At 39.9% G+C, this 103,153-nt stretch overlaps 9 protein-coding genes and 1 long non-coding RNA gene across 22 annotated transcripts; 6 read left to right on the top strand and 4 right to left on the bottom strand.

Moving 5' to 3' along the window:
• Positions 1 to 1,723: 1,723 nt before the first annotated feature.
• LOC137125683 (DNA-binding protein RFX7) lies at positions 1,724 to 14,767 on the bottom strand. Of its 5 annotated transcripts, none has more exons than XM_067501528.1 (11): positions 14,354 to 14,767; positions 12,629 to 12,662; positions 11,586 to 11,603; positions 11,378 to 11,462; positions 10,988 to 11,027; positions 10,774 to 10,896; positions 10,548 to 10,664; positions 9,494 to 9,578; positions 9,195 to 9,402; positions 8,052 to 8,347; positions 1,724 to 7,966 (listed from the first exon to the last, which is right to left on the bottom strand). In XM_067501528.1, exons 1-11 carry the CDS (start codon positions 14,479 to 14,481, stop codon positions 4,601 to 4,603), a joined length of 4,500 nt encoding a protein of 1,499 aa, XP_067357629.1. In that variant the 5' UTR covers positions 14,482 to 14,767; the 3' UTR covers positions 1,724 to 4,600. The 5 variants fall into 5 exon arrangements, with proteins under 5 accessions (XP_067357629.1, XP_067357632.1, XP_067357631.1 ...); XM_067501531.1 differs by having other exon boundaries at positions 8,052 to 8,305; XM_067501530.1 differs by lacking the exon at positions 10,988 to 11,027 and having other exon boundaries at positions 11,377 to 11,462.
• Positions 14,768 to 23,181: 8,414 nt separating this feature from the next.
• LOC137126178 (transcription factor 12-like) lies at positions 23,182 to 34,276 on the top strand. Its single transcript, XM_067502679.1, has 13 exons — positions 23,182 to 23,358; positions 25,790 to 25,889; positions 26,555 to 26,697; positions 26,787 to 26,910; positions 27,015 to 27,085; positions 27,434 to 27,530; positions 27,642 to 27,715; positions 29,144 to 29,320; positions 30,015 to 30,126; positions 30,285 to 30,438; positions 31,646 to 31,875; positions 33,044 to 33,202; positions 33,369 to 34,276. Exons 1-12 carry the CDS (start codon positions 23,290 to 23,292, stop codon positions 33,184 to 33,186), a joined length of 1,494 nt encoding a protein of 497 aa, XP_067358780.1. The 5' UTR covers positions 23,182 to 23,289; the 3' UTR covers positions 33,187 to 33,202; positions 33,369 to 34,276.
• A 681-nt stretch (positions 34,277 to 34,957) lies between these two features.
• On the top strand, positions 34,958 to 45,855 carry LOC137126016 (cingulin-like protein 1). 5 transcript variants are annotated; one of them, XM_067502393.1, is made up of 20 exons: positions 35,006 to 35,064; positions 35,686 to 35,741; positions 36,702 to 37,682; positions 37,753 to 37,847; positions 38,928 to 39,033; positions 39,143 to 39,238; positions 39,323 to 39,471; positions 40,261 to 40,402; positions 40,512 to 40,724; positions 40,815 to 41,021; positions 41,103 to 41,207; positions 41,326 to 41,478; positions 41,672 to 41,842; positions 42,105 to 42,257; positions 43,020 to 43,109; positions 43,926 to 44,009; positions 44,638 to 44,762; positions 44,976 to 45,084; positions 45,164 to 45,327; positions 45,424 to 45,855. In XM_067502393.1, exons 3-20 carry the CDS (start codon positions 36,729 to 36,731, stop codon positions 45,500 to 45,502), a joined length of 3,195 nt encoding a protein of 1,064 aa, XP_067358494.1. In that variant the 5' UTR covers positions 35,006 to 35,064; positions 35,686 to 35,741; positions 36,702 to 36,728; the 3' UTR covers positions 45,503 to 45,855. The 5 variants fall into 5 exon arrangements, with proteins under 5 accessions (XP_067358493.1, XP_067358497.1, XP_067358495.1 ...); XM_067502392.1 differs by lacking the exon at positions 35,686 to 35,741 and having other exon boundaries at positions 34,958 to 35,064; XM_067502394.1 differs by lacking the exon at positions 35,686 to 35,741 and having other exon boundaries at positions 34,965 to 35,064; positions 36,719 to 37,682.
• A 142-nt stretch (positions 45,856 to 45,997) lies between these two features.
• On the top strand, positions 45,998 to 50,607 carry LOC137126018 (aquaporin-9-like). The gene is made up of 6 exons (XM_067502397.1): positions 45,998 to 46,228; positions 46,427 to 46,553; positions 47,500 to 47,637; positions 47,819 to 47,937; positions 48,593 to 48,810; positions 49,820 to 50,607. The coding sequence occupies exons 1-6, from the start codon at positions 46,127 to 46,129 to the stop codon at positions 50,031 to 50,033; spliced, it is 918 nt and encodes a 305-aa protein (XP_067358498.1). The 5' UTR covers positions 45,998 to 46,126; the 3' UTR covers positions 50,034 to 50,607.
• A 1,231-nt stretch (positions 50,608 to 51,838) lies between these two features.
• LOC137125315 (uncharacterized) lies at positions 51,839 to 54,495 on the top strand. Its single transcript, XR_010914125.1, has 2 exons — positions 51,839 to 52,126; positions 52,718 to 54,495. It is a non-coding gene; the product is annotated as an uncharacterized lncRNA (long non-coding RNA).
• A 136-nt stretch (positions 54,496 to 54,631) lies between these two features.
• Positions 54,632 to 68,053, bottom strand: LOC137125313 (disintegrin and metalloproteinase domain-containing protein 10-like). 2 transcript variants are annotated; one of them, XM_067500583.1, is made up of 16 exons: positions 67,892 to 68,053; positions 65,869 to 66,019; positions 63,912 to 64,030; positions 63,597 to 63,755; positions 62,935 to 63,035; positions 61,982 to 62,152; positions 61,488 to 61,580; positions 61,223 to 61,406; positions 60,409 to 60,572; positions 60,109 to 60,292; positions 59,373 to 59,523; positions 59,089 to 59,272; positions 58,873 to 58,981; positions 58,524 to 58,744; positions 58,306 to 58,432; positions 54,632 to 57,681 (listed from the first exon to the last, which is right to left on the bottom strand). In XM_067500583.1, exons 1-16 carry the CDS (start codon positions 67,953 to 67,955, stop codon positions 57,464 to 57,466), a joined length of 2,400 nt encoding a protein of 799 aa, XP_067356684.1. In that variant the 5' UTR covers positions 67,956 to 68,053; the 3' UTR covers positions 54,632 to 57,463. The 2 variants fall into 2 exon arrangements, with proteins under 2 accessions (XP_067356684.1, XP_067356686.1); XM_067500585.1 differs by having other exon boundaries at positions 61,982 to 62,131.
• Positions 68,054 to 69,034: 981 nt separating this feature from the next.
• fan1 (FANCD2 and FANCI associated nuclease 1) lies at positions 69,035 to 74,253 on the bottom strand. The gene is made up of 13 exons (XM_067500579.1): positions 72,776 to 74,253; positions 72,553 to 72,693; positions 72,240 to 72,441; positions 71,923 to 72,156; positions 71,706 to 71,837; positions 71,517 to 71,625; positions 71,302 to 71,421; positions 71,042 to 71,206; positions 70,738 to 70,900; positions 70,547 to 70,650; positions 70,274 to 70,468; positions 69,947 to 70,075; positions 69,035 to 69,810 (listed from the first exon to the last, which is right to left on the bottom strand). The coding sequence occupies exons 1-13, from the start codon at positions 73,956 to 73,958 to the stop codon at positions 69,673 to 69,675; spliced, it is 3,015 nt and encodes a 1,004-aa protein (XP_067356680.1). The 5' UTR covers positions 73,959 to 74,253; the 3' UTR covers positions 69,035 to 69,672.
• Positions 74,254 to 74,494: 241 nt separating this feature from the next.
• apba2a (amyloid beta (A4) precursor protein-binding, family A, member 2a) lies at positions 74,495 to 83,594 on the top strand. Of its 3 annotated transcripts, none has more exons than XM_067500582.1 (12): positions 74,495 to 74,685; positions 77,914 to 79,129; positions 79,363 to 79,467; positions 79,689 to 79,728; positions 79,832 to 79,977; positions 80,416 to 80,502; positions 80,583 to 80,768; positions 80,941 to 81,120; positions 81,251 to 81,463; positions 81,577 to 81,696; positions 81,806 to 81,946; positions 82,821 to 83,594. In XM_067500582.1, exons 2-12 carry the CDS (start codon positions 77,945 to 77,947, stop codon positions 82,890 to 82,892), a joined length of 2,475 nt encoding a protein of 824 aa, XP_067356683.1. In that variant the 5' UTR covers positions 74,495 to 74,685; positions 77,914 to 77,944; the 3' UTR covers positions 82,893 to 83,594. The 3 variants fall into 3 exon arrangements, with proteins under 3 accessions (XP_067356683.1, XP_067356682.1, XP_067356681.1); XM_067500581.1 differs by having other exon boundaries at positions 74,496 to 74,659; positions 79,360 to 79,467; XM_067500580.1 differs by having other exon boundaries at positions 74,496 to 74,685; positions 79,360 to 79,467.
• A 25-nt stretch (positions 83,595 to 83,619) lies between these two features.
• Positions 83,620 to 87,098, bottom strand: duox2 (dual oxidase 2). Of its 2 annotated transcripts, XM_067500587.1 has the most exons (9): positions 86,768 to 87,098; positions 86,241 to 86,363; positions 85,682 to 85,861; positions 85,426 to 85,483; positions 85,200 to 85,334; positions 84,792 to 84,999; positions 84,486 to 84,700; positions 84,189 to 84,379; positions 83,623 to 84,053 (listed from the first exon to the last, which is right to left on the bottom strand). In XM_067500587.1, exons 3-9 carry the CDS (start codon positions 85,826 to 85,828, stop codon positions 84,036 to 84,038), a joined length of 972 nt encoding a protein of 323 aa, XP_067356688.1. In that variant the 5' UTR covers positions 85,829 to 85,861; positions 86,241 to 86,363; positions 86,768 to 87,098; the 3' UTR covers positions 83,623 to 84,035. The 2 variants fall into 2 exon arrangements, with proteins under 2 accessions (XP_067356687.1, XP_067356688.1); XM_067500586.1 differs by lacking the exon at positions 86,768 to 87,098 and having other exon boundaries at positions 83,620 to 84,053; positions 86,241 to 86,618.
• Positions 86,436 to 98,217, top strand: duox (dual oxidase). Its single transcript, XM_067500578.1, has 34 exons — positions 86,436 to 86,537; positions 86,791 to 86,911; positions 87,005 to 87,088; positions 87,177 to 87,341; positions 87,678 to 87,865; positions 88,039 to 88,240; positions 89,380 to 89,546; positions 90,007 to 90,070; positions 90,435 to 90,531; positions 90,669 to 90,759; positions 90,990 to 91,092; positions 91,206 to 91,378; positions 91,488 to 91,663; positions 91,812 to 91,930; positions 92,016 to 92,153; positions 92,258 to 92,371; positions 92,516 to 92,718; positions 92,930 to 93,115; positions 93,362 to 93,587; positions 94,029 to 94,122; positions 94,208 to 94,383; positions 94,466 to 94,535; positions 94,642 to 94,680; positions 94,978 to 95,150; positions 95,248 to 95,478; positions 95,605 to 95,704; positions 95,792 to 95,841; positions 95,942 to 96,069; positions 96,176 to 96,329; positions 96,473 to 96,705; positions 96,802 to 96,960; positions 97,075 to 97,230; positions 97,337 to 97,465; positions 97,557 to 98,217. Exons 2-34 carry the CDS (start codon positions 86,845 to 86,847, stop codon positions 97,677 to 97,679), a joined length of 4,578 nt encoding a protein of 1,525 aa, XP_067356679.1. The 5' UTR covers positions 86,436 to 86,537; positions 86,791 to 86,844; the 3' UTR covers positions 97,680 to 98,217.
• The last annotated feature ends 4,936 nt before the right edge of the window (positions 98,218 to 103,153 follow it).

Here is a 103,153-nt window from a genome sequence, read left to right as displayed (position 1 = left end):
AATATGACTATAAAATTACTTGCTGATTATTATTCTGTTGATTAATTTTCACATTTATTTTAGGCTATTTGTTGTGATGTTGTAATCGAATGGAGGGTTTAAGAGAAGGAGAGGGTATATTATGTATAGATTTGACTTGAGTTGTTCAACAAGTACAGAATGTTTAAACTACAAACTGATATGTAATCAATAAGTGATTTCCCATCTTACATCTTAGCTGAGATTTTTTCTGTGTTTTCTGTGTATTAGATATTTAAGACAGCAAAATAAGATAAACATAAATTGTAAACTATCAGTTATCAGGGGCCACTGGTTATAAGGTCACACACTGAACAGAGTTTGCTTCTGTTTGAGAACCTGGTAATTATGAAGAGATATTGACAGCTGGAAGTCAGCTGCCTAATGAATTCAGTTATTGATCCGGTGACCGTGCCTTTTGACAATGACCCTCCCATTTCCCAGCCTTCATTCTGTAGCCAAACAATGGGCTCCAGCTGTGAGATCAGTCCTGCTATATCAGCAAAACACCAACCATGTAGTGGTAAATGTAGTCATCACACCGACGGGAAATGTGTGGCACTTTGCAAAAGATGTAGCATGTTTATTCTCAACAATACACATGCATATTTATATTAGGATGTTAAGGGATTACTGCCACAAAAAGCACCTCCAGACTTCAATATCCAATCAAATGAGGACAGAGAAGTGTAATTATGTATTGATTAGAGCTAACTATTGATTTAATCATCTAAAGGCTCAGTTATAATTCAGGCCTTAAAACCAATGGTCAGGTTAATGACATCACATAATGTGTTTACTCAATAGTTCACATTTTCAGATTAGTTTGTTAATGATAATGTTAATTTTATATGCAGAAAAAACACATAGTTCTTAACTAATTCACTGAAATGCCACAATATGTTATGTTGCTTGACAAGTTAAAAATTCCAATATAAAAGTTTTTTGCAAGTGAAAAATCTGTTCTTCACTCTAGCAGGATGTCCTTTTCACATTCTTACATGTGAAGATGAAGACATGACTTCTACTATTGTCTAAAATAAACCATAAATGAATAATCTGCATTGTTGGCCTCACTTTACCTAGAGTTTTATGTTCTTTACCTGTACACAAACAAGAACAACAAGAATCTTCAAACTCATGTGACCTAATGTTGTGGTGTGGAGGGCAAGGTTACCACAGGGCTCCACATGGCTAGGTGTTATGCTCTATGGTCATCAATAATGGGGTTAAGGCCATTAACATGTTCTGAATATCCGAAGGCCATGGGAAAGCTCATCAGAGCACCAACGTCCCGGGCTCTGATTGGCTGGAGCTCGTCACTTGTAGAGGTCACTGCCCCCTGACCCTAGAGGTCATTTGAAGAGCTGATGATCTCTAACCTTATACCAATAAGGTGATGGAAATGTTTTGCATTTGCATAAACTTCTTAGTTAAAATATTAAATTGTGTGGTGTGTAATTAAAAGTTAATAAACAGTAACAGTACAATTTTTTTGGTTTTACATAGTTATGTTTTCTAAAGTCTTGTGGTTGCTTACCAATATTTTAACAGTCCTGACAATGAGACCAGTTTTTTTTCCACTCATTAATGAACAAATTAAATTAATTGATGATTTTATATATATATATATATATATATATATATATATATATATATATATATATATATACACACATATACACACTATAATAAATCCTGCAAGTTTACTTTTGCTCCTGCTTTGAATCACTTTTATTTGCTGCAACAAAATACAAAATGCTCATCACATAAACACACAAAAACATTCTTTAAAAAAGTTTATTGGCTTTTAAAACCACTTTAAAAATCTCACCAGTGAGTACTTTCCATTGAAAAAAGAAACAAAAACAAAAACAACGCGTTTGCAATATTAACAAGCTACTGTACATTAAGCAGTACACCAGACAACACCACGGAGGATGGTTTATTTTTTCTACTGGTAGAAATGGACAAGATAGTCAAACAGAGTTGGTTCTGGGTCAGTCAAAGGTAAAGAATCACTGCTTGTTGGAACTCCAGGACTCATAAAGAGGTGATTTTCCTTCATTCATATTCAAATATCAGTGCCTTATTGTTAAGTAAAAATGAGAAGGAAATGTTAAATTTCTTCACAAATGCATTTTGCTAATAAGAATATGTAAAACCGACAGAATACAGTCATCAACATAACATGTAGAACAACATTAACTTAGTAAACAGCACACAACAAAAGTAATGTAACTCATGAAACTAGCACTGCCAGTCTGGTTAACAGAACCTGCCCAAATCACAGAAGACAGTGGTTATCAAGAAAACAAATATAACAGAAGTCATCACACATGCGTGCGTACAATCATTTATCAACATAATGAGCATGTAGGTTTTAAAAGGTTAATTAACTTTTTCCCCTTTATGCTTTATATTCTCGTGTATGAGAATGAGTAAGAAATGTGTATCTCACTGAGATTAATGCACATTTTGCTACAAGACAATTAGTCATTTTCTGACAATTCAGTTAATTTCCTTACTCACAATGTCATAAAAAATTTTTTTTCCTTTTTTGCGGGCATCGATCATTACATTTGTCCATAAAGATGTGGCAAAGCCATGTGTCATAAAAGTTTAGTGCAATAATATGAACCTCCAAAGTTTGTTGAAACATGAGTAATCTTTTTTCCAGTGTCTGGTGAAAGGCTTTGAGCACAATGTCTGTCACAGAGATGTTTGCAACCAGCTAGCAGTATCACAACTTTTTTCTTAATATACCATGCTATTGATCCTGCTCAAAGCACACGTCACTTCTGCAACTGCAGAGACCTATTATCTTTGAATAGGAAAACATAAAATAAAATCAGCAAGCGAGACCAGACAGCATTACTTTCACGACACACTGAGCCAGAAATGTAACATACAACATACAGTATCTTGCCAACTACAGATCTGTTAAGCTTTTTTCTTTTAAATGGCACATACTTGGCTAGAATAGTGGCCATAATATAGTGTCTTGATACATCAAATCTCTATGTATCTATCCTATTTACAGATGGAGCTTAAACATGACTTATACAACATTGACAATAGCCAAAAACTCAAGCAAGCATCCTACTTGATCACACAGCCTACCTGGCTAGCAGTGATGGTTTCAACATGCTTTCAGGTCCATGGTTACCTATAAAACATAGGACAGTGACCATTTCACAAATTTACATACTGTACATAAGATTTATGCAACTTAATTCTTTTCCTCAAATGCAATAAAATTCTTTTGTATTTCCGAGGCTGCCCTTTTTTTCTCGTTGTTATTAATGTTTACTAGGAGTGTCTCTGTGTGTAATAATCTCTTATGTTATTCAAACTGATCATCTTTGGTATGGAAATAAGACTGGATCTCCACAAACATTATAATTTCTCTTGATCTCAAGATGGCATCTAAACATACATGTCAGCCTCTAGCTTTCTATGTAACTAAGCCTTTCCATACCATTGATAGTTTTATTCAAACTGGGATGATAACATGCAAAAGAAAAAAACCCCAACAGAAAACAACTAATGACTGAACGTGTGCCTGCCATGTTTTTCATTGAATGACAGCCTATCAAGTTCCTCTAAATCCATTACAGATAAGGGCACACACAGTGTCGTCATTAGCCTATACAATACACATCTCAAGTAGCACTGCAAAATAAAAAGAGAATAAGAAATAGTACTGAAAATATCAGAGTTAACAGCTGCCTTGATATGATGAAGCTCTGGATGGTTCCAAAGATGTCTTAACATTATACTATATACAGTCTCTCTAAAGATGGCATAAGGCCTTGGACTTTGGGAATAAGGCAGCCAGTTGTTGATTCCTTACATTGTATAGTCCACGAAGTGGCCTGAATTCCCATCTTCCCCCTACTGATTCATCTACTCCCTTTATAAGATATTAAACAGTACAAGAAGTATAGGCTTTAAGAAAAATTTCACTCTTGGACAATGCTCAGATGTGTATCAGTTTTGCACTGATTTGGTATATGATAACGTATAAAGATTATGTCATAAATTCAGCACCTGGCAGCATTACATGCTACCGTTTTTAATATTCAGATATGGCAGGCAGATGTACTACAACTACTATGTGCATATACTACAATGCCAATATTGTCTGCATTTGGTTGAACTTGAACTGCACGCACACATTTTTGGTGAAGTCTTTTGTGCCAAATTTCCTACCCATTTCACTTTCATTAAATGTTTGTTAAATACAAATATTGCATTATTGATTGGTTATAAGATGGAAGATTACATTTCTCTTAATGCTCAAACCAAGTGCATGTTGCCACCACGCACTCTTTTTTTTATTGAAATGCTTCTTATTTCAAATAAGGGAGAAAAGTAGTTAAGTACTGAAGGTCTGGGCTACAAAAAAGAAGAGAAGTAACTAAATGTCAGTAGGAGAGATTTTCTTGTAAGCCTGGCACTTTTAACAGAAACGGTTAAGCCTGGAAATATCCCAACAAACTATAGTTTAAAACAGATATACTAGGTACGCACCAAACAAACAACAGAGAACAGAAATCATACTGAAAAAAAGATAACATTAGCCAAGCATCTCTACTGTAGTAGGCTGGTCTTTACTTTCTAGCCAGTCAAAACCAGAGTTCACAGTATCACTGCATATCTGCTGAAAAAGCGGGTCATTCTTCAGTTCTTCCAGTGTTGAGTCTTCATATTGTTCCTGCTGTTGGTTTGGATCAAACAGCAGGTTTGTATCCAATGTATTAAGGTCAGTGATGCTACTGGACAGATCTGAGGTCAGTCTGATGTCATTTGAGAAGTCAGATGCCACAGCATTGAGCTCTGAAGCTACCTGACCCACCAACTGGGAACTGGGGTTGAGACCATCATCCCCTAACAAATCCTTGACAGTGTTGTTGAAATCCAGCTGTTGCTGCTCGTCCTCCACCCCCTGCTGCTGTGTGCTCTGGAGGAGGAGCTGTGGTTGTGTCTGCACAGGATTCTCTTGGAGCTGCTGCTGGTCTTGCTCGCCAGGACCTACTTGTGCTTGGCTGTCCCCAGTGGAGAAACTCATGTGTTCTTCACTGCCTGTGGGGAGGTAGCCATGTTGCTGGAGCTCAAAGGCAGCAGGGCTAGAGCTCACAGGCAGCTGAGTCTGGTGAGCAGTTCCTGCAGCAAAACCAGGAGTGGTCTCCAAGATCTGTGTGAGGTTCATACGGGCTGTGTAGTTAGAAGGGAGGTTGTTTATGCCCAAACCACGGACAGAATCATCCCCATCAGCTTCCATCTTGCTGAGAAGAACATTGGTGATTTTGGCGGTGTTACTCTGTCCCTGCACAGGCAGCATCTCACTCTGCATCATGATGTTCAGAGGAACAGACTGACTCCTCTGGACCATGCTATTGACAGAGCTGACTGTCTGACTGTTAGACAAAATGTTGAGCACCTCAGAAGTGATAGGGGAGTTAAAGGGTGAAACCACAGCTCGAGTGGTGGTGGTATTCGTTGTGGTAGTTGGAGGGCCAGTGTTCCCACTGAAGTTCCTCTGGCGCACTGCAGGGCTAACACTGCGGCAACGAAAAGTACTGGAAGCAGATGAGGTTGATGCTTTGTTATCTAACGGAGCAGGCACAGCAAAACTCTCCTGTTTAGTAGGAGTAGTCACACCTGTTACTAGCTGCTGCTGCTGTTGTGTTTGTTGTTGATGTTGCTGCACTGGGGAAATAGGAGTCAGACGACCAAAGTGAGCAGCATCCTGTCTTGACTGGGCTTGAAATGACTGACCAGGAATTGCAAAGGCATGTGGCTTACGAAACTGGTCATCTACCAGGTCTTGGTAGCTGGGCAGAATACCAATGCTATGGTTGGGCAAAGGGCCTCCAGAGGTGCTGTTATAGCGGTTGTTGATCCACTCTAGTTTCGCCTTGTCAGGGTGTGTTGCCATTGGCCTCTGCATGGGCTTGACAGGGCTGTTAGAGACAATACTGGCATCATGATAACCTGTCATGCTGGAGTTTATGGGAGTAAAAGCAAAAGGGTTTCTGCACTCAACTGGGCTTGGGGGTACACTGCTACTGCAGTTGGACAGTGGTGTGCTGATGGGGGTGTGGCGACCCATGGCTCCATCCACAGGAGTAATCGGAGCCATGCGGGAACAGGGGCTCTCCCTTGTTAGGCTGTGCCCAAGCGTCATTTCTGAGGTAGGGGTGGGTGTTGGGGTTGGTGTTGGTGTTGGAGTGGGTGTTTGGACGGGAGTGGTACTACTGTGGGCAGAGTGGTAGAAGGTAGTGCCAGCTTGGTGAGCATTCAGGATAGACCCTTGATTGCTTGCTGACTGGCCTTGAAGAGAAACATCAACACAGTCACTAAACAGACCCTTAAGCTTCATTTGCTCCTCCATTTGGACTAGCTCCTCTACAATGCTGTCCTGGGTCATGTCATCATCATTGAAGGGGAAATAGTCCATGCTGGGCTGAGAACCTGCAAAGTCAACCATCTCCTGTGTGAGAGTAAGCTGGCCTGAGCCCTCAGGGGGTTGAGAAATAATGGCAAGTTGATCGGTAGGGGCTTGTTTGTGTTCTGCTGGTATCTGTTGAGCAAAAGCCTGCTTCCGAAGCTCATCAAGCTGTCCCTCCTCCCATATTGTGCTCTTTAAGTCACTCATCACAGAGGCTTCATGTGCTCCTGAGTTGGCTGGTACGGCACAAGGGTCCCCAGTGATCTGCTGCAGCAATGCTTGATCAGACGGGTTTGTGTCAGTGGCTCCAGTGCTGGTGTCAGTGCTGAGACAACGGTTTTCTTCTTTCTCCACTAAGGCCTGGGGTTTGACAACAGTCTGGGAGCCCTTAGTGTGTGTGATGGGTGAGTCGGAGAGTGCAAGGATCTGTGTAGGTCCTATAGAGGTGTGTTTCATAGTCACTTTGCAGGGGGCGCTCTCTGGTCTAGCAGGGGTTCCTGGTCGGGGGATTCTCTTCACTGCAGCACTGACTCCAGGTTTGGGACTGTCAACTACAGCAAGAGTCTGCTGTGAAATAAACACCCTCTTCACAGGAATCACATGGGTCTCCCCACATGGGCCTGTGCGCTTCCTGTGGCTCTTGGTATCTGAACAGGGATCCTTTGATGTTGGGGTAACAGCAGAGGAGACACTGGATGACATGTTGCCATTGGAGTTCTGATTATCAACAGTCAAGTACAAAGTACTGTCATGGCAGTTACTGTTATTGCTGTCCTGAGTCCCAACTACAGCTACAGAGGTGGGAGAAGATGTGGCGTCACTTTTTAACCTCCCCCCTTTGTCTGGTCCCAGGGAACACTTAACCAGGAAGCTTGGCTCACTGGCAGCCCTGAACTTAGGCACTCTCTCCTCTTTGATGGCAGTTTTCTCTGTGCCAGAGGTGGGGTTATTGTCATTTCCAGCTTCAGACACCACTTTGGTATCAGTGGAGAGGATTGTGGTGGAGGTCGGGGCACTGGGTCTGACTGCAGGAGACTGAGAAGCAGCCGAGTTTCCAACATGCGACTGCTGGGAATCATCCGAAGCAGCTGTGGCACTCACACCTGCAGAAGCAGGACGCACAGTTGTGCTGCTGCTATTACTACTACTGCTGCTGCTGGGAGCCAGAGCAATGGCCGTCATCTTTACCACATTGACTGAGCTTACGTGGGAAGTTGGCATCACAGTTTTGATGGGGCTGTTGGTAATAAGTAGGGTGGGGGGTGAGCGCAGTGTGATTGCACTGGTGGCCGAGGGCTTAGGTAGGATTTGAGCGTACCGCGTACTATGTCGTGGCAGCCGGTCACCCACAGGACTAGCTGATATATTCTGGGGAGTTTTCTGGGACTGTTTAATAGACTGAGTGACCACTTGAAAGTTTACAGGCAACACTTTTCCCTCAGCTGTTCCTACAGGGCTAGGTGAGGTCATTAACTGCCTGCTCCTCTGTACCTGGGAGAAGACCAACAACAATATAAAATTACATAGACGCACATTTATTAATATCTCAACATTGTTAGAAAATCTGGATACATACCGTGACTGGGCTGGGGACGGCTGCTACTACAATGCCTATGGTGGGCTGAGGGGAGAGCAGAGCGGGGCTGCCACAAGGAATGGTGGGGCCAGGGGTACTGGCCTCTGTTCTCTTGACCTGGGACTCGGGGGGCAGCGGTGAGTGGAGCTTCTGCTCCTGCTGCTTCTTTTGAATCTTTCGCTGCAGTTGCTGTTTTGCATCAACAGAGGGAGAGGGCAGAGTCTTCACCTGGGGCTGGAAAGAGTTTGTCTCAGCTGTGGGCACAAATGCAGAGGCTGGAGTTGGTGTCTTTATCCCTGTCAAGCAAAGATAAATCAGCATACAGTGTAAATGAGAGCAAAGCACTTCCAACCAGGTTCAGAATTTCCAATTGAAAGTGTTTCCATAGACTCATTCAAGAATGTGAAAATGATTAAATATAATAAAGTGACAAAACAACAACATGAACTGTTGATGCTGCTCTTTTACAAGCCTAGCCTCAAATTGTGCTTAAAGACTGTGTTGGGCCAAAATTCAGGTCCTTGGGTCTAATGATGAAAACAGTGCGATAATGATCTTTTACAACTTTTAAAATTTTTTTGTTACATTTTTTATATCAGTTGAGTTAGATATTATTTACAGGCAGCTGTCTTAACCCAATTATGTTGTCAGGATAGTGGAACATATCTACTGTTGGGATTGTTTTTGTTAAAGAAAGCAACAGTGTAGCTCAAAAGAGAAAAATGAAAATCCCAGATTCTGAGAAGTGCTTCTTGCACTCGTATGCTTTGGTGTTTATGTAATGCAAATCTTAACCAATCAGAATTCAAACGATTCTAGACTGTGTGAGTCGAAATTGAATAGAATCGGGAGCTCACTGCCAAGATAGTGTGAAAAATGTGAGAAAATCTGCCACATCACACTGGGAAGACACTTCTAACGCTTCAGATCAACATAAGCTAAACAATCACAAATGTAACAAAAAAATTAAAAGTTTAAAAAACAGTAGTTAATAACTTACAACTGAACACTCTATTCCTCTTTTAACACACCAAGAAGATGTTGTCAGCTATGATGTACTGTATAGAATACATTTTAGATTCATACAAACACATACAGACAACAGAAAAATTACCATAATAACAGATCAGGAGACATCCTTACCTGTGGGCGTTCCAGTCATAACAGTGAGAGCAGCCGTGGACTTAGTACCAATATAGTGGCTATTGAGCAGGAAGCGGGCCAGGTCCTCCACATTGTCAAACTGCCGACTCAGGACCTTCTGGGCCCATTCACACACCAATCCACATGCTGCAGATCTCATTTCATCTTCAGCGCTGGGCGACTGGCCCGTCGGCTCCATCAACTCACACTACAGTCAGATGGGGCAGAGCAGCAGGTTCATGACAAGTTCTAACAGCAACTTTATGTAATGTTTTTTAATTTTCCACAAAGAGGCTTACCCCATCACCAGATTTCTGTAGATCCAGATTGGGTAAAGATGGCATGTGAACAAAAGCTTTCTTCCTTAACCCGCTATAACAGTATGTGAGAAGGTGTTAAGGTTTCCAAAACATGACTCTTAATACAGAAACAGCTATAATATGGCAAGTCCCATCTTATCTGGTGTCTGGCCAAATTGTTTCACTATTTCTGTTTGTAATCTGCCTCAAGAGAGACGTTAACTGCTCTGAAAATCTGCAAAGAATTGTGATTCAAAATCAAACTCCAAAGCCAAGCGCGTAGTTCAGATGTGTGCCAAGGATACCCTACCACTGGATTTTAAAAAATTCATCTGTATTTTTGAAAATACCCTTTTGGCAAAAGAGACTAAACACACTGTGTGTGTGCTGCATTTTTGGAAATTTCTTTTCACAACTATCAGTTTTTATGTTCTCAAAAAGAAAAATGCAAACTATATTCCCTTTTTACTGTTGGAGTCTTTGTTTTGATCTATTCTGGAACAGTAGGTCAGTGCTGCTGACTTAGAAGGTCAATAGAGGAGTGCCGCCTTACCTTTGCGACTATGTCTGAACTCAGTCAGTTTGTCTGATTGTGAAACTTGCACAACTGGTCATTTATTTATCATTATTCATTTTTCCAAATACTGCTGCTAGCTCTTGTGATTTAATTTCTCCAGGTAGAATTTCTTTTCTTCTGCTTCATCTCTTATAAACTTACAGTACATTTTAACAATTTAAATGACCATTTTAGTCAATCAAATGTTATGCAGGTAACCCCCTCAGGTTAACAGACCACATCCATCATAAGATGATGCCCATAGCTCCCAACAGTTAACATGTTGTAACAAAACTTCTAAAATCTAAAAATGTCATACATTTAGATGAAAGGCTCCTCAAATGTGCTTGTTAAATGTTAAAAGTGACACATTAGTAGTGAAAATCATTGGTCTACCTGATGACATCTTGACACCTGAATTATAGTGCAACCTCAAAGATGCAATCAACAGAACTGTGCACAGAAAAACTGAAACATCAACTCTGAAATAAAGGATATTTAGATTTGCCCCTCATGCCCAGTCGACGTGCCTTCATGTTAGGAAAGACATTCTTCATGATCTTTCCAAAGTCTGCTGCACTCAGTGGATTGTAGCCAAGATTGTCACAATAGCTCCTGTTAGAAGAGGAATACGTCATAAGTTTATTAGATAATGTTTTTATCAGCTAGCTTCATCTCCTTCTTTTCACCTTTCCAGACCCCACAGTGAAGTTCACAAACTCACTTGTATTCGTCGTACACCTCTTGCTTCGGCAGGGAAGTCTCAGGGTGCTCCTCTAGGTGATTCCGTATCCAGTTGAAAGCATACATCTGTTGAGTACGGCTTGACGACATGGAACTCTGATCACTGAAATAAGTGCATAGGAAAAATAAATCTGGTGAGCGTGGTTTCCTTGACTTGTACGCATCATTTCTTGTTAATACAGAAACTTTAGTACCATAATCCAGGAGTGGAGGACCCCCTCTCATTCTCAGTCCAAATGGGCAGAATTTGGGGGTTGGGGTGATGAATAGATATGGGGAAACAAATGAAACACAGACAGCTAGGTATAGCAAAAGTCTACATATATCAGTAGTTTGCTTCATAATCAATCACACAGCTAAAAAATGTCGAGATAATTTTGAAAATTCAATTCCATTTCAGGTAGCTATAGGCCTAAACTGTGTCTGTGTAATAGCCAGTGGAATGTGACTTGAATTTTTGACAAGCAATGAGAACACAGTGCCAAAAATGTAATGAGAGGCACAACAAAGCAGCCATGTGTGTGTGTGAGACAAGAAAGAGAAAAGAGGAAAACAGTGAGTGAAGAGTGTTTCTATGACATACCTTTTATCATTGCCACTGCTGGGACCAGAAGGCAACTTAAGGTAGAGGTAGAGTTTTTCGATGTCTGTAAACTTCTCAACATCTTGCTGTAAAAATATTACAATGGGAAAAAAAGAGTTGAGTCCAGAGTACTCAAATACGAGGAGGAACTACTAACTAACAACTTTAAGAGTAAATAATGCATAATGGTGTTTTACCTAAACACTCACATTTTTCCCCAAATTCATCTACCCAGGTAAGGTTCATGACAGTTATGAAGAAGAAAGACAGAAGGCAACGTCACAAGAATCAAAAGCTTATTTCACGCCTAATTGCTTGGCCTTTTATAAATAAACTGGCACTGGTCAAAGATGGATATATGTAACTATCTAGCTGAGGAACCGGCAACAATTACAATACCACACAGGTATGAGCTTCTTACTATTGATTCCACCCCAACTGCTTTTCAATTGGCTTCTAAGAATGGACTCATCTCACCTCGTCCTTTTCTATTTGCCTCTTTGTTGCTAAGGGAACCAATACTTGAATGAATGAGATAAGAGCTCTCAGCCAATGAGCTGCGAAGGCAATCGCTATTTACTACCTTCTACTGCTACAAGTATAAAGTGAATTACTTGTCTTAGCCGCTCTCTGCTTACACCATGGCTGAAGCTTCAATTGCTTTCTTTTACACCATTCCTTTAAATGTTTTCTTTGATTGTCTGAGATAGCTTTTACACCTGGCATCATCATTTCTACTGATAACCTCACAACTATGATTTCATGTGATCTTTTCCAAATTCAAAAATTCTGACCACACAAAAACAAAAAAAAACTATAAATATATTGACATAAATTGCAGGTAGATAGAGATGAGTCTGTTTCTATATATTGAGCTTAAATATAAACGTATGTATGTCTGTGTATATATACACGTATGTATGTGTGTATATATATATATATATATACACATATATACACACACATACATACACTAGCATGTATAATGCAATCTCTAAACTGTAATCTAAAAAATAACAAATAATAATAATAATGTATTTGAAATCCAGTATTAATTGATGTATAACAATTTAACACAATAGTACCTATTATGCTATAAGACAACTAAGTAACTTTGTCCAATTATACCTATGATAAATACTAATAGAAGGCTAAGATTTACACTAGTATTAATAATACAGTTATAACTGTATACAACATAGAGTGCAAAATATTATGTAAAAAAGTAGTAATAACAGTTATTGATACTCACCAATATGCTGTCCACTTTTGATTGTACAGATTTGCTACAGTAAGAAAGAAAACAAAAGGACAGAAAAAAAAATGAAATGTAAATGAAAAGAATATCAACATGTTCTCATTTTCTTGACATTTTAGGTAAAAGAGTTTTTCTTATTCCTGTTGATTTTTGTATTAAATACAATGAAAAGCTAGCCACCAGAATCAATCTTTATATGAAGAGTCAGGTCACACTGCCACATTTTGCAAATAGCAACTGCATTAGCTTTAGCTGGGCGTACCTAAAAAACTGCCCACTCACTTGCTAATTAAATGCAACATAACCATAACAAACCGTATTGAAAAAAAAAACATGTCAAATTTTTTTGTGCTATTTTATTAAAAATGTGAATCTTTAATTTAAATCAGATTCTGACCACTTATTCTGTTTTTGTCTTTTTTTAATTTAACAAGACATGCGATAATGTGGGATTCAAAGTTTTTGCAGGGTCTTAAACTCTAGAGAAGTTTCTCTTCAACCCCCTCTCTTTATTTCCTCCTTCAGTTTGGATCCCTGCTACAGGGAAGTACAACCATGCTCAGATGTAGAGATGATGTTAGCCAGGTGATGAGCAGTTTGCTGGGCCAGTACCTGAACCCTATGAGTCTGGCTGGACAACGAGCTGAAGACTTCGGGTGAATTCAAACTGTTTTTTTTTTTGTTTGTTTTACCTACACAGCTTAAGATTTGGTCTACAACTCATGCATGGGTCTTATACCAGTAAATAATTCAGTTGTGGAGATCACAATATACCTTATTCTTGGTTTTTGGACTGATGTGCATAGTAGAAGGTGGGATAATTATTATTTAGATAATAGGGAGTGACAGGCATAGCTCTAATCACAGAAGATGCATTAAAGGGTGCAGCTAGATACCAGAGCCAGGAGTCTGAATATTTACATAAATTAAAGATTTCTTTAAAAAAAAAATGCAAAACAAACTTAAAAGAAGTTTTCATTTTGTCCCCTGTTGGTTAAATTGTATGGGGTGATAGCAAAAAGTAATTTAAATCCTTTTCTTGCAGCTGTAAAGTGTGCGAGAAAAGAATGATCTGAATTTGCTTTTCAGTTTTCCATAACAACTGATGTAGATCATTACCCCTTATTCAGCTAATTTTGATCACGATTTGCAGCATGGGGATGGGGAATCAGGCTGTAGCTGCATGAACAATTCCCAAAGTCACTGCAGATTAGGAAGTGATGTGATTATCAGAGGAGGGTTTTCTATTGTGACCCTTCTTTTTGTTTTCCATATCCTGCAGCTCTCTTTTATTAGCAGCGCTGAATCAGTGTGGAGCTGTGTGTGTGTGTGTGTGTGTGTGTGTGTGTGTGTGTGTGTGTGTGTGTGTGTGTGTGTGTGTGTGAGAGAGAGAGAGAGAGCGCTTCTCTACTTTGACACCTGTCATCCAGAGCATCAGCACCATCGGTGGATTTGGTGTCATCTGTAACATGGCCTCTTACGGCTCGATGCTAATCATTACTTACAGCTGGAGGTAACCCGACGTTACCGTGGTGTTAAGGCGCAAACAGGCAGCAGACAGCAGAGCTTTCCACGCTGTGATCGTGAGAGCACTGTTGTTTTGAGCCGCTTTGTGCAGCACACTGCCACCCTGCCACTCCACAGCTAGACACGCTAATTATGAGGCTACAGCTAGCGAAAAGGACAGTGTGGCTGCCTGAGTATCATTTCCATCCTTACCAAATTGAATTCTTTATTTTGAACTGTAACGCGTTCGCCTCGGGCCCCTGGAGTCCTGGCACCAGCGCTGGAAGAGAACCTAATCCGGAGGCAGGCTTCTGACCAGGTTGTTGTTGATCATCAGCCATCACGATGGAGGTGGTGGGGGAGCTTTAACAAGTAGGCCTCATCCCCGGCTGTGCACTGCACCGGACCCACCGCTGCTGGAGCGGCTCAGTCAGCTAGGACAGCCCGCTGAATCCACCACGGAGCATGGCTACAAACACTGTGATCTGAGCCTCGAAAAACACAATACAAACCCCCCCAAGAAAACAACACCCGGGCACACAAAAAGCATTTCGCAGTGGTGTCTTCGCTGCCGCAAATAGCACGCCTGCAGCAGGCAGCAGCAGCTTCAGACGACCTGACTGCGTCAAGGTGCGCGCACGTAGCAGAGTCGTGGCCGGAACACTAGCGCGCTTCGGCCTTCAAATTAAGAGCAAGACATGTGCCCCATGTGTTACGATAAATGAAATGTTTGTCAAGGCTGCCTCAAAACAATGCACTGCCCCATAACAATACACTGCCTTTTACACAAATGTATTGTGCGTTTCAGACGCTTTAGACAGTTTTAGATTTTTGTCCATCATACCGTACATAAAGGAAGTTGTCTGATCAGTCCAAAAGTCATCCTGCAGCATAGCAATGACAAATAGACAGCCCGAGTCATGCAAACGTGTTTTCAGAGACAAAAAATAGTAATGCAATATATGCACTGATTTAAGCATCACCAATTCAGTCTATATTAAGAGAAAGAAGACAATGAGACATTTAAATCCACAGAGGAACTGTGGCAAAACCTCATGCTGTTTCTCTGCTTGAAAGAGTGAACACACAGCATGCCAACATGCAAAATCTTCCTCTGACATACTGTAACCTGTTCCAGTGGTGGAGAGTCCTGAGGGTTGTTCCATTATTTATTAACCACAAAAAAAAATTTTGGGAGAAGTTTTTTCCTTGTCCAGTCGGAGGGTCTAAAGAACTGTATATATATATATACTGTATAACTGTGTATAACTGTGTGTGTATATATATATATATATATATATATATATATATATATATATATATATATATATATATATATATATATATATATATATATATATATATATATGTATATATATATATATATATATATATATGTATATGTATATGTATGTATATGTATGTATGTGTGTGTGTGTATACATTTCGCCAATTATATAAATTGAATGCAAATTTAAGGTACATGTTCTATACTACAGTATGTCTATTTTATTTTTAAACCCCAACATGTCAAAACAAAATATTAGAGAAAATATTACAAAATATGATAAATGATCAAGTAATACTATATTTTAAGATATATACAAATTATTAAAATTAGCTTCGCCTAGAACATAAAGTGATAAACATGAATGCATCCTTATAATTCTATAATATGCATTTCTTTAAACAAATTTTAGTCTGCATTATGAGTAGAATTTATTACAGGTGATGCATTTTATAAGCCTATACTTGAGTAACATCTTAAATGTAGAAGTTGTAACAGCGTATTTCTACGGTGTGGTACTAATTTTACCTCTCTAACACATCTGAGAATTCTACTATTTCCCCAGCTTTATTGCCCAGCCCTAAAATTGTAAATACTTAGAAATCATGAATACATGAAAGCATGCTCGTCCTGTGAGTTTCTAAAACCTTGCGCGGCACTTTGGCAGACCTTTAATTGTAAAGTCCTAAGCAGGATTTTAGTTTTTGGTTGCGTCGAACTTGATATTATGTACACGCTGCAGTTCATCTGTCATCCGGAGGAGGCGCTGTTGCAGGAAGCTGGTCGATCAGATAGTGACAATGACGGGTAAACAGCCAGGATGATATCACTTCACCGTGTTAAACCTGCCCTTTACCAGAGCCTGCATTGATCTCGATTTGCACCACTATGGTGCTGCCAAACGCAGATCTGACCAGAGGAAAAGCTGGGAGCACAAAAAACACTGACTTTACAGACAAATTGTCCCATGATTTGTCTTTGCTGATCACATAGCTCACTATTTTTTCCTTCACCTGAAATCTGAGACACATTTGGAAGAAAAAAATGACCCGAGAGGAAGAATCTGTCTGTACCAGATATAAATAAAACGCTCACATCCGTAAACATGCCACAAATGAAACATCATATACACGTGTCCAGGTAATTTGATGACAATAAAGCGTTACTAGCATACAAAGGATGAGTCTTTACCGCTAAATGGTCTTTACAGCTTTTTCGTGAGGATAGAAATGTGTAAATTCAGAAGAATGAAGTCACCAGGTCAAGAAAAACAAGACCTAAATAAATGGTTTCATCATGACTTATTTTATGCTGCCATCTGTTGATGGAAACAGGCAATGTTACACCACTGCTCCACTGACACCATGGTCAGGAAACATAATGGAAGCAAAATGCACAACAGTAGCCTGTGTCTCACACGGGAAAGGCATGCATGTACAAGTATACAGTCACTTGGCTGACTTTCCACACCTTAAGATAAGAATAAAAGAAGCCTGAGGGAATAATGGAAAGGCTGCTACTTTACGTGTTTTCTTTTTTGTAGGCCCGGTTCCTATTCAACTTTTTCTGTTCGTACAGACTCATTTGGCAGATGTTTTTTACGTGTCTTAGCACAATATGCTTTTCTGTTTGTCTCTTGCAGTGACTTTTCTTTTTTGATCCATAAATTTTGGTTGGCTACTTCATCTAAAGGAGTGTGTTCAGCTTCTGCAGACAAGAGTAGGTTCAGCTGTAACAGCCTCCTGGTCAGTTCCATGAGCTGGTTACACACTATAAATAAGTCAGACTTTTGTTACTAATGATTTTTTAAGTTAGTACATTTTGGATACCGGATGATTGTTTGGAATCAACATTAGCTCAGCTTCATTTGACTTTTAAGGTTCACAGAGCATCATGAGCACACTAATAATTATAAACCAACCAGTTTTCTATTTGTGGTTATATATATTACATTTACTTTAAGCTACATTGGGTAACTTCTTCAAATATTTTTACTACAAAATGACATTAACCAACTATTTACCTTCAGAAATGTATGGAATACTTTGATTATGCTTAGTTGGTAGAGCAGTCGTCCACGAACCACAGCATCATTGGTTCAACTCTTGTTCCACCTGGCAACAATTTGAAGTGTTCATGGGCAAGACACTGAAACCCCACATTGTCCGTAGTGTCTGCTGCTTAGTTTTAAGTCACTTTGAATAAAAACATTTGTGAAATAACTAATTGTAATATCAATAGTTGTGCTTATGAAAAACAACTGTAACAATTACATAATACTTTCATCTATGTTACTTGTATACAACTTTCTAAAGCTTCTGTTCCCGCAGATCTAGTAGACACAATATATAACAGGTGATGGAGCAGGTCATTCAAATTACATGAAATTCTATGATGTGTTTGACAATCTATCTAATTTATTTTTTGTGTAGCATCTTGTACCTGCAACCTCCGATAAATGAGATTTATTTTAGAAAAACCCAACAAAATAACATTAACCTTGTGGAACTATACTTGTCCTGTTGAGGTTTTGTTTGGTGATGTAAAGTTGTAGGATTATGTACATAACTTAGTGTGCAAAAGACTGAAATGACAGAGGGAACAAACAGCCCAAGCATCTATTTTCTTTTTTTTTTTTTTTGCTGTGGTAATTTAAATAAATACATCTTTGTTTATAGATATTCTTGACAGTTTTCCATAACGGATCACACACATCCGTCAAACCTTGTCATTTGCTGACATGTTAACAACACCTGAGGTGTAGAACTGTGACACTTCCCCTAAATCTCAGGAAAATTTTGCTTCCTTGTTAGTCATTGTTTTCTCACTCTATTTTTGACCTTCGGTTGCTGGCTATTCTCCACTGATTTATTTTACTGTCAATCTCCTGTCACTTCTGATTTGGGTTGGAAGGTCTCATCTCAGCAGTCTGTGCCCTTGCTCATTCCTCCAAGTGTTAAGATTTACACAGCGCTCCTTCCAGAGTGGCTGCCATGTTTGTGGCTGCATCAAGGTAACACTTTCAGTATCATTAATCTGCATAATTCAGAGACACTTCATGGCCTACATTGCTTCATTTTCAAACTGAATATTTCATTATCAGGTAAACATTTCACATTATGCTATGTCCTACTTGTCCAAGTACAAGTAATGTGAAAGGGATATTCTCACCGTTTAAAATCAATTTAAATTCACATAATAAAATAAAGATAATTATCCATTGCCAAAAAAGCTGTTGAGGATAAATAAATAATTCAAGATATTAGCGATTCATCCTAATATCCTGCACATCATCTTGTGTACAACATGTTCATCGCTAAAAACTTAATTTGTTTTCACTGATTTAATGACACAGGCCCTGGAAATTGGCCACACTAGTCTGGTAGTAACCTAAAGCCACCCGTCTTCTCCTCATAAAGGTGCTGGTGAATGTAGGGCAGTGAGATCACTCTGATGCAGAGGTCACAGAGTCTGGCTCTCACGTGCAGCTACACAGCCATGGCTGCTTCAATCCTCTTACAACCCCCACTTCTTCCAGCATGCAGGCCAGACTGTAAGATCAGCTCACTGTATTCAGGTCTTATCCTGAAGACATCCTCAGTACAGAGTCACGCCAGCAGGTATCAAAGACCAAAGCCAACCCACTTAGCTCTGACTTACTGTTGAGATGCATACACTGACATGTTCTCCAAAGGCAGGTTATTGCTGTTTGACTTATATTTTATATTTACCAACAATACATATCACTCCATAAAATATTCACTCACATTTTTATTGTTAAAAAGTGAAGTTCAGTTCTGTTTTTCAAAGCCAAACTTATAAATAATATTGCACATAGATTGTGTAGTTTAATTTGTCTGAAAAAACTAATAACACCATTGACAGTAATCAATTTTTATAAAAGTATTCAAGTAAGTGCTCAATAGTTGCAAAAAGAAGAAATAGATAGTAAGTAGTAGATAGTATGTAGTAGTAGATTTGAACAATTAATAAATACATAAATTGATTTAATTGACATCTTTCTGGTGTAATCATGGTCTTTTGTTGTTTGACACTCACTAGTGCTCTTTTTTCCACTTAGTGCACCGGATGTTGGATTTGAAGTAAAACCGTCTGTGTATTGTTTGGAGCTTCCTTGTCTTGATGTCAGTATCCTCCATTTCCTCTTTTGGCCAGCTTATTATGCCAGTGGGTTATCTGATGACAGACAGGGCGTGGGTGTTTGTAGCCTGGACCTCATTCTTTTCATTTAGCTGACTTCTCAGGATCTGACTTACTCTGTGTTGGTATTTGCCTAATTTCCTTGTGGCCTCTTCCTGGTTCCTATTTGCTTGTACCTTGCTTCCCGAAGTTACTTGTACAGTAGCTGTACTCAACATCTGTTATGTTGCCTTCTGGTAATACAATCCCTTCAGTTCTGACTACCTTCCCTTTCCTTGTCACTTTATGCTTGTTGTGTAAATCAGTGAGTCAGTATCTCGTTCACTATTGGTATACAGCTTGTCATTCATGTAGAGAAGGTGGCTATTTGCTCCATTCCATAATCTGCATGCTTAACCACTTTTGATGATCTGGCTGACAGGGTTCAGCCCTATGCAGAACAGCAGCAGGGATAGCGCATCTCCTTGGTTAATGCAGCACTATATGTTTAAAAATATAAAAATAAAAATAAACAAATAAATATATATATACACACACACAAACACACTGGTCACTTTTTAGGTACACCTAATACAATCCAATACAGGAGTTCTGCCATGAATTTTACTTTTATAATGTTATGATTTCTCAGTTTTTATGTTGAAACTGTCAGAAGGGTGATAATTCCACTCTGTTTATTATTGAGGAGTCGTACTGAAGAGGTGGTTCTAAAGTTTTGGCCCCCTCATTAATTTTTAATAGTTGTTATTTATTTATGTTTAGTTATTTATGTATATTTTACGGGATATTTATATTTCACGGGTTTCTTTATTTTATTTGTTTAGTCTACATGACAATAACAGGATTAATCAATAATTGAAATCAATAAAGATATTGTCATGTTTCTCTAAACGCTAAAGCTAAATAACCTGCTATGGATAATAGGGTGAGGGTGAAGTATCCAAATTGTGTATGCTGTGAGGTATTTTCCATAAACTACTGTTTTCAGACAACAAAAACAACACTGTCCACTTTTCCTTTTGTTTATCAGTTTAGCAACAGAGTGAAATATGGGAGTCCCAGGCTTTGACGTCACTTACATAACCTATCCCAGGCCAGGCTGTTATTGCAGATTTAATACAGTGTTTTTTTCCCCCCATCTTTTTCTTGGCATCCTGTAGAAGAGCGGATGGGAAATTCTGATGTCATCATCCTTGGCACAGCGGGACAGAGGAGCATGCAGACCCTCAGGGTGCCACGATTGGTGCCCATGTGTTTGTGCCCCTTAGATGGTGAAATAGATGGTGTGGTGCTGCCCGCCTGTGCTGCACCTGCGTCCCAGCATGCTGATTGATCAGTTTGGTCATGTGGAATGTCACCATCTGCTCCCCCAGCCCCACTCACCCCTTCTTGTGTGAATGCCAATCACTGGCAGGAAGATAGTTATTTAAGCCATGTCAAATCAGGCGCATGACGATGAGGAATATGCCAACAACACTTGAAATGTGTGTTGCAGGCATAACATGCACAACAGTGCATCTTACGGTAAAAGGACATCTATGACTTCAGACTGAAAAGAGGTTCTGTCTTTTTGTTCTTTTTGGTTGGCTACAAAAATCTGGATTTTATTTTAAAAAATGTTACCGTAAAGAGTAGAATAGAATATTCTCTCCCTTTGTAATATATTCAGCAAAAGCTGAACTGGATAAAATAGGTTTGCATTGATGGGTTGAGTATTTGTTTCAATATAAACATCTCCATTTTATTTTAAACACAGCTTCTTATGCCTCTTCCATCTCCTTCAGCTGCTCTTTATTTTGGCCTCTTAATGATCAACTACATATCAGGGGGGCATCAAGAATGACATTCTTCATTGTAGAGTGTCATAACCAATGGCATTTCAACCATGGCAAAAAGAAAGATATGCAAATTTGAACTCATTAACATTTGCATTACCTGTTTGAATAATCACACTCCTGACAAGACTGCAATTAACTAAGATTGATGCAAAGTTCAGGGTTAGGGGACTGTATATATTTGCTACTGGATCATTTACCTGAGATATGTGTTTGCATTGTGCACATTTAGTGTGTCAGATAGCAGAATCGATCTCTGTCAGAGGAAAGGTCATTCTGTAGCTACTGGAGGAGTACCTGGATTTTTGTAAAGTATATATATCATAAAGGAAAATAATCAAATAATCTTTACAAATGATTGTTCTAATGAAGACACTGACCTCCTAACCCAGTTAACACTTGTGTGGATAGTTAGGATTAGACCTTGACTTTAAGGAAGCTGCACAGACTGCACAGCACACCTTCAGACAGATTGAAATGAGCAGACAATCGAATTTAACTCTATTAACTCAGTTATTTTAAACAGCAGATTTTATTAAATTGTATTATTGCGGATGGATAGTTTACCTAACACTAAGTGCTCTGTAAATAAAAAGTACATGTTGAATATTTGAAGTCAAGCACTGGATGGCCATAGTATTAATTGAGAAAAAAATGCAATTAAAAGTAGATGTTAATTGAACGATTCCAGCAACTGACCACAACAGTTTAAACACTGGAGACTAAGTAAAACAATGTGTTTAAGATAAATAGTTGCTCCTGTCTCAGTAGAAATTATTTCATTGGATTCTTGTGAGGTGTCAGTAGAACAAAATGGCTTGGAAGGACAGCGGGCCACTCTAAAGGTTTAAGGATCACACCAACTGTAGTGTTTTTCCACTCTGGTGATACAACATACAGAGAACTGTGCACATACACAACAGATCAGCTTTCTCTACTGTTTACATTTGCCCTTTATTCTGGCTGCAGTATACAGTTGAACCAGTTGATTCTATTGAAAGAGACCGTGTGAGGAAAGTATTCAGAAATCCTCCAGTAGCTCAGAGTTGTTAATTTGCACATGCACTAGGTCACTGTGGATTTCAGCAGCAGGGCAGCAGACAGTGAGTTTTACCTCAAACAGGAAGTCTGAGTGTTGTTTATTAGCAGATCACCCAGACAGACTACTCTGCACAAATAACCTTCAACCAGCCCTGGAAGAGCTTGCCTCACTACACGTGCCTACAAACTAAGACTTAGTTCTATTTGTAAATGTAGGTCAGACAGGGGTGAGGAGTCCTCTGTTTACTGGAAACCTCTACCTCTCTAACAGGAGATAATCCTCAGTCATTACTGCTCACTAGTATTGAGGAAGCATTTCTGAGCTTGTTTGCTTGTGATTTTTAACTAAGGTAGGATGTCAGAGGACTAGGATGAGACCTGAACAACAACTTTTATAAATTTTGTCTGCTTTGGTCTAATTTGGTCAAGGTGTTTGGTCATGCATAGCTGGGGAATTCCCTGAATTTTTACAAATTGCATTGATTTTCACCATGTCCTTTTACACAAACAAGCTCCTTAAACAATAAACACTAAGGTGTAGCTATGTCAAACTGAAGTCTAATAAAATAAAGGATTGTAATAAAACCGTGATATCAGGCTTGTACTGTAGTAAAAGCATCAGCCTTTGGCCACCCCTCTTTGCTGCCTGAAATGGTCCAGCCCTGATTTGCATAAGTTGTCTGCGGGTAGCTGCATGACCAGCAGGGGTAGGTTAAGGGAAGGAGTGCATGTGGACTATATACACATGAGGAGAGACACGGACAGGAGAGCTGTGTGTGGATTGTACTGTGAGCGTGGACTCTTGTGCTGAACCTGACAGAGTTATGTACTGTGCTCATCCTGTCTCTGGAACAGGCAACAACTCATTGATGTACTGTTACAACATGAAACCCGTGAGTACACTTCTTACATTTATGTGTCTTCATATTTTATTTCCTAAAGGGTTACAGACAGGGGGGTGGGGGTGGGGGTGGTTGTCACTGTGTTTGGTGATGATGCTGTTGCACTTTTTAATTGGCCTCTCTGATAGGTTAGTTGACTTGCACGTTTATGACCAGTTTCCTGTTTTATCTGCTCACAGTGGTTGAACAGTGTGTTCACTAACAAAAGTGATACAGCACATTTTTTTTTTACTTTAGTCCTGCGACCTGTAAAAAAAAAGAAGTTAAGACTGTTATATTAACATGTTCTCCTGTGCATTAAGATTTAATAAGCCACTTTTGTTAGTGGGCAAGGTTCCTCGGTGTGTACAGAACATGCTGGAATACATGGTTCATTTGATTGGCTTACATGTGTGTGTGTATATATCTGTGTGTGAATGTGAGAGGCAGAGCAGGAAAGAGCTTTGTGTTTTAAAGGGGTCCTGTAGTTTGTACTAAATATGTCATCGTCACCACTTTTGGTGAGATGTGTAAATAGTGTGAAGCTTAGTCATGTTTAAACTTCAGTGGTCGCAACAAAGTGCAAGAACTGCAACAGTTTATGTGACCTAATAAGGATCAAAATCTTACTGAGTGATGTTTTATGGTTGTTTATTTACTTCCCCATGCACTTAAATGTTCTTCTAATAAGAATTGTGATCCTAACCCTTCCCCATTCACAGCACCCATAGCAAAGTTATCATGCATTAAGTTCACACTCTTAACATCTTGCTCATTTGTGGTTTTATGTTGACAACCCCATGTTAAAGTGCACCGATGAGACTTGTGCTTCCTGTTAGCTGAGCACCATGCAGTCAAGCCCAGCAGCAGAAAACATCTTGACATGAAGCAGATTGCTGCTATTTCTATTTGATTTAGCCCTGCTATGTTGGAGCAGTCCCTCCACCACTGCAGCCATTATCAAAGGCAGCTTTGATCTCTGTGAGACTAACCATATCCAGACATCGTGGATCACAGAGGCAGAAAATTGGTTGCATGTGGCTTGTGGCTGGAGTTGGCCGTGGTGGAGTGCAGCATAGGGCCTGAATAGCAAGTCTATATTTTGCTCAACTAGCATCATAATGCTGTTTACATTTACAATGAGGGAACATTGTCGTGCTCGCTCTTTTAATTCAAGCTTATGTGTTTTTAGATTCAAGCAATTCAGGAAATTTAACTGCTTGAATGCCAAACAGGACACATGTCCAAAATCATTATTTCAAGCACATATGAAGGTTTTATAGTATTCTAATCCTCTCTTAGTTGGTGCTTTTATTTGCGGAAAAAAGTCCCTTATCATTTGTGATGCAATGATTGATGGTTCCTAAATCAATGCTATGCTAAAAGAGGGTACCATGGTGACGGCCCCTCTCCAACGGGGGCCAAAGAGGGCGTGCTGGGGCGGGGGTGTGACCATTATTAACGGGTCGCCTGCTATGCTGATGGTAAGGAGGACAATTGGCTTTATCCTCCGCCATATGCTGCCCATGGCGGCTCAGACGGGCCCAGTGTCGGCAGGGGCTCCTCTGTTTGGCCTAGCCCACAATCACCATGGGACTCATGCCAGCCAGGGTCACGGCTGCTTGTGTGTGTGCTTAAGTCTGTGTGTCTTTGTGTGAGTGAGCGTGTGTATGTGTGTGTGAGGCTCTAAGTGTGCTTGCACGAGCATACTCAAGAGAGTCTTTAATAGCCTGCTTTACAGAACTTGTCGTCCGGGTAACTGACACCCTATTGATGCTGCGCAGGGAGGTTTATTTTCATTTCCTGGGGCACATCAAAGCAATCGAGGGAGGTGCAGGTGCAGCCCAGACCTCTTGGTGTGTTTGAGTGAGTGAGCATGTGTTGGTGTGTTTTGTGTGCATATGTGCAGTTTGTAGCCCTACACTTTACAAGTCAAAGAAAAAAAAAATAAGATGAAGGTATCTATAAATGTAGCATTGCTTGCTATTTATAATATATAGTTACGTGCCAGTGCGGATCATTATAGTGATTATCAGGCGTCTGTGTGGCTTCTTTCTGATGGTGAAACATGAGAAGCCCTGTATTCAATTTTATTTGGGGGGGAATTGTATCCCACTCTTCTGATGCTGAAACCAGCCCAACCTGATCATGATTAGGGCAGGGATTTCTCATGGTGAATGGTTCCTAAATCCGGATGAGGAGGTGCATGGATCTGCAGCTTATGGATTATCGCAATAGCTCTAAGTGTGCATCAGCTCTATGCTTTGTTTTCATAATACTGTTGCTTCAGCCCAAACTCTCAGGACTCGTGTTTATTTCAGTAAGAGTGATTTTACTGATATAGACACATAAAAAATTGTTGTCTATGTTTGATGTATATAATAATAATCTTATGGTCGAACTTTGTTTCCAGACAATGTCCTGAATAAATTCTTCTTCTTAGGTTTATGGGCAGTCCCCCACTAATGAAGACATCAACCACAATTCAACTTCACATCCACCCAACAAGGCCCCCAGCAACATGTTCACAAGCACATTCTTTGGTGAGCACAAACAGTGGAGAGGTAACATTATTACTGTTACTGTGAAAAGACTGCTTTGGTTCAGTGTTCACATAATAAAGACATAAAATTACTATTAGCTTTCATGGAAACAATCTTTATGCGAGCTCTGTTTGCCTTCTCATAGTAATTGTTTATGGTTCGAGCTACGGTTTATTCATTCATAGAATGATGTAAATTACATTGTTCTCATCCTGCATCAAACAACACAGTGAACGCAATATAGCAAACAAATAGCAATTCAAAAAAATTCATAGAGAAAAAGAACAAAAACTCAAGAGTGAGAGACTAGTGGTGTTTTGATCAAAACACTAAAATCAGCCTTCTTTACTATCCAAGCAGCTATCAAAGTTTCTTGGTAGTCCTCCAAATAGCTATTGTAGTACTTCAGTCTTAGGAAAAAATAAAAAATTGTTTAAAATGAACCAGTAAACATTAAGTGTTGGAAACCTATACCTATATAAACCCTCAGTGTTTTACATGAACATTGTCCGGTCCTTTCACACGGCTTTCCACATGTAGCCTAGGTGAAGTTCTACAGTAGAAGCCCATGTTAAACTGTGCAAAGTTTTTTTTAACTTGTGAAGTTTTCATGGAGGTCAAAAACTTTCATACTGGGTTATAATATGTATCATTATCCATTTTAGAGGGGATGTGCAATTCGCCCAACATCTGGAGTGCTGTAAATGGGCTGAACCAGCAGGGCTATGAAGGTGCACTGGGAGCAGCCACAATCCACCAAACGCAGCCGGGGAACTACAGCAGCCTGCAGCCACCACAAAGTCACCTGGTGAGATTTACCTTCAGGACCTTAGAAGCTGGCTGTACTGCAATTTTTGGCCCGCGGTGGATTTAACAACGTGTTTGCTTACTTTTCAGGGCTACTCTCCACATTCAGTGATGGCTTCTGATATGAACAGGGGTCTCCCACCCATGTCCACTTTTCACTGTAACAATAATTTATCCCACACTCCGACTATGAACACCTCTGAAAGTTCAACAGGTGAAAAATATGCAGAGAATAGATTTGACTAATTATTAAGGTTTGACTCTTTTTTAAAAATTCCTTTATCTTGTGACATTTGTTTTATTTGTTTTTTTTTTCAGTCTCAGGGAGCCAGGGAAATGCATCAGGAGGGTCACAGACAGGTGATACCTTGGGCAAAGCTCTGGCCTCTGTAAGTTTGCACCACATTATTCCATCTCTTCCCTGTTATGTTCTTTCACACCAGAGCATAAAACCAAGCTCTGAGAACCCCAGCTATATAATGCATGAGGGAAATAGACGTTCCTCTCTGCCCATACCATGCTAGTGCATATTAATGAAGGGCTATTCTCATACTGCTGGTCGTTTTATTGGCTACTGACTTGTAAAATGACCGGAATTGATGAGTTTAGCTCAGGTTACGAGTCTGCTCCAAAGGCTGTGGCAGCAGCTGTAAAACCTCGCGCAGAAATGACAAGTTGTGCTTTTAAAATGATCCATGCCCCGGTCTCACTCCCACCCCCCACCCGTCTGTTGCCAGATTTATTCCCCTGATCACACCAGCAGCAGCTTCCCCTCCAGCACGTCCACACCTGTGAGGTCTCCTTCTCCGCTGCCGAACACAGCTGAAACTGCAGGTACACTGGAGTAAAGCATGCGGCTGCATATGCCACTTAAAGAAATTTATTGTTGATATTTTGTGTATCTCAGGCTGTTCATGTTCTAAGTTGGTTGTTTCTTGATTGTAGGTACTAACATGTGGCCCCGAAGTTCAGTTCAGGCACCGGTCTCGCCACATTATGAATCTTCTCTTATATCAATGGTAAACTCCACATTCAGTAGCACCTCCCTTAAGTTCATCTAACTCATTCATAAAGAAAATGTTCATTCATTTATTTAAAGAACAGATGAAAAATAGCTTTGCAGCAAATGTAAACTAAATGAGCTGTTCTTATCAGCCCATAATTATAGCTCAGTAGCCCCCTCACTCCCCAGTAGGTTCAGTGCTTTAAGCTGTGGTAGGTGCTGTGATTCAACCGAGCGTTGTTGTCATGATTATAATAATAAATGCGGAGCTATAACCTCACGTTTAGGCACACAAATATTTGGGCTATGTTTAAGTAAATATCATGATTTGTCTTAAATTCCTTCAGTTTACTGTCAGTTTGAAGTATGAAATGAATTAGTCTCTCCGACTGCAGAGTCCTCTGTTTTGTCACCCACCCGTTCACCCCATACTACCACTGGACTTTCTATGTCCCTTAAACTACATCACCAATGGCCACTCCTGCCTCTGTCATACTCACTATGGCTGTCAGCCGGCCTCTGATTATCAGACTAATGGATGATAATGAACCTGCTAAACATACTGGGAGGTAGAAGGACACATACTGCACCGTAATTGCGGGCTGAAACAGCAGATAATAGGCCATCGAATGGTTTGATAATAGTCAAATAAGCTGAGGTCTAATAACAAAGTATGTAATAAAGTAAGAAAGACATGTAAAATTCTGAACGCAGTTCCGTACATATGTGGACATTAATGAACATAGTAACTTAATATTAATATATATTATACATGTTGAAGAGCCTAGAGTAACTAACATCCGGAAGAGACTGCAAATGGCTACAAAAGATACAAAAGTACTGTAAACACACTATGTTAATTGTGTGGACTTTTTTTTTTGAATTTTGAATTTTTACTTACTGACAGGAACTCTATTGCTTAGTAAGGACAGAAGTAATATTTTCACATTTTGGGAAACAGGCTTATTTACTTTTCTCTCAGAGAGTTACATGAGTTTCATTTCTGCCCTTTGTCATTTATGTCCAGTAAGTGTGACGATGGAGCTTAGCTTTATATGAATCCTTAGAGATGGGGGGGGAAAAAAAGTTTTGCTCTACTCAAAGGAAACAAAAGACATAAGAAATGTATGAACTTGTGAAGATTACTAATTAATATGTTGTATCTTGTTTTGTTAATCTGTCCACAAAGTGGTGATAATATATATTCTTATGCAACTCCCGACAATAAAACCAAAAAAAATAAAAAATAAGAAGAACTATTTCCAACTTGCTTTAAGGTTACAATGATTCAAGTAACAATTGAAATTTGAGACATGTGACAATTACTGTTAAAACTGAGCACCGATCTTTGAATTAATACATTTTACAGCCACACTGTGCAAACCTGTGACGTGATTGTCAAATACCACAAAAAAGTAAAAATTTCATCTTATGGCATTTCCAGTCTCAGGTAGAAGACCGTCTGGACAGACTGGATGATGTGATCCACGTCCTGAGGAATCACGCTGTGGGCCCCACCGCTGGTCTGCCCGCTGACATTCACGGCCTGCTGAACCAGACCCATCATAGCCATGCAGGGTCTGGCAGCTCTCTGCCTCTCACCTGTGACACTCCAGCCATGGTTAACAACTATTACTTTGTATTGTTATTTAAGGAAAGACATGGCTGTGTATATGGAAACTCCATGTCCACAGTGAGCTTGCTGGTGTTCAGTTTCAGGAATTTTCCACCAGCTAGGTCTGCATGTTTTCCTCATGTAAAGGTTGTTGTCCTTGAAATAGGAAGCTGGACACAAAGGGAAAGCACTTTTATGCGTCACCATTGAATGTGCAGACTCTAATTCTGCAGTGGGGTAATCGGTCATGTCGGCATCATGCACTCCCCATTCCAGCATGTTTCCCTTTAAGCAGACCAAGGGGATTTTTGTCCAGCTGTAATGGAAGTATGTGGAGGGGAAAGGGGGTTTTTAGTTTAATCTGTGGGGGGAGGGGTATTAAATTCTTTCAGTTTTTTTGTTCTCCAAATTATGTTTGGTTAAGGAGTGAAATGTTCCTGAAGAGAATTAGTGGTATGTTTAGGGAGTGTAATGTAGTTTTAAGGGAACGATTAACATTGTCTGAGATTAAATTAATTCCGTAGAGATCCAGTTGGGGTCACGTTGGAATTGAGAGGTCAGATGTTGGTTTTGTGATTTATTTGTCAGTTGTTGGCTCTGAAAGTTGTATGCTGACTGAGCCAGACTGAATTTTCAGCTGATGACCTATGAACACCAGAGTATTGCCCTTATCTCATCCTTTTCTTTGTGTGCCATAAAGGTTGAAGCTGTCAATATGAACAACAACCACTCAGCCTTTCAGAGCCGCACACAAAATAGCCACCCGTACCCGGCCCGACAGAGGGCCGCACTTCAGCTTATGCAAAGTGGAGGTAAAGACGACTTAATTCATCTCATCTACAGTATGTCATGCCACATTCCTGAAATTCACCTCCCTTGTCTGTACCTTTTCACTTTTAGGACATAATGATATCACAGTTTATACATAATATCCATTGACAATTTGTAATTTTTGTGTGATCACTCACAGGAGGTCTGGGAGCTCAGCATAATCTGGAAATGAAGATGGAGAGTGGGGAGGGGGAAGAGATGATACACACCAATCACAGTCACAGCTCTGAAAGCCAGAGATCAGACGACGAGAGTGAGCACAAGACACAAGGAGAAAACAGCACAAGGAACAGGTGAACACTCACACACTCTCCTGCTTTGCTTTAACAGTAATTAAACTGAATATTAGTCGGTGTGTAAACCCAGCTGCTGAAAATCTGCCCCAGACTTTTTGTGCTGTTTATACAACAGATTTGAAAATCAAAGCCTTTAACTCAAAGGCAAGTATCAGCACATTCTTGCCTTTAGTTCCACTAATTTAAAGCACTGTCAGACCCCCTGCTGTGAAGGACAGCTGTGTCCAGACAAGCCTGTTTAGCTCTGCCTCATATTTCTTCTTCATGTTGTGTTAAGTCACAGTGAATTAAATGAGGAAGAAATAAGAATAAGAACAGCTGCTAGGAAACAAAGTGAAGATGTGGTAAACACAACGGGGGGTTAAAAAAGTCTTTTTGTAATATCCTATTGTTCATTTTACATCTTAAAACCGTAACCACTGTCCCCACTTTAATTTAAGGGTACTTTTAGTACATACATGTTTTTTGGTATATTTGCTGTTTTTCTCCGCAGTTAGTTATAACTGCGGAGAAAAACAAAAATGTCTGTTCCAAGTTCCCAGAGAACAGTGTTTCAAAACCCAAACACAGTCATATGACATATATAAAGCGAATCACAGTTTGCTTTAGGAACACTTTTGTTTTTACTTCATAAATTTATTTAAAACTTAATCCAAATAAGTACTGATTAATTTGATAAATGAATATACTAATTGATTGTTCATACAGTTATTATTAATGAGCCATTAAAGAATCAGAGTCAATATTGTCCATCTGGGAAATCTCACGGATTAATGTTCAGAAGTCACTTCCGGACAATGACATCAGCTCTGATGTCTGAGTGCATGTTTGCTATTTTCATCTAGATCTATTATCTAGTTGAGTCATATTAATGCTGACATACGTGGCCCACAGCAACAATTTTTCTTATGGAAATTGTTTGCTTTGTTTTGATTGATAAAATAATAGGAAGTAAAGCAGTTGTTTGATACAAAGCGCATCTCTCAACTAAGAATGAACATTGATTCAATTTATACTCTCAGAGAAAAATTGATATTAGTGATAATGATATTATAAACATGATATTAGCTTAATAACCAGCAGAGGGCAGAGGACTCCACAGTGTGCAGTGTACTTGTGCGTGTGATCCACTAATTAAGCTGGAATAAGTTTTAATGTAACATTAATCTACGATTGAACAAATCTCAACTGTATTTCTTTGTAGTATCCATGAGGACGAGGACTTGAGCCCGGAGCAAAAGGCTGAACGTGAGCGTGAGAGGAGGATGGCGAACAACGCTCGTGAGCGTCTCCGGGTACGGGATATCAACGAGGCCTTCAAAGAGCTGGGCCACATGTGTCAGCTGCATCTGAAGAGTGAGAAGCCACAGACCAAACTGCTGGTGCTGCACCAGGCTGTGGCTGTGATCCTGAGCTTGGAACAACAAGTGAGAGGTGAGGCCAAGATGTGCACGGGGAGGCAGGAGATGTTGCAAGTCCTTTTCTGTCATGAGGGAGATGGTGGGATGTGGTCTCTCTGTGCAAATATGTGAAGGAGTAAAAATAAGTCGGAAACATTAAACTAGGGGTTGACCAAAGTCAGCATGTTTTAATGCCCAGTTATTAACTGATCTAGAATTTCCACAAAAACTGTGTATTTTAAAAAGCTTTCAATTTCATGGTCATAAAATAAAAGTGCAACTTTAGTCCAGATTTGTTTGACAAATTTTCAAAGGAGAAAATTATGGCAAAGAAAATTTATAGTACATACTAAAAATATGTATTGAAGATCTCTGTTACTGTGGAGACTTTGTATGGTAATAAACAAAACAGCTCAACTGGCAAAAATTTAGCTAATTTGACGAACTTTATGTCATGAGAAAATCTAAGACTCGACCGAAAAATAACTAGTAATTAAAGGTGTCAAATATCTAGTGGAGTAAAAATACAATATGTCCCTCTGAATCAAAGTGGAGTAAAAGCAAAAAAAATTACTCTAGCAATGTAGAAGTGCCTGAAAATTACAGCACTTGAGTCAAGCACCCCAGAGGAAATTGCATTTTTTTTTTTTTCTGTGTACCTGCGATAATTGAGCACTTGACATCATTAGCTTGCCCACCTGATTAATGCAGGTGCAATATTCCATATACTTCTAGCATTGTTTTTCCACTGTCTACACTTTCTTTAGCTGCTCAATGCTCGACTCTGTTCACACAGCTAGAGAGCATACAGTGGGTGTTTTTCTTTTTCTTTTTTTTTTTTTTGTTTTGTGAAAACAGCTGCCTATTGTGGCTGCAATGCTAAATGAAACCAGTGAGTGAACCAAAACAATGAGCTGAAAGAATGAACATGCTACTAACAGCTAACAGAGTTGGCTTATAAATCTTTTTGAACCCTTTCATGTCACATAAAGACACAGCTCTTAAAAGGGCAGGGTTAGAAGATTCCTGACAGTCTGAAGTCATATAAAACAAGAATCATTATTAATTGAAAAGTCAATTGATTCCTCACATATTTTCCAGTAGTTTTTTATCTTACAGGGAATGGAAATGAATCATATCCATGTACAATCTTTAGTTTCTTTATTTAGTCAACGTTCACAGCAGTTGTTTGACGCCCACAGAGAGGAACCTGAACCCAAAGACAGCATGTCTGCGGAGGAGAGAGGAAGAGAAGGCGTCTGGAGTCATGACCGATCCACAGTCCATGCATCTCACCTTTCACCCCAGTCTGACAGACCCAGCCAATCCCATGGGCCACCTCTAAGCATCATCAAAATAAAGTCCGACATGAAGTTTGATACATATGCTTGTTTTCTGAATACTGTCGAAAAACAACATGACGACATGATATAAATTAGTTTTCAAATATTCTTTAATAATATTTTGCAGAATACCTTTATAATATTCTTATTCATCATTATCTGTTATTTCACATGTGTTTTCCAGATGTTGAGTGAAGAGCATCCAGCTGTTTTGAGGGGTCCATCATTCCTTCTGAGGTCGACCTCTGATTGTAAAGTGTGATGCAATTGAACAATCATCTCCTCACTTCCCAAGCGGACTTCTTACTTTGTGCCTAAACTTTACGTGTAACAGACAAAGGCATTGTAAGCTGCAGATGTTTTGTACATATTTTGTATATTTATTGATGATCTTTCTGTTTGAATATATCTGAATGGCTAAAACCCAATTGTCATCTGCAGTTTGATTTTGGCAAAGCCAGATATTCACTATGTACACTTGTTATCACCACCAAGCTCAGAGGACTGACATTCCCACATTTGTGTGTTCAGACAATGGATTTCATTTGTCCTGTGGTGTGTGTGTGTGAGTGTGTATTGCAGGGGTTTGACCATTCTGTGAATGAACAGATCTCTGAGAATGTTCTTAAACATGTGGGCATCATCTGTTATTTGTATATTTGTTATACATTTGTGTTATAGGACTGTTAACAAGATGACACTGGTGGATGGATTCTTCTCAGTGTTTATATTGCTCTTCAGGTGTAGTCCAATCTTTGCATGATTGAGTTTTTAATAGAATATTTCACTTTTTTTAAGTTATGTAACTTATCTTTTATACAGATGTTGTGAATTTTTGCTTTTGTCAGTCTGATTTTACACAAAACATCTTTTGAGCAGTTTTGCTAGCTGTAGCCATATTTGATGCTCAGAGCAACACAGTATTGCATAATAGACTTGTTGGCTTATCTCACTGCTGAAAATGAATAAATAATAATCAAAACTAATCTGAAGTACTCCTATCATAACATGTACAGTATATGTACAGTTTGAAGTAGCCTACAGGCATGTGTCAAAATGATAATGTAGCAATAAATGTCTTTTTCCAAATTGTTGTACTCCGTGTTCTATAATATGTTGTATACTATATTGTTTTAGTACCTTAAGTGTTGTTTCAATCATCACTATGTGTCAGCTTTAGGTTTGACAGCTGACAGTTACAGTAATACCTCTGTAACTGATCACAAAATGACATAGTGTATCATGTTATGTGTTAGACTGTATGAATGAAACATGAGAACATCATAAATTACAAAGAAACAAGTATTGTCCCAGTGATCATATAATTTAAACCGTAAGAACTCGGGGATCATTGTTTCATTTCCATCTCTTCCCCCATTTCCTGTCAGCTTACTACTATTGTTTCTCTAATACAAGAATAAAATGCCCCACAAATGACATCACACAGTGTCGGTGGCCTTTAAAGAGCAAGTTTCTCAAAGCTTGTGGTCTATTTATAACAAAGCGTTCATCCAGATTTATGTCATCTGTGCTCAACTCAAATCTGAAGAGAGCATCATTTTGCACATCACAATAATAGTTGTGCAGTGTTCAGTCACGAAGAGTTGATATGAAAAACTCCTCTGCACATATACTGACGATACAGGTTTCAGTGAGTTTCAGTGTCCAGCAGTTAGTAAGTAATATGTGAAAAAGTAATGAAGGGAGAGGGAGCTGTTTTACCAACATAATCTACGTTTCTTCTCCATCGTCCAACCCCCTGAGAACGTGTGACGCCAAGCGGCCGTGAACGCCTCTCGGAGCGGCAGCTGAGAGACCGTGTCCGGGCTGAGGAGGAGGAGGAGGAGGAGGACTGGGCTCTCACACTGGACGCACAGCGGGTAAGTTTCGACTCACATCGATTTCTTTATACTGCGTTCGCTCAAACTAAGAAACTCGTTGATTTGTAGTTGCAGTCCTGTATTTAGTAGTGAGAGATCAGGGATCCTAATGTTCTTTAACTTCCCTTTCTTCGGTTTCTCCTTCTCCCATGTCCCACTTCCACTGGGCTGTTTATATACCTGAAGCACCTTGTCTCCTAAATTCTTTTTATCTGTTGTGTGTTCGCTTAAGATCAAAAGTAAAGTCCTTTAAGTAAAACAGTGGAGATACAGGACCAAGCAAATCAACTTGTAGTTCAACGCCAAGTGGTAGTCAGATCATGTCAAATGTTACTCTTTGAAATAGATGAAATAATTAAGGGTGTGCGGGAAAACCACTGCCCAGGATAAAACTTTAACAGCATAAATAAAATAAAACCTTATTTACAATACAGAAACTTGATTATGTAGAATTTATTTATTCATTTTTTTGCTGCCACCTTTTAATGAATCACACCTACCACCACCTATACCTGGTTTATAAACTGTTTTTAAAGGTTAAATCATTTAATGTTTAAGAGAACTCCTAGGAAGGAGAACAGTATTCAAGATGCCAGATTGTATAAAATCCTCCTTCTGCAGGTCTCTTCCTAGTCTCTTTGAATAACCAAGAAGAAAGTCCAACCAGTTATCATTTGGTAAGTAGCTGATGTTAGAAAGTTAATGTTTTGGTGGTCCAGCTGTGGACTGTGAGTGGACTTACTGATGAGGATTTTCCACAACTTGGTAACACAAAAATGATGTCAAAAACTGCACAGAATTGACCTAATGATCTGGGGGGATTAAGATCCTGATGGTGCCATATTTGAGCCTGGAGTCTATTGTTGCATTTCATCTCGCTCAGTTCCTCTTAGCGTTCTGAAAAATGCATAAATGCTCAATTTCCGTGAATGTTCATTTGTATTTAGGAGCTAGCAGATCAAGTGTCTGCGTGGAAAGTCTTTTGTACTACCTGTCAACCAGGTTATTGTCATTAATGGTTTATATCCGCTCTGTAAAGCATTAGTGGATGATTAACAACTATTAATAAAGTACTTATTTACAGTTTATAAAGCCTTTATAAAAGATGCCTTACAAGTGGAATCAACATTGTTTTCTGAGTTTAAAAAAGAATATTATTAATTATAACAAACGTGTTTGGGATGGTGGCTTCAGAAGATGCTGTTTTGTCTGCAGCACAGCGCCTTGGGTTCTTGTGTTGCACTCACACAGTAGCATATTTGTTGACAACCTCAAGTAGTAAAGCATGAAGTGGCTGACGACACCTCGGAGACCCCGGCCAGTTGCAGGCGTCATGCATTCGGCACTGCTTCATCCTTACAATAGTGCACTGTCATTAGCACACAGAAGGAGCTGTTTCCATTGCACAGCAATATCAGGCTCGTGGCAGTGACCACTTATTGTGTCTTTATTGTCTGAGTGCAGCTGTGTGAGGAGCTGCCTGGATGTCTGTCCTTGGCTTCCACTGAGGCTCCAACCGAGCTCCAATGTTTAGTAAACACAAACCTCAGCTCAACCAACCTGAAATTCACTTTCTCAAGCAGGATGAGTCTCATTCAGTGCCATTTTTTTAACATACCTGTCTGTTCTTACACCAGTTTCATCTTTAATCTAGTGAAGTCAGTATGGAGTCTCACAAACTCAGCGCTTCTCCAGACATCAGGAAGCAGCGAAGCTACATGCAGAAACACACTTCCAGAAGTGGCGAGGAGGACTTGTTTGGTGTAAGGGTGCAGGTCCAAGGGATCAAAGGTCAACCTTATGTGGTCCTCAACAGTCCTGGCCAGGAGAGCCACAGAGACATCTCTGTCATCACGCACCAGGTGGGGTACAACCCCGGTATAGTGAGGAGGTCTGTGAATGAAAGATGCTCTCCATCTGAGGCACAGAGGACTGGACCCTCCTCTGTGTTTCATTATCAGAAACACCCAGAGATTCTGAAACCTTATGACCCTAAAAGCAATAATCTGAACCTAGTATTTACTTCGCAACCAGCCAAGACCAGCTTTTGTTCAGAAACACCTCGGACGGCTAATGTGACCAAACCCAGAGTCCCTCTGCCAGCTGAGGGCCCGGCGGAAGATCCAGGTGATGCAGTGCAAAACAAAGAACATCCCCCAAGTGTACCTGGAAGGTCCCCAGTGGACACAGACTCCATCTTATCTGTGGGGAAGCTAATAAGTCAGTTCAACAGCAGCCAGCGGAGGGGAAGGGGTGGACGGAGGAACAGGCTCGACCCAGAGCAGTGTCGAAGGTCACGCAGCGTGGACAGTGGTCCAACCTCTGACTCATCCTCATCCTCGTCTTCCTCCAGCAGAGCCTCATCTCTGAAAGGCATCAGGGGGGAGACCACTAATGGGATATATCCCCCTGGGTCAGCCAGGGCTCGACTTCTCGGTGCAGAGGCCACTTTAGGAAACAAAAGGGATGAAAGCAAGACCAGCGTACAGCTCCAAGGACACAATGGAAAAGAGATGCCTTCTCTACAGGCTGCAAAAAGTCTTCACAGAGCACAGAAACCCCCCATGTCTAGATCATGTAGTGACCAGAACGAGGAATCCGTTGATAGAGACACACAGGTAATTAGATTTGCTTTAGAGAACAGTTGTCATGTCGAGGCTCTTTTTATTTGTTGTGTTCTCGAACCAGGTCACTCCTGATCTTCTAAAAGGACAGCAAGAACTTTCAGAAGATCCAGCTGAAGAGACAGCAAAACAAAGTCTGTTCACGTACCTCAAAGAAGGGTAAGCTCTCCTTAGCTATCTGCAATTTTAGTTAAAAGAATAATTTAGCCATATTGGAAACTCGATTATGTTTTTAACTTACAGATAAGAAAGTTGATTCCCCTTTTATGTTTGGATGGAAAATGTGAAGCAGCTGGTTAGCTTAGCTTACCATAAAGGCATTAAATAAGCTATATTTAGTGCTGTGCATTTGTACAACAATATTATAACGTATAATAAGCAAGCATCAAGTAAATTACGACAGAATAAAATCGCATATAAAAAAATGGACATTGAGAAAGCATCTAACATGATTAAATACCAGTTGTTACAAAATCAAATTAGCAGCATCTGCAAAGCTCACCGTGTAACACATAAAAGTCCTTTTTTAAAGGCTGCAAATATAAGTGTAGAAATGACAAGCTGTGGTTTTACAGTGTGTTTTGTAGTGCACTTTTTCTTTGTTAACATCCTGGAGTCAAACAAACACAATACAACTAATTTGTGTGCAGATTTGGTCACCTTTGCTTGACAGAACTATATTTTTTATTTCTGCCCGTTCCCTGTCTTTTTGCTAAGCTAAGGTCAAATTTCTTTGGTTAAAGTTTCTGGCCCAGCTCAAGTCCGAGCTGTAAACTCCCACATCTGGGATGATTTTAGATGTTATTCCCTAGTGTTGGCTGTCAGCCAGTATGATTCAGCCAGTAAAAACACAAATATGTGGCCCATATGTTTGCCTTATTAATTTGGCTTTTTAATTTTGCTTATTGATTTCTGTGCAGGCAAGTGGCAAAAAGGAAAATATTTCCCAAAATGTTAAGCTGTTCTTTTAGATCGATAAAAAAAAGAGTTTGCTTTTTCATTTTCAGCTGATTCCAGTAGTGTTTATTGTAATCAAACACCCAGCAGCAAAACTGCAGTACATAAACTTGTTTCTACTGATAATAGTTACACAGAAGGTTTTTGTTCAATCTGTGTGTATTTCCAAATATGTGCTGAAATATACAGTATATATGTATATACTTGAGTAAAAATGTTTTTCCTTTTTGACCTGGTGTGTTTATGAAAATGAATATGAATATGATTTGTCTTGCTTCACAGAACGACTGATGATGACTCCACCACTCAAAGAAAAGTTAATCTGCTGCTTGAAAAGATCAACAAGCTCAAGTGGAGGACTGCTGAGAATGTGGAGGAGGAGGAAAAAGTGAGTACTGGGATGAGATGTTTCCCGCATGTTAAAGTTGCTCAGTATGCTTTGATTATCTTTGTAATGATACCATGTTTGCTGAATGGTTCTTTTTCCAAATCGGTAGGATTATGCAGCTGAGGTAATAAAGTTGCAGGGGAGACATGCAGCGCTGGAAAAAGAAGTGTCTGATTTAAAGCAAAACCTGGAAACTGAGATTAAGGTGTGGTACAGTCCCAACCTGCTGAATGAGCTGTAAACCACTTAATTCCAGTTCCTTATAGTGTTCTTTTATTTTGTGTTGCAGAATGAAAAGACTTTAGCCAAGGCCTGTGAGAAGGCCCGGATAGAGAAGAAGAAACTTCAGGAAGATTTGACCAAAAGTCAGACAGAAATTTCCAAACTCAGAGACAAGTTGGCTGAAATAGATACAAAACTTCAGTCTACTAAACAGGAGTAAGGGTTTCACCTTCTGTGCCAATCATTCATACACGTTTACAAAGTAAAGCTTTTTCAAAGGTAAAAATATTAGCAATGTACCAGGTGGAAAAATGTTTTTATATTCTGACAGTAGATTCATATTTACTGCACAGACACAAGAGTGGTTTCAATGGTGCAATCTAAGCTTCTGCAAGAAGACAAATGGGTGTCTTCCCCTGAATGATAAAATGATTCTTTCAGTGATTCTCACAGTGCCACAGGACAAAGGTCAAAGTCAAGGTAAAATATTTCTCTTGCACCCAAAAGTAAGCAATTTATATAACCATGTAACCACACACATACCAATATGATCCAAAATAAAAACCATATGAAAACATCACAAACAGGGTGAGGCTGAAGGAGTCATGTAATGCTGTTCAGGAGGGCGATGGAAGCCAGGACAAATTAATTCTATTTGACTTATATTTTAGCAAGGAAAGTCTTTGACCAGATGGCAGCAGCTTATAATTCTGCAAAGAGTGTATCCAATAATAGCAAATGACCAGCAGATGAAACAGATTGGCTCAATGTTATTTTTCACTTTGTCCAACTAAGTTTCTGCTCATACTCTTCCAAGTGAACTGTGTGGCACGATCTTAGCACGACTTTCATCAGATCGAAAGCAGCACCAAATACCATTTGCGTTTAAGTGTGCGGTTTTCCCTATCCTTTCCAAAGCTTAAATTGTGTGGGTTTGTTAAGTGTGTTTAGTTATTACAAGATATAGAAGCAAAATGTCTGATTGGGTGTCTTCTGTGTTGTCAGGCTGACTCAGATGAAGGCAGAGAGAGAAAGATCTCGGACAGAAATGAAAGACCTTGAGCAGCAGCTGTCTGAGATGCACGATGAGCTGGACCAAGCCAAGAAAGCGGAGGTGATAAATACAGAGAAAGAAGTCCTTTTAAAGGTAAATGAAAGTGGCCGTAGCCGACGCACTTCACAAATCAACAGCAGCTGCAAAAACTCCTTCCCTGGACCTAAGTTAGTGATGTTGTGTTATGATGGATGTCTGTCAGGATATGGCGCAGCTGCGTGTGGAATTTCAGGAGGTGTTGCATGAGAAAGAGGAGCAGGAGGAGGTGCTGCATCGCCGGGAAAGAGAGCTCACTGCCCTGAAGGGGGCGCTCAAAGAGGAGGTGGAGACCCATGATACATACATGGGCGCCCTGAAGGATGAATATGAGCAGGAGCTTGAGAAGCTGCTCAGGGACTTAGAGCAGGCTAAAGAGGTATCAGGGAAGATGTGCTTTATTTGATTTCTTTTTTTTTGTTTGTTTTTTACATGTTCATCATGTGTACATCCCAATCCTGTCTTTTAGAGCAATGCTTTACTGAGTCATAAGAAGGTTGAGGCAGAGGAGGAGAGAGGTGCGGCTAAGGTGCAGCTGAAGGAGCTGAGCCAGGAGAGAGATCAGCTGCGGGGAAAAGTCCAGGATCTCAACAACAAGGTGGATCAGCTGGGTCAGATAATCCAGGAATCTAAAACCACAGAGAGACTTCTGGAGCAGAGAGCAAAACAGCTGGAGGTGGGGGGAGAAAATATATATGATTTACTTTCTATTTTTGGGGGGATCTACTGTAATTGATTTGCCTTTTTCTTCCTTCAGAGGGAAAAGCAGCAGGTTGAGGAAATGCTTAAAGAAGTGAGGAAGAATGAGGAGGAAATGTGTCAGTCCAACCAGTCACTGCTCAGTCGTTTGGAGGAAGTGCAGGTAAAGTGAGGTCACTGTATTAGCCTAGTGACCCAGGATAAATACTGTTAAACTGTCTCCATTGTTGCTCCCCCTCAAGAACAAAAGACTTCCTTTGTTTTATGTTCTTGTCTTCAAGAGTAAGTTGACCAAACTCAATCATGAGCACAGGGACTTGAAAGAAAAGCTCAAGGAGGAGAGGAAACAAATTGAGGAACTGTGGAAAACTAAAACTCAGCTGGAGGATGAGAGGAGGATGCAGGACAGAGCTGTTGAGCAACTGCAGAGGAAGGTGAGAGGTGGAACTGGACTTATTAGTTGCCCTACAGGAACATTCAACATTTTTGGAGACAAGTCAGACTAAAAATTATGTCATCATAACCCTGAAACCGAACAAGATCTGCACAAACAGCTGATATGTCTTGTGGCTGCATAGTTTTTTTGTTATCTCACTGCAGAAGCTCTTTGTTTATCTGTCTGGTCAGATGAATAACATCATGGATGAGTGTGAGGCGTCTACAGACATACTTCAGAACCAGGTCGACGAGGCCAGAGAAAAGAGTCAGAGGGAGTTGGCCGAGCTGCGGAGACAGCTGCAGGAAAAGGGAGCAGAGCTGGAGAAATCCAGACAGGCAGCCAAAAAACTGCAGGAAGAGGTGTGGTTGTCATTGTCTCTGATTCATCAGTGTGTTTTAGTCCCCAATGAAACACAATGTCAAACACTGGGTGAAAAGAGTTATTTCCCTTGTGTCAGAATATCTCTAAAAGGGATTCTAAAACAAGGTTTGTGTAAGATTTTAATCAAATGTGTTTCCAGACTTAATATATTATGTGATTTGTTGACTAACTGACCGCTCCCCAACACCAGACGTTACCGCATGTCATCGTGTGTGTGTTCACCCTTTGGTTTGCGTTTAGCTGCTTCCTCTCGAGGAGGATTTGCAAGAGTGTCGCCGGGAGCAGCAGGAGGCCCATCTGAGGGTCCGCCAGCTAGAGCAGAAGGTGGATGAGCTCGAGGGGAGGAATGCATCCACGGTGGAAGACAGAGAGCGGCAGCTCAAAGTCATGGAGGTGAACTTCTCAGACTAACCATCAAACTAAGAAGCTGGTCGAAGAGGCTTTGTGAAAGTGCAGAATGTGGAAAAGACGTGTTATTTGCATAAACATAAATATGAAGGTGGTATTGCTTGAAATTTCAAAAGTGCTATCTATCTATCTATCTATCTATCTATCTATCTATCTATCTATCTATCTATCTATCTATCTATCTATCTATCTATCTATCTATCTATCTATCTATCTGTCTATCTATCTATCTATCTATCTCCCATTTGTTAGAGCAAACATTCAAACACACTCTATCAATGTTCAAGTATTTGCACTCACTTGTTCCACCTATATGGCTGCAGAAAGGAGCCATGGAAACAACATCTCACAGCTCAGCACTGTTTGTCTTGCTGATGACAAAACACTGACACCAGTGTGCTCAGTGTTTACACAGCGTATCGACCGAGGAAGCTCATGTTTACTGTGAAAAGTTATCAGACCTGTCTGGGTGTTCTCAGGAACCTTCTGTCGTTTTCCATAGTCAGGCACTCACATCCAAACAGGAAAGAACGATTGCACAGAATCTTGAATTAGTACAACTACTGCATGTTTCGCACCACCGTCCTCATAGATTATGAACCATGACCCTTTTCTCTAATCAGAAACAGTTTTCTAACCACAGACTCTGGGGATACATTCCTCATCTTTTTACTGGTAAACACTGCAGTGTTGTCTAAAATAAGTACAATTTATGATGGTTTGACACAGTTTTTCTTTTTCTCTCAGGGGCGCATCCATCAGCTAGAGGAAGATCTTAATGATGAGCGCAGCAGTGCTGACCGCCTGATGGAGCGATTAGACAAAACCAAAGAGCAGGCAGGTTCCCCCCCTCACTCATTTTCTCATTTTCTATTTTCTAACAGTCACGACCTTCCCCATCTGCAAAGCGACAGATCATCGATGATGGAATTATGCCCCATCTCAAGCTTGAACACCCAGCCTTACATCTGTTCTTATCACAAACAGATGTAGGGATCAGTTTTCAGATTTCCCCGCAGACACTGAAAGCAGCTGATTGGTTTGAAACATGATTTGTTTTTCTTTCTTTATGACTGCCCTGAAGTAAAGGATTTAATCCCTGTGACTTCATATATGTTTCTTCATCTCTGATGCAGTCATAAGAGCCTCACATCCTCTGCTTGTCTGTAAAGTAGGCCACCATTCATGGGAGTAAAGTGGTGCAGACTAATTGACACAGAACACTTTTTGGGTGCAGTGCAAAGACAAAAACAGCTAACTGTCGTGAGAAGCTATTCACACTCCCTTCGCTGGGCCTCCTGATGTTATTGGAGAGAAGAGAGCCTTTAGATCAGATGTGGCCAGCCAGACCAGACAGCATTCCCTTCGGTTTTAGGAATTAAGCTGAAACATTTCATTTAACCTGAAACTGCTTGTCAGCAAGTTTTGCCCTTTTCAATAGCACACAGCACTGTTTTCAGTCAATATGGAGGTTGGTACAGAGAAAGTACAAGCCCATGTTTACATCCATGGTTAGAAATTGGCACACATAAATAGTTTGCGGTTCAGTGCCCAAATGTTTTAGCCTTGTTGAATTAGTAGACATTGACGTTATGCTTTGTATCTTATGGCTGAATGCTAAAAAGTCCCACTCTGTTTGTTTGCGTGTGACAGATGGAACAGATGAGGAACGAGCTGATACAGGAGAGAGCAGTCAGACAGGACCTGGAGTGTGACAAGACGAGCCTGGAAAGACAGGTACTGACCCTGTGATCAGCCGGTGCCACTGGACAACAAATCCGAGTTGACAAAGTGCACTTACAAAGATGCAATCAGAGATAGTGGTTAAAGTCTCCATGTTTAACTTACTACTGTCACAGGACTAAAATAATAAGGTTATGTCATTTTTTTATGTAACCTCTAGTCTAATGATTAGGCTATTATTGCACATTAACCTTTGTCATGTCACTTTCATGTTTGAATGCACATATTAAACATGTATCAAATAAATGATTTAATAATGATTCATTAAACCATTTCTCATAGAGAAAAATCATTTCTCATAGAGAAACCCTCTCTATGAGAACCGATTTAAATGCTTGTGCTGACAGAGGTCGGGGAGATGTAACTGAAAGTTCGGGACAATTTCCAGGAAGCGGAGCTTGTGCCACAATTTTTATTATTAATAATGACACGTGAAGCTTAACAGTCAAACTGATTTAGTTACCAAATTCTGCATTTCATATAGCCCTGTGAAATAAATTGTCCAACAGCAGGACTCTTTTCTACCACAGGAAGAAACCAAACACACATTGCTCTGTAGCACTGCTCCACAAGGGACCTTTAAATTTCCATCTCAGTGACATTGGTCTGTGTCATTTTTTAGAATAAAGACCTGAAGAGCCGAGTGACTCATCTGGAAGGATCACAGAAGACAAATCAGGACTCACTCGTCTCAAAACTTAACAGCCACATCCAGGAACTGGAGGAGAGGTTGCATGGAGAAGAGCGGTATGTATGCAGGATAACATTTAGCAGATATGTTGGATAAAGATAATGGCTTCACCAGATCGTTGAGGGTAGCTGCTGAGCAAGGAACCCAATCTGATCACTTTCACTGTGGTTGTAAGAGTGAGAGGATCTCTGGTCTAAGTGCAATGGAAAGGTTTTGAGTCACAGCAAGCTGCAGCCATGATGGGGATGTATTGGTGCTTTTTTCCTCAGGGACAACAACAGTCTGCAACAAACAAACCGCAAGCTGGAGCGCAAGTTGAAGGAGATAAAGATGCAGGAAGACGAGGAAAACCTCAACCTGCAGAACCAGAGAGACCAGGTACATAAAGAAATAAAGAAGTTAGTAGGTCACAAGCAGCCGACTCATGATTCAGTATCTTTTTTTGTAAATTCTGCAGTTGACTCAAAGGTTGAAGACGGCAAAGAGACAGATGGATGAGGCGGAGGGGGAGATCGAGCGGCTAGAACATGCTAAAAAGAAGCTACAAAGAGAGCTGGACGAGCAGGTGGAGGCCAACGAGCAGCTTCATGGCCAACTGAGTGCACTGCGGAATGAAATGAGGTGGCCTCCCAGTTCCAGTGTTTAATACACTGTTTGCATTAAATTATGTTTGACTTTTAATTGTAGTAGTTTTACTTATTTATTTTGTATTAACAGACGCAAAAAGAAGTCACCTCCTCCCATAAAAGTTGTGGTGGATGATGTGAACGACGTGGACGACTTTGGATCTGATTGACTGAGTTACCCATGAGGGGAAAAAAACTGTCCAACATTCATTTCTGGACTTTATTATGAGATTATGAACTGTGTTGATTTAACAATTGACCTTTCATTAACAACTCAGGTGTAATTTCATAATGTTTGTAGTTGGCACTTTGCTAATGCTGACCTCTTGTGGCAATATGTATAACTACTATTTTATAAACTGATGCATTGCAATGTGACTGACTTATTTACTCAAACTGACTTTTTGGTTTTCTAAGTTATTGTATTTCAGTGTGAGTTAATATTGAGAGAAATTTTAGTAAAATATATCACACATGTCCACAACTGAAAACTGTTACAAATAAAATCAATCCAGCTGTAAAATGTTCCTGTAAATCTGAGTGTTTGACTGTGACTGCACACATAGACTGAGAAAATGTGATTCATTCATTGAAATCTACTGGAAATACAAAACTAAACAGGGCAGTCAAGTCGAGTAGAGTCTGACAAGAGGAGTGTGATAGCCGTACGAATGGATCAATGGTCTGTGCTGAATGGCTGCAGTTGGGTAGAGGTGGAGATTTGACATGAACACCCTGATTAGCTCCAGAGGGTGAACATCTGGCAGCTTTAACGGCATTTGGCTGGTTGGTAGATGGAACTGCAAGACAACAGAAACATGAGGCAACACTGTGCTCTCAAACATGGGATCTTCAAGGAATTCCTCGCTGAATTCCTGGGGACATTTGTCTTGGTTGTAAGTAAAAGTAAAAAAACAAAACAAATGTAAACAAAATATTTTAATGTATTGCACTTGATACAATGTATTTGTTTATGATGTCTGATGCTGCAGTTGAGCTGTTTTCATCTTTGAGTTGTTGAGGCCCAGAGATGAGTGTGAAGGTCCTGTTTGCTGTGGGTGAAAACTGTTCTTCTCTGTCTCCCTGTTTGTCAGTTGTTTGGCTGTGGCTCAGTTGCTCAGAGCGTCCTGAGCCGAAACACCCTGGGTGAGCCTCTCACCGTCCACATCGGCTTCTCTGTAGGACTGATGATGGCAGTGTATGTGGCCGGTGGCGTGTCAGGTAAATAAAATGTCTTATAGTTTTAAACACTATTGCATTGAATAATTTATTATCTCTGAAGCAGAACTTATCTTACACGAGCCACAACACCCAACTTGCAGTTTTTCACAGTCATCTTGTCAAAACAAATAGTCAGTTTCAGCAATATAGTTATTAACAGTTTGTTGTTTGTATAATCAGCCTCTTGGCTTCTAAGTAATCTGCTGTTTAGCACCACAGACTGATGCACTGAAATAACTCATAGTTAGTGCAGCCACCCTGTGCCGGAACATATTTACAGTCCGACACAATGCACTTCGTATGCATTGTCATCCCAACATTGTTACTCATGCATACCCATCCCATAATATTCTAACTTTATGCCATCCTGTCCGGCCCTGTGCCACCACCACAGCCTCAGTGTCAGCAGGAATGAGCCAGTTTTCTGCCCAGATTCATTGAACATGCACTGACTATTGATTTGTTAGAGCTAGTGCACAGCCTCTCTGGGGTCGTAACCCTGGGCACTAAATGTCCTGAAAACTCAATTGATCATAGCCTGTATTCATCTGTCTACGACAGAGGCCAGACTCAGTCCAAATGAGGGTGTTTGCTTCATCTAAGCAGCAGCTACTTCCAATTATGCATCAAAAGGACCAGGCATTTGATCAAAAGGCATTTCACAGACGGATTTCTAATATGTTTTTAGAAACCAAAAACTAGTGGGATGTGAAGAGAGAACAGAATAATACCTCTTGTTTTTATTACTCTTATAGGTTTAACTATTATTATGTGAACTATTATTTTGCCGCTTTGCTCTTGAACATGCATAACAAAACCATGCACCGCCCCGGGGGCTGCTCCCCTTCTGCTGCCTCTTGTAAAAGTGACAGTCTAACTAATGATGGAGAGGGTATCATGCCAGTCACCCCCACCCACCCACTCTGTGCTTTGTTCTCTATCCCAGGGGGCCATGTGAACCCTGCTGTGTCTCTGGCCATGGTGATTCTGGGCAAACTGAAGATCTGGAAGTTTCCCTTCTATGTTATCGCTCAGTTTTTTGGTGCTTTTGCTGGAGCTGCTGCAGTGTTTGGATTATATTATGGTGAATAAACCTGAATTCTCTTAAACATGTTTATCAAACCACAACAGTTGATTAAGGGCTCAGCATCTCAAAAAAATGAGAAAAGGCTGATAACCACGTGTCTAATTTCTAATAAACATGTAACACGATTTAACAATTTCAGCTGCTGTGCAAAGGTAGAACTGTTTATTTGTCCTCACAGATGCTTTCATGGACTTCACCAATGGGATTCTGTCAGTGACAGGAATCAATGCAACAGGTCACATTTTCGCTTCCTACCCTGCAAGACACCTGTCAGTCCTCGGTGGCTTCATCGATCAGGTGAGCTTTGGTCTCCGTGACCCAATAACCTCCCTTCTATTTATGTGATATTACCCCATCCAGTCTCTTGAAATACTGGGAAGTCTGGCACAACTGGCCAATGCAAAATTGATTGATTGCCCCATTTAGTTAGAGAACACCCCCTCTTTTGCTTAGTTTTAGCTCTAATGACCCATTTTCTGGCATTCATTAGGAGGTGAGATCTGTACTTAACACCATTTTATTTAGTGCAGTGATCCAAAAAATAACATGTCTACCAACTTAAAAACCACATCTGGTGAAGTGTCACTGTTCACATAAGTCTAATTAGTGTGATTGTGCTTATGTTTCCTTTGTCAGCTCTGTGTAATAGTGCTGCCTTCAAGTGAGTTTTTAACAGCACTTAAAACCTACTTTTTCACATATTTATTTAGGGGGAATCAAATGCCAAATAATTTCAATGTAAAAGCTTCGAAAATGTGAATTTAATGTGTTCAGTGTAGCTTCTATGTGTGCATTTGTTTTACTATTAACGTATTATTTGTTTGCACATTAAAAACATGGCTGACATTACCTGCATGCATATATTCAAACATGCAGTATGAACACATGAATGGGAAGTAAACAAACTGGAGCTGCTGTAACCGGTAACCAAAATGAGAGTCTGCTCCTGCAGGTGGTGGGGACAGGTATGCTGGTTTTGTGTATCCTTGCTATCATCGATGGTGGAAACATCGGAGCTCCTAAAGGCATGGAGCCGCTGGCCATCGGTCTGATCCTCATGGCCATCGGTGTGTCCATGGGACTGAACTGTGGGTACCCCCTGAACCCAGCCAGAGACCTGGGACCCCGGCTGTTCACGGCGGTAGCAGGATGGGGGACGGAGGTTTTCAGGTAACTGAGGAACACAGATTTGGATTTGGTTTTTATTGCATCTGCAAGCCCATAGGGCCTTATTTTATATCTACGGTATAATTTCTCACATGTAGTTTATTCAAGGCAAGGATATGATATGTAGTTTGGTTCTTGTGATGATGGTCAGGTGGTTCCTTAAAGAGTGAATTAGTTCCAGTATGCAATCATTTAAAAAACTGATGCATCAATTAGTTAAACAATATAGCAGATAATCTTATAATCGCAACAAATGAGAAATATAAAGAATATGAAATAGACCTATAAAGGGGGGGGGGCCTGGTGGCTCAGTGGTAGAGGATTGGGTTGGGATGCAGAAGGCAGCGGGCTCAAATCCCACCTCACCAGGTGTGGCCCCACCCATCCACCAAGGGCAACCTTCATGCCGGTCCCGAGCCCGGACAAAAAAAAATGGGTGGGTTGAGGCAGGAAGGGCATCCGGCGTAAAAATGTTTCGCTGTGGCAACCCCTGAAGGGACAAGCCGAAAGCCATTGATAAATGAAATAAACCTATAAAGCAGATGTTAAGTAAAGTTTTTGCTGCAATGTAATTTTGAAAGAATAATATGTGTTATTGGTTTATTGTTACCAAAATGTATTTTGTTTGTTGGTATTGTTTATGGAATTGTACACAAATACTTTGGTTTTGCATGGAGATAATACTATTTCAAGCAACTTGATCTTTATCAATAGTAGATGAGAGATTAAACTAGCCATTATTTTGTCACATTGATTTCCTTCTTTAAATTTAACGACTTTAGATTAGATTTAAATATTTATTGAAAGAAACTAAAAACACGTTTTAGTTGGACATGAACCGTGGTGTTACATAATATCACATACACTTGACAGAGGCAGTCGATGCTTGTGAATGATCTGACAAGGATACCAGTGACCTGTAGCTGCCTCTGTGGCAGCCTCTTGAGTGACCACCGATTTTTATTTCACCCTCTTTCTTTTTCTCCTTTCTATCCTTTGCTATACTTCACAGCACTGCAGACTACTGGTGGTGGATCCCTGTGGCGGGGCCCATGGTGGGGGGAGTCGTAGCGGCCGTCCTCTACTACCTGCTTATCGAGCTGCACCACCGCCGCGAGCAGCCTGAGAGGCCCCGTGAGGAGGAGGAAGAGGAAGACGATGAGGAGGATGAGGAGGATGAGGACAGCAGCCTGAAGGACAAGTACGAGATGATCACCATGAGCTAAAACAGACATTGACCTGTGCGACTGTTTTACTGTCAGTAAATGTGACGAAGAGCCAGCATGGCTTCCATCTGTGAGGACAGGCTTCCTCTGTCTGTGTGCTCTCTGTGATAAATTCATTAAAAGCAGAATCGCCTGTACTCATGCTTCTGATTGACTACATTAAATTACAACCTGCAGCTTGGAGACAGTTTTGGCCTGTACAGAAGGTAGAAAACAATAGAAAACAAGTAAGACATTGGACCACAAAACTAAAGCCCATCATCCAAACAAACACTTGACTGTCTGCTTTGCAGTTTAACTGATGTTACATACAAATCTCAGTCCTGTCTGCTACACATTGTTGTAACTTTGTAAATACTGTATTATAGGTATTAGTGGAAAAAGACCATTGATTTGCATGTAGTCATTCAGAAACAAAGGACATTGAAATAATAGTTTAACATGTTGTCAGTTTCTTTTTAGGTTTGCCGCTATTTTCTTTACTGGTTGTGCTGATGTTATCTGTATATTCTCTCTCCTGTCCATTTCACTCAGTTTTGTTTTGTGTACATTAAAGTTTCTACAAACATCCATTTCCTTAAAAGATATTTCGTGTTATCACCAGCAGTCCATTATCTGTTGCATCCATCACAGAAAACTGCAGTTCCACCTGCAGAGTTTGTAGTAATTTTCCTCTCAGCGTTTTCACCATTAGCTTTGTATATTCTCATATTTCGTTGGAATTGCTGCGTAGGCTCTAAAAGCTTAATGTGATAAGGTGAAAGAAGACAATCCCAGCCCTTATGAATCTTTCCAGGAAACCTCATCAGCAGACAAGTAGATTCATTAGCCTCACACTGAACACCTAAACTATCTGTATCGTTTAAGTTTTGATGTTAAAATTGCAGAGGATGATTACACCTCACATTATTCTCTCAGATCATTAGGTTGTAAAATAGTTCTCGTGGGAGCTGATCACTCTTGCTAATGCTCTTGCGAATATCAAGGATGATCTGAGTCACAGTGGGATGTCTTGTTGTATGTGTAAACTCAGGTGGTGTAGAACTCTGAAGCTGTGAAAAAAATTTTCCTCATAAGTAAAATAAAAAGTCAAAGTATAAGTAAGAAATGAAATGCACTCTCTGCTTGAGCAATGGTATTTATACCATAGTGTAAATTCACCCCTTTCAAGTAAAAGTCTGGATCAAAATTTGAATTAAAGATCCCTGCTAGTCTCACATCTGCACCTTCACCTCATTTGAGATGATGCAAATGTTTTTCATTTCAGAAACTTAACTTTTGTATGGCACATGTTATCACAAACTATTTGTGACGTCACAAAATCTTGCTGAAAAAAAGATTTGAGTTGAGCACAAATAACCTTTCCCCCTCAAGCAGATACAACTAAAACTGTATTTAAGTCTCTGCACACAGACATCACTCTGCACCATGAAGCTCAAATATCCACTTCCAATGAAGCATATACAGTATGAATAAATGAAACATACTTCTGAGCAGAGACAGAAAAATGTCCCGCCAGTCACTGTATACTATTATTCATATAGCATTATTGGAATTACATGAAAGTATTTTAATTCATCAGATTGTGTGTTTTGTGTAGTAGATAACAATTGTGCCTGAGTAAACACTGTTTATCCACTGACTTTTGGTCAGCATTTGTCTGTGGCTTCAGGCAAAAGAAGATATGAGGGTCAGTGGCCCCCAGCAGGGAAACAAGCAGCAGCAGGTCCCAGAGACCTGCAGGGTATGTTTATCTGACACCAACCTGTGAGTGAGAGCATGGATCATGTCACTGTCATGTCATGTCATGTACACCACTGCATACACACAGTACACACAGAAAATCTATTTGTGTAGTCTTGTCTTTATCGTGTGCTTTACCTCCCTTCTCGGCTTTAAATGATGTAGGGGTTCTGATTCAGCCAGACTATAAACATTTTCCTAAGAACTAGGTCTCTTTTCTTCTGGGAAATCCCACTGACACTGTCAGCAAGCTCAGTATGAGGAATTCTGTTTCTCCACAGCTTTTACATTCAACTAAACTGATGCTGGCTCTGCTGTGTGGATCGGAGGAACAGACACTAATATCATGGGTAGATCTTTGGTTGTTTTAAGTCTGTTGTTTTTTGGTAATCGTGAGTCTGATTTTGTCATTGTGTGTGTCCTTGGTCATTTGTTGTCTCCTTTAAGTGACTCGATGTCTATTTTTGGAGGCTTTGTTTCTGCTGTTAGTCATTTTGTGTCATTGTATTTGAATTCTGTTTCTGTTTTTGACCACTTAGTGTCTAACGTTGGTCATTTTGTTTCTATTTCTATTTGTTTTCTGTATCCTTAAGGCCTGTATTTGATTGTTTTAGGCCTTCTTTATCCTTTTTGAGTCATTTTGCATTTTTGTATGTCTTTGTGGTCATTTTCAACAGAAAATGTGACCAGTATCCTGACCTCTTGGGCTCCTAAGCCTGTCCACAGAAGGTCTTTCCAGTAATCCATCCATGAGTAAAACTAATGATTAAAAAAGATATTTCATCAGTTGGGCACTTCTTAAAATGAGTAGAAGTAGTTTTCATAAGATATAAAAACTCAAATATGACTGCAACTTCTCAGTATGAAAGGAAAATTATGAAAAGATAGTGACCATTATGCAGTACCGAACAAATAACTGGCAGTTATTTCTTTTTCTGCAGTGTTTCCCTGTTCTTTGTTTTGCTGTCTACGGACTCAGCTGCCCACTGGCGAGAGTGCTGGCTGCCACTCAGTTCGGTCTGGGGGACACTCGCTAAGCCGCGTCCACTATTACAATCATGCTTTGTCAGTGCAAGGAGAGACAAAGGTTACTGCCCACTTATGAGCTGTGACATCAGCTCCTTGCATGTGACACTCTAAGGGTTAGCTAATGACATTACCCTCTCTGCTAGGACGTTGTTTCTGGCACACAGTGGCATCAGCATGAAGAGAACTGTGCGAAAACAGACCACGGCACCAGAAATCAGAACAAATCAACCCATCACCTGCATTATCAGGAAAATATTGAGCCTACACTTGTTGTGGGCGACTGCGCTCGTTCATGTGACAGGATCTGCATTGAAAATCAATAGAAAGCCACATTCCATTGCATGTGCAAATGTGCGCTTCCTGGATCTGACATACACTTCCCTGTGGTGGTTACATCACCAAACATACTCACGAGGAAAAAGGCATCAATAGGTATAGGCACTGAAAAAGAAATGAAACTGTGGATAAAATGTCTTGTGGCAACAGGGAAAAAAGAAGAATCTGATCAGCTTAACTTAATGAAAACATTACTGAGTCCACACATTTGTCTTTCTCAGGTTAAAAGTCATGAGCCATTGCTAAATTACTCTGTGATGTTTGTTATTTGCTGAAGTTGGTGACTCACAGACTGGTCTCAACAATTCGCCTATGGCAGCTGCTCCCTCTGCTGTTGATACCTACAACTGCATGTACAGGACGTGGTTCACTTTAGAGCCAGCTTCCAGAGCCTGTTACTCCAGGAAAAGTATATCAGTAAAGCAAACACCCATCTTCCTACTGCAGTCACTTCATTTGTGTTCCGTACAGTTCATCATTACATCCTATTTTTAAGATCACATTTTGCTATTATGCAGAATTCAAAGGATTTAAGAACATTAACAAAATGGCCAAATGGGTGATATATATAGTGATAAGGTGAATTAAGTGTTATAATTTTTCATAACAATTTCAAGTTAACTTAGAACTGTTAAAAAAACAAGTAAAAACAAGAAATTAAATATTTAACCACTGGGTCATCAGTCAGAGACCTCCGAGCATCAACAGCAAAGTGGGAGCACATTTGGATACTAACAAAGTTTTTGGTTTCAATAAACACAGTTGCTTCTTGTATTTCGTAAGGTTTCTTCATCATGCTCCAGATTTTCATAGTTAATCAGTTTATCCGTTTTTTCTCAATCTCAATGGATAGAAAAACGTGGATTTGCATGTTCTCCCTCATACTTGTGTGGGTTTCCTTTCACGGTCCACAGAAATGCACATTAGTTTAATTGGTGACTTTAAATTGCCTGTAGGTGTGAATGTGACTTTCTTTCTGTGTTGACCCTGAAAGACTGGAGACCTGTACCCCGCCTCTCACCCAGGGACAGATGGCTCAGAATTATTAGTCATAAAAAAAAGAGACCTTTTTAGAGTTTTATACCTTAAACAGTGCAAATATGCAAAAATAAATTACATATACAGTACATAAAAAGGATTTGACATTTTTAATTAAAAACCTTCTTCAGTAATGTGTAAATATTAATGCTCGGAGGTCTCAGACCAAAAGCCTTAATAAATTCATGCCTTATACTTTTGCATGGTCCAGAATCATTTCCTATTTGTCATTTTATTACATTTTATTAGAGATTATACAAAATGGTCCAAAGTTCTGCAGAGGCCAAGATGATATAAAAAAAAAAAAAAAACTCACTGTTTTTAAATGCAATAACACAAATTTACAGTGCAATTTATACATTTATTCTCAGGTTAAGATCGAACTGAAACTGCATCAAAATAACAATGAAAGCAAAACATTGCACACGTTTAAGACAGTAAACAGGGGTCTATTTTATTTCGAACAAGTCTTTTAATTAATGCATTTCAAGTACTCCAAAAATTACATCTCTTTGCACAATACAATTTGAAATTTTTTTTTAGTAAAAATGTTCAAAGTGAACAAAAATTTCCGATACTGTATAAAACACAGTGAACATTAAAATCAAGACAGTAGTATTACTTTTTAATCTTGTGTTCTTTCGGCCTAAATCACCTACAACATTTCAACTCAATTTGGACATTTTCAGTGCACGTTTATCTAAAAACGAGACTACAAAATTAAAAAGAAAGAAAATTTACAGGCATTATTCTTCTGCTCATCTACCCAAACCATGCCACAGGATAACGAAGACAAAAATGAGAATGTAACATTAAGTCCATCACACTGAATTGTTTTTACCATTGATGATGGTGGAGAAAAGTATCAAGCAAAGCAAACTCCAGTTCAACTAGCACATATAAGAACATAAATAACTTAGAAGAGAGGAAACTTTGTCACATGTGAACATCTTTGAACAACTTACTCTCGGATTAGAATAAAAAAACTAAACAGATGTATCAAAATGTAATTTTCATTTTCAAATGAAATGCAAATTTTCGAAGTACTGTACAAGTTTACATGTAAATTCTCCCGGCCTAACTGGTGTGATCCAGCCTGGAAGAGGAAATTTAAAAAGAGCTCCATTTTGTACAGACATGAGTTACAGGATCGGCCAAGCTCCCCAATTCGTCTGGCATAAGAAATAATCCTTTAGCTGTGACACACATTTTTTTATGTCCCCTCAAGAGCACATATGTGAAATCTACGACCATAAGGACATTGTTGTAAGATATATGTTGTGATTAGTATCGCATGCATTCAAACAATTAATGCCAGAATAAAGTAAAAGAAAGAAAAATGTCCTTCGCCAAATATACAACACAAAATCCTGAGCTTTTTGGCATCCACAAACCAAATCATTTTGTTGGTAAAACAATTGCACAGTAACTACTTCACAGGATTCTGCATATCATGACCAGATAACCAAGTCCTCTCAGTGTTATCATTCACCAAACAGACCCTCACTGCAAAAAGGGAAGGAAGGAGACACCTAAGATACCCCCCCACCCGATTCCAAGCAAAGAACAAAAACCCAATCACAACTCCATTTATTCCATTTAGTGTGGCTGCAGAAAACTTGCAGGTGCTTCCTGTTTTTTATGAGAGCTGCACACAAAGATCACATCTATGAAAACTCACACTGAGGCCTGCACTCATGAGCTCTTAAGGGGATTCAGTCAATGATGAGATCTGGTCAGGAGAAAACTGCAGGTAATTTAAAAAAAAACAAAACAACCAAAAATCAACTCAAACAGCTGCTTGTCTCCGTTGAAACTATGATCACACAGAGGAATGTGTTAGTGAATAGTTTAAATACTGCTGCATCTGCATTACACTGCTCCTTCCAGCTGTTGTAAGACTAACAATAATAGCTGTCAAAGTAAAACGTGTTGAATGACATACAAACATTACAGACCTTGGTCAATTAATAGTCACATTTAATAAATGCGTCTGCATGCCCACATTGAAAAGTTCTTAGATTTCCTATCTTGAAGAATAATAGAATGATTTAATCTTACTTTTTTGTACATCCACACTGGAGTTGTTTTTTTTTTTTTTTTTTTTTATTTATTAATTTCCACACTCATGTAAAGTACCTCTGTTACATGGCACACTCTCACATCTAAACTAAGCCACAGCAGCCTTCAATTTTCCTTATCTTCACATCTGAACAGGTAGAATCTTCATTAGCTTCAGTTAGTGGTTATTCATTCTTCATTATCAAAAACAAATGGGTAGAGACAATAAATGGTGTACCAAACTAGGTGATTTCTTTTTGTTCCCTTAACTTTATACTGTCATCTAGTTTGTTACACAACATGAGCAAAACATTATGTTAGCAAGACAATAAAAAAAAAAAAAAAAAAGAAAAGAAAAAGGACCTTGAACAAAGAAGGCTAAAAGTACGATATGATGACCTTGTTCAAATTTGAAACCGACTGATCTAATAGTAGTGACAGAGATCCACCTGACTGGACGACTGTAACGAGAACTCAAAGGCCTGGAATCCTCAACAGCAACATCCAAGGAACTCATCACATCCATCATTCCTTCATTTATGTGTTAAGAGTCCTGAGAGCACTAACCAAAAAAAAACAAACAAACAAAAAAACAAAAAGTGAAGAATTACACATTTACAGTAGAAGAAGGTTTGTTTTCACTTATGATACACTAAATATGTACAGTCACATGCAGAACACAGTCTGCACGAGAGACCAGAGCCTGTGTCTTTTGCCATTAGACATGTGTAAATCACAAAAGTGCTGCAAATCCCCACTGTGTTTTCTTATTCCTGGCGAAAGAAAAACACGGAACAATTCACCAGCAGCATGGGCGTGTCACTCAAGAAGACATTGCAATAGGAAAAAAAAATAAAAAAAATTAAAATACAAACAAAAACAAAACACATCACAGAATGCACTAAAGCTACACGTGATTCCTTAACTCCTTGGCACTCCTTAGAAAGAAAAAGAAAAAAAAAAGGGTGGAAAAAGATGCTAGATCGTACTGCACTGGAAATGGCTGATGGTCGAGTCCACTCCACAAAGAATCAATCGAGTTGCTAGATAGTGTTTTCTCTTTTGCGCGTGTCCGTTTTGTCTGTAGATGGAGGAGATGATGATGACTAACAACCATGTCAGGCTTTTCTTTGGATGGAGTGACGCTTTTGTTTCCCACTGTAGGCACAAGGAGGAGCCAAGGCATTGGGGGAAGGGGGGGTGGGGGGTGTGGGGGCAGGATCTCAGCGTCTCATCTGGCCCATCTGATAGTTCTCTCTGGGCTGACGGTGGTGCCTCTGGGGCTGTGCCTGCCGCTGAGGCTGCCTCTGGGGTTGTCGCTGACCACCATGACCGGCGTGGCCGGCGTGGCCACCGTGGCCGTGCTGGTGGGAATGCGGGTGCTGAGACTGTTGCACCTGTGAGTTAGCATGCTGCTGTGCTCTTCGCCTCTTCAAAGTGCCTGTCAAGAGAAGGGATGTTAGAGAAGTTTATTAAAAGTCAGACTATGAGCTCTGCAGGATGCACAAAACACAAGCATTCCACTGTTGAGTACAGAACAGATGGAAATGTGACGACTAACTAAGCTGGGACTCAGGGTCTCTTCAGTGCCTCCATACTGAATACTAAGAGTTTAAAATATGTCTGTCAGAGTAAAAGATGAAACTATAGAAAATTATTATATAAATGAATACAGTACTTCTAATAGCTAACAAAAATATGTATCCATGTAACAGGGTAATAGAATAAAGAATATTATACTAAAGAATAATTTTGGGCATTTTCTAAATGAATCACATTGTCCAAATTGACCATGCCAAGGCTAATAAAAACTATGAATGCTCTCTACTCACAGACCATTAGGTGACATATGTCTTCATTCCAAATTGTGTGGTCTTGGTCAGCCAATCCAGACAAATGACCAAACGTGAATAGAGAAGATTCATTGTTTGTTTTTAGCATCTATGTGATGAATTAATTGAGTAAACCTACTGTATCCTTTAAGATCATTACTGTCAGGAGGTGGTGTCCGTGTGCATGTTTTAAGTTTGTCACGTTAATACAATGACGAAACATCTGGACCTACCTGGTAGTGGTTTGGGAGGGGGAAGTTTGGGGTTACTGCTCGGTGTGTGCACACTACAGATTTTAATAAACCCAGCCATGAGCATGATGAGTGCAATACCCATCAATAGCACTGCCCACCAATGACCCTAGAAAAGCACATGAAGCACAAATCACATAAATCAACACAAAATATTTCATGATAGGTCATATAGTAAGAATCAAGAAGTCAATACATACCACAATCCACTCTGCAATGTTCTCATAGAGCTCTGGGTTGAAGATGGCCTTCTTTAGCCTGGCAAGTGGTCCATCTGCATCCACCAGACGGCACTTCATGAACACGTCACAGTAGCCCTTGAAGTCATTGCAAGGTGAGCCGGCTGGCAGCGTGGTCACTTTTTTATTAAAAAAACGGGCCAGGCGCTCTGATCCAGTGCTACTGCAAGTGTTGGGATTCACTGTGGAGATGAGTCACAGTCAGTACCATTCAATTAAGAAGAAAAAATACCCTAAGCATGTTTTTTAGAAGGAAAAAACAACAACACACAAAACAATTATCGAGGTGGGGAAAAGGTAAATGACTCACTCTTCTCCATGCAGCACACGTGGCAAAGCTCAGTCTCATCTTTGCCATCTTGGCTGGCACAGGTGCACGCCTCAAGTCCATACTTCTCACAGATGGAGCCAGAGCAGCCCTGCGGGGGTGGAGCATGAGGATAGGCGAGATCAAACACTGACTGGTATGAAGATGAAGTTGCTATAACAACCAGTTTGTCCAGGTTTAAAGTCTTCAGCCACTCACCCCGTTGAGGCAGACTTGGGTCTCTCCGTGGCAAGCTGTGAAGTTGGCCTTTGGCTCAGAGGTTGGGCACTGGGCACCAGCTCCATTGCACATGCCCTGGTGAGCGCACTCTGACTCGTCTCTGCACTTCTCATTACGACCCTTGTAAGTGCAATCATGAGTACAACAAGGGCCCTGGCTTGGACTAGCAGCAGTAAAAAGACAAAGGTTGAGTCAGGAACGATTAGCGGGCTGATCCTCCTGTGAGGAGGCAAAGAAAAACTAAAAATAAAAGCCACATCTACCTGCAGACTTTGTTGGGCTTTAATTTGCACTTCTTATTGTCAGCCTGGTTGGCATCATAGCAGCACTGGTCCCTGCACTGATCACTGTAGCCACAGTCACACTCCTCTCCTGGCTCCACCAGGCCGTTACCACAAATGGGCTGGCCAGACTCTGGGAAAGGAAAAATAAACATTGCATCTGGTCTCCAAAATCTAAAACATTTTCTGTCAAACTGTGACTTCTTGTTTGACTTTCTGAAATTTAATATAAAAACATAAAAGAGGTCTCGTCAAAAAAGAAATAAATACTGTTTTAGGTGAATTACTTGTCAAAACAGGGAAACAAAATCTAAGTGCTCAGAAAGAAAAGTAACCTTGTCCAGAAACACCTTCATTAGCGTGTTGGTAAATAGGTCAACTCAAGCTTCTATATGACTGGCATAATGTAGTAATAGATAAGTTAGTTTGATTGATAATTGTTTTGTTATGTTGCTGATTTAAAAGAAACAAAGAAAAATCACAAACATTCCACCATATGTCAAACACTGTAAAAAACAATAATACTGGGCTCATACCAGTAAAGCCAGACTTGTGATGGATTTTGTCAACTGGATGTACTCGCCAACAACAGCACCCACACTCATATGAAAGGGCGACAACCTGAACACTACTGTGATCTCTGTTCACGAGTGAGACAATGCCCCGTATAAACCTTTAAGTTAATAATCTAATATTCAGCACAAACAGTAAAACATACCGACAAAGCAGTTGCTCCTCTTTTTTTCCAGCACCTGGCTGATGTTGCGAATGCTACAGATTGAGAATTTATTGTTGTTGAGCTTATCTCCTGATGTGGCTCTAGCATACATGATATAATTGCCCTTCTCTTTCTTGTCTTGGCTCTTGGATTCTCCTGGGGTGCACTCAGATCCAGAGTCGTGCTGCAAGTAAGAAGGGGTGGGGGGGGTTGTAGAACAGGTTAAAGGAACAAGGGACAAAGAGCAAGAGCCCCTATTAAATTCCTTCTGTGGAAATGTGGCACATCGAAGTAACTCACCGGGGAGCCAAAGTTGTGTCCTACTTCATGTGCAAAAGTGATGTGGGAGACTTTAGGAGGCACGTGGGAGGCATAGTTCTGTACAGTGATTATACCAGTGTTGAGAGACTTCTTTTTCCCATCTGAGTAGAGCTTGCTTTTTTCACAGATGCCTCCAGAGCTCCCTGAATATTAAAAAAAAAAAAAAACACAAGTTGGAACAAACCTTTTTCAAAATCACAGTTAAAAAAAACACATGAAGGATTTAACTCATTAAGGAATAGAAATTTGATTAATGTCATGAGATCTATTCAATTAGCACTGATGAATTAACACCTAAAATCAAAACATAATTAACCAGATTTATCAACATGCTTGCAGTTTAAAATAAAAAAAAATATTTGCCATCATAAAGAGGAAGCACAAAACCTTACACTATAAAGTTTTAATCTCACGTAAAGTATGTGGCACAGAAAAAAGTTGCAGTTACTATATTACTGGTCCACATCAGTAACACAGCAGAGACAATATATGGGAATTGGAATATTATAAAACCCTGCAAATTAATTAAATATCTAAAGTTGCTATTACAGTAGCCATCATACGATTCAGTCATCAAACCAAAGTCACACTAATTTGACTTTTTAAATCATAAATTCTTTGCTAGAATAATCTATTCAAACAAGAATGGGTGTCTCTAATATTGTAGGACCCAATAGAGAGAATGTTAGATATTGGATGATGCCTTAAAATGTCTTTATTTGTTAAGTTTATTTATTTCTTGTGTTACAAATGGGGCCTAATACTAATGACACATCAACTTATGTTTCCGTACCTGAGGGGGCTCCAACCCAGGCCAGACCCAGCACCCCATCATCAAAGTCTCTGTCGGTGAAAACATAAGCCAAGCAGTAGTCATCATGGTTCTGTTCCGAGTTCAGCTCTAGAAATTTCTCCACGCCAATGTTGGCAAAGCGGAACGGGTTGGACCTGTCCCTCTCATCATTGGTAGTGTTTATCTACAGGAGAGAATTATGCTGAGTTCAGAGGCAGAACAGTGAATGAATAAAAAATGAATACTTCAAATCAACAACACTCACCCTGATCCTTTTCACCATGAAGCTGATGTTGCGAATACCCATAAAGTCTGTGCCCTGATATATAGCATCGATGGCCTTCACATGACTGGAGATCTGAGAGAAAAAGACATAATCCTAAATCATCCAACTACCAGATTCAATGCATGCAGTATGCAATGTATATATAGCATGGTCTCAAGATCTCAGCCAGCCCCCAGAACAGTGTGACAGTATGGAATATGTCCATTGAGAACTCATTAATGCCATAAACCCATTTTTAATTCTGTATAAATTTATATAGCTTAATCAATTATTCAATTAGAAATATCTTCCTTCATTGAACTGGCTGTACATTGTTGGTTACTGATGCTAGATTTAGGCTCAATATGAAGAGATTGGCAATGTTGTCGTAAAACTAAAAAAAGTAAAAGCTTGGAATTGCACAATTGTGTAAATCTAATTTTAATTGCACCACACTGGCATGTGTCAAGTGAGTGGCAGGGGCTGTGCATTACCTGTGCAATGACAGCCTCTCTGGTCTTATAGTACTTGTAGAAGAGGTGGTCTGTCTGAATGAAAAGCTGGCAGGTGTTTTTCTCAGCCTGGGCCATCCTCTTCTTCCTCAGCAGCATGGGGCCATTAGAGTCTTTTTCAGTGTGGAGCTCCTGGTGTAAAAGGCACAAGAGCTGGAGTGTAGGAAATTGTTCAATACTTTTACAGCATATATACAGCACATTGCATTTTCAAAAACATTGTGGCTAAATAAAATAATGCCTGGTATTTTTAGGCTACAGATTTGCAGCTGCAATATGTTTATCAACTACAGCTCTAAAAGAATTGTGTATACGTGTGTGTACATCACATAGAAGAATATGACGGTTAGACGATTCTACCTACAAAGAAATAGCAAGTAAAAAAACCCAAATTCCACTAATTTAAATAAAACCTATTCTGAAACATTTTTAGATTATTTTATTTAAAACAAGGATTTCCAAAGCCCAACTAACCCAAAGTGGCTCATTGAAAGCTAAATACTGAATGTCAGTTTACGTTTGGTATAAGTTTGTGCTGTGAGAAGGGCTCTATGTGTCCAAGTTTAATTAGACATGTTGCTTTATACTTGTTTGACATTACATGTTGAGAAGTCGCATTGTCACTTTTTTCATAGCCTCAAACAGTCAATATTCTGATTATTATAGACATTTGCAAGCTCATTTTATTACTGTCTACAATTGTAACGTAGAGGTAGGTATAACACCTTCAGTAAAGTACAATGTTTTTTGCTGGTACTGAGGTGAGTTACTAATAAGTAATGTAGACATCCATTAATTGAACATTGAGACTGGCTGCAACATAAAACTGCACACAAAGACCTAAAACGACACATTGGTATCTCTGAAATAGAAAACAAAATCTCTCACTTCATCCAATGCTGTCACGGTTTATTGTTGCGTGTGCTGTAGTTCACCTTGGGTTGCTCCTCCACAGCAGAAGCTTGGTACTTCTTCATCTTTTCAAACACGGAGCTATCAGCACACCCTCCCTCTCGGCCATACTTGTGCGGGTAGTCTGAGTGAGAGAGGCAGACACAACACTGTTAGGATTATGGGAGACAATGTTAGCTACTTAACCCCCTGAGTCACTCTATTTCTGGCACTATTCATGATCAGCTAATGGATGTACTTACACGCCACTTGAGCCTAGCTTTGCTATGTGAGCTGTTACTTTTCTGTCGCTCTCATTAGCGATTCCTCTCACATTTCTGTTTAATTTGCCCCTTAGCCACATACTATATGTACACAGATGATTTGAAATTACAGGGTGCCAGTGTAGTGAAGTGTGCTCAGTGCTCACTATCAGTACCAACATTGTAAAGACCACTTAAATGAGCCAGTACCCCGAGAGAAAAATTGTGTTACTCAGTTAATGAGCACCCTGGGTATCTCTGCTCCCTGGGGAAAAAAAAAAGAATTCACACTAGCCTGCTTCTATCAGCTCAGCTGCCCTAACCTTGCACTTTCTTGATCACACATTTACATATGTGTGCATCCAATTACAAACACTCAATGATTAGAAGGAGAAAAAAAAGCTGTCAAAGCATTTGTGTAGTGGAAGTTAGTGAGAACTCACGTATGTCATCTTCATGGTAGATGACAGAGTGGAATGGCACATCTCTTCCCTCCAGGTATCTCTCTGCAGGCTCCACATAGTAGGTGCCGTGATAGCCCTGAATGAAGCCCTCAAACTTACCATCCACAATAGAGCCATGAGTCAGAGTATCTTTCTCACCTGAAAATTCAAATTACAATGGTACTGGAGTCAGACAATTCACACAAGGTCAGCAATTAAAAATCTCAGAAACAGAAAATAAATAACAATGCCCCGGGCCACATTACGGCTTACATTATTAAGAAATTAGTTCAGTCAAATTAGAAGAAGTCTCACCATAGATTTCTCCAGTGTAGATATGAGAGGTGTCATAAGGAATCTCTCCTCCTGAAACTTCCACCTTCAAATCTTGGGAAAACAAAGTGGTATCTCGCTTCATTCGTAAATTAAAATGCCTATAATTAAAGAAATACACAAAAACACATTTGAACATGAAAATACTGGTTACAATGTGGGACAAGTGAATTATCTATATAGCAATGCGTTCTTTGAAGATCCAATTCTGTCTCCAGATTTAGTCATGCTGCAGAGTGTGTGCCTACAGATTTGGCTGTGTACCTGAATTTGGCCTCACTTTGGGAGGTGAGCAATATTTACCATTTGGAAAATGGACAATGCAAATAAAAAAGGTGGGAAAGGTGAAAGCATAGGCAGGGCTTTCCAGAAAGCTGCTTTCTGCTGCAGAAAGTAAATGAATTTAGGGGCATGCTGATCAAACATATGGCATGGAAACAAAGATAATACAATGGACTTACACGGGGCTCTTATTGACGGTTTTAACTGTTCTGTTGGTCAGTGCACAGTAGCTAAATTAATACTGAAAAAAGCTGAGGCTTTGTAAAATCTTGATATGAAACACCGCATAACAACATACAAATCTTCGTCCTGCATGTGCACATTAACTAGTGAATCACAGCTGTACTTTGCTATAACTTGGTCTCAGGAGGAAAATGTAAAATACACAAAGACCAATTAGCAGTAAAATATCATATTTCAGACATCTTTCCTTTAGATTAAGCCGTGGGAAGTGAAAGGTAGGAATTTGAGCCGTGTCTCTATCTTTGTCATGAATTCAAAACAAAACGAAGCTGCAACACTCCTGCTTATCAAAGAAACAGACATCTTCCTTGCCGTGTGCTTGTTTACACAGCTCCTATTGTTCTTTTCCTTATTAGACAGCCATAGAGTTTGAAAACAGCAGGCCCTGCTACAGGCAGGACAATCTACAGCCTTTGCCAAGCTCCCAGCCAGATGGTCTTGACTTTGTCATGGTGAGTACAGACACTTTCCACCAAACAACACCTCTTCAAAATACTGCATGTAGAACTATGACTGGTAATACTGTATATGTAGCTATCCATTGATCAAGTAAACCTTGTAGACACTCCCACCTTGGTATCATGCCTACAGAAACGCCCTGAAAATACCCAAACAATCACAGAGCTAACTAACATTGAAACAGTTTCTATTTTACCTTACCTGCATGTTTTTCAACTGTTGTGAGAAGTCTGAACAAAAGTGCAGCAATTGATAATTATTTTTGTGATTCCTTAACCTTGTGTAAAACAGAAAAATGCATCCATATATTATTCAATGCCCTTATCCTGCAAAGGGTTGCAGGGGTGCTTAAGCTTGGTCCCAGTCAGTGCCTGTCGATTTCAGGCTTGACACACTGTATAGAGACTAACAAAGACCGACAGCAATCCACACTCACATTCACACCTATGACAATTTCAGAGTCACCAATTATACTAACTACATGCCTTTGAAGTGTGGGAAAGCCAAAGAAATAGCCAAAGAAATCCCTCAAAATTCAAAATGCATCTTCAAATAGCTTGTATTGGCAGACAAAAAGCATTAACCTAAAATGCATGAACTAGATTGACCAATTTTCTGTCAATTCACAGTTTTAGTTTCAATGGATACAAGGGTCTTAAGAAAAAGAAACACACACACAGCTGAGATTTAAAATATTTCCTCACCACAGAGTTTATGTGATGCCCCTAACGCGGTGATTCCATAAACCAGGATTAAATGTAAACAACTTTCAATTACAATGAAAATCTCTGCTACAGCTGATCTCCACCTTTAATCCTAAACAATGTGGGCGTATGGGGTAAGCATTGCAAATATACATGCAGGGCAAGTAAAAAGATAGACGAGGAGACATAGAAATAGAAAAATCCAAACCAAAATTTTCCTCTAGTTCAATATCTGGGAAAAACTGACAAACCTTCCATGGGCATGAAACTCTAAATGGAGAAACTTGTCTTCGTGAGAGAGTGCTCTCTTGGCTCTTTGATGCTTGCTGTGAATAAGCTCTGTGTCGTAGGACAGGCCTTCATAGTGACGGATGTACTTGTTCAGAGGATTTCTGTAGTGTCCTGTAAAGAACAGAGGAAACTTTGTTATCAACAAAAACAAGGAAAATAACTGAGAGTATGACAACCCAGATGTCCAACGTGCATGGTACAATATTTTAATTATTTAGTCATTGATGTTATATGTATACACATGTACTGTATATAAACAAAAATATAATTTGTTTATGCAGTGTATGTATTTAAAAACCTATTAAACCAAAATAAAGAACATACAAAAAGTGAACATAAAATTTTGCATCCGCAAGGTTCTAACAGCGTTGGCACCACAGCGTATATAACACTGACTATTCATAGCAGAAAGCAGATAACACTTGTTTTTGTATGGTATGCATGTGTTAGGATAATTCAGGTTCCTTATAAATGGATGATCAGTCAGACATTTGACAACAAGGATTAAACTGATGGAAACTGACAGCAAACTAGTATGGTATGTGTTTTCAAATTCAGCTAAATCTATTTAAGTCAAATGGATGCCAGCTTTGGAGCCGTGCTCAACAACAGCCCCCAGCGTCACAGTATAATTATTTTGCCACCAGAAGAGTGGGTGGTGGGCTCGAAGCAAAAAGATTCTCGAGCATCTCCAACCATTTCACCAACTGCTTCACACTCAAAAGCAGTCTGACAAAGTGCATTTAAGACAGAGCAGTTATTTTGTTTAGGCCATTTAATCCCTTCTAAAATGTACTTCTATTTTAGATCTCCCACAACATATGAACCAAACAAACAAAAAAAAAGTATTTTCAGTAAATACAGAATATGTAATTAGTACTCTCTGACAGGTAATTATGCCTGACTAGTGAGCCATAAATTACAGGATTCAATGTAACTGTGTAAAAAAGCTGGGTAAAGTAGACCAAGCCTCTGCTAGCTTTCCATTCATGTGCATTATGAAATATTTAGGTTCTAACATTAAATTTTTCATTGGGGTGACTATGAGAAGTAAAGGCCGCGGCTATTCTTCAACACCATCTTCAAAACACACGATTTAAGTAAATTACTTAAATCCTACAACAAATATGACACACAGAACAAACACACAACTTTCAACATTTGTGTCTCAAAAGCACATAGGATTTATACTATTACATGAAGCACAAACTGTACGCGTCCTGTCTTACACACTATATGGCCCAGTTAAGTGTGAGAATTTAATTTGTATTTTTACCAGTTGGACATGGGATCCAGTTTGAGATGAAAAGTAATGCTAAAGATATTGCAAATAATATATAGGAACAATGGAAGTCAGTAAGACGGATTTTTCAACCATCTGATCCACAGTCGTTGCGGGTAATGGTAACATAAAGGTTATTTTACTTGAAGAATATTGAGAAAAGATTAACACAGCAGTGACCAGTGAGAAAAGACAAAAATCAAACTATGTCAGCAAACATAAAAACTTGTATTTTATATATTGTAAAATCAAAGATCAAAGTAACATAATGTCAACCTATGAACTTTGTATATTTGGCAAATCGTTAACGTTAGCGACTAAAGCGGTCGCTAGCACAAAGCTAACGGTCCGTTCAGAGTCGGTATCACCATCTTCTCATAACAATGGCTGTCGCCGCTACTCGCACCTTAACAACAAAACCGACGCAAACCGCACAACAAAAGCAGTGACAACATGCAGAAATAACTCAGCAACGTCGCTTTATTTCAATCAACTGCACGAATCAGAGTCAGCTTTGACGCTATATGGCATTTGTTTGCTAGAAGCACAACGGTAAAAAGGCTGCAGGTCTCTTCACAACAACCAGGCCCTGCTGATCCCTTCTGCTAGCTAACGGGCTACCAGCCTTTCTGCACCTCTCAGCCGCTGCTTCATGCATTCAGAACAGCTTGGAATGTTTTCTCTGAAAACGCCTTACTCACCTTGGGTGTAATCTAGTAAATACACGAAGAGAAAAACTTTAAGAAGCATATCGGATATATCCATTGTTATAGCATTGATGCCGTTTTCACTTTGTTGTCCTACTTAGACAGGCGCAGACGCCCTATGTGTTTATTGCAGCTTCCTCTCATCGCCTCCTCTCTCCAACGCCGTGACGTCAGACGCAGGGAACCTTGGCATCCCTTCCCCCAAACGCGCCCATGATCCAGGAGTGCAGTTTACATCAGTTTCTACCATTGCAGAAACGTTCAAAATGAGGAAAATACAATCACGTTTTTCAGTTCACTTTTAATCGTGGACAGTACTATAGTGTAAGTACTGTACCTAAAAAGGCTTTTTGGTATTGTTACTTGTCACTTTACTGTTGTTATGTTGGGTAGTCATTTTAAACAAGGCCACATTTCCAAAAAGTGAGCTGAACACATGCAGGAGAAATTATTTAAAATCCAAATGGTCTGGTCTCTCTTCTGTTTTTCCCCCCCGTGTTTTGTCTGTGATTTTCTCGTGACTGTCCCTAGTTTTTCACTCCGCTCCCTGGATATTATGTACATCATGCTTTACTCATTTAATTATTTCTGCTATTTATCTATTTATTTATGTAAAACTATCTCAGAGTACAGTCAGTGGATGTGATTACGTTAGCCTACATACATAATACTAAATAAATGTCAAAGTTAATAACTGTTACCATAGTAGCGTGGAAGAGGGGGTGTGGTAATCTAAAATGGTTACTATAGCGTTCATTCAGGGATGCTTACAGACGAGTCTATCTGTACAGTTACAATTTCATTAGCAAGTTTACTACAGGTAAAACTAAAAGGACATTTCTACATGTCTGTGCTCTGTCTCTTAAATTACTCCTACTTTGTCCATGTGCTGGAGTCTCTTTCACACAAAGTGGACAGAGTTGACTTCCTCACTTTAGCTGTTTTTGTGTGTGAGAGGCACCATCCCACATTCATGTGCACATGACACTACTGCTATGAAAACAGTGACCAACAAAAACAGAAGAAAAAGGAGGTTAAGGGATTTCAGGTTGGCAAGCTGGATGACCTGTTATTCCAGTTATCTTCTAAATAACATCATTAGAACTAAAAACCTTTCCACATGACAGCACCTGGTGGAGCTAGAAACACAAATATTTTAATAAAAGGGAAATTTCAGGTAAGTTTAATACCATTCATATACATATACATTAAATCTTTAGGAAGATGAAAGTTGGTGACATAAGTGCAATTTAGATACCTAAACATATGCACTTGTGGAAAAGAATGTATATTTATAGGTATATTATTAAAATTAATACTTTCACAACAACTTTGAACAAATTCACAGTGTTGTCATACAATTCAAACACAGAAAATGTATACTTTTGTTGCCTGGAAACTGAAGATCCTAACATGATAAGATATGGTCTTATCAAAGAAATTAAAATACAAGTTCTGTGTGGTTGTTAGGTTCATATCCTGCCATGTATTAGAACTATTTTGCTTTATTTGATACTGTGATGATCGTCTCATGATGCATATCGTACTTTCAAAGGCAGTGGTTTCTTTGATGACAAAGCCACATCATAGGCCACACTCCTTGACAACCTCTATACTCAAGTAACAGGAATAACAATTGCAGATTTTCATCAAATCAACAGAAGCAGAGAAAGCATGCAAATACTGTTTTTCTTCCAAAACCCCCATCTGATGTTTTTTGACCACACTAAATATTTGCTTAAATAATTAGCACCAAAGTGTCAGTTGTTTTCTGTTTATTCCAGACAGGCTCCTCTTCCACCAGTAGCTGCCACGTGACACACCTCCACATCAGCTCCCAGTTTCTGCAGCTCATCTAGCCAGATCTGTTGCTTCTGAGACAGCCGATCATTGGGTCCCTTCACCTCCACTAGCTAAAACAAGACATAACAAATCATAGTCCATACTGCAGCACAATCAATGTAACCAGACTTTAAATAGTCAGACAGCCTCTGAATCCATACACAGATCAAAATATAAAATCCAAACAGCTTGGATGTGTGATCTCACCTTGTAGGTGTTCTTTGAGGTGTTCCACACCACAAGATCAGGCAAACCACCACGGCAGTGCCTGTAGTCTTTTGACAATCTTGCAATAACTCCTCCTAAGAAGGCTCCACCCATGCATGACACGAGGGACTGCAAATATAAGCGTATACAAGTGGCAGTTAGCTCCATGTTAGTACAGTAATATAGCAAATGTATACAAAGAGCTGGTAAATGGTAATTAACATATAGTTTGCATTATATATTCATGTAAAAACACATGTCAGAAAAAAAAAAATCATCTTTAACATTTACATAATGTATAAAAAGATATAATGTGATATGAAATACCTGTGCCTGTTGAAGGGATGAGAAACGTTCCCAGTTAACTAATGAACACGCTTTACCCTCCTGGGAGGTCCAGACATCCTCCAACATAGTATGTAGTGTTTCCACAGATGCCTCACTAAGTAACTCTACACGAGAATTGATCGCCTCTTTCCTGTTCTCATAGAAACAGTCAGTGTAAAGATCCAGTGGGCATGTCTGTGAAGGGAAACAAACATAATTAAAGTTGTATACATCAGCAGATATTCAATGTCCTTTATATAGAACTCACTTTACCTGGTATGGGTTTTGGAAAACATCTGGGATACCCTCCATAAAAATTATGTCCCAGAGCAGAAGTGCAAACATTGTAGAGAATGTTGAGCCCTCTCCGTGGATCCCTGTTATGTTTAATATTAGAGTATACGGACTAGTGATATGATATCTAAATACTTTTATTCATAATAAAAGGAAGAAAAGTTATTAACCTTGGTCAAATCCTTGCTTACGATAATATGCTAAGGACAGTTCTTCAACAGAGCACATTACAGTGGCTTCACCACACTCTTCCCCATTTCTATTTGCTGGTAAAAGAAATACAGATTTCCCCATGCCTCCCTCATGAGGGAACAGCTGTCCACGGATTGTCACCTGCAGACAATGGTAGAGTACATGACACATAGATAAGATAAAATAGACAAGATAATACACCTTTTTGGTTTAATTTACCCAACAATTATCACAGACAGTTTGCCTTGAAATCCAAATACTGAGATATTGAGCAAAACTCACATGTTTTACATCTTGGATGTGAATTCTAGGCAAGTCGTTTAGTTGCAGGTGGTACTTTTTGAAGCTGGTAGACTCTTTAATCCTAACAGCTCTCTGATACAGGGAGAGTTTATGACCTGTCCGCACCAGAGTGTCTGACAGTCCATCTCTGATTGCACATATTGCCTAGGAGCAGATGAAAACGTTCACAGACCAACGAATGCAAACATAACATCTGTTACTGAGATAAACATCAGAATATTATGGCTCCAGGTTCTTACTTGCTCAGGCTTTTTCAGGTGCTGGTGAAGGTTTAGTGCCAATCTGTCCCACCATCGCCCTCGACTATCAGGGCAGTAAACAGACTGTGACAGTAATGACCGCAACTCCTCTACTGCTTCCTACAAAACAAAATTAGACATCTGTAAATATGACATTTTTAATTTTGTAAATATTTTTATTTTTGTGAGAATGAGAGTGGATAAGATCAGAAAACCTTGTATTGTCGTAGCCTCTGCAAGATCTCCACACCTCTAGATAAGATACGGGTATAAGCCCATCCAGTAGTGAAGCTGCGCAGGAACACAGGCAACTTCCCCTGGTGGCTTTTCAACACAATGTTAACAATAAACAGTCAGAAGAGACTCTGTAATTTAGCAAATAAAGAGAATTTTATGCTAATCACCTGATGTCATGTTTTTTTCTCCGCTCCAGCCAGGCACTTTTGGCAGCAGTGTAAAGCTCTAGAGCTTCTTCCCACTGGCCTGTCTGCATAGCTGAGATAACCTCTTGCAGGGCTCGCATGGACGCTTCATATCTGGAGTGATGGATGGAGTCATAACTATTTATTCCTACTTATATAAAAAAATAAAATCAATTTAACTCTTTTGGGATGCTCTTACCTGATCAGGTCTTCTCTGTCCCGGAACACCTTGGCCACACGATGCACTGTGTAGTCTGGAAAGGCCAGACGCCCTGAGTTGACTAGCAGTATAGTAAAAAGCTGGTTTTGTCCTCCAGCTGCCATGTCCTCTTCATCCATGGTGTCAGTAAGAGAGAAGAGTAAAAGGATGCGAGAGAACACAGCCCGAGGACCACAACACAGACGAACACAGGAACCTGCAAGCTGCTTCGCCCTTTAAAGTTGGAGAAAACATTGGTGGGAACAATCTTTCATTACCAGTCCAGATAATAAACAAAATTCATTTGATCAGGTTACCTTTTGAGGATGACAGCCCTAATGTTATTTTGCGCAGGGGTCAGAAGGAACAGAGACTTTTGCCGGCTGAGACGAAGAAGCCCGTCAACCAATTGCTGTTTCTGAGTCCCAGCATTGCCCAAATGGAAGGTCTTAGCTAGAGCTTTGAGTTCAGGAGCAGGCAGCAGATCTAGAGCCTCCCCTAAATCCTCAAGGTCATTCTCTTTGAGAGCAAAGGTGAACATTAATTGGTTTTGAGTGACGTGATACCATACATTTAAGAGATGTTAGCTAATTGTTCTCGAATATCAAAAAATGCATCATTTTGGCTTACCCGTCTGTAGAAAACCACTTTGAACCAGCTCCTGAGCAACAGGTCTCAGATCACTACATATCTCTTCATAATCCAGTTTATGTACTTGAAGCCACTTCAGTTTCCTCTGAAAGAGCCTCACATATAGCTTCTGTGCCATGACTGAGTGAAAAATCACACATGATAAGGCCTCAGTTCATTATGAAATTATTATTAAATTACAATGAGTTATATTTCAGCATACCTGATAGCTTCTCAAATGCATGTACGTGTGACATATCATCCTGGTTGAATAATGCTCTATCATCCTTATTCTCGAGCACAGCCTGTAGTACAGTCCGAAAGTTACCGAGGTAATAGGGAAGACGTGGGGGATCAGAGCTCTTGGCAGCCATGCCACTTATATTTTTTTCAGCATCACACTCGGGCCGTAAATCACCATTAATATCTGGAGCACTTTTTTCACATATTTTCTCTGGACTCAGAGCAGCGTCACAGGAACTCAGAGGTTCACAAGTCATATCAGTTTTGAGACTCTTCAAATCACAGGTCTCTGCTGAACCTTCAAGAGAACACACCTCCCCTGGCTCTCTACTGCTTCCATCATATTTTACTTTCTTCCTGAAAACAGTCCCCTTGTCAGTGGAAGTTATTTCCTTTTTTCTCTTTGCTAGTTTGGAGGAAGCAGGGTGCAGCTTTGAGGTAACCACACTTTGGACAGTCTCCGATTGAAATTCTTTGTGTTCAATATTATGTCGCTGTTCAGAACGTGCTAAATCAACCACTGCTGTTTGGGTCTTCCCACTGGCTGCGGTCATATCACTGATTGTCACACAATCTTTTTTATCTTCTACACTTGCAATCAGAATATTTTCTTTCTGTGAGCTGCTCAGAGTGTCATGAGGATCCGTCTCATTTTCAGGATGTTTAGGGTCGGTCTGTGTCATCTCATATAACTTGTGGCATCTAATAGATAACTTTGAAGAGAGACTGCCCAGGTCAATAGACCTCACCACAGTTTTACTGTACATCTCCCGTGGTGCCGGCTGAAAGTTACTCTTTTTGAAATAAGGGCTGGTCTCTTTGCCCTCTCCTTCAATTTTCCGATCCAGTTCTGGGGACGTCCTATTTGGTGGCAGCTGAATGCCTGGCACAACATTAATACTTGCTGAGGCGGCACTACTTTCTCCTCTTTCAAAGTTCTGACACTGCAAATCAATGTGCTCATTGATCCTGAATCTTGGTACCAACTGGCCACAGAGGGGGCAGGCCAGCTTGGATGGAGGTTGGCTGCTGAAGAACGAGGTGATTGGAGTGTCGGTGGCAGCACTGGCAGAAATCCCAGCTTTGACTTTAGCTTTCTTCTTGCTCTTGGACAGTGACAAACGCCGCCTAGGTTGGTCTTGGTTGTCTCTCTCGGCCATCATGCAGAAAGCAACGGTGATGTTCGTTTTCAGAAGCCTTTCTTTGTTGCATACTCAGAGAAAATATATCAATGTGGACTGTTAATAAGTTATTTCTATGACACTGACCAACTAAAACGCAGAAAGAAACGCTTCATTTCTAAACTGTATTTTTAAGTTTTGGTATTTCATACATGCATTAGAAAGATGAACCGTGGATATTAAGACAATTTTAAACAGCAGAAGCTAACATACCGGTAGCTACTGTGTTTGGTAAAGGAAGAGCTGAGCGATACTAACGATCCCGCTCCTCAGGCTTAATCGGTTGAGCACAGAACCTTTAAGGACCAAAAATCGATCCCAACTATATCGATGTTTTTCAGTATCCCAAACGCGATAGCAATAAAAGTATATTATTATTAGTAGTAATAAAGAGAACGTTTATGTGTGCAATTTTTAACTCATTATAATGGTAGTTCTGAATCAAAATATTCAAAACAAATTAAATCACACCTTAAATTAAACCTCACATTTCTAAGCGTATGTTTGACTGTGCACCATTTCTGCCTTCATACTGACGGTGTTTTGTGTTGGGCAGCAGAGCAGTGAGCACATGATGGGGGTGCATTTTCTACACAGGTTCCTGGGCTGCTGTGCAGCTTTTATTCAAAAATCACCATTCCGGAGGGCAATCTGAGCTGATCAGCACACGGGCATTTTACAAGGTGAGCTGCCAACAGGACTGATGCTGGTAAGTGGCGTACAGAATAAGCAATGTATATCTAGAAAAATGTATAGTGATGCATTTAGGCCTATGCAGTTTGCAATATGTGAAGACAAAGCTGGATGTGCTCTTGTGGCACAACACAAGCCCATAAGCTGGATGTCAGCATGGTGCAGTCTCGTTGCTTCAAATCAAGGTCGATGTAAACTGCAGCAGCAGAAACATAATATGATGCTTAATCCAGGCATGGAAAGCAGATGAGTGTGAAGGGAGTCAGCTCCATCACTGGGTGCTAAATGCGCAGGAAAACCATATATCCGATTATCTTATCGATATTTAGACAGATGGGAATGCGGCGTTCACTTGTGGGGAAACCGGAGCAACCACAACAACCACCCCTGCAGCTGCGGCAAAGTACAGCGTAATCCGTTTAAATACCACCACAAACACGCCAAGGGCAGGGCAAAATGAGTCAAATATAAGGTACCCAATTAATAAGGACCCTTATGTTTTAATTACCTCTTCAGTACCATGGAGAGGTCATGCTCACTGTACTGTATGTCTGTGTGTTATGTGCAAATGAGCTGGATTATAGGTTTTTGTTCTCATAATTCCTTAATCTAATTTTACATTTTCATCTCACCAACACTAATGAAAGGTTAGGATTTATTATTCTTATCCAACAGGCTTGAGCCCAAACCAGTTCAACCATAAGCTTCCATGCATGCTTCATGTTTAGATGAGGGTGTTGATGACATGACAGGTTTACACTGGGCGGGTATCAGACCATTGTGCTCAGTGTGATGGCTTTACTACATGGCTAACCTAGTGATTATTAGCAAATGGAGAATATTATTATCACATTTCAGGCATAATTTGGCTTGTGTTTGGTTTAAAGTCACGACAGAAATTAAAAGAGATTTGATGGACCCAAATATATAAGGCCTTACTTATCAAATAACCTAAATTATTGTTTGGTCCCATATTTTAAATAACATCCCTTTGTTGCTTTTGAATGTTGTGTATTTGTAGGGTACTTTAGGGCTGTAGCTAACTAGTTGCCATTTTTCAATAATCTGCAAATTAGTTTCTTCATTAATCATTTGACTTATAGAATGTCAGAAAGAAGGTATACAATATTTCAATAATTATGCAGTAACATTTTCTAAAGTGACAACTTCAAATGGCTTGTTTTAACAGACCAATGGTGCAAAATTCAAAGATTTTCAAAGGACTGTAAAAAGGAAACACCTAATTCTAATGAAACTACTGTGTGTATAAAAATAATCAAATTTTACAGCGTGGAACACGTAAATTCTGTTATAAAAAATGCATTTGACTGAACATCTAAATTATTTTGGACTGTGAAATATCTCACTGCTACTGAATGAGTTAATGGATGCTGGTATTTATATATTTTTTTAGCCTTATAGTACTGTATGACTACATTTTATTAAAGTGAAACTTTATTACGGTTGAGAGTCTTTCTTGTTGTTGTTGTTTGGCTCCTTAAACTACTAAAAATCATAAGGGAGGCAGAGTCAAGTTACAAATTATCTGTTTATTTGCTCATACATGGGATGCTGTGTTGTGCCTAAGTGCCAGGCAAACAAAAAAAAAATCCAGTGATTAACCTGTGTAGATGTTAAAAGATTGATGCGCTGTGTCACAAACTGTTTCCTCCAAGGACATAAGTCATAGGTCATAAATCTGACACCCACGTTAACCACATTATATCAGTTTTTCAGGGATGTCAAGGAGTGAAAATGTTTTATAGGAGATTGTGCTACTGGCCTGACTCTCTTAAATCAGTTGTAGAGCTGGTTTGCTGTTCTGCAAAACATCAAAACCAAATTAGGGCGGACACAACAAAGAAAGATGACGGATGACAAACAACAACAGCAGCAGTTATAGACAAAAGGACTAAGATTCATGTTAGTTGGTTAAAATCCAGTGCAAAAATACAGTATACTGTAATTTATTGTGAAAAAGTAGCTGTTGTCCTTGAGGCAGGAAGAGGTTCTGTAAGTGTGAAACAAAGACATTTACGCCATTACAATTTTTGTATAAGTGTGATAAAGAATAGTTGACCATATGTTATTAGAATCTGGTGGGAAGTACTTGCGATATGCTCTGGGAGTGTCTTGTGGTTTTGATAGCTTAGAAGAGAACAAGAGAAGAGACTGTTCGGTAAACAGAATCTTAATGGCTCAATTGTTTCTCTCTTTCATGAATAATATTCATAGGAGAGAGAGAAGCATCACCCACGATGTTTCATTTCTACAGTCCATTAGCTTTAGCATTAGCATACAATCCCAATTCCAAAAAAGTTGGGAAGATGTGTAAAATGTAAATAAAAACAGAATGCAATGATTTCCAAATCTCATCAACTCATATTTTATTTATAATAGAACATAAACAACATATCAGATGTTGGAACTGAGACAATTTACCATTTCATGAGAACATGATGAGTTCATGACACATCTCAGAAAAGTTGGAAAAGGGTGATGTTTACCATTGTGTAGCCGCTCTTCTTTTAATAGCTGTCTGTAAACATCTGGGAAGTGAGGAGACCAGTTTCTAGAGTTTGGGGGCATATGTTGCTCTAAAACCTCTATGTACTTTTCAGCATTGATGGTGCCTTTCCAGATGTTTAAGCTGAACATGACATAAGGACTAATGCCCCCCCATACCATCAGAAATGCAGGATTTTGAGCTGTCCACTGATAACAAGCTGGATGGTGCCTCTCCTCTTTAGTCCGCAGGACACGGCGTTCATTTTTTCCAAAAAGAATTACAAATTTTGATTCATCTGACAACAGAATACTTTTCCATTTTGCCTCAGACCATTTTAAATTAGCTTTGAGCCAGATAACATGAAGACGTTTCTGGATGTGTTTCTGGCTTCACCTTTGCATGATACAGCTTTAACTTACATTTGTGGATTGCACAGTGAACTGTGGTTACAGACAGTGATTTCTGGAAGTGTTACGGAGCCCATGCAGTGATGTCCAGTTGTGAATTATGCCTGTTTTTAATGCAGTGCCACCTAAGGGCAGAAAGATCATGCACAGAGATTTCTCCTGATTCTCTGAATCTTTTCATGATATTTTATACTGTAGATGGTAGGATCTTCAAGTCTTTGCAATTTTTCATTGAGGAACATTTGTCTGAAATTGTTCCACAGTTTTTTTGGTGCAGTTTTTCACAGGTTGGTGAACCTTTAATTTCATTATGTGTTAATTTTCACAGGGTTGAGCATAGTAGGCTTACAGGGCCAGTTATGGCTCATGGAAAGACACCAGGAACCATTTCCAAAATATTAGCTCCCAGCCCTCCGCCTTGCCCCAGTCCAGGAAAACAGAGCCAAGAAGAGCAGCAAGGTTTGGTGAAGGAGGTGTCTGAGCATCCACCCTGTACCTTAAATGACAATAACAATGACCAGCTGAGTCCTCCTGTATCTGCAAACCACTATTACATGAGCTGTGACCCTAGTCCTGAAGACATGGAGGATACCTGCTCTGAGTATGACAACGTGGGCTCCGACGTCGAGCAGGACTACGACGAGGTGCTGCATTTGAACAGAGAGAGTGTGGCAGACATGAGGTACTACAAACCTTATTGTCCAGAGGATGGTGCATATACAAAGCATTTAGTAGGTGAAAATATTAAAGAAAATAGCAGTGCTGTTGACCAGTTTTCTTCTGGACCTCGTCATTCTGCAGAAATATATAAGGGATCACAGTCTGACAGTAAGCCGCACAAGACAGGGCATCGCTTTAGGTCACATTGTGCCCAGATAGCCAGGGATGAAGCAGACAGGGAAGTGGAAAAAGGCCAAGAGAACAGGTTCTTCTTCAGTGATGGAGATGATATAGAAGAGGTTCTGGATGGGGCCAAATTTATAGAGGAAATGGAGTCAACAGAAAACAGTGTTCAAAGACCAACTAGCCTTTATCAGAGCAATGAAAATGAAAGAATTACAAAGGGTAGTGATGAAAGGGAAAGAGAAGATGACACTCGAGTCACAAGAAACCATAATATCCAAGGAGCCAGTAGGAAGTTTGAGACAAAAGAGAAGGAGAGGCAGGTTAAAGGACGAGGGAGGAGGATGACTGGAGAGGACACGGAGCTTGTTATTTCTGGGGTCAAAGGAAGCACGACCAACAACGCTGAACAGCGTCCAAAGACTTTGTCAAAGGACTGCAAAAAGGCCGCTGTGCGCACCAAAGCTAGATCTGGTTCCAGTAAGCAGCATCCTCCTCCACCACCTCGCCATCCACATGCTCAGTCACCTGCTGACACCCAGAAGTCCCCACCTCGTAGAGAGACTCCTTCTGCTCCCAGACCCAGTCCATCCTCTGCTAACAGCCAGAACAGCGAACACAGAGTCATCAAACCGTCCCAGGGTGCTCTGGAACAACAGACGGAGTCTCTTGAGGAGAAGCAGCCAGAGAAACCCAAGCAGGTAACCACTTCAGATAGGGCAGGTCTTTGTCAGACTCCTCCCTTGTGGCTTGTGTTTGGTAATGTTTGGTTCCAATCTACATTCAGTGGGTCCCAGAGTAAATTAAGTAAGATTTGAATTACATCCTATGCCACAAATAGTCTTTATCCATGAGGATTATTGTGTACACTGGACAACAAGAAACATTCCAAATGACGCTTGCCAATATTAAGGCAGATATTTTTTTACAGCAGAGTGAGAAGCCAAGCGCAGCTGTGATACCTGAGGATGTGCCAGAGGAGCTGAGGGGGCCTCAGTGTCCAGACCTCGTGTCCGTAGAGAAGACTAACACACCCAAGGTACAGATTTACTACAGCAGGTTTTATCCTGAATCGTAAATGCTTTTCTATATTTTTATCGTTTAACTTTTAATCACAAGCCTGCAAGTTTAGAAAAAAAACATTAGTATCGTACAATAGTTACAAATAGACAACATAACTCACAAATTTGCAGGGACTAATATGTCTTCTGGATTTTGCTTCTTTATGACAAACTACTAACATATCAATTTAATTTAAAGAAAACACAGGAAGCTGCTTCTTTTCCCAGCTTTGAAGATGGTAATTATTTTATAATTACACTAATGATTTTTTTATAATATTCTAAGAAAACACTGAAAGCATTAAAAGGTTTACAACAAGGCATTTTTGTTTTACTACACAGTCCCAGGTCCCTGTGAGCCAGAGGATCTTATTGATGGGATCATCTTTGCTGCTAACTACCTTGGTTGCACTCAGGTGTTGTCTGATAAAAATCCATCCAAGTCTGTTCGCATGTCGCAGGCTCATGAAGCTGTCAGTCAAATTAAGGTAATCTACAAGTTGTTTACATTTTTTCACTTTATTTATATTTCAGTTTTCAGTTTTTTAGCTTTATCTTTGCTGTCTGAAAAATGTAGCAACAGATTTGAATAAGTTGTTCTTTAAGCTTCAGACTAAATCCAAAGTGGGTGCAGTCTGGAGATTTCTAATATAATTGTGTCGCACTGTTGTAGGTTTACACTTGCAAAGTGTGTTTTGTTGTGCATTTAAATTAAGAAATGGGACTTTTAAGTGTGTAAATTTGTCAGCATTAGCAGATGTTTATGAAAGGTAATCTGTGCAGTAGATGAAGCCTTACCACATGGTGGAGCTGTTTCATGCCTTTTGCTCCCCTCCACCTGTGTTTAGATACTGACCTGAAATTCTGCACTGTGAGATCAACCTACAGAAATGTCTGACTAATGCCACATGATATTTATTCCTAAGAGTCAAGATGAAGACTCTCAAATGATGACAGAAGTGGACCTGTTTATCTCCACAAAAGCTGTCAAAGTGCTGAATGCTGACACACAGGTTAGTAACTCTTAGACTATTGTGTGTTATCTATTTTTAACACATTGAGCAATGATTGCTATTGTTTTTGCCTCGCACAGGAGACAATGATGGACAGTGCCTTGCGTACTATCTCCTATATTGCTGACATTGGCAGTATTGTGGTTCTGATGGCACGGAGGCGCATGTCTCAGGCCTCGTCAGAGGATTTCACAGAATCTCCCGACTCAGCCAGTGAGGGGAAGAGTCAATACAGGATGATCTGCTATGTCTTTGAGTCAGAGGATGTAAGTGTCTACTGCCTAACTAAGCATATATTTTAGTTTTGGGTTTATACCTAAGTTTTGTTGATGTTTATTCTGTGGCCACTTAAATTATTGTGATCTTTCTCACCTCCTTGCTGTTAACTGGGTAGCCTTTCCTCTGAGTAGTTTTCCCCAAATGCTCCCCTTCCCATAGGCGCAGCTCATTGCACAGTCTATAGGTCAGGCTTTCAGCGTGGCCTACCGAGAATTCCTGCGAGCCAACGGCATCAACCCAACCGACTTAAGCCAGAAACAATACAGTGACATCATCAACTCCCAGGAAATGTACCATGACGACCTGGTCCATTTCTCAAACTCAGACAACTGTAAAGAGGTTTGAGACTTTTCATTTGCCTTTAGGTCATGTTAAGACTGATGGACCTTCCTTAACATAAATGGCCATACTAAAATTCTTTGCTAAATTTAGGTATGCTTCAAAAGGATGTGCGTGTTCTGTGTTTCAGCTGTATGTGGAGAAACTGAAAGGGGAGAGCCTCGGAGTGGTGATCGTGGAGTCTGGCTGGGGCTCTATTCTGCCCACCGTCATCCTGGCCAGCATGCTGAACAGTGGCCCTGCGGCTCGCACTGGAAAGCTCAGTGTTGGGGACCAGATTATGTCCATTAATGACACCAGCCTGGTGGGGCTGCCATTGGCCACATGTCAGGGCATCATCAAAGTATGCACTGTTCCTTGTCGGGTTTGTTCTTTTGGGATTTGTTGACGATACTAAAACCCATCAGTACATCTTATAAAATCATTGTATTTTGATATATTCTGTTCATGTACCAGGGTCTGAAAAACCAGGTGAAGGTAAAGCTGAGTATTGTAAGCTGCCCTCCTGTTACCACTGTCCTCATCAAAAGACCGGATCTCAAGTTCCAGCTTGGCTTCAGTGTTCAGAATGGGATTGTAAGTAAGCCGTGGTATTCAGTAGCATGACAGTAAACTTTAGGCTGAGACTTAAAGTGAATGAAAGTGGTGGTTATGCTACATATAAGTGAACTTTTCACACTTTCAGATCTGCAGTCTGATGCGAGGTGGCATAGCTGAGCGAGGTGGTGTCCGCGTTGGACACAGAATCATTGAAATAAATGGTCAGAGTGTTGTTGCCATGGCACATGAGAAGATTGTTCAAACCCTGTCTGTCTCTGTGGGTGAGGTAAGAACTCATCATGCTACAAGATGGTAATTTAGTGCGCCACACAAATCACTGAGCCATACAGGTCTTTTAAAGATATATAGGTTACATCAGTTTGAGAAGGCCTAGAGTATTGCATATGTACACTACCTCACCAAGCCTTTATTCAATGAATACAATTATTATAAATCCTTGACAAAATTAAAAATATATATCTTCATGCAAAAGTAGTAGTAGTAATTAGTAATTCCATTAAAAATACACTATCGACTTTGTGAAACAAATTGAGCTCAGATCAAATATGCATATTTTTACTACCCAAAAATAAAAGCTTGACATTTTAGCAAATATGTTTTTTTTTATAACTTTTTTTCTTGAATTAGATAAGATTCCCACATCTGCACATTGAATATGAGGCTACAGACTGCAGCCAGTAGGCTGAGCTTAGCATTAACACAAGAAACCATAGCAAAAGTCACCTACACATTTGATACTTCCTGATGCTCCAAGGAAATAAGTCAAGTTCTTGTAGTCATAGTAAATAAGATTAAAAATTGCTTAATGTATGTCAAGGTTGGTTTTCTATATCAGCCTTTTTTGTCTGCAGAGCTACTATTACTCTTCAACAGCTGTTCCCACACTGTGAATTTTGTTTGTGTATGTGTGAGCACCTGTGTGTGTGAGTTTCTTCCAATTTCCTCCCAATATGTGCTTCCATAAAAGCTTATCATTTGTCAGTAATAGATCTAAAGTCTCCTCAGACTCTCCTGTGGCACAGAGTGGAGTAAATTATGCTTGGATTCAAGTGAAGTGATTATGACTGTGCCTCTATAAATTAGCTCTTAAGTTGACGGTGTAATCATCCCCACTTCTCTCATCTCTGTCTCCCTGGCAGATCAACATGAAAACCATGCCTGCTGTGATGTTCAGGCTGCTGACAGGACAGGAGACGCCTATCTACATATAGAGACCCCGCATGGATCCGCCCACTGTAGTTCTGCATGTCTGGATGTGTGGAGCCAATGGACAGATGATGGACAGGTGGCTCAGTGGGATGAGGAGAATTTATTTTTCTATCATTTTATTTTTTTGGCCTATTGTTGCAATGCTATAAGGAACATCCAGTTCTCATTTTCAGGTCTTACCTTGAATTACATTGTCATAATGGCCTTATAATGTGAATACTCTGTCTGTAGTACTGTACGTGAGTTTTTGGTGTTGAAGAGAAGTAGCTTTAAGGTCATGCTTATTTTCTTATGAAGAGATAAATTAGTACATTTATTTTTTATTTAGTCATTTTTATAATGTGTATGGAGTTTAAAAATGTACTTCTATTGTAAATACTTTGGATTACTCAAGGACTTGGTGGGAAAGGCCATATTACTCCTACAGTATATGCATGTTAAAAAATATTGACCAGGGACTCCTTCTCAATCTGACATGATAATCTCTTACAGTTAAGTATTAAAATAAGATAATAATATGCTGTACAAAGGCACTAAATTATGTGTATTATGGTGACGCTGAAGGCCAAAGACACACCTACTTTTCAAAGACGCATAGTATGGTGATCATTACTTTTACCAGAGAGTACAAGAATGTATTAAAAGATACATTACTGAATGAATGTAATGTTAAAACACGCTGAAAATACAAATTCAAAGCTGAACGCTTCTGGTGTTTTCATTTTTATTAGTGTAATAAAAATGGAACAGATTAGACGGTAAAACAAAACATTTGTTTGGAGTAAAGGTGAATCAGCTGAACTTTCACAGACAGGTGAAAGAAGGATACTTTAACACATGCATCCACTGAAAGAAGTCTAATGTCAAACTAACAAGTTAAACAAAAAACATCATCCATAAAGATCAGTGTGTATACACATTGTATGGATCCCATACAACTTTATATATTGCATTTAGAACTACTGCAACACGACAATAAACTGTACAAATACCACTATTTACAGTAAAATCAGGTATGTAACACAGGCTCACGTTATCAGAAAATTAAAACATTTGTAAAATCAGACACTCCACCTGTAACACATTCAACAAAAATGTCTTCAAGTACTGACTGGACAAGCTCCATGAGGAAATCCTGGATGATTTCATAAATCTACCTGAAACTTGGAAACAAAACATTCACAGTCAGCTAGTAGCATAGCGCAGGCATATTATTTCTTGAAACATTATATGTTACATTCAAGTTAATAAAGCTGCAAAAAAAAGTAACTTTCACAGGATCCAATGTGTCAACTTACTGTTAGGGCTTTTGATGGCGGTGGTGAAGTTGTCACTCCATCAAGGAAAGTTGAATTCAGGTAGCCCTCTCCATAACAAACATCCTCATCTTCAAAACTATCGACACCAACACTGAAAGCCTCTTTCATCTTCTCTGGTATCACGATGTTAAGCAGCACCACCACAATCCCAATGATGGTGCACAGCAAACCTGCAAATCACTTCTGTTAGTAGAAGTCACTAACCAGCAGCAGGCTTTCTAAGCAAGCTAGAAATACAAAGCATCTAAAAATCCATGTGCAGCTTCTTATCTTTACCTGTGGCCAGAGCCAACCAGAATGAATGGCTGTATACTGTTTCAAAGGAGCCTGTTCCTAGAAAGAAAATACACTGAGGTACATTCATGATGGTGGAGAAGGAGGCCATGGAAAAGAAGATGAATGCAGCGGTGGCCAGCGTCATGTACCCAGCGTACAGAATGACCGGCATGGAGAACAGGATGTTGGCGAGCATCCAACAACAAAATGCAGTCCTGCAAACATTTGCATTCTCGTTTATTTTTGCTTTTTTAAAGAATTAAACCGCTGAAATCCAGAGCATGTTAATACAGTATTTGTAGTTACCAGAGTGTTGCAGAGGCGTATCGTCCAGAGTATTTGTACTGAAAGATGAGGCCACAAGGGCTGTTCAGGGTGAATTTCTCAGCGATGTACAGAATGGGGTTGGGTAAACCTTTCTCCAGAGCTTCCTCATAGTCCTCTTCAATAGTATCATGCCAGCTGAACATTTCATTGTAATCAATAGTCTCATTGAACTGTACAACAGGATTCCCTAAAAGAAAAAGCCAATTTATATTTAATGAACTGTCTAAATTATTTCCAAACACAGAATTGTAGTGCTCATTTTTATGACAAGAATATTTTATCAGACTACTACACTTAAGTGTAGTAGTCTGTAGTAGTTAGTAGTTAGTGAAAGCAATAAACTCATATTATATGACTGTATTTGCATATAACGTAATATGGTCTCACCTTTCAGAGTAACATTAATGCCATACAGTCCAACATGCAAGCCTATCTCAGCATTAACCACTGCATTGCTGAAGGACTTATATGTGGCATTAGTGGTCACTCTGGCCTCAGCCCAGTCGCTGGTAAAGTTGAGCGCTGCAGAGGACGGGCATTACGGTTTGTTTTGATGGCAGCAAAATGAAAATATGTGACTTATTGAACACATTGGTAAGAATTCAAAACTTACCAACTATCACAGCACCAATGAACAAGCTAGTAATTATTCTGAACATCCAGAACAACCTCTGAAACAAAGGGAAAGCAGAAGAAATATGATTTTAAATGCAAATAATACAAAAAGTGTGGACATTTAATTAAAGTAAATCACTGAAACAAAGCTCTGCAGCTTCACAAGCAACCCCGGTGATCCCAAAAGGAGACACCATGCAGTTATGAGGTTTTGTCTGCAGTGAGTAATAGTTTATCTGATGGGTTGCACTCACCGACTTCCCCCGAATCCCTGGCAGGATGACAAGGAGACTGACTGCTAGCACAAGGAAGACCAGAATACTGGTGAGCAAGCGGCCACTGAAGATGAAGGAAGTCCTTTGTAGAGTGTAGAATGGGTAAATGTCATCGTAGAAAGTCATCTTAGCTCCTGATCTCTCAGTACACAGCTGAGACTAGACAGTGTAACAGAGACGACAGTGTTAGTGGCGGGGTTCTCGGTTTCCTCCAGATGCACAGATAGCAGTTCTTGTTCTTTAGCAGATAAGGGTAGGGAGTCATTATTATAGGGGTGAGGCTTTTTTTATCACTATATGACACTGCACATGATTAAAAACAACTCATACCATAGCATTAACATTCCCAGAGTGTCTTCATTGCAAAAAAAATTTCAGTATGATGCACAAAGGCGTGCAATTCTACACATCACTGTGAGTACTCAAGTCAGTGAATGTACATTTATTTCCTTGATTTGGATTTGATTTGGACCTATGTAGGTTTGACACTAAACAAAATGAAATCAGCCCAAGGTAAAATCCCAAAGTGTTTTCTCACCTGAAAGTTGAGAACCAGGCAGTGAAGAAGAACAAGTGAAGTGTAGATGCTGAGGGAACATACACTTCTTTTATAGCTGGATCCCTTTGTGTCACTGACGAGGAGGATGGATTGACTGGAATGCTGCGGAAAAGAGGTGTGATCCTGAGGTGATGACCATTCCCATTTAATCACATGCAGTTTGAGATAAGTTGTGCAACACATGCTGGCTTTAGAAATTGCACCATTCCTCAACTCCACCTGTGCTCCTTCCACTACAGCACTAATTCTGCACCACATCTGAACTTCTAGGTATAGGTAAGACTCATCTGTTTCATCTTGTCTTATTAAATATTCAATTATAAAGGTTACAGGACATTCTTTTTGATGTGTGTAGTTCACATGAAACACCAAAACGAACAATCTGTTTAAGTATTGCTGTTTAAACTGAGGAAAGGCGTCGGCTGTATTTCAAGACTTCCTGGATTTTCTTTCTAATGCTAGCTCTGTATATTAAATAGAAATATGACATAGTTAATGTTACTCACCTTCACATTATCCCATCTTTCAGAAGTCCTTCACTCCTCTCAGTCGCGGACTGAGCAGAGGAGCATCTCTCGCATCAATGGATTTGCGTAAATGGGTTTGGAGTACGTGTGCGGTGCTTGGCTTTGTGATCGCCGTTAGTGAGTGTGAGTAGACATCAGATGAACTCCAGATTCACTTTACTTACCTCGGGTAAAAATAAGAAGAAACGCTGTTTTTAAACACTGTATTTGAAACAGATTCCCGATGTGAAACGACATGGGAGGTTCCTCGCTTCGACGGCTGGTACAACAGTTTGGGATATCCCAGACGCGGAGCTGTAGGTAAGTTACAGCTGTGTGCAGCAGCAGCTGCAGCAGCGAAGCCTGCCAACAACTCACCTGGTTACGCACCGTGTTTGTGCTCGCGCAGGTTCTCATCTGATGCGTCTCGTGCCCGCGCATTACTGGGACGGAGTCTGCCAACCTGTCCAGGAGCCGCTGCGGCCAAACCCCCGCACGCTGAGCCGCGTGCTCACTGGGGGCCCCTCCGGTCTGCCATCCACCCGCAACCTGACTGTGTTGTCTGTGTTTTTTGGTAAAAAAAAAATATTCGATTGATGTGCATGATGAAAATTGGCAGAAGTTTCAAGAATTTGATGCATATTTGATGCTTATCTGTAAAGAAATAATTTCAAACCTGTGACAAAGTTGCAAATAAAAAATTTGATAGATATCATGCCGCACTTTGCCTTTATTGGTTGATAGCAATAATATACCAACATGTTGTTTATTTTGTTTTCTGGTCTAAATGTACTCTAATGTTGCATTCCCGTCTGTTATCACAACTAATAAGAATATGTTAATTCTATCATATGGTAACTAAATATCTTTTAAAGTAACTGATTTTTTTTTTTTTTTTTTTACTTTTCAGGTTATCATGTTGCCTTTGAAATTTTTGATTCAAGAACTCCTGGATGTCCACCTGAGTTTATGAACATCCCAGTGCCAAAGGGTGACCCTGTTTTTGACCCGACTGCCACTGGAACAGTTGTGCTGCCCTTTCAGAGAGGACCATGGGACAAAGAGTCTGGACAGAGTCCCAGTAACCCCCGTACACAGGTGCAGATTAATCAATATGAAATTATATGTTTGCTAATGTTATCACCAAACTGCAATCAGCAAGTTTAGGGCTGTAACATTTCAGGCAGTTTCAGATATGTGGTTTGTTTTATGTTAAATTTAATTTCACATATATATGCAATAATTTAAGAAAAAAATAATAACCCGTGCAGGTCAACATGGTGACAACGTGGATAGATGGTAGCTCAATATATGGCCCCTCTACGTCCTGGTCTGACTCTCTGAGAAGCTTCTCTGGAGGGCTCTTGACTGCAGACTCTGAGCGGAACATGCCAAAACGGGCTCAAGGAGGAAATCTCATGTGGAGTGCCAGTGACCCCTCTACTGGAGAACATGGAGCCGATGGCCTTTATGGTGGGACACATTGCACTTTAAATGTCTGATCTGCCACACAAAATGCTCACAAATATAAAAGATTAATGGCTTTCAGCTCGCCCCACAGCGGATATGGTTTTTATGCTGAATGCCATTTTTATCTGGGCTTGGAACCGGCACCAAGGTGGCGGTTCGTGGCTGGGTGGGGGTGCAGCCTATTACATCCCAACCCAATGCTCTACCACTGATCCACCAGGCCCCCCTTAACTGTTCACAAATATGTAATTTCTAAATTTGTCAGGGGAGCCATCAGTTGCAGACTCCTGTTGTATTATTGAATAAGGGACAGTTTGCTCAAACATGATTTCCTCCTAACCTGGAGGGCAATACATCAACCAAATAATTAATAGTGATGTTCAAACAAATGCTGACTAGAGCTCAGCCCAAAACAGTGGGCCTCATCTTTCCAAAAAAACAAAAACATTAAAATGCACGTGGAAGGTGATGCTGCTTTTGAATGTTTGAGGCAGAAGTATCACTTCAGAGTTTTAGCAATATCAACTACTAATCATTGTACATAACATATCACCAGATCACACTGAACATATCTCTATGCATACATTTTTAGGTTTACTCAAGACTGAGCTGTTTTTAAGATGTGTGATGTAGAGTGTAAGCTGCTGCAACTAACAGCAGAAACATATTGCAAATACTATTTCACAGAGGTCGGCTTTGATCAGGGTTGCAGCCTCTTGACCACTGAGTCAAGACAGAGGCCTGGCCTGACATGTGTTATGACTCTTTAATTATTGTGTAAATGGCTTGTCACACTGACCACAGTAAATCCCTCTCTCTATAGTGAAGATGAGACTATGCAGTCATCATCACGAAACCAATGTTTTGTTGCTTGTGTTGTTATAAGGTTGTAGCTATTATCTTGGCTGTAGCTGGGGGATCTTCTCCTATTGTCACTACTCTGTTGTCACATCCATAAAAACAAACAACCAAATTATCATTCCATTAATGGTCAGTCATCTGTATTAATCAGTGCAACACTGATTAGGTGCATAATATTTTTGACTTCTGAGGCAAATGCAATCTAGTTTCTGTGTAGTGATGTTATTTGACACGATGGAAAATATGAATTCCCTATAATTTGTGCAATCTTCTCTGTCCAGAGTTGGGAAATGCCTGGGCCAATGAAAACATGTTCACGGCAGCAGAGGGGATTATCTGGTTTCGCTACCACAATTATGTAGCCTCCAAACTGCATATGGAACACCCAGAGTGGTCAGACGAAAAGCTGTTTCAAAACGCCAGGAAGACCGTTGTGGGAACATTTCAGGTAGAAGGAAAAGTCTGCATGTAATCCTCGCACTACACATGTGCTGATTTAATTTGCACCCTGGAAAGAAGGAGGTTGCATCAGCGTCAGGTGGTCGTGGGTTTTTGGATGAAATTGATGGTTTTAGTTTAAGGGCAAATGCATCATCTCTCACTTGTTTGATTAGTGGAGTCTGTGCTTTGCAAGAACTGCCACCTGAACAACATTACACGCGAGTTAATTACTTTTGCTCTGTCCACTGAAAACAATAGTCACCAAGCTACTCATTTTTCAGTAGAATGAAGTAGTACATTCAATTGCTGTGCGACAAATCCCAAATACAGAACAACAATGACTAAAACAACAATTTAAATATTAAGAAACTTGTGTAAAAAAGAGGACAAGCCAACAACAAAAAAATTACTGTGTATTTAAACAAGCTGCAAAAAGGTTTGATTCCTGCTGTTATTTTTCCAAACAGAATATTGCTCTGTACGAATGGCTGCCTGGATACCTCAGAGACAAAAAGCTTCCTCCTTATCCAGGTAAGAATCAGGTAGAGTATGCATGCAGACAAGTGGAGGGGAACAGGCGATGCACTGGTGACCACAAGCTGTGGTCAGGTGAGCTATCGTTGGTGGTGTTTGAAAAGTATGTGCTCTGTCAGCATCGCATTATCCTGTGTCTCCTTCTTCTGCTGATTAAGCACCCACAGCTTAAAAAAGGCAAAATGTCAATGACGACATGAGCCCCTTACTTTATTGCATATACACTGCATTTGTTGTCAGTTTGAGAATTTGCATATAAATATTTTGCTGGAGGTTTGCATGCACTAGCACTGTTTCCAACTCACCTTGCAGTTGGTCAAATTTGTTGACTCCTTCCTGTTTTGTATTTCTCTATGTGCAGGTTATCAGAAGTTTGTTGACCCAGGGATCTCTCCTGAGTTTCAGGCTGCTGCCATACGATTTGGTATCACTATGGCCCCACCTGGTGTTTATATGAGGTAGTGATCTTTATTTTTTATTTTTTTGGCACGCTGTGAAAAATCACAAGCAGTGTAAAAATGGTCAGTATCCTACTCTGAAGAGTTAAACACAATATTTAGACAAGTCTGTTCCGCTGACTCTCATTTCCCTACAGGAACAGAACCTGTAATTTTCGGGAGGTTATCAACATAGATGGCAGCTCATCTCCAGCAATGCGTCTTTGCAACAGCTTTTGGAAGCGGCAGGTATAATTATGATTTCACTGTTTGATTCTTATGGGAGCAAAATAAGATAATCTAAACCTACTACAAATGTTTATTTATGGAGACAGTGGAAGTACAGACAGCGAAAAGAGAATTTCTGGCCTGGGTCTTTATTAGCTAAGAAGCTCGGAAATAAGCCAGTGTATGTTCTTCAGAGAGACAGAGAGAAGATTTGATTTATTATGTTAATGTATTTGTACTTTTGTCTTTAGTCACCTAATGTGAAGCAAAGCCAGGATTTAGATGACCTCCTTATGGGCATGGCTTCCCAGATTGCAGAAAGAGAAGACAATACTGTTGTGGAAGACCTTAGAGGTTTTTAAATTCTTCTTACTCACTTGTTGTATCCCTGTGCAGTATGACTCATTGACACATATTTGAGTTATAAACTAAATTTCAGTGCTCTGATCTGATTTATACCCTGATAGACTACATGTATGGACCGCTAAAGTTCACCCGGACAGATTTGGTGGCTGTGACCATCCAGAGAGGACGAGACTTTGGTCTGCGAGGTTACACTGAGGTCAGAAAAGCTCTGGATCTTCCTCCTGTGGAAACGTTTGAGGACATAAATCCGGAGCTCAACCGCACCAACCCACAGGTAAAAGCCTCAGTCCACAAGCAAGAAACCTGTTTAAACAAAGGATTCACACATTCACTGATGAAATGCACAAAAGAACTCTAATTTTGTGAAACTGTCTTATATACAGTTGATCCATGATGTTGCGGAGCTGTATGAGAGGGACATCTCAAAACTGGAGCTTTTCCCTGGAGGACTGCTGGAGTCTCACGACGGTCCAGGTCCAGTTTTTTCAGCCATAATCTTGGACCAGTTTGAACGTATTAGAAATGGAGACCGCTTCTGGTTTGAGAACAAACAGAATGGGTAAGCTCCCTTTTAATGGACTTGGAACAGGCAATAGAAACAGAGGTGTAAAAGTATAGGCTCTAATTTGCGTCACTACTGTTTGTATCACTGCAAATGCCATCCCTCTCACCACACTGTATTCTTAATTTTGTCTGGTGTTTTCCAGTTTGTTTACAGAAGAGGAGATCCAGGTGATCCGTAATATGACATATTACGATGTCCTTATGGCAGTCACCACTGCAGAGGAGAATGATATACAAAAGAATGTGTTCTTCTGGAAGGATGGTGAAGCATGTCCATCATACACTTGCTTCATATACAATAGCACACACATGGCATACACATGCTAATGCCTATCTGTTACCCTTAGGTGATCCCTGTCCTCAGCCCACACAGCTGAATGAATCAATGCTCTATCCCTGCACTAATGCTACCAAACTCAATTACTTTGATGGCAGCCAAGTAGGCTTTGGGATATTTATCGTTGGTCTTTTCCTCTTTCCTGTCGGTCAGTATCATACTCACAGATTTGTCTCCTTTTGCGCTGTAATAATCCTTTAAATAAAGTGCTCTTCAGCAGATTGAGCAGTTATGATTATCACACCTTCACAGTGAGCTTTCTGGTGGCCTGTATGGTGGCGTATCTTCGCAAGTACAGATACAAGAAGTTCCAGAGAAGAAGAAAAGCTGGTGACAGAACAGAGGAGTCAGCTGTGGGAATCACCGGTATGAAAAATACCCTCTAATACATCTGCAGTTAGATAAAATACTAATATTAAATTCTGTATTTAAACTATTTCAACTCACAGTTGAGATCAGGCTCATAATAAACAATAAACACAATAGACTCATCCTGCTTTTGCTCTGCAGCCCATGAGTGGCAGGGCCATAAAAAACCTCTGCATCCTGTCAGTGTGGAGGTGGATGAGAAGAGGAGGCTGCAAGTCTTTGACAGATCTGGACCTGCTCTGCGCAGCCTTAGTCTATGCAGCCAGAACTACCTAGAGGTCCTTCTCTCCAGCGACTGTCAGCGTAAAGCTCTGCTGCTCAAAGTGCCAAAAGAGTACGATTTGGTGAGTAGCTTGAAAGAATGAAAATTTAAATTCTGCCTTCACGTTGCTTGCACTTCGTGCATGCCCAGCTTTCTCACTTACACTGTGAAGTGGCTTCTACTTTACTTTTCACCTCATTCAGTTGCTGCACGTCGACCCGCAATCTACATCACTTTGATTTCCCTCCCGTCCTGGTAAGAATTCCTCTGATGCCCTTTGTTTGTGCATCCAGGTGCTGTTCTTTGATGAAGAGGGCAAACGTGCAGCATTTCTCAAGCATCTGCAACCAACGGTGACAGATATCGGCCAGGAGATTAGAGTGAGGGAGATGAGAGAGAAGGCCCTGCTGCAAGAGGCTTTAACCAGAGAGCAGAGGGCTCAGATTGTGGAAACTTTCATTCGACACGCTTTCTCTAAGGTATCGTCAGCTTCTGGATGTTTACCTCATCCTCTATTCGGTCACAGCACTAGCAGCTTTAAGCTCAGCCACAAAATGCCGTCAAACCTTGTTTGAGGTCAAATTAGCTGTGACCTCTAACCAAAAGAACTAATTGTTGGTCTTGATGGTGACCTCAGCCGTGAGGATGACCTCAGCTGACGTCACTCATATCACTAATTACACTATGGTGACATATGACTCTGTCCTTTTGATGCCATTCTTTAGGTCTTGGAAATACAGAAGCGTGATGCTGGGGACATGAATGGGGTTTCCCGCGAGAAAGCCAGAGAGGTTCTCCAGTGCGAGCTTACAGCATCGGAGTTCGCTGATGCACTGGGCCTCAAGCCTGACTCCTTATTTGTGGAATCCATGTTCACACTAGCTGATAAAGATGGAAATGGTTACCTCTCCTTCCAAGAGTTTCTCGATGTGATGGTTATTTTTATGATAGGTAAAACTAGTGTCAAGTTGGAATGAAATGCCGCAAATACATACAATTTGTACCATGAAAATATAAACGCCTTGCTATGTTAGAAGATTTTGACATCAGGGAGCCGATATTTTAGTCAATTTAATGTCTGCTTTCATTTTAGTTTTTATTAATTTCATGCTAACAAGAGAGAATTTATGAAGAGTATTCGTCAATTTTTAGATAAAAATCCTTAAAGGTTTTGTGATTTGTGGAGAAGAGAAGCCTCTGAAGCTCAAATCACACCCTCAACTTGAAAGTGGTAATAATTTAATTTTAGTTGGTGACCAGCTCTTGTCTGCTGCTCATTTAAACACACCCTTTACAGATTGGTGGTCATCTGTATTTATAGATGCTATTTTAGGAATGAGCACGTGGCCATATAGTGTCAGACCTAAATCAGTCATTTGTGTATTTGTCCAGGGTCTCCTGAGGAAAAGTCCAAGCTGATGTTCTCCATGAATGACATTGGTGGAACTGGTTTTTTATCAAAAGAAGAATTTGCCAGGATGCTCAGGTTTGATTTATTTCTTTTGAAAATGCATAAACCAAAACTTTTTGTGCATCTGATGAGTTGTCTTCACCCCCTTGATGTGCTGCAGGTCTTTCATTGAAATTTCAAACGGTGCTCTATCAAAAAACCAGGCAGAAGATGGCATCAAGGCCATGATGCAGGCTGCAGGCTTTGACAACAAGGACAAAATCTCATGGGAGGACTTTCATTTCCTTCTAAGGGACCATGACAAGGAGCTGCAGTTTGCTCAACTCAATGTCAAAGGTTGGACAAATTTTAGTACAAGAAGTTGTTTTTTAATCTTTCGTAGCCTTGTATGATGGACTAGTGTCTGTTGCATGTGCAGGGATGGAAAAACAGGGCAAGAAGCGGCTGAGCCGAGACCAGAGAGTGTCCTTCATCTGTCCAGCAAACAGGTTAGAGAACGGGACACATGGGTTTTAATTTCACACGTAACAACTGCTTCCTTTTTAGTGTAGACAAACAATAATAATTTATTTTGTATCCATTTCTTGCTTTCAGCAACAAGACAGAAGGACTGGAGTTACGAAGACGGAAAAAGTATGTTACCTGTTTGTCTTTTCTGCTCCTTTGAAAAACTTTTACATTGTTCAAATATTTATCTTCTAAAGTTTCTTTTGCAGGAGTATTTCTAAACTGTGTTCATTTACAAAACCGTGGTTGTGTCAAAAAGCCTAGTGGCTTGTGGTTTACCAAAACTGTTGAAATATATAGTAGTGAATTATAGTGTCACATCCTGCTTCCTCTGTGGTCTGATTGACCTGAGTGTGGTAGTCAGTATGTCTCTGCTAAACCCCAGAACACTGAATAAAGTGTAATGGATCGGAATATTTTCAGGTTAAGCATCAAAACTGTCTATGTGAATCCCAAGCGTGAGCAGTACATCAGGAACCCAGTCCAGCAGAAGATCCAGCAGTTCAAACGCTTCATTGAGAATTATCGGCGTCACATCGTCTGCTTCATCATCGTTTACGGCATCACAGCTGGTGTGACACTTGAAAGATGCTACTGTGAGTACAAAAGTTCTTCTGCATTTTTTGCTATGTCCCCTTCGATGACAGTCCTTCACAACTTGTGGTCTGACCTGATTACACACGCTGTGTTCAGACTACGGTTTGCAGGCTGACTCGACAGGCATTCCCGGGACTTCAGTGGTGGGTATCATCGTGTCCCGTGGCTCAGCAGCCGCCATCTCCTTTCTCTTTCCTTACATGCTCCTCACTGTGTGCCGCAACCTCATCACGTTGTGCCGAGAGACCTTCCTGAACCGATACATCCCCTTTGATGCAGCCATTGACTTCCATCGCCTCATGGCCATGACTGCTATCATCCTTTCAGGTTGGTTTAGAGGAGGAGAGAGGTCCAGAAACGATGCTGAAAGGCAGTGATTGAGTGCGAACCTCAATGTCTTAACCGGTTTATGTTATTTTTGTGAGTTCACTCCTGCATCCGTTCTCGTTATAGTCGTTCACAGTTTGGGCCATGTGGTCAACGTCTACATCTTCTCCGTGAGCGACCTCAACATCTTGTCATGTCTGTTCCCAAACGTCTTGTCCAACAATGGGTAACGTTTGAAATATTTGTCTGAGAGTAGTTGATAAGTGTACACTTGTACACAAAGTTGTGTATTGACAGTGTGTTTTCATTTTAGATCTGAACTTCCTCTCAAGTGGTCTTGGTGGTGCTTTCAAACTGTTCCAGGTATATTAGGGGACGGGTTTTACACTTTCAGCAGTACAGTACAGGACTATTTGTTTTATTACTGGGATTCAGCTCATTGTCTGTTTAACTCTTTTTCTAGGAATTACTGGTGTCTTGCTTCTTTTCACTTTTTCGTTCATGTACGTTTTTGCATCACACTATTTCCGTCGCATAAGCTTTCGTGGATTTTGGATCACACATTACCTCTACATTGTTGTTTATATTCTTGTAAGTAATTTTCTGATTTTAACCCCCAACCCCCCCTCCCCAAACTCTGCATGATGGGAAGGCAGTATTATTAGTTTTGTGATGTGGTTGTGATCTGTTTTAATAGACAGTTATACATGGCAGCTTCGCTCTTCTGCAAGAGCCCCGTTTCCACATCTATCTAATCCCTCCTGGACTGCTCTTCCTGCTTGACAAACTAATCAGCTTGAGCAGGAAGAAGGTGGAGATCCCGGTAGTCAGAGCTGAGTTGCTGCCCTCAGGTGACATTTAGCATCTTATGGAAAAGACAACACCATACAGTTGAAGTTTAAAATTATCTCATTATTTATTCTTAGTTGTAATAGCCCATTTTGACTGTCTCTATTTAAGTTCATACTCACTCCCTTGGTTCCTCTGCCTGTAGGGGTGACACATCTGGAGTTCAAGCGACCACAGGGGTTTGTTTACCGTTCAGGTCAATGGGTTCGTATAGCGTGCCTGATGTTGGGCACAGATGAGTACCACCCATTCACACTGACATCAGCACCTCATGAAGACACCCTCAGTCTACACATTCGAGCTGTGGGACCCTGGACTAGCCAGCTCCGTGAGCTCTACACTGAAGAAAGTCTGCTTGAGCTTGGAGCATATCCAAAGGCATGGCATAGCATTACTGTGTGTGGAAAATGTGTCTTCCTTTTCCAGTCCTTGTAATTTTTTGACATTGATAATTATGTTTTATTTTATCATAAGCTGTACTTGGACGGCCCATTTGGTGAGGGCCATCAGGAATGGATTGACTTCGAGGTGTCTGTTCTTGTGGGAGGAGGAATTGGAGTCACTCCATTTGCTTCCATCCTCAAAGACCTGGTGTTCAAGTCACCCATCAAGTCCAAGATTCAGTGTAAAAAGGTGCAGCTTAAAATGAAACAACCTAGAGCTTGTTGCCCCCCCCCCCAAAGCATTGAATCATTTAAACTTAAAGGTCTCTCAGTAAACAAACTAACAGTCACTGATTTTTTGAAGGTGTACTTCATCTGGGTGACACGAACACAGCGTCAGTTTGAGTGGGTGTCAGACATCATCAGGGAGGTGGAGGAGATGGACACCCAGGAGCTGGTCTCTGTCCACACATACATCACTCAGGTGGCTGAGAAGTTCGACCTCCGCACCACAATGCTGGTAAGACTTCCAAAGTGTGACAAAAAAAATACAAATTGGACTGAAAGTCTGTATATTGTTTCCCTAAAAATGGAAAACAATCATTTTCTTTTAAATGTGTCAACAGTATGTGTGTGAGCGCCATTTTCAGAAGGTGTGGAACCGCAGTCTCTTCACTGGTCTGCGATCTGTCACCCACTTCGGCCGTCCTCCTTTCGGGGCCTTTTTCAGCTCACTACAGGAAGTTCACCCTGAGGTCTGTTCGCCACCTCACCTTCACCTGAAACTGTGCCCAGTGCACTAACCTAAATGAATGAATCATTTTACTTTTGTATTATTTCCTGTAGGTGGGTAAAATTGGAGTGTTCAGCTGCGGACCACCTGGACTGACCAAGAATGTGGAGAAAGCTTGTCAGCAGATGAACAGAAGGGATCAGGCCTATTTCATGCATCACTATGAGAACTTCTAACTTGGTTACAGTATAAACCACTACAGTAGTTATTAGATAACAGTTTTCCACAATCAAAAGCAGATAAACAATTTGCGAAGTTTGATTTTCTAAATGCTGAATATTAAAGTGAAAGAAGATACATGTTGCCTACTGATTAAATGTGTCTTTTTCCTAATATATTTTATTTCTGATCATAAATATTATTGTTACATCTATTTCAGTTAGTCAAGACAAGGAAACTTTATTTCATACATTTAAGAAAATACAGACTTTTTCATCTTTTTCTGTTTTATTTTTTAATCATCATGCATCATGTGATTATTTCCTGTTTAAGATACATGTAACTGCTGTTAGTTGTTCTTGTTTTTGACATGACAGTGGGATTTATGTTAGCGATTTTGAGTGCTTTTATGGGAAATATCTGCAATAAAGGGAGTTTTTCCTCTCCACTGTTGCCTAGGACTTGCTCAAGGGGGAATTGTCAGGTTCTCTCTATACATCTTTATAGTCTTGACTTTATTCTGTAAAGTGCCTTGAGATTACTTTTTTGTGAATTGGCGCTATATAAATAAAGTTGAAGTTGAAAAAATAAATTAACATTTTAAAAAACCATTTGTGTTTCTGTCATGTCAGAATGAAGGTTCCTAAAACTCAAACATTCATAGTGTTGAGTCCGTATGTTTGAGTAGAGCCACACGTATTTCACGTAAATGGTATTTTATTAAACATTAAATGTCACATGTTTATTGTTTGACATAACAATATAATGAACTTTGTGAAGTGGAAGTTCTCTGAATTGGATTGTAGTAGTGTTGCCACTATTGTTGCAGGAACTGGCTAAAACTAAATTTGATTTGTTGTTTGGTTGATTGACCAGAAACGTCCTCCACCCAGAAGAAGAATAAAACATCTCCACAGAACACTTAGTGTGTTGATACCACAGAATTTATGAATGATTATTATTTGTCAGCTACAGCTCCCAGACATCCTAATGCAACGAAACCAAATTTCTTTACCTTTGATAAGGTTTACCTTTGATAATTATACAATAAAATGAGCGGTGCTATCTTCACAAACACTGTACAGTCAGAAAACAAAGAGCTGCCCCCATGTGTGTTCTAATTAAATACAGTTAAGATAACAGAAGAAGATTGTATGCAGAGATTTCAGGATATGTGAAACTTCCTTACTAGGATAAAGGTCACAAGTACACTAATTTTTTTATTTTTATTTTTTTTATTATTTCCTCTAAGTGGCACAGGAAGCGAGCACTTGACTTATATTTCAGCCTGAGAGATCAAGCATGTGTAATATCAAGGAAAATCACCCATTTCACTGATGAACTTTGAACCATCGATAATGAAATGTAAATGACTGCAATTACTGTCATTCCAGCAGCAGTTTTTTCTACCTTTATTTACTCAGCTAAGTTCTGCCTGAGACTACTGCTGTGTTTATTGGGAACGCCCTGCTCTTTCCAGTCACATTTGGCAGCTGCCCAATTCAACCACACACTGATCTGTTTGCCACTGAGCAGCTCCACTTGAGAAGCCGAGGGGTTAAAGGCTTTGATCGAGAGCAGCTCACCCGAAACGACGAAGAGACACGCACTTTGTTTATCTCAAACAAATTAATTGCAGAAGTTTAGGAATTGAATTCCCAATCTCTTTGTGGCCTGGTTATTTGTGATAAATTGTCCTATCGTGTGACACGAAATTCACAGTATTATTACATTCATCCAATAATCCTCTGAGGGGCTGTTGCACCAATATTCCTCATTGCATTTCCATACCAATGCCTGACTAATGAAGGATAAAAATACTAACTAGAGATTTTCTCATTTCGTGTCATTGATCATTCATCCTTTTCAAAATCCAAACTGTGACTTGACTGTAATGGTGGGTGTAGATTTTTTTACACTTAAATTCAAATCTTGTTTTTAGGACACACTAATCTTTATATTATTTATAATGAAAGAATTTTTATTGTAAAAAATGCCAAATATTATGTTTATTTAAACAAAAAAGGCCTTCATTGATTTATCTGTGCCTCAGACTTTTATATTTCTTCTGGTGTTTAAGATTCTAAATTATTTTATGATCAGAAACCGAATACTGCCAATACTGCCAGTCTTTGCAAGGGGGCCACTAGGCCATTGCATCTGTCTTCACCCCCGCTGGACTGGACTGCTGTGCGTGCTGGATGATTCGGGGCAGTTCAGTTCAGTTTAGAATTCAGTTCTACATGGTCCCACAAGAGAAAATTATTTTTCCATTGAAGTATAAAGATAAATATTGACATAACTGATGACATTAAATGTGCTGATATTAGTAATACAGTGGTGTGTTTTATTGGATTCTGCTTAAGCACGGGAGAGGAAAAGACTAGAGAGGAATTAGAGCACTTTTTGTGTGTATTAACAGTCAGTTCAAGTTAATCCAAAATGACAGCTTTCCATAGACCTGAGAAAATGGGTTTACAGTCTGACAAAAGTGGCTACTCACCTAATTTCAGGGTCATGTCACCCTCAAGACGGACAAGACAAAGGAAATGATAGTGGACATGAGAAAGGAGAGGAGAACGCATCAGCCACTGTTTATCCGGGAGCTTGAAGTGGAGAGGGTGAGCAACTTTAAATACCTGGGTGTCCACATCAGTGACAACCTCACTTGGACAGCTCACGTCACGCAGCTGGTCAAGAAGGCCCAACAGCGAATATATTTTCTGAGGAGGCTGAGGAAGTTTGGCATGTCGCCTAAGATCCTCAGCAACTTCTACAGCTGCGTCATTGAGAGCGTCCTGACCAACTGCATCACTGTGTGGTACGACAGCACTACTGTCATGGGCCGCAAACACCTGCAGAGAAGGTTGAAGACTGGGACCAGGACCCCACTGCCCTCTCTGCAGAGCATCTACCACCGCAGAGTCTACAGGAGAGCTGCTTCCATCCTCAAAGACCCCTCCCACCCCTAGCACAAACTGTTCACACTTCTACCCTCAGGACAGAGGTACAGAAGTGTGAAATGCAGGACCTCAAGACTGAAGAACTCTTTCTTCCCTTCTGCCATCAGACTCCTAAACAGCTGATAGGAGTTTGCAATCATGGACATAACTGTTTACGTTGATTTACATTTTTGCTTTTGCACATTCATTATTTCAGAACTGCACTACCTCACTGAGAACTGCACTTCCTCACTTTTTATTGCCTTTATTCAGAACTGCACTCCCTGACTTTTTATTGCCTTTATTCAGAACTGCACCACTTCACTGAGAACTGCACTCCCTCACTTTTTATTGCCTTATTCAGAACTGCACTACTTCACCTTTATTGCCTTTATTGCTCTTATTTTTCTATCTTTATTTTACTTTACTGTATGACATTTATTGTGGACGGCAAAGTAAGAATTTCATGTGCAGGGAAACATGCTTTCTGTCTGTCCATATGACAATAATCACTTTGATTTGGATTGTCCTGTATACAGACAGGATCTGATTGGTCAGAATAACATTTTTAATTCAGTGGAGGTTTGAACCTGGTGCAAGGTTATTGTATTGCAAGAGAGTTTATTGGGCAGTTCCCAGGGCATTTCTGTTTATTGATTATCTAAAGTTTAATGTTTGTCTTCCTAGTAAGTGAACAGCACGACGAGAAGCCAGAAGTTACTTCCTTTTGCTAACTACTTACTGTAAATTGTAAACCTAAACCATATCAACCCATATCTAAAATTGGTCATTAATCAGCATCACAAGGAAACTGTTACAAATCGGAATTTGGGTGTAGAAGAGACAATGAATAATTTATCTTTATCTTCATCTATGACAATGCTTTCTTGTTTTATCTTCTCTGTGTTTTGTTTCATGCAATGAGTCAATTGTCATAATTATAATCTTAATTAGTCCAACCTAATCTAATCTAATATTTTGTTTTCCTTTCTTTAAAAAATATTGTTGCAGTACCAAATAAATAAGATTCATTTATTCATTCATTGGTGGTTTAGAAGGCTCATTGGAGTTCCTTTATTGCTCAAATGTGTGTCACACACCTTTCCATATACTGCACAGTTTAATGCCTTTTCTCTTCCTCTTTCTTTCACCTTACTGTACAACTGTTTAGCACAGACATGAATTACATTTAAAATCTGAAGAAATAAAATGGTTTAAAAAGAAGACGATTTTTACGCCATCGTTAAATTATTTTTCAGTTTGTTGTTTCTCAAACCTTTGTACGACCACAAATGTTACAAAAAGTTAGGCAGACGTTGAGTCACAAAGCCAATAAGCTGCTGATGCTATACTGAATTATTCAACTCAACTTCCAAGATATAAAACCAATCAAAATTGCAGTGTACATGTGGCAGTACTGAGAAAACTGAATAAGAACAAGTGATAAGAGAGCAAATATGGGAGCCTTATTTTAACAAGTATCAAGCCCGTCCTTATACTCATTGCATTTAACATTAGCACATATTTCTAATAACTGATAAGACTTTTGTTTATTTTATCAATGGAAGCATAGCTTTGGTAAAACTCACATTTGCAAAACTTCAGATAATAAAGGATTACAATATTCACACCGATTGCAAGGTAAGGAGCCAAACTGTACTTTGTAAAGGCAGTTTAGTCTTATTTGGCACACTCCAAGACTTCAGCTTCACAGGATCAAAAATTGTTAAACTTTAGAGACATATTCATTCTTACAAAACTTATCTAAATTGTGCACATGATATAATTAGATAGTAAACTGTTGTCACCCTGGAGAATGAGTTCATCATTTTGGTTAAAGGAAGTTGTTGCTGGCAAGTCCTCATTTTCTTCATGTTCTGTAATCTACAATGATTCATCCTGATTGTCCCTACTGTAAACCTGATGTCTTGTTCTAATCTGTACACGACATATATGACATATCTTATCATGCTGCCTGTATGATAAGACATGTCGTTGATGTTAGTGACAGAGTGGTTAGTTTCCTCCGGGTTCCACTACGTGTGTTATGAGCGAGGTCAGATTTGCCCACAGAGGCGGTGCACTCAGTCACAGCATCTCAGGACTAACCCTCCATCTGATCATCTGACAGAATGTTGCTGTACACCTTGACCTATAATGACAAATAAGCACTTTACCTTTACATCTGTCCATCTTTGGAGGTATCCCTCCTCACTGCTCTTCTTAAGATTTCTCCTATTTATTTTTCCTGTCAAAGGGTTTTTCTATTTGGTTTGAGGAAAGTTTGCAACGTCCTTAAAACACTTGAAACATGTCTAATAAATCGTTTGTTAATCAACAACTACTGACAGTATTTTAGTAATAGTTCCAAAATACATGTTAAACTAATGTCCAGGATGTTACCTGACCATCATCTGGGGTTGTCTCTGCATGAGGTAGCAACATTGAATTATATCATTACTATAATGGCTTTCTTTAGCTATTCTGCAAATGTGTATGTGTAGAGTAAATTTTCTGAAGCTTTATGCTGAAAAAATTCCAGCTGATGT

Source organism: Channa argus, chromosome 4 (genome assembly GCF_033026475.1).
Source record: "Channa argus isolate prfri chromosome 4, Channa argus male v1.0, whole genome shotgun sequence".
Taxonomy (NCBI): Eukaryota; Metazoa; Chordata; class Actinopteri; order Anabantiformes; family Channidae; genus Channa; species Channa argus.
Note: the sequence above shows the minus strand (reverse complement) of the source record. Positions and strands in the feature narration are given on the sequence as shown.

Coding starts and splice junctions, on each gene's coding strand:
- LOC137125683 (XM_067501528.1), bottom strand. CDS start 14,481: ATGGCTGATGATCAACAACAACCTGGTCAGAAGCCTGCCTCCGGATTA. Junction 12,663..14,353: donor AAAATAAAGAATTCAATTTG/GTAAGGATGGAA, acceptor TTCTTACTGTAG/CAAATCTGTACAATCAAAAG. Junction 9,403..9,493: donor TACAGAAATCTGGTGATGGG/GTAAGCCTCTTT, acceptor ATCTGACTGTAG/TGTGAGTTGATGGAGCCGAC.
- LOC137126178 (XM_067502679.1), top strand. CDS start 23,290: ATGTACTGTGCTCATCCTGTCTCTGGAACAGGCAACAACTCATTGATG. Junction 27,716..29,143: donor AATCTTCTCTTATATCAATG/GTAAACTCCACA, acceptor TGGCATTTCCAG/TCTCAGGTAGAAGACCGTCT. Junction 30,127..30,284: donor TCAGCTTATGCAAAGTGGAG/GTAAAGACGACT, acceptor GATCACTCACAG/GAGGTCTGGGAGCTCAGCAT.
- LOC137126016 (XM_067502392.1), top strand. CDS start 36,729: ATGGAGTCTCACAAACTCAGCGCTTCTCCAGACATCAGGAAGCAGCGA. Junction 45,085..45,163: donor TGCAGAACCAGAGAGACCAG/GTACATAAAGAA, acceptor TAAATTCTGCAG/TTGACTCAAAGGTTGAAGAC. Junction 45,328..45,423: donor GCACTGCGGAATGAAATGAG/GTGGCCTCCCAG, acceptor TTGTATTAACAG/ACGCAAAAAGAAGTCACCTC.
- LOC137126018 (XM_067502397.1), top strand. CDS start 46,127: ATGGAACTGCAAGACAACAGAAACATGAGGCAACACTGTGCTCTCAAA. Junction 47,938..48,592: donor TCGGTGGCTTCATCGATCAG/GTGAGCTTTGGT, acceptor CTGCTCCTGCAG/GTGGTGGGGACAGGTATGCT. Junction 48,811..49,819: donor TGGGGGACGGAGGTTTTCAG/GTAACTGAGGAA, acceptor TATACTTCACAG/CACTGCAGACTACTGGTGGT.
- LOC137125313 (XM_067500583.1), bottom strand. CDS start 67,955: ATGGATATATCCGATATGCTTCTTAAAGTTTTTCTCTTCGTGTATTTA. Junction 63,756..63,911: donor CTACACTGGAGAAATCTATG/GTGAGACTTCTT, acceptor TTGAATTTTCAG/GTGAGAAAGATACTCTGACT. Junction 61,407..61,487: donor TCATGGTGAAAAGGATCAGG/GTGAGTGTTGTT, acceptor TCTCTCCTGTAG/ATAAACACTACCAATGATGA.
- fan1 (XM_067500579.1), bottom strand. CDS start 73,958: ATGATGGCCGAGAGAGACAACCAAGACCAACCTAGGCGGCGTTTGTCA. Junction 72,157..72,239: donor AGGGCTGTCATCCTCAAAAG/GTAACCTGATCA, acceptor CCAACTTTAAAG/GGCGAAGCAGCTTGCAGGTT. Junction 70,469..70,546: donor TTTTCCAAAACCCATACCAG/GTAAAGTGAGTT, acceptor TTCCCTTCACAG/ACATGCCCACTGGATCTTTA.
- apba2a (XM_067500581.1), top strand. CDS start 77,945: ATGGCTCATGGAAAGACACCAGGAACCATTTCCAAAATATTAGCTCCC. Junction 79,978..80,415: donor AAGCTGTCAGTCAAATTAAG/GTAATCTACAAG, acceptor TTTATTCCTAAG/AGTCAAGATGAAGACTCTCA. Junction 81,697..81,805: donor TCAGTGTTCAGAATGGGATT/GTAAGTAAGCCG, acceptor TCACACTTTCAG/ATCTGCAGTCTGATGCGAGG.
- duox2 (XM_067500586.1), bottom strand. CDS start 86,519: ATGTGGTGCAGAATTAGTGCTGTAGTGGAAGGAGCACAGGTGGAGTTG. Junction 85,862..86,240: donor GCCTGGTTCTCAACTTTCAG/GTGAGAAAACAC, acceptor TACACTGTCTAG/TCTCAGCTGTGTACTGAGAG. Junction 85,000..85,199: donor CATTAATGTTACTCTGAAAG/GTGAGACCATAT, acceptor TTTTTCTTTTAG/GGAATCCTGTTGTACAGTTC.
- duox (XM_067500578.1), top strand. CDS start 86,845: ATGGATTTGCGTAAATGGGTTTGGAGTACGTGTGCGGTGCTTGGCTTT. Junction 90,071..90,434: donor AAAGCTTCCTCCTTATCCAG/GTAAGAATCAGG, acceptor CTCTATGTGCAG/GTTATCAGAAGTTTGTTGAC. Junction 94,123..94,207: donor GAATTTGCCAGGATGCTCAG/GTTTGATTTATT, acceptor GATGTGCTGCAG/GTCTTTCATTGAAATTTCAA.